The 144,179-nt window shown below is 41.8% G+C and overlaps 5 protein-coding genes across 5 annotated transcripts; 3 read left to right on the top strand and 2 right to left on the bottom strand.

Annotated features, from left to right (window-relative positions):
- Positions 1-67,905: 67,905 nt before the first annotated feature.
- On the top strand, positions 67,906-73,134 carry PROKR1 (prokineticin receptor 1; the record flags this gene model as incomplete). Its single annotated transcript, XM_084261490.1, has 2 exons — positions 67,906-68,402; positions 72,438-73,134. 2 exons carry the CDS (start codon positions 67,906-67,908, stop codon positions 73,132-73,134), a joined length of 1,194 nt encoding a protein of 397 aa, XP_084117616.1.
- A 7,123-nt stretch (positions 73,135-80,257) lies between these two features.
- APLF (aprataxin and PNKP like factor) lies at positions 80,258-103,789 on the bottom strand. The gene is made up of 9 exons (XM_084262588.1): positions 103,767-103,789; positions 102,638-102,783; positions 100,848-100,978; positions 98,101-98,275; positions 96,024-96,412; positions 90,081-90,206; positions 87,320-87,366; positions 85,877-85,915; positions 80,258-81,221 (listed from the first exon to the last, which is right to left on the bottom strand). Exons 2-9 carry the CDS (start codon positions 102,668-102,670, stop codon positions 81,079-81,081), a joined length of 1,083 nt encoding a protein of 360 aa, XP_084118714.1. The 5' UTR covers positions 102,671-102,783; positions 103,767-103,789; the 3' UTR covers positions 80,258-81,078.
- Positions 103,790-103,871: 82 nt separating this feature from the next.
- Positions 103,872-106,223, top strand: FBXO48 (F-box protein 48). The gene is made up of 2 exons (XM_084262464.1): positions 103,872-104,370; positions 105,768-106,223. Exons 1-2 carry the CDS (start codon positions 104,056-104,058, stop codon positions 105,927-105,929), a joined length of 477 nt encoding a protein of 158 aa, XP_084118590.1. The 5' UTR covers positions 103,872-104,055; the 3' UTR covers positions 105,930-106,223.
- Positions 106,224-116,607: 10,384 nt separating this feature from the next.
- On the bottom strand, positions 116,608-131,917 carry PLEK (pleckstrin; the record flags this gene model as incomplete). The annotated part of the gene is made up of 9 exons (XM_084261271.1): positions 116,608-117,752; positions 118,928-118,997; positions 120,142-120,225; positions 121,682-121,786; positions 123,476-123,660; positions 124,388-124,479; positions 125,717-125,898; positions 128,143-128,298; positions 131,870-131,917. The coding sequence occupies 9 exons, from the start codon at positions 131,915-131,917 to the stop codon at positions 117,613-117,615; spliced, it is 1,062 nt and encodes a 353-aa protein (XP_084117397.1). The 3' UTR covers positions 116,608-117,612.
- A 4,851-nt stretch (positions 131,918-136,768) lies between these two features.
- CNRIP1 (cannabinoid receptor interacting protein 1) lies at positions 136,769-142,533 on the top strand (the record flags this gene model as incomplete). The annotated part of the gene is given in 6 exon segments (XM_084262225.1): positions 136,769-136,813; positions 136,815-136,856; positions 136,859-137,015; positions 137,018-137,213; positions 137,918-138,062; positions 142,369-142,533. Coding segments are annotated over 6 exon segments (750 nt in total).
- Positions 142,534-144,179: the final 1,646 nt, after the last annotated feature.

Below are 144,179 nucleotides of genomic sequence, written 5' to 3'. Positions count from 1 at the left end.
GGATACCCATTCCATGAGGGAAAGTGAGAGCACCCTTAAGTTCACTGCTCTCTGCATGAAAGAATCTAGGATCCATTGCTCAAAAAAGTTCCATGCTGTCCACTTTCCTGTAAAAATACCCAAAAGACAACTATTCCTTGGAGAAAATGAGATTTTATTGCCTATTGCTGAAAAGCGATACTATTACCTTGCAGGCACATTGCTGCTTGCAAAGCTGGGGGAAAAGAAATAGAGCTGACTCCTTCTCATTTGCTTTCACAGCAGTTTGGGATCATTTACAGGTAATTTCCTGCCTCCTGGAGGAGGAACTTCAACTTCCAAATTTTAACAGGGCTGCCCTAAGTTGTGCTTCACAAGTGAAGTCCTTCTACTTGAGGTGTAAAATCTCTCTTTGGAGAGTAAACTGAGGCACAGTCATAAGAGCCTGGAGTAAGTTTTTTTGCTGTTTCAGTATAGATGTAGGTTCATGATCACATCAAGTTCAGACTGTAACAGAATTAGGGATTTGGCATATTGAGGCTCCCAGCACTCAGTCACAGTTGAAAACAAACTCTTTTCTACCAGGCCAGCATGGGAACAGTGACCAGCTCCAGCCCTCTCCTGTAATGTTTCTGATCATTCTGATTAGCAAAGTATCTTGTGCCTAACATGTGTCTGGTGTCTTTACACAGTAGACGTGAGTTTTGGCAAGATGCAACACGGCTGTTCATGCTTGAAAAGAGCAAGACCTTGGATTTAGACTGTTTCTTCCAAAGCTGCACCTGAGCCAGACCCCAAGGGATGTCAAACACCTGCAGCTCTTATGACCTTCCCTTTACTAACGTGACTGTGGTGCTGACACTGCAGTGGTTCGGTGTTACTCATGGATTTGTTCAAAGCCTGTATGATACCCGTTCAGTTGCAGCCTAACTGACATCTAATCATGGTGCAGACCAGCGCAAGAGTGTTCACTCGGCATTGCTGTGTCTGCCTCCTTCTGTCATTAGACTCCCAGGTGTCATTTTTTCCAAAAGGAATAGGAATGTCTTTGAGTTACCTGTGTGAGCCACTTTAGTGCACTCACAAGCTCAGTGTTCCAGTGCATCATCAAGTACAAGTGCCACATTTCTTTCATCTAATTCATACCCTAACTCTAAATTTAATCTAATGAGTACAGATAATTATACAGATCAAGAATGTGCAGGGCCTTCGGGTGGTATAGCACACCTGCAAAGGACTGAAGGGATTTTATAGTCACCAACCCATGAACTGCTCTTGTTTGGAACAGATATCCTGGCTCCAGTACGACTGCTTTGACAACACTCTCTTAATAAGGTGTAACTCACACCAGCATCTGCTATTACGATGTGCAGCAAGATTTGAATGCTCCACAGATCTTGTAGCTGGTTCCTCAGGCAGTCTGCAAAGGAGCATACGAACCATGACAAGCAATTAGGCACCAGGATGACTCTGTTAATGATCAGCAGAGACATGTCTGTCTTGCTGTGTCACAGATTGCTATGGTTTCAGGGTATTTGCTCTGCAGGTAGGGGAAGAGAAGCTCTATGTGTGCTAATAGAAGTCAAGAGATTGTAAGAAACAAGAAAATGAAAGATTATATTCTCCTGCCTCACAAATAATTAATCCCATTCTGGAAAATTTACCAGCTTCAATGGAAGGGAATGTGAGGGCCAACCCTCTGGAGCAGCCTGTGGCCCATGTGTGTTGTGGCAGTTTCCTGAATTTGCCTGTCCTCCCCTATCAGGGCAGCTGGCACTCACCAGAAGGTGAATTTGCCTTACATTTCCTCCAAAAGGAGGAGACTTTACAATACTTTCTCCATGCTTCCCTCCTTATTTTCTTATTTTGTATGGTTTTACCTGTCATCTAATCAAAGGACTGAAATCCTTGCCTTAAAGGTACCTGCTGTCTATGTAAGAGTTCTGTAAGAGTACAGCACTCATTCTTCTCTCATAAGCTTAAAACTTTTCACCTTTTCTTTTGTTATTTGTTTTCCTTCATCCTCTATTTCACTACTTAAACTTCCCTGCCTTTTCCAAATGTCACTCGGTCTCTTCCATTACCTATCTGCCTCTCAAATAACCGACCTAGCAAAGGCAGAACATATTTTTAACGTTCTTGATTTTGATCTAGTGAATTTCACACTTCTAACCAGGTTTTGGAAACCTCTATTTGGTTTGGTCCTAGAAACAGTTATCAATGTGGTTTGTAAGCTTAAAGCACCAGGTGAAAGACTTATGAAACCTTTAATTCTTCAAATGAAAAATTAAAGCTTAAGAAGATGCAGCAATACCTCCTAGAACCTGACTCCTGACCCTATGACTTGCAAACATCAGACCATACTTTTGTGCTCCTAAACTGTTCGTGCTTTGCCTGTGTGTGTGGCATCCCTCATAGATGTGGCTGGAGCCAACAAACAATGAATGCTTAATAAATTAATCACTTAACAATCAAGGGACACTTAACCACCAACAAAGGTCCTTTAAAGCATGGAAGTTATTTTTCATCTCATGAAGACAACCAACACTGTGGACCCCCAAAGTCACATAGTACAGAGACATAAGAAAGAATAGAAACATTACACCCAGAATAGCCTAGATCAAATCTGCCATGAATGAAAATAACTACTACTTACAATTAAAACTATCCATAGTATGCAGTTTTGAGGCATATATTTTAATTGTTGCTTTGCTTCATGTCATAATCTTTTGATAAACACTCTGTGCAGTTTTTAAAAAGGCAAAGGGATTCTCTGAAAGGTGTCAGGACGCAATAGCTAATACTGAAATCATTTTGGCTCTGCTACTTGCTCTGTAGAAATCCTGCTGAAGCCAATCCTGCTGATGCAAAGCAAGCAGCTCACGTAAATCTGTCAGGGGCCTCTGCCATTGAGCGGCAGAGTTTGTGCACATGAGCAAAAAATCACTCTGCTAAGTAATGGGGTCTGAGCCATCACAAACAAAAAATTATACGCTGGCTTATTGCATTTCTCTTCTCAGCACATACTGCCAATTGGTTGTTCTGTGGGGAAGGATTTAGGATGTGTTCTGTAATGACACTGAAAGTGAACATTAACAATTAATGCAATTCATTATGACACTATTTTAAAATGAGTGCAAGTTGTTTTTTGAAGGCTATCCAAGCCGATCTGATTCAGAGTAACTGCTAACAGCAACTTACCCTTTCTGTGGTGCTTAGCATTTATTGAAACAAAAATTAACTACTCTAAAATTTATGAGAACTGATTTCAATGTTTTAATGAACTTTTCAGAAAGCGCAAATGTCTTGGGTAAACTGCTTAGCCTGGGATTCTGAATCTCTAACGGGCATTCAGGAGATGTATTTTATTCCAATATAGTTATTAAGGTCCATCAAGGCCATTTGAAGTAACTAAAGAGAAGTGTGTCATTCAGTATGACATAAACATTAAAAAATCTGGTAATATGTGGTGCTTCTCGGTTATCAGAAGCCCTGCTGTTCCTCTATTGAATCACAAGCAGTCACCATTTCTGACTACCTATTTACAACTTCACAATCAATTAGTTCATCATTACTGGTTAATGTAAGAGTTACAGGAAAGCAATGATAGGGAAAAATTAACGCAAGCAGGAAATACACAATTATTGAAAGTCCCAAACTTGCTAATGGCTATTTCTAATTAAATATAAATGGATGAGAAATGTCTGGCTCTAATCCTCCTGTCAGACCACCACAGGGTAACAAAATGATAGATCATTTCACAGAGGCAAGCAGTTTTTTGTGTAAGGAACAAGCCAGGTCATCAATTAACTTACTTGGATTCAGCGGAAGGGATCAAAATGAGTTTGGGACACAAACTCAAATATCTGAGCCTAAACCCTGATGACAACTAATACCCTTGCAGTCACAAACTGGGCTTCCTGGATCTACATGAAGACCCAGATCAGAAAATCATCACGCTATCATACTAAGAAGGGGAATGTTTTCTCTCCATCAAGTAGAGTCATTAATATAAAGGAATATAATGTTGGCACCTAGATATTCTTGTAGATATAGATTTGAACAGACACAAATGAACTTTTTGAACTTGCTAGTTAAGGAGTAACCTGCACAGTTCAGAAGTTTGCCATTCATAGCCAGACCCTTTTTAAGACAGGTTCCTCATTAGGAACTGAGCTTTAACCAGAAAAGTGTGTAGCAAAACATAGTTTGGTAGCACAGATCAACTAAATCTCAAGAAGTGAGCACAAGTATTTTTCCATGCTATATCACATTTGAAACTAAACAAGTAAACTTATCTCATGGGAAAAGACTTCAGCTAAACGTCTTGTAGTTCACTGTTTTTGCTAACAAAAGGCAAAACAATAACGAGAAGAAATAAAAATTTGAAGCGCTTATAAAATCTAGTAAAAGTCATTTCAAGTTTGGTCAGTGGTTTCCATTAATTCTTAATATGAAAGCTTTGGCATTTCTATGTTTTCTTCTCAATTTCCCCCATTTTTCTTTTAAGGAAAAAAATATCTTCCTATGCATTTCAGAGTTATGTCTTTCATTCCAGCTTTACTTTTCTCTAGTCCCAGCTGCATTATTAGTTCTTCATGTTGATTTTGCCATCCAGCAGTAGGTAAACAGAGAAGTTTACATTGGCGATTACCATTTGAAAAGTAATGTTCACACTAGAAGAGAAAAACATATGCTTCAGCTTTTGCTAAAATCCAAAATACTGCCTTAAAGAAACTGCCAACACCAAGACCAGTACAGATAGAAATTTCACAGCAAAGTCATATAAGCACATACACCTTTTCAAGGCCTTCAACTTCCAGGAAGATGTCTTTGACCATGGAGTTGCAATGGTTTCAAACCATCAGCTTGTGTAATGCCTCTCCTACCTGGCAACCCACCATGGGATCACAAGCCAAGCTTGGAAGCCAGGACTGGAAAGAAGATGCAGAACATAAGATGCTCACCTGAATTTGGTGAAGCCTTTCCCAAACGCTTTTTTTTGAGATCATCTTGAAAATCACATCCATGATGATACAGGCACATCTGGACAGGTTAGCATGGGATTTACAGGCAGGATAAGCCTTTCTATGTCATCAGATCTTTGTGCAGTTAAGAAGCTACTGAGCTACAGTAGTGACAACATGAGGATTTATAAACCACTCTGAGGCTAAGAAGTGATAAATGATGCTATTCTGTTTGGACTGCATTGAAATGGGCTATGAAAGGTTATTTACGTTGTGCCAGCTGCAGAATGGTGACAGATGAGGTACATGTGGCAACTGCACAGTTTTTAGAACAGTCCCTACAGCTAAAAGCAGCTCTCACCTCTGAGCTTATCACAGCACAGGTTCTTTCAAGATACATCTACAACCACAACAGGAGACTCACAGTATCAGAAATTCTGTTGAAAACATTCTCATATCATTGAATTGCACCCTTTGAGAAGTAAGTCACCTTTTACTCAAAGATGTTTCTTCACACACACTCTAAACCCATCTCCTTGCTCACAGCTTTCTCCTTGTGTTGGGAACACACTACAGAATCTATATTTTTTTCTTGCTTGAGCTATAACCTTTTGCAGGTATGAAGTGGCTTAACAAGCATGGAGTAAAAGCAAACGAGCACTTATAGTCTATGCATAGGATTCAAATGCTGGACCCTTCTCAGCCACTCTTACTCACCAGCACTTCTCTCACTCACTCCCAATTAACTAAATCTCAGATTGTTCTAGTATGATAAAAATCAAAATTAGTATCTCCTGCTCCTAAATTGCAACATGTTCCCAGCAGCTGTGTGAGAAAGAACCCAAATGATATCCCATGTGAATCTGAAAAACACTGCAGTCATCTTTCAAGCGCTAGCACTCAAAAGCTAATTAGAGTCCCCAAGCAGAAAAGCACTTTATATAGGTTTTAAATCAGTGGGACAAGAAGTGGAAAAAAATAGCAGAGTGATAGAAGGAAGCTGTAGGTTTTTTTCTTCTAGAAGAGGACGGTACTTGTAGAGTCAAAACTCAAAGTCCTGTTTTCTGCAGAATACTATCAATGCCACGTAACTGCTAAGCAGCACCATGACAGATGATGGTTGTTCTTGACTCTTGCTGGAAACCAAAGCTCTTCCCAAAGAGCACTCAGCTCCAGAGGGTCACATTTCTAGAGGGGAAATATTCCCGTGTTCCCCACAGGCTCCTTGCACATTTGCTGTGTTATTTACCCATCTCTGTTTAAGCAATAAATCTCTTGGGGCAGCAGCTGCCTCTCATGGCATGTTGGCCCAGAAATTTGCTTTTAATCTCAGTTGAGGCTTTTAGCTGCTACTGTAAGACAAATGATAACAGATAACTACAATACAGATGCTCTGTGGGCTCAGGAATGATCACTCTACAAGATCAGTGATTCAAATGTCTCAGCTGAAGTTGATATGTTTCTTGTTTATTTATGAGTTGAAAATATCCGTGTCCAAAGAGAAGCAATCGAGAATGATTGCTTTTCCTCTGGAGGAATAGATGTCTAAAATCCATTTTAACCCAACCTTTTGTTGTTGGCTACAGTTTACAGATCCTTAGAGAGACACAGGTTTTTTTTGTTTGTTCAACAGATAATTAAACATAGTACCAGGCAGACATGGGGAATTAGGAAAATTTAGAAAGAATTCCTCCAAAATACTTCTGTTGAAAGCCATGCAGATAATGCCTCTCATTTTTTCTTTCTACCCACTGACTCGATCAATACACTGAGCAATTTAAAAGGTACCTGATGCCAGCATTTGTGGGTACAGACAGGCAGCACAGGAGATGCTAGAAAGAGCAAAGGTGATCAATTTGGTGTAGGATCAGAATAAGCACCTTCATTTCTCTTTAATGATTTCTACCCAATAAGTCTCTTGCAAAATGCACTTTTTAAAGTCTTTCTGTGAAAACAGGGCTCACAAAAAGGATTATCAGCCCTGAGGCATGAGATGCACAAAAGCCATACTGACAAAGAAGAAACTTGAGAAAACCTCATGTTACCTATTTCCTAGCAGCTCCTCCTCTTCCCATCACCTTCAGAAAACATTAACCTCAAAGATTACTCAGCCTTTCATTTCTCAAACTGCAAGCGAAGGAGAAGTTCCAAAGTTCGGGTAACCAACAAGCAGTGCTGGGACCAGATGAAAGGTCCGTTAGCATCGTTCCAAAACAGGTAGCCTCAGGATATCTTTGTCTGGGACCAACGACCCGTGGTCCATAAAGCATTCCCTGGGGAGACAGTCCTCAGTCTAATTCAGCCATAGGGCAACATCTACCCAGCTGCCTTGGCAGTAGTCCCCTGATGACTTATTTGAGGCAGTGCCCACTGCACATTTACTGGAATGTTCTTAGCCATTTCAAGCAAAAGAAAGCATTTAGTCTATTCTAGTGTTTTGATAAAATTCGAGATCTGCTGCTACATGGAGACAGGAGTCGTGAATGATTCTGAAATACTACCCTTTGGTTTTAGCTTAAATCAGAACAAACTATTATGAGAAAAAATAACTTTGCCACTGGACAGTGGATACAACCAATGCATTATGGGCTCAAGTTTGTTTCTGCAGGCTGTTTTCCTTCTCTATCAAGCTTGTGAGCACATACACAGTACACACAAAGCACATTGTAATAACCTTGAGAACAGAGGGATTCTGGCTTTGGAGGAGTTGAATAGGACAATAACTGTAGAGGAGAAAAAGTTACATATGAAGAGGGCTGTGTTTGGGTGATGCATCTTGATTTAAAGCAAGATAAGCTGGTGAGAAGCTGCTGAATTCATATGGGGCCACCAATGCAGGTAGACATCTGGTACTACTGCTCTACTGCATCACACACAGCTCTCAAAACAGGAATCTCAACAGACTTGGCATGCCTTTGCACTACATCCCTCTGCAGACTGACAGCCAGGAGTGAATTTTGGCAATAAGAATCAATCATAGAACAAGCTCCTGCCCCCACACATGATAAACCCATTTGAAAGTGCAATTGAAACCGATTGATGTCAAATTTCATGAGAGGTGGCCTAAGGCAGAGCGCTACACATGAATAACAATTGCTCTGCAGAACACAACATTGGCTTTGATATTTTTTCATTATATAAAAAAAAGTTCTGGGATGGGTTAAGTAAATGACACTGCAGAAAGGAGAAGCAGCAATGGTTATCTGCAGTAAAATTTGGCTGTACTCCCTTCTCCTGCCCAGTTCTTCCATGGTGGAAAATACAGGGGCGCCTCTCATTTATGTCCTGTGCTGTTTATCCCATCTACTCTTCACAGAGTCACAGAACGACTAGGTTGGAAAAGACCTTTAAAATCGAGTCCAACCATACCGTGTCCTCTACTAAACCATATCTCAAAGTATCTCATCTATCTATTACAATATACATTCTTTTAAAAAAAATTAATGACTTCGTAAGAGGAAGTCATCAGTGAAATCATGCATTTTGACTATGAAGAAGTCTAACGTCACTCACTTTAAGGCATAACCAAACTCTTGTTTCCAGGAATTCTAACAAGACTTTCCTTAGAGGGTGTTTTTACATGAGTGAATTTTCGTTCTGCCCGCCTCCAGACCCAGGGATAGTAACTTGAAAGCAGGTAAAAAGTGTAAAACCTCAAGTTCACACAGGTCAATATTGTCTCCCTAATTGTGAATACAGAGGTAGGCTGTTCTGTATCCTCTTCACTATTATTTGTTATGCCCTGATATCAGTTGATTTTTTCCTCTTTTTTTTTTTTCCACTTCTCCATTTTTAAGCTTTCCTCCCACAGAAGACTTGTTTCCCTCCAGCAGGGACTGGAGAGAAGAGCACAGGAACAGAGCAAAGAGCCAGACTTTTCCACAAGGGATGGAGTCTCAGCCTCACCTTCCCCCTGTGCTTGCAGCATCTGGGTTTACTCTCTGCAAAGCAGATGTTTTCCTGCTGTGCATCAAGCCAAGTGTGAATACAGACTGCAAACCACGACCCGAATCTATAATAGATGACTGCTGAAACTGTTCAGAGGCACCCCATGAATATTTTAGTTAGAAATAGGTAATAATTCAGACTACGAATGCAATATATATAAGAGTTGCCTGTTACACGAGCAATGAACAGGTGTGGTATGGTAAATCAACAGAGCATTTAGCATTTTATCTCTCTTTTTTCCAAAGAATGCCTAAGCTTTCTTTATAACTTTTCATTACAAAGGAAAACATAGTGTCTTTACTCTGGTAAAGCAGTTTGGACTCTGCTCCCACTCATTTCACAGTGGGGTTGGGGAACATTCAGGTCTTGCATAGACTCCTACGTTTTAATTTTTTCTCTGTGTCCATCAACAGAAAAGCTTTATGTTAATCAAAACAAGCTACATTGATTCGTTTTGTTTGCATCTCATCAAATGAAAATTTGATTGATAAATAAAAAGCAAAACCAGACAAGAATTTGCAAACAATGTCCATCGTTTCTAAAACTTAAAGTGGGTACAACATTTCTTTTCTACGTAGTGTCACTCATAGAGGTTTTTTTGCTTCTGAGATTTCAGTTATTGAAAACTACAGGTAGAACTTCTCTGAGCTTTCAGTACTTCACTATAAAGCAGTGTCCAAGAAAAAAGCAGAATGGGCAGCCAATATTTGCATTCAAGAAATACTGTAAATGCTACTTTGGGCATGCCAGGAAAATACCAAAACTCCTAAGCTAGGAAAATAAGAAAAAAGCCATGTCCCTAATACAGAAGAATCTTTAAAATATTTGGGATGAAGCTCTCACTTTTATACATTGCCTGGCTCCATAGACTTGGGTTGACCTCTTTATCTTGTCCATGTCTTACAGAAAATATTTTTAAATGGCACTTTAGCTTTAGGAATGATCTTCCAGTCTATACAATCCACATGCAATTTCAATTGGTTTTCATCTGTCTTGTCAAAACTTGCATGGTCTCCTTCACTCAGTTACACAAACGCACACCTTGAGTAACTTCACTGAAGATAACAGGATGATCGCAGTTCGGATCTAGGCTGTGGCAGTGTATTCCTGTCACTTGACCCGGAACAGTCAAGAAAGATCCTGCTCAGAGATTCCTGCTAGGAAGCAATTTCCCATTTCTCCTATTTGACTTGTCATTGATTTCCTAATTTTAAAAAAGCCAAGAATAACAAGTGAGGTGGTGATTACATGGATGACTTTTGTCTATTTTAAAAATCATGGCCAAAGACTGCTACTGGTTCTATGTCAGCTTTATACACATTAACAGAGGTAAATAGATAAGGATTTTTTTCTTTATGGAAAACCCAACTGGAGGGAAGAGCAGTACCATGACAAGATCAGGCATTTACTTAGACAAGATAAATCAAAAATCTGCATCTTGAAGTCTGTATTTGAGCACTACCTCTGCTTTTATATTCCAGAAAGCTGTAAGGGTACTAAGGATACAGGCAACCAAATGCTCCAGCACAGATCTCACTATTAAAAAGAATCAAAGTAATGCTTAGCAAGTACTAAAGTTCAGCAAAAAAAATCAGGACATGCTAGTGTAATTTGTATTCCTGTGCATTAAGACAGAGTCTTCTAAAACATGGTCTTACACTATTTTATTGAACATTCCTCATCCCACTGTTACGGATCCTTTACTCTTCTCACTAAACACCTACAGACTCCAGAGCCTACTAAGATTACTTTTCATCACTGCAAATCCTAAATTGAATACAACACAAGATTTCCATTTGGGCACTTCACGCATTACTACAGCATTGCTCTGCATCAGATAAGGCAAGGTCTGATATGTCAAATTAGGTGGTACTTTTACGGTATTCTATACACCCAGTGAAGTCACCCCAACCATAAATACACACAAACACAAGTGTGGATACAGGTCAATCAGCTGGAGGACAAAGCTGCAGGTATGGATAGGTAACATGAAACCCTTAGGTTGGTCTGTGAGAACACAGTTTGAGTGACTATCCACAGGGATAACTGGCATCTCCAGCATTACACTAGGCAGCTTTGAACAAAGAAGACAGCAGCCCCAGGAAAACCTCCCTTCCCGCAACACTAATGGCCTGCACAGATGTGCAAACAGACATGAATCTGCCAAGAGACAAGCTATTGGTATCCTTCAGCAAGAATACAGCAGAAGTTCAAGCTGCAGTTATGACTTAGTCCCCATTTTGCTCCAGAGTACATGAAAGACCATGCAACAATGGTGGTCCATAGTAAAAAGCAGCAATCCAGCAATAACAGGGCATCAGGTATGCTTAGGCCCAAATATTATCCATTTGTCATCTGACTTCCAGGAGCCAGACACCCGCATCCCTAATGGCATCTTCAGAAGTCTCCCCAAAGTAATTTCTCAGAAGTCTGCAGTTACTCAAGCGTCAGTGCCTCCCTTCACGATGTTAAGATGGTGAAGTGCATTATTTATGGATTCAAATGGCACATTCTTCTTCCAAAATAATAATTTTATAATTGGGATAATGCCCTTGATTGTGCGCTATGGCATAGAGTAACACTCGGGTAGTAAATAACTCTTGGCTTTCAGCCATGTGATCAATAGTCAGAGCTGACTGAAGATTTACCATCAAGGTATTCAAGAATAATTAAACTTTTAAAATAAATGAAAATTTTTGCAGTAATACTATTCTCCCTTAAAATATAGCAATTTCAATCTTTTAGGTCAAAAGAATTAAAAATCAGTCTTTTTCCTTTTTTTAAACCTCTGCAACAATGTATAAAGCAGTTATGAAAAGCATTTTCACCTTTTCTCCACATTAACGTCTTCCCATTATTAATCCCTTTGTGTAAATAGGCGACTGTTAAATTGCATAGACAATAGCAATAGCACTAGTGTTCAACCTGCTGCAACTTTGGGAAGGTTTCAGAAATAAGTTAAGAAAAGGTCTCCAGATTCCTGAGAATACACTTAATAAAGTGAAACAGGGAAAACAGAATCAGTTTGGTGTCTAAGAGAGAAATTTATGACTGTGATAAATTTATTGGATGAGTCCACAGTGGCATAATGGAATTAAATATACCCAAGTTATCATAGCACCTCAGTGGCCACATAGCCATAGTAAAACGTTGCTTGGCATGTTAATTAATTCAGAGTTAATTACTTTTGAGGTAACACAGCTCTTAGAGAAAATTTTGCAGTGCTGAGCCCTGGTTTTGTTAAATTGAAAGGGCAGAGTACCCTTTCTTCTTATGAACTTTGAAGACATTTGCTATGCAGTAAAGCGTTTTTTCCCCTCTCTTGATTTTCAAGTCTAATTTGGAGAGATGCTCCTTTTGATAAATGTTTGAAAAGTGTCATACCATCCTGCACTGAGAAATAAAAATTCAAATCCAGTCCTAAAAAAAGCCTTGCAAAAGCAGACCCAAGGGCAGGAACTGTGCCACTGACTGAAATACCACATTTGTGAAACAACAGATCAACAGTTACAAATGCCTAACACTCAGTACCAATGACCTCTGCCAGGGGGAAGAGAACGGCTCAGGCACCTGTGGCTACATACAGATAGGACTCTTCAGGCTAGCCAGCCCTAGCACCATTTGAATGTAATATATCACTGCCTCTCAGTACATTTTGTTACTGCTTAATAGCAAACTCTTACCTCTTGGTAAACCCCACACAGTTTCCCATTAGTGGAATTGTAGAGTTCTTTTCCTTAAGTATCCAACATTTGTACTGGCAGGGCTGAGAATCCAAACAAAAGCAGATGCATCTCCTATGAAGTTTTCAATACCTCAAGGCATTTAACAGCTTCTGTTTTAGTGTTACTGAGCAGAGCCTGGTTTGCATCTGCTGCCATTTGCCTGTGTGGGCAGGTGCTTTATTTACCCAATTGTAAAACGTGATTATATTTACACATTATTTACATCACAACACAACTTGGTTAGATGGTTTCAGCAGAGTGAGGAGTCTACAATTCAACACCACCATAGAAGAAATCCCCTACATAAAACTGATTTGAGCATAGAAAGATTCAACAACCAAAAGAATCCCCAAAACGTTGTTCCATGTGTGACATGCTGGCAGGGTCAGATGCTCCCTTTCTCCTCTCTAACATCTAAAGATGTTAAATAATAAAGACAGAAGGAAGCAACTTTCGAAAGAGAGCATTATGAAACAAAGGCTCAAAATACGTGGATTGATCATTTCCTGACATTAGAAATCTACACGTAAAAAAGGGAATACATCTTTGTAAATTAAAGCAGAGTCAGAGATAAAATAATTCAGTGAAGTAACAGTAGTAGCAGACATCTGTCTGAGTTAGCAGTCCGGCTGTAGTATTGCCTATCAAGTGACTGCTATTTTTCAGCTTGGTTTTCTGATCAAATTAGGAAGCTAAAGAAAACACAGTAAATGCAATAATTTAAAGCAAAGGGTTTCTGCAGGTTCCTGATCTAGCAAGGAAGCAGAGAAGGAGAAAAACTATTAATCAATGGAAGCATTGCCTTTTGCCTTATTGATCTGCCAAGAAAAAAAAATCTTTTTAAAATATCAAAAATAATTATTTGGACATTTTAATAGTAATGATGCTGAAAAACATCATAAACATTCCTGTCTGATTAATGTGATCTTTTAAAAGACCATGAGAAATGTCAATTACGTGCAAATAACTGTAAAGTTGTGGTAGCAGGACTGGGAGCACTGTTACTTGGTGATTAACACTGTTAATGTTTACTAGAGTAGTAAACCTGAAAACACTATGAAGCGTTTGAGCTGGATAAAGAAGGTGAAACAGTGCACATCCTGGCATTGCATGAGATTGAGTAAAGACAGTAGAAACCCAGTCCAGCAAACAGAGGGCTGTTCTGCAAGACTTTACAAGGAAAATAGACAGCAGCTTGTTTTCTTACTTTTCCTTTGCACAGTTTGTCTTATCCTGCAAGCTTCCTCAGCAGCAATATGAGGTCACCTCCTCCCTAAAGTTTCAGCTTAAATACCCCTGCCTTTTAAAAAGAAAAAAAATCAAATTGAAATATATGTTTGTATCTTCTGGACTGTGCCATTGAGATTTAGTATTACTGCAAAGTTTCAGCTAAACACAACCACAACACTCCTTGAACATGAGACGTTTGCCCTTTCCTTCCCTCCTGAATGTAAATACAGAGTGAGCAAGAACCTGGCATTCAAACCTTTCCAAACTGCATTTGTTTAGTATTTCATTGTGTGAGAGGTGAGGCATCCTATTGGTATTCCTTTGCAGGAATTTTGTAGTGGTTCTGGCTTCCAGAAGGTCAGAATGCATCAAGCAAACCTCTTTCAAAAGACTGCAGAAAAATATATAAATAGACTGTTTCTGAAAAGATAAATCTAATCCTATCTCACCAGTTTGTATGGTTTTAGGATGTTAAATAAATTTTTAGAGTGCTTAATAAAGGCTTAACTTCTTAAATGAGTTGCAACGCTTTCCCAGCTGCTTTTTTAGATTCTGGAGTCTGGTGGTGGTTTGGTTTTTATCAATGAAATCTTCCCTTAGCTGAGCCAGTTTGGGCCAGCTGCTGTTCCACATTTAGTGAAGAGGTAAACGACCAGTGCAGAGTACCAAGAGAGTGCATATGCAGCTGAGGCCAACTGCAATGAAAGCCACACGTATGACAAAGCATCATCTGACTTCAGTCGAGAACCCCTGCCAAACTAAGTACTGGGCCAGAATTCCACACACCACCTGGCTGCCTCCTGCTGTCCCAGATACAGTGGACAGCCCAAGTCAAACATATCACCAACAAGCAGTGGTACAAACACACAGGAGCTGATGTAAGACACTGGAGGCTTTTTCCATAGGGAGGCATGTCCTCCCTATGGAAAAAGCTTTGTATAAGAGTGCATAGCTGTAAATGATACCAGCAGCTCTGTGTGGATTTACTTGGATCGGGATCTCACTGCCAGGCACATCTGTCGATCTACTTACATGGGATTAAACCAGCTAAGATATAACCCTGGCTGCTCAGAGCTGTGCAGACTAAGATCATTTTGAAAATCCAAGCTTTGTGGCCAATACCTCCAAGGGCTGACACAGAATTGAGTTACACATTCTCACACTTCCCCTGAGCTGTGCAGTCTATCCTTGGTGTTCTCTTCAGCCTCAGCAAACCCCATCTGAGTCATGCCATCTAAGGACAAAAAGCTGAGCATTACTTGCAACAACTCTATCTGCTGCCTCAGGAACCAAAGGATGGCATTTGGCTCACTTCCCTGCTTCTGACTGCAGCCAAAATCAGATACCTTGTGAGGAAGAAGTGATCAGGGAAGCAAATATGAATTTCCACCTTCCAAGCGCTCTCTCCCAGCCTCCACCAGTGTGACTGCCGCTTGAGGGAACACATATTGTTGGCTCCTACAGGTTTATGTGAGAGTGTGTAAGCCCTGGAATTGAAAACAATGGTTTATAGAGTAATCATCCTGTGGGCTGCATTATGCATTAAAGCTAGAGCAAGCAAAAGTGAACATCCTAACATAGGCACACAACAAGGAGAAGATGGCCAGACTCTACAAGACATGGATCAGTGGGTCACAGGAGTGGGCTTGGGACCCTGAAAAGTTGAGGCAATGACTTTCTTTGATGAAGGTATCAAATTTTCAGGTGTTTCCTTAAATCGTATTGCCTCCACTCAGGTATGGGAACATTTCCTGCTAAAAGCCACAGATAACTTGCACAGGCCCTGGGCTCAGTTAACTGCAGCTCCTGCATCCCATGCTGTTACTGCACTGTGCTGCCGTGGCTCTGCCGGCCCTCTCACTGAACAAACTCAAAAAACTACTAACTGCCTCCCGCTTTCTGACTTGACAAGCTGAAGCACCAGCAGCCCCGGCTCTTACATGATGCCTGGACAACTTAGGCACAGAGCAGGACATGTTCTTTGACTTCAGCCATTCTTGCTACAGCGAACTTGCCAGCGCTTTAGGTTTGCATGGCTGATTGTTTCCCAGCAAAGAGAAGATGCAGAGGGTTCCAGTCATGGCCGTGGTTTGCTTATACCTGAGGCACATATGTGGTATTTTGTATGACTTTTAGCCTCCCTAAGCCCCTGGGCAATACGGAAATGTCATTCTCCTGATTTTCCTATAATAGAAATAAAAACCCAAACACTGTAAGGGCTAAAGTTTAGGGTCAGGAATTTCTGTTGCTTATAGTCATACAAAGTTGCTATAAAGTTATTTCTGATCGGTTTATAGCTGCTTTTCTGGAAAAACACAAAAAGAGTTAGAGCATTAGTGACTCTGACCCAAAGGATCTTCACACGGGCCTCCAGACAAAGGTTTCATAGACCTTTCATTTCCCCTAAGTGCTGTTCCTAGCCTTCCCTGTCTCTGCCTCTTGCAACTCACACTTTATGGCAGCAACGGTGCTAACAGAATCTGTCAGCTGGTACCTGGATAACATACATGCAAAAGGAAGTCAAACACAGCTTAAATGTTGTTATAATCCAAGCTTGATAGATATGTCTGCTTTGGAAACAGTGGCAAAACTTTAATTGATACAAATGAAATCAACATTTCCCATTCACACTTTCAAAAAACAAAACAAAACAAAACAAAAAAACCAACAAACAAACCAAACCAAACCCCAAACAACTTCAATTCATTGGGTTTCGTGGATCTGCTCTGTCTGCCGATAGTGACCACAAATTATACAAGTACTCTGGAGGGAAAAAATAACCAAAACCTGGTGTGTTTTCTATGCTTTTTTTCCCATGTCTGCTTTCCAAGGAGAGACAGGTACACGGCCTTCTGTGACTGAGATTTGCTCTCAGCTACAACAGTGTGTAGTCTAAGTGCCAACTTCAATTGTGTTTTCAGGGCAATTGGACTTCTTCAGTTCCCCATGCTGCTGCTATCTAGAAATCCGAACGCTTCTGAAGATATTCCAACTGACTTACACAGATCCAGCATACCACCTTGGACTTCATGATTACACAGATAAATGGGACCTACTGTAGCAAAGACAGTAAATATATAGTTTGTAAATGGACCTTTGCTTTGTTTGCAGCAGAATTTGGATGGCCTCTCTGATTTGCCTCAAAGTGGACGAAGTGCTCTGTTGGACACATCTCATGGTAAAAAAGCAGCGTAAGAAAAGGGTATGCACAATGCAGACATGTGGAATCAGACTGCTTACCATTTAGAGGGTCTTGTGATATTTAAACTGATGCAAGCCTGTTGTTTACTCTTTGCCTGTTGCTCTGTATAAGCCTCCAGTGTTTTTTAGAACAACTTATTGCTAATGATGAGAATCCGAACAGGAAATCAATAGACTCTTTTATGAAAGAAAAAGAAAAAGAAAACAAAATGTTTACTTACACTTCTGATAAATGGCCAGGCAGGCAAAGCTGAAGGATCTTCATGTCAAATGAATATCTGAGGCACTGAAAAATAAATTTCAGTGAATTACAGCAGGTTCACCTAAGAGGATGATAAGTGTAGCTTCATTTTTCATTCCTACCTGGCATGAAAGAAGATTATACACAGTGAAATCACCAGATGAAACTACAACACGTATGTGACAAGCTTATTAACTTGCATTTCTGTCAGCTTGCCTAATTTAGATAAAAAAAAGATTAATCATTGTACAGTTTCCCCTTATTTGGAATAAAAAAAGCTCTAATTCCAGCTATTTTAGTACCTTTATTTCTCATAATTGCCTTCTTAAAAAGAGTTTAATTGCTCGTAACCTCACCCCACTGATATCATGGCAAATATCTATCATGCAATCATTTTTCCACAGCCCAGGTCACAAGACTAATAAAAGGCAAACCACATGGAAGTCCTCCACACATTTCATGACACTTTAAAAAAGCTCCTATCACAAGGCACCCTCAAATAATTTCCTTTTTTTGTTCTTTTTCCTCCTCTCTGCTGTTACTTGTTCTTCATTTCTGAACATCTTCCATCATCATCTTCATGTAACACTCAGCTCACATATGTTGGACGTTTTCCTACGACTTTGAAGATATACGGTGGGGTCATTCTCTCCATTTATAGGTGGGGACACTGTAGCAGGTACTCATTGTGACAACAAGAAAAGGCTTAGGCAGCATCAGACCCCTTCCACAGGATAGGAGGAAGAGGATGACTAAATTGGGTGGAACATTTGAGGAAACCAATGCGTTGGGTCCCTTCAATACATAAAAAGCATAAACTCTGTAATTGCTCTTAACACTTTTTGTGACATCAGCATATGTTATTCATGTCCCCACCATGGTGTTCTCCACTAAACGGCAACCACAGAAACCAGAAATCAAACAGAAAATGAGCTCTCAGCAATAGAAGCATGGTGATATGGCTCAGAACGATACTCAATGCATTTGTTATCTGAGACTGCCAGAAAGAGAGAAACAGAGAGAGAAACAGGGCTGCTTTAAGCTGCAAAATATCAAAGCCCAAAACCAAAAACAGCATCTGCAACCAAATTCTGAAGGGAGAAAAGCAAAGAATTACCCAATAAAATAGCTTCAGAAGACAAGGCTGAGGTTTTTTTCTATGTAAACACAGCTCCATTATTTAATCTCTCTTAAATGTTGAGTATAAATTGTCAGCAGAGAGATGGTTCTAGAGAATATTTAGCTCTGTGTGGTTAGTGGTCTGTAAGCTGCCCACACAGGTCAGCAGTTACTGCTTGTGGCAGAGTGCTTAGCATTTACACTCAAATGCGAATGAGATTCATCTCCTTGTTACACAACCAAAACCAGCCCTCCTGGTCCCACAGACAGCTAGAGTTTATGGAAGAACCTACATATATATAGAATATTCTTAAAATATTTTATATTTATTTTAATATGTTAATATTTAGGATAAATAAAAACTATATTAAAATACAATTCTTGAACAAACTTCCACATGAACAAATACAAACTTTCACACCTACCCATACACAGAACCTTTAGAGGTAAAACCACACAGATGTTCACTACTGTCTGGAAACAAGAAATGCAACGTTTGTAACCTGATTTAGTTTCCACACAGTTAGATTCTCTTATCTTATATAAAAGTGACTTTTAATTAAATAGACAGATAACAGAGAAGCACTTCCAGCTTGTGGTTTCATAGCTCTTGCACTCTCCCTTATTCAGCAAAGCCTGAATTTCCTTTTATGTGTAGTAGGGGATGAAATTTCTGTTTGCCTTTGTTTGAAATCAAAAAAAGAAAGTTTTTAAGAGTTACCTTACCATAGAAAAGCCAGCATGGGTCATGAACCATCACGCAGTTGGTACATTTACTGCATGCTGGGTTTGGTGGTTGGTTGTTGGTTTGGCTTTCGGTTTTTTTAAATATTGGTAAATTTTCAGCCTGCAAGTGTCTCCACTTCACTAAACTGAGTCCATTTGCAGATTTCTTAATTTTGCATTGCAGTTCTCACCCCGCAGCTCTCCACCTCATTTCAGGGATGAGCTTACCTGTCTTCATCCCCTCTCTCCAGACACAGTAATTACCAGCTGTGAGAAGTCAAGAGGGCAACTCCTTGCAGAAGCCCTAAGAATGACCAATTTACAAAATTGAGTAACAAACAATAATTACATTTTCCCCAGAGCCATCAAATTTAGGAGCTTAAAGTTTCTTCTGTCCTGTTTAAATAAAAAATGAGTCTGTCACAGGTTTCTAAGAGCCAGCGCTCTGACAAACACACTAGAGATTTCTGCTGAAGTCATTTGGGTTGGCAGCTCATTGCTTTTTGTTTTCTTTTCTCATTTCATACCCAGCCAAGATGCCCAAAGTATAAAACACTCAAGTTAATTTTCTGATGCACATGGCACTGGCAGAACTTCAACAGAAGCCGTTTAGACAGACACTGAATGTTTTTGAAAAAATCCCATTTTTCAAATGCAGGATGAAGTTTCACATTAATGGGGATCGCTGCAGCTTAATAGGAACAAGTCCTGCATCTGGAAGGGAGATAGCAGAAGTAATAATTGTATCACAGCTCTTAGCCCACGTCAGCTTTGCAATTGCAATAGTTTTTTATCTTTTCAGTAAATGCAGAGAGTAATTTGTGTTTGTGTAACACATTAGAAATTTCAAATGACATCTAGGTAAAGATAAGCAGTTTTCTCCCTTCAGTTAATTAATGCTGCTACGTGCCTCCTCACACGCACCAAGGGCTACACTGTCTCTTCCAGCATAGGGCACATGCTGCTACGTGCGTAGACACCACAGCCCATGAAAAATCCCACCAGCACATCGGGGCTGAATAGCCTGTTAAATCGGAGGACAAGGAACAGTTCCCATTCTTCACCATTTAGGTGTGCCCCAGCTTTTCCTATGCATAGAAACTGCTTCTGAAACATGTATGGTGAAGAACCATGCACAGGCACAAGTTGTGCTACTTTTCCTGGACAGTGTCTTTTTAATAGATAGTTTTTATTGGAAGGTATTGGTTTCTCTTTAGCAAAATTAATCACAAAATTCAGTTTTGAGGAATTTCTTGTGTGAGTTTCAAACTATGAAGTTACAGAAACAGGTTTTCTTCATATTTTTTTAAACACCCTGCTTCCTTTCCTCTTTGAAATAACTTTTTGTTTAAAAAGGAAGTGTTAGAAATGAGAGACCAGAATTGAAGCAAAATGTTTCAAACCTAGTCAGATTATTTTTTTATTCTTTTCATATTGTGAAAAAGTCTGGCACTGATTTTTCACCTCAAATCATCATAAAAACAAGAAAAACGTTTCTGGCTACTGCATTAAAAATGTGTGAAAGTACTCTATTGAATATGAATCAAAGAATATGTGGTCTCCAAAGAAACAGATATCTGTCTTTTGATCTGTGTTAAAAGAAGTGATGAAAGCATTTAATGAAAAACATCCATTTGAAATGGAAGAGAAAGAACTTCTTTAAAACACTGGCTAAAAACCCCAGATATCAGCTACAAAGTGACAGTTTTGAAACCAAGTATTATGTTAGCTAGGAATAATTCCCACTTTTCAAAACCTGATTTTATAAAGATTAGCTCAGCTACACCCACAGAGATGGGGTGCTGCAGGCAGCTTGCTCTAATAAGTCTGTGAATGATTTATTACCTTTCAGCTATCCTCAGAGAAACATGATTTGCAAGCGTAACAGAGACTTTTTCCACTATTCTGGCTGCAAACACTACTTATATTGCCCTCTTCTCAGCCCAGGATGGAATCAGAAGTCATTGCCTCCCTCACACAAGCACTTCCTATACGTAGCAGCTGAATTACAGAGAAATTCCCCTCTGCAAAGGGATGCCCAGGCTCAAGCCTTGGATTTATCCCAGTGTTATGTGGTATAAGATTTGTCTAAGATGCCCTTGATCCTGGACAGCTTCCTGACACCAGCCTGTTTGATTTCCTGGGGCCACAAGTCATGAGTTAATACCGTGCACACGGCAGAAGAGATCGCACTCTTTGTGCACTCTATTCAGTGACTCTACCCTGACTCAAGCCTTGCCCCTGCAAGATCCCCCATCACATACACACTTGTTTAGCAGAGCTGTATGAACTGAAATAGTTCAGCTGAAAGAAAACACAGAATACTCAAAAAAAAAAAAAATGTTGTGGGGGGAAAGTAAAATTCTGAAATAACCTGATTCTGGTTATTGTGCTCTGTGCAGCATTGTACCATCACAGACCTGAGGATACTCCCCTGTTGGTGTATCCATGCAGCCTGTCACTCTACCCATGTATCACATGGATGTGCATCAATAACCCCATTACAAACACTAGCATCCCTTCTAGCCTGAAAACACTGGTGTGTCTGCTCCAGTCCAGTGCTAGCGATAAAGGCAGGAGGGAGGGGTCAGGGCACAGAAAGTCTTCAACCAGTCCCAATAGAGACTGTTCAGAGATAACTGACTTCCTTAGAGCCTAATAATCTTAGTGGTTATTTTAACACTGTGCTTATTCACGTTCTTGACTTTTCATAAGAAACCCAGACATGTTTCGTATTAGGCAGAGTCCACTATTCAGGGTGTCTCAATGCAGCTCTGCCTGGACATTCAGGGCACTCTTCAGTGGGAACCTGTTTGGACATACCCTTGATGATTAAGAAGCTCAGGTCAATAACAACTGCACATCCTGAATCCCAGTGCTTGTTGGTGTGTTCTGGGACTTTTAAATGGCTTTCAAAAAAAAAAAAAAAGTAGTAAATCAATGGCATTAAGTGCCCAAAGAACCTATGTGCTTAGGAAAATAAAAAGGAGCATAAAAGAAAAAAAGAAGAATTTAGACTACAGCTACACACAGGCATTGGCAAAGGCATTTCAAACATGACTGGAAGTGAAGCCAAACAATTCCGAAGGACTGTCTTGTTGTCCATGTGGTTTTAACATCCTTGGGGATGAACAGGTAAGTGCACTTTTGTACTTTTCGTTAATAAACCTGCCTGTGACCATGTCCCCCTATTAGCAGAAAGGATACATGCACTCTGAGGTGGACATCTGCTCTGCTGACACTTCTAGGGCAGGCAGGCAGGAACAGTCCTGGCTGGCAAGCTGTGCAACTGCAGTTATCACAGGGCTGCTGGGAGGTAAAACACATTTGCTTGGGCACAGCACCACATCAACCCAATTGTTTAGCTTCTGGACCAAACTGGTTCACATTAATGCAAGATCAGAGCAAATGTCTGACTGCTCACATGTTCCTGCTGAGGCACAGCCTGCTCATTACCAGCTCCACACCAGGCATGATCTGGAAAGAAAGAATTGCTTAGTGCAGTGGATACATTAGTTTTGCAAACCCATGTTTTTTGCCAGCATTCAGCCCTTTAAAACACTGTCTGAACCCACACACCACAAACCAGGGCAGAGAGAGAAGCATTCCTGGGCCATATAACTCCGATGTAACTTCAGGAATTGAGAGTTTCTACCTGCAGCTCGTGGAAAGTGTGAAGAGCGATAGGGCTCCCTATAGCATAGAGAACCCCCAAACCCTGCACTGAGGGAGACACAGCACTAGGGTTATGAATTCTTGTACGGTCCTGGTACTTTCTATTCTGGCAAGGGGCCTTCAGTCCTATTGGTAGAAAAAGATGTTTCACCTAGGCAGAGGTAAAAATTTAAGAGGTATTTTAGCAGCCAGCAGTCACAAGTACAAGGTATTTTCCAATCCTTTTATTTCTGAGTACCCATTTAGTATAGTTCCACACAGTCAGTTCTGTCTGACTAGTATCATGGTGCTCCTGCTTTCTGGGACATTAGGGCCTGCTCCAGCCAAACAGAGTTTTAACACATAATCAGAGAATTAGAGGACGCAAGTGCCTTCTTTAGAGTCCACTTACCATTTCATGTAGACACTAAGAGTTGTGAACGGTTCATTGATGGAAACCAAGAGTACCATCTCACCATACTCAACACAACAATACCAACAACAGATGAGTATGCCTCTTTAAAACAGTTTTAGAAATCAAGGTCAGCTTGTGCTGAGCAGAGGACGTTACATCCATTTAGTAGATAAATACTTATGCTACTCTTTCCATCATCCTCTATAGCTAGATACCAGCAAGACTGATGTCTCTTCAGCTGGGGTAAGTGAAAAATATCAACTCTGAGTATTTGCAATATTTTTGAAGATATCACAAAGGAAAGCCACAAAAGGGCTTTACACATCTAGTAAGTAAATACTTTGCATGTACTTATAAGTCAGGAAAATATCTTTGAAGTGGAAATATTTTATTTTTAAAAATCAAAGTTAATGATTTTCTGAATGGGGATGAAATGCAAGACTCCAGAATGCACTGTATTATTTCCACACTGTCAGACAGACTGCTCTCCTGGCAGTGCTCAAGGCTCTTTGCACCCAAGGCTTTTTTTTGCACAGGAAGATTGGAGGAAGGAGTATGGCAAGAGCATTTCTTTGGTAAAGAGAGACTGAGGACACCATGCAGGAGACTGACACATAGGTGCCAACATGCCCTCAGGCCTATGTGATCTGCCAGACTGTACTGAAGTTAAATCTGACCAAATTAACACTTGCCAGCCCTGCCAGATATCTTTCACAGAACTAAAAGATGTTCATCAGTCTTTGCTGTTACAGCATTTGCTGTTACATTTTGTTTGTTGTAGGGCATCTTAACAGGGTTGACTGGAGAACGACTGCAGAGCCCAGGGACACCAGCCTGAGGAACCAAGGAAGACAATGGAGAGCCCTTAAGCCTATTGAGGATAATGAATGCTGAAGACATTTTAGCAATACTATAATTTCATATTATTTTCAAATGTTATCATTAGTCATCATATTGTAGTCATAGTACTGTTACCATTAATCTTTCTTTTTGCTATTCAGCCTAGGAAATTCCAAGAAATTTACCTCGTGCTTGATAAACACTGAACACAGCATTGAAGTCTTCAGCAGACCCATTTCATACAGACTTTACTATCTGTTCACAACCACTTAAAACAATACAGAGAAAAGAGTTGGAAGGATCTGCCAAGGAGGCATCTTGACATTTGCTGCTCAGCAGCATAAGGACAGCAGCTGAAAATGGACCTTTCCACAAAGCAAGCAGCCTGCCTTCTTTAGGGTCAGTCAACTCAAAGGGTACCTGCAAAGGGTGCTTCATCTTTACTGTCTCCAATGGGCTGACATGAAGTTTTGGCTGAAATGTCCAGTCTAGGGAAGCCTGCTTAAGTTTGAGCACCTAATTGACATGCAGAAAGTTAGGGGAGAGGACTGTCACCCATGACACAAGAGGTACAGCCAAGGAAAGGAGAACAGACCAGGCCTGACCAGCAGCACCCCAGGGACCAGCAGGATGGGTGTCCTGCTGGCAGGGCCTCCAGGACATAGCTAGGATATAAGCAGTACACCCAAAGGCACCTCATATGTGGGATGCCAGAGGATGCTCGGCATGCCTCAGTCCCAGCAAACCAACGTTTGGGGGAGAACTATCAGAATGAAGGAAACTCAGTCTTTCTGGCTACATCATAAAACTCTTCCCAGAAGTACTAAAGCTTTAATTGAATTGCTGTTTTCAGTCATTCGATTTTAAAGACCAACCTCTTTTCTGGGAATATTGGGGGTTTTTAACAACCCTTGTATATCAGGGCAGAATACTTTATATAATTAAACCAATCTCACAGCAATTTCCAGACCGGCTGCACGGTACTGCAGTCCCTAGGCAGTCCACGCCTTACTCGATCTGCTCTTCAGTTAGGCTGCACTTGATGAAGATAGGAGAAACATTTTAACACAGAGAAGAGACAAAAGGGTAAAATGTACCCTTTCCTGACTGCCTGGCCCCTCTCCCCTCCCTGCTACAGATCCTCATGTCCAAAGGCTATATGACAAATCTCATTCCCTCATTTGAGATGCACTACCGTGGTTTACTAAAACCAGGCACAAAGGGCAATTACATGCAAGCAATGTAGCCCAGTGCTTCTGTGACTGCTGTACAGCACAGTTGGAATAAATCAAAACAACTGCCTTGAAATTAATTGGAAGTATTTCTGCGTACACACAGCAAGGGATCTGGTCCCATCTGACTGAAACTGATTTAATTATATTTCCCTTACTTCTCAAATTAGGAGAGATATCATTTAAATCAAATACTACACCTTAAATCATGTCCCTTAAGAAACAAAAGAAAACAAATCCCTAGCTGTTATTTACTTCCCAATTTCTTTGGAAACACTGCAGTCTTCAGTGTTCAAGTATAATCTCAAGAGGAGAAACAAATGCGTTTCATGTAATTATATTTCAAATGCTTTGCTTTCAGTTCATTAAATCTCTGGTATCTTCCTTCCACTCTTCACACACCCTCTTATTTTATTACTCTTCAAAGGCTGCTGCCTACGTGGCAAGCCTTTCCAGACAGGGAGCGATACTGCAAATATCGTTACACTGCCATTAATGTAATACCCAGTAAGGTGCCCAAGTAGTTGAATTTATTTCTTCCAGCTATAATCTCTTTAATTCATTGACCATGAACTTGAAATTACCCTTGCTATTGTGCTGTTCCCATTTCTCCCAAGAAAGGCCATCGCAGTTTCGTTTTGGTTTTTATTTTTTTAACTTTTTTCCCTATAAAATGTTGCCAGAGGCTTTTTTTATTTATTTTCTTTTCTTTCACCATTCTGCTGTTCCTTTTTTTTCTTTTCTTCCCTTAGTCATTCATTAGTACATTTAATATCAAGGTTATTACATGAAAGGGAGGTCATACCAGTGGTGAATGGACAGTGAGAGTACGGCAATCTGGTGTCAGTCATTGCCCTATCACAAGGTACCACAAAGTCAGCACAAGTCACCTGCATTCTCAATAAAATGAAGGCAGAGTGTTCTACCCTCCAACCTAGAGGTATTTTGAGACTCCCCCATAACACATTAAAGCAATACCTAAAAACCTTCCAATTCCAGATTATGAACTTTTACAAAAACATTTTTAGATTATCATGAATAGAAATCAGGATCCTAACAATTAGGATCAAAATATCTATTCTTTTGCTTTGCTTTTGTTTTGGGTTTTTTTAGAAAGTACATTCTTGTCCTGAGCTTTTGTGGGTATCTTCCAACATGGTACTGCTGTTATAAATTTGAGACATACTCCAGTTGATAAAGCCAAACAACAATTTATTAATTAAGCAAGCCCGCAAGATATAGGCAAATATCAGTGCTGGGCGTCCGGAGGAGACCCTTGCTCCTGCAAACGGCACGCACCTCACCCTTCTGGAGTCCCCTTTTTATAGTCCTGTAGTTCCGGGTACACGTGGCATATTCCGGTGTTTTTCTGTAGCTGTGTAAGCTGGTAGTGGGGGTCGTCCTGGTCCCCCGTAGTCCTCCTCTACGTTGTGTTCAGTATCTTATTTGGTTAACTCATTTAATCCTATCAGGATGTTGCTAGTGATAAAACAATGGTTCCCCTTTTGACCTGGTTACCTATTCACAGCCATAGTCTACCACAGGCACCAACTCAGCAAGATCTGAAGTTCTTTCAGGGTGTTACTAGTGATGGAACAATGGTTCCCCTTTGCCCTAGTTGCTTATTTACAGTCATAGAAGGTTTGAGAACAATTACTTATTACAATCCCCCCTTTCAATTTTGACCAATTTGTTTCTCAAACCGACTAACAGCTTTTTGAGATAATAGCATCGATGCCTCTTCTTTTTCTAAATCGGTTTTAGGTCATCATTCAAGAAACATTAACGTGATCACCTGCGTTACATGGGTACTTGGCAGCATCTATGTATATACAATAGCTGGTATTCAAAGAATCCATTAATTCCAGTTCCTGTGGTTCTGGACCAATGGGGACTCTATCATCCCAAGAATCATACCTTGTCATGCCCTCACTGGCATTATAAATATAAGGACATCTTGCTATTTTACTCATTGCAACCTCAAAAACTTTCCAGGTGGAACTATTCAGTGGCACTCCTACCAAGCACGTGATAAATGGAGTACTTGGTGTGGCAAGACTAGCACAAAAAGTAGTAGCATTCAAAGCTTGAGATAATGTAACCCAATACATTTTGCCTTGGATCTAATGCGGTCCCAGTCCCCAAATAACAAAATACAAAATTTAAATAAATCTATAAAAATACAATTATTAGCCCCCCTTTATTTAAGGCAATTGGTGGGTTCATAATAACTATTCTAGAGTGGTGACGCTTGGACTCAATCGTTTTTGTTTGGTATTTTCTGGTTCTTGGGTATCTGGTGCCTTTTTCAGCCTTGGTGTATGGAGCCACCTCGTGATAGGACTGGAGGGCTTAATACCCCACGATTTCCTTATGCCTCTGCCTCCTTTGCCTACTCCGTTGCTTGGAGCAGCAAGGTGTTCCATCTTCTCGGCAGCAGTCATAGTCTTCAGGGGTTCTTCCTGTCCTCAGCTTACAAGTGTTATAGGCTTCCCAATTTTTATGTTTCACTTCCAGGGCTGAACAATCCAAATGTTTCACCTGGGACCGGCACACTACCCGAATTATTTTTGGGCTACCTTGTTTATATTCATTAGGATATGTACAACCTAATTTGGGATTTATCTCTTTTGTATATATCCTCCACCACTCTTCAGACCCTTGGATAATCTCTCCGATTTTTACTGCTAATTTAAGGGTTAATTCGGTTAGTTTTCTTTCTGCCCAATAACATTTTTCACAAATGTCTGGGGTATATTCTCTTTCTCTATAATGTACCCACCAATTGTCTTTACACACTCGACACTCAAAACAAAAGAAAGTATAACATATACATCCAACATTTGAACAAAATAAATTGTCATTCATAGACAGTTTTACTCGCTGGTTCTTCGAAAGGTGGCGTTTAAGTTGTCAGGATTGTTTGTAGTTTCCCACGGAGATTCTGGAACCGGTCTTCATTCTGCTCGTGTGTGTCCAACCTCTTTCGGCCGTTCAAACCGCAGTATCTGTGGTAAGCAACGCAAGAAAGGGTCCCTCCCCCCCCGGTATCTTTTTTTTTTCTGAGTTGTTGTTTATTGACCTTCTGGCATGTCAGGCACTTTCCCACCATCCTTTTGGCGATTTTATAAATTCCAATACACATATACTTGGTTCCAAAGTGGTCCACTAGTGCCTGTACTACCCAGTGGGTAAATAAACAGCGACCTGTTGGCAAGGGTATGTCCCTCAAGTCAGGTCACACTTTAATATGATATTCTATTATGTCTAAGCAGTTATGCTCAAGTTTTTGGTTATTAGTCTCCCCTTTTGATAAAAAGGTGGCAGGATTGAGGCATGATTCAGCAGTTATAACTAAATAATCTTTTTCCATTAAAATTGCTTCATACTTCAAAATCCTAGAATCAGTGAGACCTCTTCCTGCCTTCTGAGTCAGAATTGTCCTTACTTGATGTGGAGTGCTTACTATAAGTGCTCTTCCAAAAGTTAGCCTTCTGCTTTCTACCACCAAGAGGGCTGTGGCTGCTACTGCCTGTACACATTCAGGCCACCCTCGGGATATTGGGTCCAGCAGTTTAGATAAATAGGCAATTAGCTGTCGTTTGCCTCCCCACTTTTGAGTAACTCCCCCCCCCCCAGGGCTGTTTCCTTATCTATGGTAGCAAACAAGTGGAATGGTTTGTTAAGGGAGGGCAGTGCCAACACAGGAGTACTGATCAAGTTTTGTTTTAATCCTTGTATTAATTCTTTTTCTTCATTACTCCATACCAAGTCATTAGGCTCTTCTAACAATTTAAAATATAATCCCTTTGTTTTTAGTACAAATGATTCAATCCATAGGCGACAATAGTCTGTCAATCCCAAAAATTTTCACAGCTCTTTCTTAGTTTTCGGGAGAAGTAACTCAACTACTCATCTTCTCAGGGTTTATTTTCTGTCTCCCTTCACTGATTAGATGTCCTAAATATTTAACTTTCTTTTCCATGTACTGCAGTTTGGTTTTTTTGATACTTTTAGTCCCTGTTTCCCTAGGAAATTTAGCAAAGCATTTGTTGTTTCCTTTACGATTCTCTTATTTTTCCCTGAGATTAAAAGATCATCTACGTATTGTAGAAGGGTGACTTCAGTTGGGACTTTAAACTTTTCTAATACTTGTTTCAATGCTTGTCCAAATAAATTTGGTGATTCAGTGAATCCCTGAGGTAAAACTGTCCATCTAAATAAATTGTTGCTTTTGTCCTGTGAAAGGATCTTCCCATTCAAAAGCAAACATGTCTCTACTATCAGGGTCCAGTGGACAGGTCCAGAAAGCATCCTTTAAATCAATCACACTAAACCATCTGTGGTCATCTGGTATTTTAATCCTGTACCAAAGGATATGACCCATCGGGGGTTTTGTTTGTTTGTTTGTTTGTTTGTTTGTTTTTTACTGATAAGATTGGGGTATTAAAAGGAGACATACATGGTTTCCAAAGCTTATCTTTAATTAAACTCTCTATAAATGGTTGGAGACTTTTACAGCCTTCCAATGAAATAGCATACTGTTTTTGGCAAATAATTTCATTGTCCCTTTTAAGTTTAATCTTTAAAGTGGTAATGTTTAATCCACCTCGATTACCCTCTCGCACCCACGCTATTGGATCAATTTGGTTTTCATCTTCCTCTGTTAGTAAAGCCATGGATACCACAATTTGGTCATCCTGGGTTTTCAATTCCAATCCTAATTGTATTATCGAATCTCTTCCCAATAAATTAGTTCCGGAATCAGGGATATATAAATTGCCCACAAATTTTCTCATCACCTAATCTTAAAGTGGTATTTTCAAACATGGGGACTGGGAATCCTTTCCCTTTTACCCCGATGCAGTTATACTTTGGTCTGTATAAAATTTAAGGAAGTCCTAGAAGCTCAACCAGGGAGACAACGTCCTCCTCCTGGGGTCCCACCTTCAATTTTATCAAGGATTCTTGGTAGGACCTTAAATTAATAAACTCCTGACTTCCCTATTCATGTTCAAAGGACATGAATCCGAGTCACGGCACCAAATTGTTATAAATTTGAGACATACTCCAGTTGATAAAGCCAAACAACAATTTATTAATTAAGCAAGCCCGCAAGATATAGGCAAATATCAGCGCTGGGCGTCCGGAGGAGACCCTTGCTCCTGCAAACGGCACGCACCTCACCCTTCTGGAGTCCCCTTTTTATAGTCCTGTAGTTCCGGGTACACGTGGCATATTCCGGTGTTTTTCTGTAGCTGTGTAAGCTGGTAGTGGGGGTCGTCCTGGTCCCCCGTAGTCCTCCTCTACGTTGTGTTCAGTATCTTATTTGGTTAACTCATTTAATCCTATCAGGATGTTGCTAGTGATAAAACAATGGTTCCCCTTTTGACCTGGTTACCTATTCACAGCCATAGTCTACCACAGGCACCAACTCAGCAAGATCTGAAGTTCTTTCAGGGTGTTACTAGTGATGGAACAATGGTTCCCCTTTGCCCTAGTTGCTTATTTACAGTCATAGAAGGTTTGAGAACAATTACTTATTACACTGCCACAGGACAACACAACATTCATCACAAGTATGATGTGACTAGGGCAGCTTCCCAGAACTGAGTGACATTTGGTGCAGGCAGAGACTTGTAAAAGGGAATAGTTCATACAGAACAAACAGTATCAGTAAAGGCATCTGATAAGATTTTAAGGTGCTAATACTGCAATACTAATGTAGTATGTAAAACAAAGTGATTTCAAAGCACTTAAAGCGAGAGTAAGGTATCAAACTCGGCACTGGTTTGAAGATGATTGCAGCAGCCTTCACACAGGAGCAAGTCTCATGCCTGCTTTTGTGCACTATGGACTCTGAAGGAATTGCACTGGCTTCACACAGAAAATCTAGTTGTCTGTTTAAGTAAGGATGCATTCAGTCCAAACAATAATGTTTTTCTTCCCAAAGTAGCCAAGCATCACCACAAAGTGGATTAATTAGGGAGTCAGCGGTTTTCCCTGATTGTTGATAAAACTCCAAAGTTGAGAGGACAGTCAGCAGCTAAAGCACTGTGGCATATTTGTGTGTGTGAAATCAGGGAGTATAGAATCTAGGTCTCCAAAAATCAGGAGGATTGTTTTGATTTTTTGTTGAAGAATGATGATGCTGAGAAGGATTTGCATAGCTCCTCAGGAGCAGCTCTCATGTGCTGTTTTTCTGGCTGGACTTCGCTCATTACATCCGTAACTGCGAGAATGTCACTGATTTCCTTTCTTCGAATTAAAGGATTGACAGATGTGAAAGAAGCAAGTTGAAATATCTCCCCCTCCCCCCCAAAAAAGATGACAAAAAGCAAGGCAAAGTCTATAGAACAATTAGTTCTGTACTTATCTTTCTTTTTTAGCTGTGCATACTCATAAAACATTGTGGCCAGCTGTTGTTCTTACACATAAAGTCGTTATCACTCTACAATCAAAAAGACAATGAGTTCCCTAACGTCACCACAAAGCTCAAAACACTGTTTTCAAAAGCATACAAAAGAACCAAACAAATATTTCTCTATTGCTTTAAAAACATTTTATATTAATAGATTTCTTAAAAAATATAAACTAGTCTGTATCATATCCACGCAAAATGCTGGATCAATTTTGCAAATGTAGAGATTTAGATGTTTTAATACATAGAAAATATTAATGGAGGTATTTTGATGCAACTATCAGAAGTGGAAGTAGGCTTAATAACAGCATGAAAGAATGCTCAGAAAATAAAGACATTAAATGCATAAAATTACTGGGAAAATGAAGAGCAGTGATTGCCTGAACTTGGTAGCCTGCTGTAACTTCACTCTCTGTATCTGTAGTATTGAGTGTTGAATGTTTGTGTCATGAAGTTCAAGACAAAAAGATGAATTCAAGTCCTTTACAAGCATATCAGTCAAATGTGCTTGACAAACAACGTTGCTGGTGCTTGGGTTTCCAAGGTTCTTTTTGTCCAGGAATGTGATCAGTGGCTAACATACTGCATTCTTTTGCAATTCAATTTATCTCTGTATACGTGGAAAAAAAACTTTGCAGTTTTTGAGTGTGGAAACTCAGGTTTGATCTGTCAAGCTGCCACAGCAGAACAGGAAAGTGACATCTAGGGAAAAGCATTGATCAGAATAAGAAAATAACTCACTACTTGCAAGTTATTTTCACTGAAAATAAAGGCAGATTCTGACCATGTACAGAACTTTGCAGACACTGAGAGCTTCATCTAAGTACTGATAGCCATCTGTTACCAGCCTTTCTTTGCCTTGCTTTAATCCATTTTTTAATCCTTAGTCTACCTGTGGGGGTGACACTTTTTACCTAAAACGAAATAAGCCTCAGCTGATTTCTTTCTCTTCTTATATTTTGTAAGACAGTCTGAGGGATTCTTTTGCTTATGCTGATTAAATCTTTCAACTTCACTGACCACTCTTAATCTCAATAGCATCCCGAGTGCCAAACACTGGTCCTGACTTCAATGGAGCATCAGATAGGGAAGAAATTCTACAACGCGAGACAACTCAAACCCATTCAAGTGGTAATTCATAACAGCATTGCATACCCTTTCCTGTCTTCTCTTCTGCAAGGCAAGGCATATTGAGTTCTTTACACAAACTCTTGATGCCTAGAGAGCCAGCAGACAGAACATAATCACCACAAGCAGCTTCCATATTTGGATCCCACTATTTTCCATCACTTTCCACTAGAAGATTAATCTCTGCCAAGAACTGCACATGCCCAGCAAATGTTACAGAGCTCTGGAGTCTGGGCTGCTATGGTAGAGGCCATGAGACTCCATTCTAGGAAATAAAACAAATCAAAAACAAAACCCAAAGAAATCCCAACCACCTTCTTAATAGCTACACAAATTTGAAGAGAACAAGATTATCATGAATTTAAATTGACTTAGTTCCTGCTAAAAATCACAACAAAATTGATTCTACTTTACACTCAAGTCTTTTTATGGTAACACATCAAAATGAAGTAGTAACGACTAAAGGCCCCTAATACTACTGTAGTAGCAGAAATTCCCTAGAGCATGAGAATCAGATGTCATATGCACATAAGCAAGTAAAAGCAAAATCCCCTCAAGTGCCTACATCTATTTTTATCGTGCATGTATACAAGGAGATAACAGCCACAGGGATGAATAAAAATAAAACTGTGGTCAGCCTATAGCTGTCTATCCTGCTTGGTTTGTTGGGTTTGTTTGTTTTTTTAAATCAGGAAGGCAGCTGAGGTGCCTGAATGTTTTAGGAACTGTAGTATAGTCTCAATCTATGAGAGAGAATTGGGAGCAGAATTGGAGAAAACTTGAATTTTGGCTAAACTGTTTGAGAAGGTAGATATTCTGAAAAAAGCAATATTTATAGACTTAAGGGTCATGGGCCTATCTTTAGACTAAAGCATGCTATGGCCCTACAAACTGTCCTTTTTCAGAACCAAATGCCATAACTGAAGTAGGGTTTCTATGGAATCTCTTTGACAGAGGATAATGAGTATATTTTCTTAAAGAAACCTGTTTTCTCACTTGAGTAAAGGATTAAACGTAAAAGTTCCATCCTGAGCTGTAGCTTTCAGAAGTTTCCCCACATCTGGCAAGTGTTTTAGCAAGGCCATACTTCTGAAGAGACCAAGTGTACCATCAAAACCTGGCAAGAGACTGTTGGTAGATTTAGAAAGGAACATCTAGTGGCCATACAATTTTTCCAAAGGGAAAATGCTGGGGCAGAAAACCCAGCTGTTACACCACTAAGAAGACATTAAGCCTGCAGAGACCAGAGCTGCTCCTCTGGCAGAAAGAGTAATTGTGAAATACCGCTTATTTTATAACTGAGTTTTCTCCCAAGTGGTGCAAGCAGAGCAGCACACACAATTAGAATCAAAAGCTCTTCAAACCAGCGACACCTTCTCTCTCACAGTAATTTATGCCAGTTCAGTTCTGTTCCTTTGAGTACAAAGCTTAATGGAGAGGGACTTTCTTTTCTCTGGTACCTGTTTTGTAATTATTTTTCCCCCTTTCCTCTTACATAAATCAGTACTATACCCTCCTCTGATTTATATTGTAGGTGCTGTTTTTTTGGGTTTCTTTGGATTTTAGTTGGGTTAGGGGTTTTTTTTGTTGGTTTGGGTTTTGTGATTGTCGTTTAGTTTTGGTTTTTAAACAGGAATGCATATGGTCAAAAAGAAACATAAAGAACGTGCTTCAATAAAACCTTACATTCTCATCAGAGTAATGAAAGGAAAGCCATAGCAAATAAATGACTTGGAGATTTCTTATGAAAGACACAGGAAGTTCCTTAATATTGCCTGCCAGGAGAGCCCACAGACAAATAATAGATTCAGTCCCATTACAGAGCTGTCATCCAAATATCCGAATCCCAAACCTAGCTGATATTAAGAAGGGTGACTAAAACAGGGGGACGAAGCAAGCTTTCCTTTCTGAGACACAAGAGGAGAAGCACTGGTAATTTGACCATTTTGTTGGTATTTTTTTTTCTTTATTATTCCTGTTAGAGTAAAGCCACAGCTCTTCTGTTCAGCAACTCTAATTTGTCTTACAGGGTCATGTAAAAGCTCCACCTGAAGCCAGGTCCCTCTCCAGTATGTCATCAAAAGCAAGAGCAATGAAGATTTGTTTGTACTGTAGACATCAATATAATGTTGAGGTATGCAAGCTGATGCAGATGTCAGAAATAAACTAATCACTGTAATGTGCAGCTTGTGAGGGTCCATGTGAGCTCATCCTGATAGCAATTTATCCTACAGCATCCTATGCTGATAGACTTAAGGATATTTGAGCATAAGCCCCACATGCATCTCAACCACAACAGAAAGGGATGAGAGCAGAAACATGAGCAAGATGAGCTGCTTGTTTCCCCAAAGGACATACATGGATCCAGAAACTTAGATGACAGAATGCTCTGTCACCCCATGTGGTACCTCACGGCTGCAGTCAAAGCAGAATTAGCACTTACTCCAGAAGTAAGGATGTCTCACCCAGGTTTGAAGGCTATCATCATCAGCATACTTTTGTACCTCAGAAAATGTTGTTTGGCTGGGTTACAAGATGTCTTTGAAAGAGACGAATCCTAAACTTGAATAATTTTGTTACTGCACTTCAGCACAGTTCTTATATTAACACATAGTAAAGTCTGCCTCCAGGTTCTCCATTTTCTGTTCACAAAATGAGAAGCTAATCTGCAGGGACACAACCAAGGCCCACAAGTGTACATTTGCAGCAAGCAGGGGGCTATGGCTCAATCTGACAAGAGCAAACATGCAATCTGAAGAAGCATCGCTACATTACACAAGCACCATTCCTTTGTAGAACATCTGGCACAAAGACAACATGGGCACATACCAAGTTACAACACCTGCACACTCTCTTATAGTTATTGCTCCCCTTGTAACCTATCCAAGTAATTAAGAAATTATGTTATGGTAGGATTGCAGGATTGAGTAAAGCAGCAGCTAGAAAGGCTGCTTTAGGTATAATGGGATTTCACTAAATGTAAGAATCATAGGAAAACTTAGGTTGGAAGAGACAACAGACCAGCCTCCTATTGAAAGCATGCTGCTTTAGATCTAATTTGTGAGAGTTATCTTAGATCCCATGGCCCTTCAACAAGGTAAAACCAACAGAAGCTGTTCTGTACCTTTTGCCACCTCAGAGAAACACTCAAAATAATGAACAAAATCCATAACCATCCACTTGGACAGAATCTGCGTGCTACTACTGTTACTCTAAACACTTAGAAAAGGAATGTTGTTCACACAGATGTCCAATAAAAAGTGTAATTAGTGCGTGTATATATGTAAATACTATCCTCTCAATTACATCCTCAAACCTTTTATAAAACTATTATTCTTTCACTGAAAAGCAGAACTTCAATCAAGCTGATAGTTCACAATATAAAATATCAAGTCCTAGATAGAATAAAGGTACAGCCCATGTCAGAAGCACAGATTTAGAAGCCCATGCATAAAATCTATTCCCCCTTCAGCCAGCACACAGAAGAGGCATTTATTTACCCTTTTGATGTACAAATAAATCCTGAGAACATGTAGTCTCTCATACCCTCTTTTACTATACATATTACTTGCTGGCTGGAATGAGGCTGGATCAAAAGTTTGGATGCTGCATCTTTGATAGACATCTTACAGACTTCTTCCTTTCAATATTCTCAGCCTTAAAAAGGCGTGACTGATGTTATCAAACAGATCGAGGTCTACTACTACACTTTAGCAATCATAATTACAAAGTAACTGGGGAAAAATCCATCTGTTTCAGCACATTTCTGTATCATGTACAAAGAACATCCACACTTTTAGAAGGCTCCAGTAAATGGGAAGTGGCATGTGTTTTAGACTAAAGGATTGGAATTTATTTTTTTGGTTGAGATTTGAGCAATTTTTTTTTTGTAGAGAAGTGTGAACACATCATTGAACCCCATCATTACTTGTTAGACAGCATAGTCACAGAATCTTAGAATATTAGGTGTTGGAAGAGAACTCTAAAGGCCATCTAGTCCAACTCCCTCCTTGCATTCTTCACTAGAAATAAAGACACTTAAAGATAAAACGAGTTATTAGCTTCTAACTAATGGGAACCCCCACACACCAGTCAGTCTGTCCTTTCAAAGAATGCACCAATAGGTATTTCTACCTGAAAAGTAGGTTGTTTCTGTGCTCCCCACAACTGTTTCTGGAGTGACTAATTGGCATTTGATGTTTGCTATGGACCTGCCTCCAGCTGCGTTGCTCTTTCCAGTGTTTCAGCACGCACACAGTAGGAAGTCTCCAGTGCTGATTTTAAAATAACAGGTTGTCTTTTCCAGCAGTTTTTCTGTATAGACACAGCAGAAATATCGAACCGGTGAGTTGTACTGCTGTCACATAGACAGTGAAGGTGCTATGAGAAATACTATGCCAATAATTAATGTGCACTGTGGAAAAATGCATGTCAAATTGATTTGTAAAGGTCTGCTGTAACAGTACTACTAATTGGCATCTCACTGTATGTAATTATATGATCATGCAGCATACTTGAGTGATAACGCAAAAATAGATAGTTTATGGGGAAAAAACTAGACTGGTTAATTGGGACTGTGCAATACACATAGCCTGCATTGAAGTTTGTCATGTCTCATTTATAAGTAGCCTATCATCTTTTTAAAAGTTTCTGAAATGTGTAATGTTTATTTAAAATTGGCTCCTGCATTTTACAAGCAGGATTGTAAAAGTAGCAATATTCTTTTACTGAATCAACCGGCACATCCAGAAAAGACAAAGCTTGTCTCTTCACACCTCCACCACCTGGTGGAATAAAAGGTTTTGCCTTATTCCCTACAATATTTATCTCACCTTCATCTTTGTCACTGCTGATGCCAAGCCTGCGGAAGTAGGTTTGCACTGATCTCAGAGTACAGCAAACCTGACTCCAGGAACAACGTGCATGTTACAGCTGTACTCTCCATGTGCTCAAAGCTATGAGAAAGCCTATGGCCAGTATCATGTGGGCCCATAACAGCAGTCCATCACACATGGGCACACAGTGAGGCTGGATAGCTCTCCAAAAAACAACAAACCCCCCAAACAAACCAACCAACCAACTACCCATCCACCATAAAAAAGCCCCACCACCACAATACCTAAGCTGCTACTGCAGACTCTGCCAAGACAGGGCATCCAACCTTCTATTGCACCCCATTACTGCCCCATCCCAAGGCTGCACCCCAGAAACCATCAGCCCTCCTGCCTCTGCAGTTGAAAAGCTCCTGCTCCAAGGGGCTGTTTCATACTGTAGCAGCTATTTAATGAAGAAAAACAACCTGCAAACACAAGCTCACATAGCTTGCCTCTGCCAGAAAAACAACGTTTTCCTTTCTTCAGCACAACCTTCTAAACAATCAAGACTGATATCTCACAATTTAGCTGTAATTGCAGCTGAAGAGGTCAAGAGCAGGTCTTATCCATGTCTTCTCAGGCCAAAATTTATCCAGTTTGCTTCTTCATACATGAGGCAACACTGAAAGACTTTACCAGAAGAGTAGGACTCCCTGGTCCCACTTTACAGTAACAGGTTTGTCAAGTCATAACTCAGACTTCGCCTGTGCAAAGAACTCCAAGCTGTCAAAACCCCTGCTACACTGTTAATAAAAATGCCTCCTGAGAAATTAAACTACTTTTAACCTGCATTTCATTTCCTGGGTTCCTACCCTCTCTCTACCTTCCCCTGCATCTATCACCCAGCTCGTGTCTAAAACGGTAATGGCTGAGCAGAGGACATAAGCTGTCTCCAGCTAAATGCTGGAGGCAGTTCATGTGTGTTTCACAGTCATGAATTGCAGAGAAGACAAAAACTTCAATAAAATAAGCTTAAATCTTCTCAGAATCATTCTGTGGTAGCTCTTTATCATGATGATAAAAAGGCATTAATTACACAGTCAAAGAAACCACATTATATCATTCATAATAAAAAGACACCAAGATTGAAAGTCTTGGAAACAGCATGACAGCCACAATGAAGCTCATGCATCATTCTAGCCATAATCATTCCAAATTGTACGAGTTTTGAGATAAGGATATTTCAGTGCCATGCATACAAGCAACCTCTAAATCCAGATGAAAGCTTAGGATACACTCCTTTCAATCTATCCTCATTAGTGACAACACAAGGCAGTGACTGAAGAGAAAAAGAACCATAAGAATAATTAAAAAATAACTATTTCCTGTAGCAATATTTGGTGCCCATAGTACCAAAAATATTCCTTTCTAAAATCAAAATTCTGTGAATAATTAGAAAGCCACCAACAGTTATAATGGGACACTAAATTTTGCCAGCATAGGAAAGGCACCCCCAGGAAGAACAGTCTCCTCAGGGCTGAGAATTCTTTCTTTAACTACTCATCCTGCCAAATGGAAAAAAAAAAAAAATTTTAAGAGCAAATATGCACCATGGAAGGCAGCCTGTGCTGTCTGGAAAATCCTTGTGTCTGAACTTCTGATGGGCCAGAGCTGAAACGTCTTTCAAAGTCAAGGTACAGGAGCTCACCAGAGTACAGATTTGACTGGCAACAGTCTTTGGGAACAGTACCAGCCCAGTAACACGGAGCATTTCAGCAGGTGTATTTCTGGAATTCATTCAAGGAAAGCTACTCAACTGCTCCCTACAATGCCCATGGAAGAATCCTAAATACAAGTATGAAAGCTCAAGAGTTTGCTTAATTAAAATGGGTGAGCGAGAAGAATAAAAGTTAGATCTGAAAGGTTAATTCTGCACCCCCACTCCCCCAAAAATAATAATCACACCCACCCACCCCCCCCACCCCCCCAAAAAAAAACACACCAGCAAAAAGAAAACAACCCCACAAAACCCAAACCCACAACCCAAAAGAAGACCCACAGGAAAGTCAGTAATTCCCTCATTAAATGATTACTTCTTCCTCCAAATGTTTGCATGCAAAATATATACAAATTTCAAAACATGAATTACAATTATTCTGGCACAAGCATAACTTCAAGGCTCTCTGCTTCTCAATATCTGATTATGCGAAGATTTAAGCTGCTCCTCTGCCCTCAGAGATAAACAGATTATCTTTCCCAAATGACAAAATGCACAGGTTATAGTTATTCATATCTGTGCCCTTCGTGACAATCACAAGTAATCAACTGCAATTGGATCACTACAAAAGAGCAGACTGGACAGATATGAAGTATGAAATTCAGCCTCCCTGGGAAAACAGTCATAATACCATAAGTATAAGAAATGTTGGGGTTTTTCTATTGTCTGACAGTTGGGATATTTCTAATGACTGTTTTCACAGTTTTATATCCTCTACACTCTTAGCCCCTTCTCCTGAGACCCAGTCAAGTTGTACACATGTGGAGGGCGTATCACTATTGAGGATCAATCTGGGCTACTTTCTCTAAGCATGTTTGGAGGGGGCTTGTCAACCCCAATGAAACACGTGCAAAAATGTGAACTGTTCAGGTCTGGCAGGCAGTAAAAGCACTTCACATCATCGCTTGGTCTATGTACACTCTAGATTAGCTCAAGTACAGCACTTGGAAAGTCCTCCCATAGCTGTGGGAGTAGATAAGTGAAAGCGGAGGAGCGGTTAGGTGATGACAAAGAAACGTGTCTCAGTCATTGCTTTATTATAAACGTAAATTAGTGAGATGATCCACTCCTCTTGGATGTTCTCTGTGAGAAAACGAGTTATCCAACACCAATATATAACATCTATTTGGATTAAAGAGGAGAAAACATTGGATACCAGCTTGTCTCTTCCGCACAATTCTTCAGAGACACAAGGAGGAGCAAATAAACTCTCAGAGTAGCTACTGAGTGCTGCAGCTAGCATAGGTTTTATTTGGGGTTGGTTTTAGGGTTTTTTTAATTTATGACTAAATAGATGAAATTTTATTATCTGGCCAGAGCAAAATGACGTCTGAAAGTTACAAGTACTAAACTGTCACAGTTCTCACTGCTAAACATATTGTCCTCACGGATTAAAACCTCACAGTTCTACAGCCAGACAGTCATTCATTTTTGGAAGAAACTAGTGCAGGCAATTTTCACAAGCTTTGCTAAGCACACCCTTGGCATCAGTTGTAAATCCCATCAGGTTAAAAATGCCAAAACAGGGGCCAGCACCTAGGAGCTTTGACAGGAAGGGAAAGAGGAGAGAAACCGTCTATGTGATGCTTCCAAGGCAGGCAGTCTGCTGCTCCAAGGGCACAGACAAATCCCATATGACAATGCTGATATGCCTGACACCTCCTCCTAACAGCCCTCTCAAATAGCAGGTTTTCTCCTAGCAACATCTCATGACCAGTAACAGAATCAGTGAGTATTCAGTCACAGAAGTCAAGCATGGAAAAGGTAATATTAAGGAAGTTATTTACAGATTGGATTGCCATCTCTCACAGCCACTCTTCTCTCTGCACAGCCACATCCCATAAACCTAGTTAAATTCACAGACCTCAGCAGGGATATTGGTGAATGATGTGATTATTACCTGGCTTTGAAATTGAAAGGGTAATAAATTTATGGAAAATAGTGATTAACTATCTTAAGCCATAAGAACTATTTTCCATAAATTTATTACCCTTTTAATTTCAAAGTCAGGTAATAATTTGTAGGGCTTCCCATGCATAATGCACAAGCAATCCAGGCCAGGAAGCTTCAAAGATCATCATGATTATAAAGCAGAACAAGTGAATGGCAAAAAATTTTACTTGCAACCACAAAAATGCATAGCAGGTAAGAGAACAAAGTAAGTTCCTACTTTCATTAATTTTGTCACAAAACTAGTGCTATAGAATATGATATGTTTAGGTGCTCTGCTTAGCCCAGAGGAAAAGGCTTAGGAGAGGCTCGCAGACCCCTGTATAGGAAGCTGTGCAGATGCCTCACCTCACAAGTGCTTGTATCCTTCCTCAGGCAGGCCACTGGACTCCTTGGGTTCCTACTGCTGGGCATGTCAGCCAGGCACAGTCACAGCCTGTGGGAGACACCAGGACTGCAGCTGCGCCCTGCCCTAGGGCGTAGGAACTGCTCTGCAGACTACATGGGGCCAGAAATGCTAACAGTCTTCCATGCCTACATCCAGCCCTGAAAAGGTCCCATCTGCACATCCTTTACAATTTTCCACATGAGAAAAAATGCAGATTTTAGAAGTACTACCAAAGATATTCACATAAATAATCCTTCCAGAGACAGACTGCCTGCAGTGTCATTTCACCTGTAGCCGGAGCATTACCACAGTCACAGAACTGCTCTTCTGCAGTTCTGGTGTATGATGGAGATCCTGGCAACACAAGTGCTACTGGAAAGTGATGTTCTGTAACTCACCTGCATTACCCATTGTTTTGGGTTTGCTTGGAAAGGTTTTGGTAGCAAAGGGGGCTATGGGGTAGCTTCTGCAAGAAGCTGTTAGAAGCTTCCCCCATGTCCGGCAGAGCCAATGCCAGCCAGCTCCAAGATGGACCTGCTGCTGGCCAAGGCCAAGCCAATTAGCAACAGTGGTAATGCCTCTGGGATAACTTCCTTAAGAAGGGGAAAAAAAAACCCCTAGCAGCAGCTTTCACATCAAGAGGAGTAAGATGTAAGAAACTTTGCAGACACCAAGGTCAGTGAATAAGGAGATGGAGATGTTCCAGGCACCAAAGCACCCCTGCAGCCTGTGAAGACCACCATGGTGAGGCAGGCTGTCCCCCTTCAGCTCATGGAAGATTATGGGGAGCAGAGATTCCACCTGCAGCTCATGGAGGACCCCATGCTGGAGCAGCTGGAGGAACCTGAAAGAGGCTGTGAGCCATTGGGAATCCCACACTGGAGCGGGCTCCTGACAGGATCTGCAGCCTGTGAGGAGAGGAGCCCATGTCAGAGCAGGTTTGCTGGCAGGACTTGTGACCCTGTGGGGGATGCACACTGGAGCAGTCTGGTCCTGAAGGTCTGCATGCTGCAGAAGGAGCCCATGCTGGGACAGTTCATGAAGAACCACAGCCCATGATGGAGGGTCTCAAGCCAGAGAAATTCATGGTGGACTGTCTCTTGTCAGAGGGATCCCACACTGGAGCAGGGGAAGAGTGTGAGGAATACTGACACTGAGGAGAAAGGAGCAGCAAAGACAATGTCTGATGAACTGATCCCAACCCCCATTCTCCATCCCCCTATTCAGTGACGAGGATGAGGTGGAAAATTTGGGAGTGAAGCCCGGGAAGAAGGGAAGGGTGAGAGGAGGTATTTTAAGATTTGGTTTTATTCCTCATTGCTATACTCTGTTTTGCTGGGGTAAGAAAAAATTAACCTAATTTGTAAATTGAGTCTGTTTTGCCAGTGGCAGTAATTGGCAAGTGATCTCTCTCTGTCCTTATCTTGACCCATGAGGCTTTCATTATACCTTCTTTCCTCAGTCTAGTTGAGGAAAGGCTTTGGTAGGTACCTGGCCTCCAGCCAGGGTCAGACTACGACACCAATACATCCCAAACCTTCTTAAGTGACTGCAGAATAAGGAAGCCTTCTGCCCCTTGTCTCTAAAGATCTAGCTAAGTTCTAGCATTCTCTTTTATGTTGCAGATAAATCTGTTTTCCAAAGAAACCAAGGTGGCTCAGAAAACTCAGAACTGCCTTCTTGCTGATGTGCAACAACTGCAATACCCAATGCTGTCACTTGATGTCTCTGTGCTGAATAAAATCCCCCTCAGGCACGGTCCCCTGCCATCAGGCTGCAAAGCGAGCAGTGCAGAGCTAATTTGGCTTTCTGTACTGCATCTCTTCAGCACCCACCCCGAGACAGACATCTGTGCAGTGTGATACAGATGGCGCCAACTGCGAGACAGAGAAGAGCAAAAAAAGTTGAAGATACATAAAAATATGCAATAGCACCTTACCACTAATAACCAGTAAGATCAGGAAGAAATAGTAATAGAAATAACCAATATGTAAGTAGTAACGGGAAAGTGTATGTCAGATACCTAACAGGAAAAGCAAGCAAACCTGCAACAGAAAGTTGAAATGGTAAACATTAACCTATTCAAATACTAATACTGGCCAGTCATCCTTAGGAAGCTGCACTGGAGAATGGATATCAGTTTTCCTTATCCAAATATGCCTCTTTATTTCAGTGTTAGCTGATTAAAAAGAAGGTCAGATATGTTTTCAGTACACTTCTACAGTGAATTCGAGGGATGCACTTGTCCTTAATGATTTTCCATCAAAAGAATCAGAAATACAAGCTGATCCTTAGAAGCATTTAGGAGATTTGGGGGAATCTTAGGCCTCCCCACTAAACCATAGTCCTCCAGGAACTTCCCAACCAGTCCTTCCCTGCTCCTTCCTACAACTCGCAGAAGACAGGAGGCATAGATTTTCAATACTACTATATCTGTCTGGCAGTGGAAAGTCAAGTTAAAAACCTAATGATCAACTTCAAATTCCTCTTGACAAGCAAGCTGCTGTACAAAAGGGATAGAAATTGCAATGTGAGCTTGTCTGAAGTGCAGCCAGTAACTCAAAATGAAATATATTTATTATGGGCTTGATCTTTGATTTTCTTCTCAGGTAACATGGAACAGTACTCAAATCTAAACATTCTACTTTGTCCTTTCAATTTTAATAAGGCTGTAAAATCTACATCACAACTTCAGAGTGTAAGAAGAGAGCAATAAAATCCTCTATCACTGGTTATTTATTTTAATATGCACTGCATTCTTAATTGTTTTCTACCATTTTAAAGCAATTTGCCATTCACTGAACTTCAACAAATGAGATCTCTGAATATACAGCTATTAAGAAAGATTAATAGCAGCTTCTCACCTCTTATCCCAGGAGCCCACAATATTCTCCAGTTATTGCTATTCCTTTCAACATACTCTTCAAGCAGAATTAAAGAAAAGGGCATGAGAACATGGAAGCCATAAGCAGTTTTCAGTTGTAAAGATATGTCAAGATGTGCAATAACACTTCGCTTCAAAGCATAGCCCATTTATTGCAGTGAAATTATTTTGGCTTTTTAAATGTTAAATCCATTTAAAACTAGACATCACTGAGCATTCAAGCTGCCATGCAACAGTAGTACAGACAGGTGCCTTCCAATGTTTGCAAAACTCAATGTTAACAGATAGCACTGTCTCTTGTTTCAATGTTCTTTCATTAAGATTTGTTTGTTACCAAGGAATTTAATCCCTTGAAACTTTACAGTGTATTTTGGGTAATCAGGATGCTAGAATTTCTGAAAAGTGAGATTTCTTCAGAGAAACATTAGAACAGTGCTTATAAAACTTAATTGTTTTGAAAAATGTGATTGCCTTCAATAACTGTATTTAAGGAAATAAACAGTAAGTAGTTATCAAATATCTGTATCAGATGTTTGAATGCAAGGTAAATGCTGAGACTTTTAACTGCCTGTTTTGGAGGTCACTTAATGTTTACTTTGAAAACCCCTGACAATGTTTCTATGAGAAGTACTGCAGCTAATGCAATATCACACATACATACACCTCAAAGAATGTTCAAAGCCATCTTAATCTCCTTAGTAATGTAACAACTTGTTATAAATCAAGACAAGGTTGTCAGTCTTCTTGGATCAAGGTTAATTTACTCATAACCATTAAATTCACACACATGCATTATCGAGGATCTATTTTACAGCTTCTCACTCTAATAATCTGCAGCATTACCAGTTGAACAGGCTTCTCATCATAGACGTGGAAAAGCAAGAAAGGATTTGTACTGTTATCCCTGGCTTTCATGCTATGTTTTTAGCTGTTCAAGAATAAGATCAATAGAATCAGTCAGCAATACATAGCAAGGCAAAGCTATAAACACATGAAAAAACACAGAAAAACTGGCACGCTTTTCAGCTTTTTTCCCCCAGAAAACGATGGGGAATATTTCTGCACAACAACAGAAGTGTTATCTCATCAAAAAGCATAGGTAAATGTGACCAAGCTAAGCCTCAGCAATCCCAAACAGTGGAAACTACTGAGTGCTAAAGCCCAGTCTGCAGCGCCTTGCTAACAAGCTGAAATTTTGTTTTATTTGGTATACACTTTGCTGTATCAAGTGACAGATACCTAAACAAAGACAACAAGTTTTCCTGTGAAAAATGCTGAACCACAGAGTGAAAAACCCCCCCAAACAAACCCAGAACCCTATTATATTGTTCATTTCTCCAGGAATCACATACAAAAAGATCTAGCAGAAATAAAAACAATGTTTCAATAAGAGCAGAGAGACTACTGTGTAGTTTTACAGACAGAAAATTAATAGTGTTTTTACACCACACGAAGATTCATCCCTCTTCCTCTACAATTACCTATTTGAAAATACCCAACTTGCTGCAAACCTGCCAGGGAGTTTACAAGAGCTCAAAAGTTTCAGGAAAGGCAATGAGAAACAGAAGAAAAATGCTAACTGGAAAATTGTTTCCTCCACAGTCGAAGATAATTGCTTTAAGGCATATTAAATCTAAGCTAAGCGCATTTAGTGACCCGCTAGCATTTGCTGCTGAAAACAGCTGGATCTGAAAATGTTAAGCCTCAGCTTTCATTAACTATCCAGTAACCTATGAGGGCAGCTCTAAGGCACAGAACAGATTTATCTTTAAAAGGAAAAAGAAAGCAAAATGTTTCCTCTCATTAACTTTTTCAAAAGTTAATTGGTGAGGCAGCAAATAGATCAGACTAACCGAGATGAACCCCTGATATTATTTTTGTAGCACGAGTAAACAATGTATATTTTAGACTAATTACCCTACTTTAATGTTGCCATAGGTATTTTTGGTGCCCAAGATCAAACTCACAGCAGTGGTACATTTAGCATATACAGTAAATTACTGAGTGGAAAGCCAAAGCTGGAGATTGAGTAGTTCACAAGATCCTTCAAGATCCATCCTACACGAAATGGCTGTACTGATTATGTGCAGCACTCACACAGATGCAGAACACAGACAAGGAACGGATTCACAGCACCAAGCACTCAGAAATTAAAGTGTGCCATTCACAAACAAGCCAGGAAATCAGTGAATTAGAAGTTCAATGAGTTCATCCATTGACAGAAGCTTTCCAAAGCAGCATTTTCACAGATTAAAGAAATAACACCTTTTGTGATATACTGAGGTTGTAATTACCTGGCATTAAGTCACACACTTTTGCTGAAGAAGGTGACTGAGGTTTCTATGAAGACCTGTGTAGGCACCATGCACTTTTTAATGGGATGAAGGTTAAGCTTCTTAAACTCACATTAAAAAACAACAGCACATTTAAAACTTCCCTCACAGTGCTTCATCTTACACAGCTGAAGGATTGGGATTTTCCTCACGGCCATCAGGTGAACATGGGGACTCCCAGGAGCACTGAGGGATGAAGAGTGTTGCACCAGGGACAGAGCACACATGGCCTCAGCACAGGAGGGAGCCTCTGGAAGGCTTCTGCTCCTGAGAAGTCCCTGCCTCTACTTCTGTGCCTTCATGCAGTTGACACTAAATGGATGTGATTTGGAACTGCAGTTTTAACCAGATTCAAAAGTGTTTCAGCCCATCTGAAAGAACCAAAAATATACAAAAAACACGTAACCCACATACCTGGTTTCCTTTTTGTGGTAGTTTTTCTGAACCCCATAAAGAACATGTCTATGCTAAAAAGTCCTACTGTTTTCAACAAGGGAAAATTGACATTGGTTTCAAGACTCCTTCAGGCACTTCTTCCACATGCAGAGTTTCACAGTGCAAAGATTCCCTGGCATGCCTTCACCATTCTTCCAGTTGTGCAGTCATGGCATGGTCTTAACCTCTCACACTTCTCTTAAAGGACAAATGCAACATACCCAATCCACCATTTAATGTAAAAATGCATCTGTACAGGTAATGCAGTAACATCTGCTCTGCCCTTGTACAGACTCAGTCTCAAACGTTTTGTGGTCCTTCCACCCATGACCTGAGTGACTAATTAGGCTAAGTAAACTGCCAGGCCATAGAATGAAATGCCAAACTGAGAACAGGTTCATGGACCTTCCCTTCCAATGGCATTTCTCTTCTAAATGAAGGGAGCATCTACTCACACTGGGTTCCCAGGCCAGGAAGTGAGTAGTGTCTCAATAGAAATACAGGTAAAGACAAATACTCATCTTGCCACCTGGAATAAGAAGCAGCTTGCTATAGCTATTCAGCCTCAAGTAATTCAACACAAAGAGAAGCCTTTTTGACAAAGCATTTAAGAATGGCCATGTTCTCTGCCAAGATGTAACTTTAAATAGATCCAAGCATAGCCTGAAGTAAACTGTAGCATAACTGTACAACACTAGTAAAGCTGAGGCAGTGATGATAGCAGGCTTTTCACCCAGGAGGAAAGGACACAGCTTTATAGTCAGATGCTGAGATGAATAACAGTCCTTACTGTGACATGGTCATCACAGACCAACTAGTTGTCTGCACAGCATGGAAAACACATGAGAAAAAGAAACATGCTATGAAAAGATCCCAAATCATTCTTGCTGTTTATCTCCATTTTTTTAACTTGCCTGAAGCAATTATGCACACCTTAGCCTCTTTTAGGATCAAAGAGAATTTTAACCTTCCTTTCTGAAACAGGCAAAGTGGAGATAAGGTCTCCAGCATACTGAACACTCACCTGATTCCCATGGCTCTACACGAACTCTTTCAGTCAACAAAGCGTACCTACAACATTCCTAATCATTACTGCATGTTCAGGATCACAATGTGTTAATCCCAGCATTTGTAGTACCGAAGGCAATACAGGTTGAAGATAAGTAAAGCAATTCAAAAGACTAAATTATTGGTGAGGTTTTAAGATAACATTGATAATGTTATTTAATTTTATAGGGTGCACACATATGCATTGTAAAAATCCCTTTGCCCTTGGGAAGGACTACAACTTGCTTTAACATTTTGGCATCATGGATTTTCTTAATCTTTCCTCAGAGCATTGGAATGATTCTATATATTTCTTGACTTATCTTACAAATTCATTCGGAACTGCAAACATGGCTCTAGAGGCTGATTCTCCCTATTTCTGCACTCCATTTAATTATGCTCAAGGAAAAGCAGCAGCAGCTGAGGACAGAATGCTGCTCCTCTGCCAGGGCAGTGTTCACCATAATTGGGAAAAGAATTAAATGCAGTGCAGATGCCAGACCGCTGGGGATCTGACTGTTTTAACACACCCCTACAAACTCACTAGGGAGGGCACTGCAAGTGGAATGGTAGGTGAATATACCCTAATGCTGTTGATCTCTACATATTTGTAAGTCTTGGAATAATTCACAGAGATGAGGCAAATGCTGGTTTGTACCTCAAATGGTTCATCTGACATTTTGGAGTTTAGGAAATAAAGCACACGACTAAAAGCTACAGTCAGCAGCTTGGCATTGGGCCATCCAGCAATAACCATGATTGATACTGCATTTAGTTCCATCAGATACTACCCCTATTATAGGACTATTGGCACCTTAGGAGCAAAATGTCGTTTCCGATGCAATTTTCAAGATCACCTTTGTAGCACACCGGAAGTTTTAATTGAAGAAAAGTTCTGTTGTTAGTTATCTGCCTCAGCAGGGTTCCAAACCTTCAGTCTGACCTGTAGCCTGTTCCCATTTCCATGCTACACATTAAGTTTCAATTGTCCACATTTATCTCCTATGCAGGTCACCGGCTGACAAGTCCCCCTTTGATATTCGTGACGTTTAAACAATTTTCTCTACCCACTCACAACAAAAGCAGATGACTGATTTTCTTCCATGTGTTCATTTTTTCTGGTTGCTTGGCTCTAATGAATCTTGCCTTTTACAATCACCTATAATTTTGCTTGTTTTGCAGTCCTGAAGGTACAGACGGACACATTCTGCCTTTTTTTTTTTTTTTTGCCTGTCTGAAAATGTTTTTAGCTTAAGTTCTTCTCAAGGTAAAAATGGTTTTCTGTGAGCACATGATGTAACATTAAGATACACAACTCTCTCTCTCCCCACCAAATGTAAACGATTCCCAGTAAATACTCTTTTCCCAATGGAAAAGGCAGCCCAACAGTGAATTAAGGTTTGAAATGTGAACGCACAGTGAGGCATTTAGGAAAAGCCTTTTCTGATGGCAAGCAATATATAAGGTGTAAAATTCAGAACAGAATCTGTGCTCGGTCACTAGCTCCTATTTGCTCAGTTTCCTCCTGAGACTGATTTTAGCTTGCCTGACAGCCGCACTCCTACAGCTTTTTGCAGACAAGTAATTTCATTCCTATAATATTTTAAATATATATAGATATCAACCATACCCTCGGTGAATACTATTTTCCCTGAAAAATGATTGGGGTCAGAGGGGGAAGGCGGGGGGAGACCGTCTTCTGTTATGTATGGATGACACAATTGAACAATATTCTACTAGATCAGTACATTCTTCTGCTCCATCTTCACCCTGCCTTTTAATGCACCTATTTGTTGTCTTCAATAGCTTTGTTCAAGAAATATGTTGTCAAATCCTTGGCATTAACATCAGAGCATTTCAGCAACTCACCGTACAACCAGAGGTTGAACAATGTCACATCTCCAAATATCTTGTCATTGCTTCATAATGGATTTATACTGACTCCAGCAGCCAGTAATCACATCCATAAAGAAATCTCTTTAGAGCGTTGTTTCGATAGAAAAACATCACTTGAAGCTTTGAATGACCATGAAAAAAACTTAAAGAAAACAGTTTCTGCAAATTTCCTTCCACAGTCTTTCAAAAGAAAAAGCCGTTACTTCTGCCTACTGCGGGAACTGAATTCAAGCTCAAGGACAGAATAATGTGTGTTATTATCCCAGGCAAAATAATTTTAGAAGAACAAGTGCCGAGACATTTCTGGCTGCTGTGGTGCCAAACTATTAGAAAATAAATGTTAAATCAATTTAAATGCTAGCTCCTAGTGTAATCCAGCATTGGCTGAGCTAACAGTTTACAGACAGATTCACATGTCGGTCAACATTGGTCTGACTCAGTATACCATCCAACAGTCATACCTCCCTTCATGGTATTCCAGCAATCCAAAAACTGCATTTCAATGCTATCTGCTTCTACACGTTGCCAGACCTAACTCCATTTCACATAGTTTGTCACTTTTTAGGTCAACTGTTATTTCCTATGGATGACATAAATCAGTTGCTTATCAGTTGTGCCCACACTAGAGCAGGAGTTGGTAAGATGTTCTTATTTTCCTCCACCTGTCACAGAGAAAGCCCTCACTAAAATACAATTAGGTAAGGATGCACATTGCTGTTGCTACTACTACTTTCCAAATGTAAACTGGTCAGACTTGGTTACACACTAAGCCCTGAACTTGCAAACAATGAAGAAACAGTTGCTTCTTCAAAGAGAAGCGTAAATGTATTACACTCAGACTTAATAGGGGTAAAGCAGTACTGTACCAGAAATATAACTCAACCATGCTGAACTTCATCTCCTCTTATTCACAGGCATTATATATGCACACACACACACAAAGGATATATGAGTATGTTCTGTCAGAGAATCTGAGGACTCCAACTGCATAGTAACACAGGTCAGACAGAAGCTTTATTAACAATGATCATAGTGAGAGAACATTCAGATAGCGTGTTGCCTTCTGCTCCCCTGGTCTTTGCCAAGTGATTGCAGAGACTGAACCTATACATTGTTTCAGAGACAGAGAAAGGAAAAAGAAAACAAACAAACAAACCCCAATTACTTCAGTGTCAAAGCCAGATATTGTTCCCTGGGAGAGATGGACTCCTTAAGTAGCTTGCTAACCACTACAGTTCTAAGGAATCAAACAGTAAATAACATGAAAACATGGGGAGATGGTTCTCGGTGGAGACCACAGGAGCAACACACCCCATATTATCTTAACTCAGGAGTGGAGATTTGGAAACAATCCCTGACTATTAGCTTCTCATCAAAAAGAAAGTTCTTTTAGTAAGGATAACTTCTTTGACAACCTCTCAGTCTTAAATATTAATAACTTTACCTCCACAGTCAGGATATAAGAGTATACGTACACGCCTGTAAAGATATATCCCTGTATCAGGAAATACCTAAACAGGTATAAAGCATGCATGGCTTAAGAGATTCAACACCTTTATTGTATAGGTTGCACAGTAATATAAATAGTGTTTGTTTTTTTTTAATTACACAGCAAAAATTCCACCAAGCGACAAAAGAACAACAGCTCCATGTGTCACACTGGTCACCTAAGAAATGTTTGTTCTATGCTCCAATTATAAATTTCCCATAAAGAAATTTTCACTCCATAAATCTCTAGCGAGAGGCTACTCCTGCCTATTTCTGAAAAATCACAAAGGGATGCTTGTATGGCAGGGGATAGTATTGGGGTTCGTTCCTTTAACTACAGATTCCACAGTTGCAAACAGCTGTGTATCCCTGGACACCTGGAAAACTGCTTTCAACAGACCTGTGAAACAAGTGAGCACAAACCAATTGACTCCTGCAACATCAGTAGGAGGGAAATACACAGTTAGATTAATGCTAGTGATTTTTCAGGTGTTTGAACTTGTTTACCATGAAGCTACCATCAGTAGTTCCTCATGATATAAGTTATAATGTGCCTGCCTTGTATGATGCTTGTCATCTTCAGGTATCAAAACATTTTTCAGACAACACTGGTATTATCCTTTCATTTCACAATGTGAGAAAGCAAGGAAGTGTGCAGCTGGCCACAGCTACCCACTATGTCAATTAAAAAAAAAAACAAAACAACCAAAACTTGTTCCTTTAATTCCAGGGCCAAACTTTACATATGAAAACCCAGAGTTATTTGAAATAGAATTTTGATGGAGCCTACATCAATTTCTGTGACCTTTAAATTCTAATACTAACAGCAGAACTAACAGCATGACATCTGAGTCTCTGTTCCCTGCCCTTGGCCAGCTATTTGATTCACCCATCGAGACATACATTGGCAGATTTTTATAAACCTTCACTCTTCGGTGTGCAGACTTTGGAATTGATTTGGGAGGAACTTTTGCCTCACAGCAAAATTACATGCCAGAACACAATAACATCAAGTAAGCGTGCTTTACTGAGCTTTCTTTAAGATTTAATAATGAGGTTTCTTTCCTATCTCAAAAATTATTATTATTTTCCAGGCATCATGATTCTTTCATAAGAGTGATGCTACATGCCTATTCTAATACCATTCCTAAACCCAGCACATACATGCAACTTCATACTTGCTTACACATTGTATACAACAGACCACAGAAGATAAAAAATGGCTCTGAAATTAAGAAGTACCTGAATCTTCCTTGAGCTTGCAGATCACAGGATCAAAATAAAGTGCACGTTTCCAAACCACACTCCTCAGAGCAAATATTTCAGCAAGAGTGATTTTCCAGACAAAAACCTCAAAGTCCATCCAGAGCATGAAGAGGTAGATCCTGAAACAGCATTGCAATAAACGTCTAAGATCCACCCAGAAGACAAAGTCAAAGTAGCAGACAAGCATAGCTACAGTATGCCTAGGACAGGAACATGCTCAGGGCTGCCATCAAATTGGGCTTGTGGGTCTAGTCAGGGGTGTGGGTGGAGGCTCCAGCTGAGGTTAATCAGGGTCATTAAGAGTTCCTAGTGCCTACAGAGCCCTGACTCTGAGTTTATAGAAACATTTGCAACAAGTGGAATTTTTCTGTCTCTTTTTCAGAAGCTCAATTTAAAGATGTGATTTTTTTTTTTCCCAGAGACAGAGCAGATTTATACCTTAGAAAGAGTTTCTCTTTCCCTGCCTTGAAGCTCAAGGTGATCAAGGTCACTGTCTGCTCTGAGAAATCTTAGCCAGTGTCATGGTTTAACCTCAGCTGGTAACTAAGCACCACACAGCTGCTCACTTACCCTTTCCCCTCCTTTCCCACTCCCACCACTTGCACCTCCACCCCCCCCCGCCCCAATCCCACAAGGGGTGGGGAGGAGAATGAAAAAACCTTGTGAGTTGAAACAATAACAGTTTAATAGGATAACAAAGCAAGATAATAATAATAGTAATAATAATACTAATGATAGTAAAACGAGTGATTACAGAATCGTAGGGGTTAGAAGGGACCTCCAGAGATCATCGGGTCCAAGCCCCTGCCAAAGCAGCATCCCTAGGACAGGTCACACAGGGAGGTGTCCAGATGAGTCTTGAATAACTCCAGAGAAGGATGCACAATTGCTCACCACATCTGGAAAGGGAATAAAAGCTACCTAATGTCCAGCCTGCTCCAAGCAGCCATTCCACCTCCTGGCTGAGTTCCCCATTTCTGTCTTGAGCATGACACCAAATCTTTCTTTGGCCAGTCTGGCTCAGCTGTGCTCTCCCAGCTTCTTCTGCACCTGACAGGGCATGAGAAATTGAAAAGTCCTTGACTTAGTGTAGACACTACAACTATATAGCAACAACTGAAAATGTCATTGTGTTATCAACATAATTCTCATACTAAATCCAAAACACAGCATCTTAAGAGCTATTAGAAAGAAAATTAACTCTTTCATCTGAAACCAAGACAGTCTAGTAGCTTAGCCTAACAAAGAAAAATACACGGTTCATTCAATCTGTCATCATTTCAAAATACAAAGTTCATTCAATAATTCATCATCTCTACCCACCACATTAATGAGTAAAAAATATAACCTTTAGAAGTTATGCAAACTTGAATACTGAATTCAGTCCTGTGGGAAATTCTTACTTGATGTATGCTAGAGGGTAGAAAGGTGGAATTTTTCAGGCATTTGTATACAGTCCCATAGGCTTTACCAACCCTGATACTATCCCATTCATGGAAATCATGTCAGAAACTAAGAGTTCACATTAAAAGTAAAATTTGACCTTTTAGGAGATGAATAGGCATGCTCGATCCAATATTGGCAACTTACAGAAACTTAAAGGACATTCAAGGGTTTGGAGGTTTTTTCCCCCTTTATGCATTAAGTCACATAGTCTCATGAAGAGCATCTGACTCATTCTTGAAATACATTGTGTGATATTTGCTGAACAAGAGTTCAACCAATTTTTCTTTAAATTTTAAATCACATTGATTTTTTTAAGACAGATCTTGTCACTTCCTTTGGCAGAAGAGTGAAACAGACTTTGACAGACAGTGAGAACTTCAATGCAGTTTCAAATATATTGTTTTATAATGTAAGTTAACCTCAGCAAATTTTTCATGGTACCAGAGTATTCTTAGGGCACTTAGTTTCACTTTCCTTTATGCCCCCCTGGACAGCTCAGCAGCAGTCTGATACTTCAGCAGTCTGAGGAAACAAACATTGTTGGAGCAATGCAGAGCAATGCAAGCAGCAGAAGGAACTCTACCACTGCTGCAACAATGCTTAAAATGATCAAAATGATCTTAGAATGGTTTTGTTCTGAATAGCCTCTATGTATAAGAAGTGGCACTGGCTTTAGGACTTGTTATTGGTACAGCTGAGGGATTCTCAGTACTTTCTTGTATATCTCCTGCTGACTTGTCAGCCATATCTAGCCTTCCCTATGGCTGGTACAAACACAGCTGAGGAGGAGCTTCCATTCATAGGAGCAGACTGGCACACCTTTGTCTGACTGATGTAAGACTTCTGACTTCATCTCTTTAGTCAGATCTACAACAGAAGGGCTGGAGGATGCCAAGCCTCACTGTAAAAAAGAAAAATCCATACTTCAACAGGCAGTCGAAGTATTCTGGGGAGTGCTGGTCCTTTGACTTTCAAAGAGTACTTTGAAATTGCTCTTCCTTATCAGGGGACAGAAGTAGGCTCTCTGCCTCCCAAAGGTCTCCTTCACGCAATGTTTCACACTGTCATGTCTGTGGCTTTCTCACTAACTGTGCTGAAATAAATTTATACACAGTCTAGTTTTCCATGGGCTTTAGCAGGTGACCTCTTAACTCAATCGGCCAAACAAAAACACAAGCAAAAAGTGTTCCTCTACCCAGGAAACCAATGCCAAAAGCTCAGGAAAATCCATTTGCCCTGGCAGAAGGAACATTGCTTAATGTCCCTGTGTAGTAGGGAGGGGGAAAAATTTTGCCATCTTTCTTTCATTGTATTTATCTTTGTTTAATGGCAGCATCAGATCCAATGGAGAGCTACACACCTGGCATATGCAGCTAGCTCTACAAGCAACGAAAGGTAGAGAACAGTAAGGTAGAAACCTCCAGAGGTGAGGTATTGTTTCAGGTACTACATAGAAAAGAATCTGACAATAACTTGAGAGAGGGTTTGTAAGTCTGAAATGGAAATGAGCCTTAAAAATCCTTCTGAATGGTACTCAAATATCCAATCTGTCATCTCTTTCAAAATGAACTCCCTGTAGTAAAATTACATAAATTAGGGTACTGGGAAACTGTGAATTTTTTATATAGTTAAATGTGTCTTTACAGGTGTGCTTCCTGGTGGCTAATGACAACAAATTGGTTAATAAACAATTTCACTTGAAAAGGCCAGCTGGGCTTATATTAAATATTTCTTCTGGGAAAATTTTGGGCTTAAAATTTCAAGCTCATTTAAATAAAAGTTTAATCAGAAGAATACTGTGAGGGAGAGCAGGCTGTCCATTGACAAGCCATCCTGCTACAGCCCCCAGCCCAAGAGCCAATGTACCAGTCTGGAATGTCTTCTCTCCCCTGCCTCCCTCTGCAGTCACATGGACAAAAACTCCTCCGAAGGGTATCTCACAGCCGCTAAATTGTGCTCTGATTCACAAACTGCATTAGAACCAATATGCTGGCCTTTGTTCATATATACCACAGGATGGTATTTTTCACATGGAGTGCCTACCAATTTACTTCGACATCAGTACTCAACAGGCTCAAATGACCTCTCAACACCTACATTTCTTCCTAAAAAACTTCTAGAGATTGCATTCTAGTTGATTAATCCAGGAAGCTGAGAGATGCCATTTGTGGCTGAATAGCCTGAGTTAGTTCTGTGGCAGTGTGACTGTGTCACAGCCCTCATACAGTTGAGTCTTAACAGACGCTTATAATTCATGGGGTTTGATTTCAAAAGGTTGAGGCCATTCCCTGCAACTTTTGCTCTCTACCAAATAGAAGTAAAAGCAGCCTCAGAAGAAGTTAGGACTTTGTTTACATTTTATTCTTCAAGGACCTGTAAGTCTGGAACTGAGGGCTGCCCCTTCCCTCTGAGCTGTAGCCATGCCACATTCTCCTCTTGCCTCTAATTTATCCACATTATTTCTAAATATTCTGTGAAAAGTAGACCACCACTGTTTTGAACCTGGAGGTGCTAATTTGTTGTGATCCCAGTAAGCAAGACACTCAAACTCATTTGACCTAACACTACTAAGGGGACAGTGTAGATAATCTTACCTCCTGTCAGATGGTGGAACCTGAGCTCTGTGTGCAGTACTGAATGATGGCCAGCACACCATGCTGATGCTGCTCAAAGAAAGGTTACCCCACTTCAGTCTTTTGAGCTTGAACAGGATTTTCTGAAAAGAAAATAATTCTATTCATCGTTCCTACTATCAAAGAAAAAAGATCTTTACATGACGGTTTGTCACTGCACTTCTAGTTAAAGACAAGGACACACAGGTGGTGTAATTGCCAGTACTGAGGGGAAGCTGCTCACAGGCTCCTTCATTACAATCAGTTAGCTAAGATTACCTTGCAGCAGGGGATATGCACAGCACAAGTCAGTCATGAAATCCAAGCTACAGAGAGGGTACAGGGCAGCGCAGCACAATCTGTGCTTACACAAGTTAACTGGTTTGTTTATTGCTAACTGCTCCATGGGCAGTTAGCAATAAGCTGTATTGCTAACTGCTTCCTGTCAGGATCGCTGCAGCCACCAGCAGAGAGAAGGGCAGGTTTGCCTCCCTGCCAGCACCAAATAGCAGAGGTCCCTTTCTCAGTGTGGTGGTTTTCTTGCTCCTGCCCTGCAGTATTTAACTCCATCTATACATAGCACTGGGAAGGCAGATGCTGAGTCCTCGGCTCTGACATCCATGCCGCTAAGATGTCCCTCTCTGTCCCTCTCTTTGCCTCCCTGCCAGCACCTGTCTCACTTTGACCCTAACTCAATTTTCCTACAGAGCCACGGATGGGCAGCAAAACGCATGATCCACCACCCTTGGGGGCACAGCCATCATCCCAAAATATGGATGTGCACCTTCTGGGATGGATTTGCTTCATCTCCACCTAGTTTGGGGAGCATGGACATACCTTTCATCTCCTGTCAGAGCATTCACTTCTACAGTGCTACTCTCAGACTTCAAACATATGATGAGAAGGCGGCTGATCAGGCCCTGTAATTTTGACCCCTACATGGGAAGAACCACAAAACCTTTTTTAATGTCAGAAATAGGTGTGATAGCAGCTTTTCATGACTCATTCTGACACCAAGACTGTGGTTTCATGCTCTGAGTAACTTCAAATAAAACTACCATTAGGCATTATTCTTTTGGGTTAGAATTCATTTCAAGTGTGTGCAGAAATAACCAGCAATATATATAATTTCTGCAATAAAGCTTTCACAGTGTATTAATCCCTTTCTCAGATTGATATTGAACTCCGACAGCCCTTTAAATCTCAAATAACTTGTGAGGAAAAAAGAACTATTAATGTTTAATGAAGTACCAAAAATGTCTCAGGCAGTACAGTGGGGCATGAGCTTTAATATTTCATGTCTTGCTATGGGGAGAAGCTGGGGAACTGGGGTAGAGAGGACCCTTCTCTGCATGTGCCTAAGACCTCCACGATTCACACTACTGATTCAATGAAATGTAATAATGCTGAGCAGATTGATGTAGATGTAGCTTGAGAGACAATGTAACTTTAATATGATAATTTGCATGTTTTAAGAATAGATTTGTTTTGGATTTTAGTAGAATATGGCTGCACCCATGTAAGCTGTTTCATGAGAGCAGCTATAAAATTTAGCCATAAGAGTGGTACAGCCTTGAAGATAAAGAAAGTGAAGATAGGGGAGTCATAAATAATGAGACCAATTAAGAGACAGAGTATATCTTGTTTTCAGCTAAAAGGGGTTCCTAACTAGTTTGTGCAGGAATGTGGTTTTGAGCTCAGGAATGTATTTTGGGAACTATGGAGAAAACCGTGAAGAGCATGCACTAGGAGAGGAAGACATCCAGCTTTCATCCCTGAAGACCACCAGAAGACCCCCTGAGTGTCACCGAGCATGCTCTATCTGGGAGGGGTTAATGTAAATGACTTCCTGGAAATAATTTACATAACCTTGCCTTTTCTTAGAAATGACAATGAATATGTATAGTTAATCTGCATGAATATGAGAAATGTGGCTTTAACTGACACACACATTCAGAGGAGCGATCCCCTGTGTGCCCAGCGCTGCAGTAAAGAACAGGTACCTGCTGAATAGTCACGGAGGTTACTGAGTTTGGATTCCAGCTTTTTGAGGCATCGCTACTTGCTGTAAAAGTGCTTTGTAGTGACATGCTCTGGCCTGCATGTTTATGCAGAGATGGTAGAAATAAGGAACAGGAGGGTGTCTGTAAGGTAGAAGTGGTATTATGGGAACTGCTGAGCTAAATTCTTGGAACCGTTCTGCTTGCCATGGAAATACAGGGCGAAATGCCAAATTGCCAATGACAAATGGCAATGCCAAAACCACCAAGATCTTTGAAGGGGAGTGTCATGGCTTAACCCAGCCATCAGCTAGAAAAAACACACAGCTGTTTGCTCACTCCCTGCCTCTCCCAGTGGGATGGGGGAGAGAATCAGGGAATATAAAGGTAAAACTCATGGGTTGAGATAAAGACAGGCTTGAGATGGGATAGGAAAGGAAGATAGCACTAATAATATTGATGATAATAACACCACCACCACCGATAGTAACAACAAGGAGGAAGAAAAAAGAACAAAGAAGAAAAAAAGAATATACGAAACAAATGAAGTGCAGCACAATTGCTCAGTACCTGAACCCAATGCTCAATTATTTCCTGAGCCACACTGCCTCCTGGCCAGACTCCAGTTATATATTGAGCATGACTTCACATGGTATGGAGTATCCCTTTGGCCAATTTGGGTCAGCTGTCCTGGCTGTGTCTCCTCACAGCTTTTTGGATGCCCCTCACCTTCTCTCTGTCAGGCCAGAAGCTGAGAAACTGAGAAGCTGAAAACTCCTTGACTGTCTGGCAATAACTAAAATATCATTGTGTTATTGACATTCTCCTCATCCTAAATCCCAAACACAGCACTACACCAGCTGCTAGGAAGAAAATTAACTCTATCCCTGCTGAAACCAGGACCCAGAGACATGAAGGAAAAAGATTCTGTCTGTGGCAAGCAAACAAAAATTAATGTTCATTGAATAAAAAGATCAGAAGAAAGAAGATGCTGAAGTGATGACAATAGAAGTCAAAGGGCTTTGTCAACTGAGAATAGTAATGGCAAAATGCTGACAATTTAGCTCAAATTTGAGACTGTAAATGGATGATGGTTACATTTTTTAAGAAATACAGCATCCAACTTCTACTTAGACCCTTAAAGAAGTCAGAAGGTTTTTACCTTTATATCTCCTGCTGAGACACTTCAATTAAAAAGCTCCCTGATTTCCAAAAGCATTCTGCAGCCCATAGCACCCACTGAAAGCTAAGATGCATTAAGTGTATCTTTGAGCAAGATCCAAAATAAACAAGACTCTCTCTGAAAATCCAAAGTAGCAACAAGCCTGACAGAGTCACAGGACATATTTTTATGTTACTTTTAGATGTTTCTAAATTCAAAGACTTTTGAATATGGGGTGTGAGTAAAACAGTTCTTGAGAAGAGGCCAAAGTTAGATTTTAGAAATGTATCAGAGATATTAAAACGAGGAAGTGATACAAGCAGCAGGCTAAGGAGTATCAAGAAGGATTACAGAGCCCTGGGAGGGGCAGCAAGTGACTCGAGTGCAGGTAGTTTTTTCATCAGTCTTCCTGGTCAAAGGGAAGGGGCACAAAAGGCCCAGTTGAATCTGGAGAATCAACAAATGGTTACAGGACTGGGTTCAGCTACTTAGACTTTGGCATTTGACAGTCTTCCACACAACATCCCTGTCTCTAAGTTTGAGAGACATGGATTTGATGGATGGACCACTCAGCGGATAAGGAATTGGCTGGATAGTTGCACTCAAAGAGTTGCGGTCGCAGCTTGATGTCCAAGTGGAGACCAGTGGTGAGTGGATTCCTCAAGCGTCGGTATCTAGACTGGTGCAGTTTGACAACTTCATCAGTGACATGGACCATGGGGTTGAGTAAACCCTCAGCACTCATTAGCCAATGACACCAAGCTGTGTGGTGCAGTTGACAGGGTGCAGGAAAGCGATGCGATCCAGAGGGACCTTGACAGGTTCAAGGGATGGGCTCATGTGAATCTCATGAAGAGAAGGCTCCAGGGAGACCTGATAGCAGCCTTCCAGTACCTGAACCAGACCTACAGAAAAGCTGGAGACTAACTGTTTACAAGGTCATGGAGTGACAGGACAAGGAGTAATGTCTCTAAGTTGAAGAACAGTACATTTAGATTAGCTTCTAGGAAGCGATTCTTCACTATGAAGGTGTTGAGACACTGGCGCAGATTGCCCAGAGAAGTAGTAGATGTCCCCTCCCTGGAAGCGTTTAGGGCCAGATTGGATGGGGCTTTGGGCAACCTGGTCCAGTAGAGAGTGTCCCTGATCTTTAAGGCCCCTTCCAACCCAAACAATTCTCTATGAATTTAAAGCAGGACCACTGAAGTTCTATCTGGTGCAGCTAAGAAACATTTAATAGTCTTATACAGAAGACCATTAGCTTCACGTTGCAAAACTTCTTCACCAACAGGCCAGGAAAGCATTTGTCATAAATGATTTGGTTACATAACAGAGAAACAGCAGTACAGGTTAGATGATAATCCTGAGATCTCCTTCCAAAGTGTTATTATATACAAACTATATATTATTTCACCTTAATTCTCTTAGAACAACATTCAGAAATAAAGAAAACCTGTTCATCTTCTGCAATTGTAAACTTTGCTTAACAAATATTCTTTCTTAGAATGGGCACACAGGCAGAAGCAGAGGATGGTTTCCAATTTTGAGGTAAAATCTCCAGGTTACGAGTTTAAAAAGGCATTTCTAGAAATTCGAAGTAATTCAGCATTAGAGACTAATATCAAAACAGAACATATCAACTAGCTAAAATGATCTTTATCTCAGTTGGCAAAATGTTTCCAAGCACTGATCTTTGTTGTTCCATGTATCTGGCATAGAACAGACAGAACTACAGTGACGTGACTTTTCAGGAATCTCTGGAAATGGGTTTGACATTCTTAGTCTGAAATTAAGGAGTACCTAAGAGCTGCCTGAGATTATTGTAACAGGGAAGAGTCTTAGCAGAGAATGAAGCTGGTGAGCTGGGCAAAGAAGCCTGTGTCAGGTATCTACTTCCTTGCTGCCACAGTGAGGAGATACATTGCTGTGTGCTGCCACTGCCCACAGCTGGCACATTAGTATCCACCAAGCTAAGACTGTGCCCAGGCAGGATCTGGGGAGAAAAGCACTTAATGTTTGACTTTCAGAGACCTTTGCTCAAGAGAAGGGTTTGTGGTGACAGGCACTTGCTCTAAAGAAGCCTAAGCTAAAAAAAGAACCCCACAAAGCTTAACGGCACATCCAGAAGGGAGAAAAAAAAAGTAACATTCAATAATTAAACAAAACATTGAAGGTTTAAAGACTGATTTTTTTTTCCTGTGGTCATTCATGTCATACTACTGGGACATCAAAACTGATGCACAGTCCCTGGCCTGGTCACTTTCTGCACTCTCCTCAATACTGTCACTTTTGCGTTAGGTAAGTAAGGAGTGGTAAGTGCCAGCTAGGAATATAAACTTCTTATAGGCATTTCTACATATTTCACAACTATTGTTGAGTGTGAGGGTATGCCTCTCACAGGAGATTGCCATGCTAAACTGAGCTGAGCAAAACAAACCCCATCTTCTTACACGATCACGAAATGATGAACAGAGATGAAGAAAACAGGAAACGGACAGTGGAAGAGAATTTGAAAGTTTCTTTTTTAAAAAAGAAACAAGTAAAAAGAAAAGAGCTTCTACTTGGAAGAAAGTTGCTGATTGTCCCTGAGTCACCCTGCACATTAAGCAAGCTCTGTGCAGTTCTGCTTAACTATGTGTCATTTGGCTCTGAGATCTGCCTGAATGCCACTGTCCACAGAAACCTGTGCAGCTCTGAAAGAAAAAGGCCTTTCAGATCAAAGTGCCATGTCTACTATTTCAACAGCTCTGGCAGATGTCTTTGTGCTGTGTCACTACTGTTGTTGACAGCCCGCTCTGCTACTCCTTCAGATGCTTTGCCCCTACTCCCAAGCTGAGAAGTCACACACTTAGTAGGGAAGTGGAAAGAGGTGGTAAAAGGAAAGGAACACAATAACTTAATCCATTAATAAAGTCGAACAACTCACTGCTTTCTCCTTCCCGGGACTTTTCCACAGCCCAAGCCACTGCTGGAACAGCTGAGTGTTGTGGGATTACTCCTGTGTGCACATTTTTGCAAAACTGCAAACTTTCCTTTAGAACCAGCAGGCATGTTTTCATCTGTTAGAAAAATATACCTAACTCTATGTAAGCAAGTCTAGCGTCCTCATGAACATAAATGTTAGTTACACAGTCTTAGATTTAATCAGGACCCTGAGCCAAATGTGTGGTTGGAATACTGAGGTGAAATACACATGGGTGTAACCCATGTGTGCTGCTACCTTTGGTTTGTTTTTCCAGAAAAATCACAGGATATCTGATGCTTCTGTCACATTTTACCAACTGATTTGTATTAGCAGCCCTTATAAATCTCTAGCTATACTTTATGCAAAGCTTATGTAAATCCCCCAGGATTAATTACCTCACTCAGAGTCCAATTTATTTAGCAATTAAGAAAAATTAGACAGTAGCTGGTGAGTTTGCTGTTTTGAAATCAAAGGCCAGAGTCCTTAAGGTCTGGTCCCAGGCTAAATGCTAGTTTTAGAAATTCATTATTTGAAAATCTCTAAACAATTACTTTACATTGTGATTTTTTTTACATCATTTAGCCTCCAACTAACTTGGAGTGTACTGACAAAAAACCCCAAACCAACAGGAATGCAAATTGTTTACATGATAGTTTTCAGAAACAACTTTTCTTTCTCATCCTGAATTCATCAAATTGGTGACATCTAATTAGTCTCACAAAATGCGCTCTGGCACTGCGTAAAATGTTGTGACACCACTGGGGAAGTCACTGGAATCAGCAGTAAAAGCTATCAGGGAGAAGCCTTATCTTAAGAATTATGTGTTCTCTAAAAAATAATGGGCACTTTGGCTCTGGAGGCCTCCTAGAGCTCTGGTCCCAGGAAAAGGAGACCTGTAGGCTGCAAAACCCCTAGGCTGGGCGGTGCTGGGACAACAGAAGTCCCCAGGGAGCGGCTTTTTTGGCACATTTACACCAGAAGGCACAAGAAACTGGTTTTGAAGGTAACCTTGGAGATTCCTTTCACAGCATCTGCAGTGGGGAAATCTTCCTGCATATACCCCATGGCTTTAGAGTCCTTTCACTGTCACTGTAGCCCATTAGGCTCTAGACCATCTTTTAACTTTCATGCTGCCCATCTGGCCATAAGGGCATCTCACAGGACCAGTGTTTTCACTGTCTACTCAACAAGTACAAAGCCCTGCCTTGCACCATCACAGCCTTTCCCAGTATTACTAGTATTTTCTGAGGAACAGCTTGACACATACAGCACGATTACGTGGAGCATGTGGATGAACAACTGCTGTATGGAAGCTACATCCCAAGCATGAAGTGCAGATCTTGAGGGGATGTAGTTATCAGGGCTCCAATGCCAACTTGCCGTGAGTCAGTGGGGACAGACTGTTTTGCAGCAGCTGAGGTTTTGGCCTAAAGGAATGTAAATATTTGGATATCACATTACTTGATTAACTCACTAGATAACGTGAGACGGCTGAACAAAGTCTCATAGAGATCATGCATGTTCCTAATATAAAGCTTGCAAGAGCTCCTTTGGAAAGTGTACTAGCTTTTCTTAGGGAGATTTAAGGTTTATGTGGCCCATTTTAGGGATCTTACAGATGTGGTTCTGATGCACACCAAGCTCACTTTACCTCTCCCTGTCCTTACTATACTTACATTTTTTCTGAATTCAACCAGCAGATTGTACCTGATTTTCTCTTAGTGGCTTTTCACATATTACATTGACTGTTAAAAATACAGTGAAGAATTTGCCGTGAAAATCTTAATGCTGTCTGCTGGCTCCAGATAGTGGGGACTCTCTGGCCTTCCACAGGTTTTCGGAAGAAATGGCACATTAGTGGCTCTTTTACCCCAGACACTTTTCACATTTACACAGTTCTTTCCTTATTTTCTTCCAGGGCTAAGTGCCCACTAGCTCATGAAAGCTGAGTCTTGTGAGTCCTGCATTGTAGGCCACATACTTTAGGTTTTCTGAAAGTCTGCTATGATCTTCATGACCTTCTACAGCCTCCTATGGTCTCATGGGCTGAAGACCAAGTAATGTGTCCCAACTACACACCTTGGAAAATGTCAGATAAAGTGAATAAGACTGGAGCTGCAAAAGAGGACAGGGTCTCGGCTGGTTTTCCTTCTGGAGAACTGGGAAGCAAGAGAACAGCTCCCTGGGGTGTGAATGCTTCAGAGCAAAGAGGAGGCAGCATTATAGCAAAGGACACCAAGTCCTTGAGGATTCACTGCCACTTTTCCACTCTGAGTAATTCCCTGAGAGAACAAGGAAAGCTCTCAAGGGTCCTCTGATTTATGGCTATTCATCATTTTACCCTCCTTCTGCAGAAGCTGCCACAGCTGCAGTCCTAAAGACAATAGCCAGGGAAGAGATCAATGGAGAAAGGTCCCTGGGAAACTAGTTCACCCTCCTTCCTCCCCCTCCTCTCTACTGGGAGGTTTGTATTTTGCTTCTGTGTCACGTTAGGTGTAGGTAGCTGCTGCCCAGCACAGAGAAAACTCAAACAGCAAGTGCAGACTGGGGTTTTACACCTTCCATCCTCAGACTTGGTAACAAAGCTGCTCTGCCAGTTCAGTGCATTCAGGGGGTTTAAAGCAGGGAAAAAAAAAACCCAAACAAAAAAAAGGGCTGTGCTCTATTGTCTCCGTCTCGCACTGCCTCTTTAAGATCAGAAATGCATGGACAGCTTCAAGGTGCCTCCCACTGAGAAAAGGCTTTAGATGCATGCACAGAGACAGCGGAGCCATCCTCCCCTGAGCAGCAGGGCAAACCTGCTTGAGAGAATAATCATTCAGTGAAGTCCTCTGCCTGCTTTCAGTGATTCTTTCTCTGCTCCAGTGACAGCAGCACATTTGCAGGGGAGAAATCTGGAGGCTATCCCCAGGGTGCCAAGACCTCCAAGAAGATAAGAGCAACTGCAGGTACAGTTAGCTGATGGTGTTGTGTCAGTTTGTGCATGGCTGGGTTGTCTTTTATTTATTTTAAAGCTCTGTCTCAGTATTTTGCAGGGAAACCTGTCTGAAACAGATACTGCTCCTTACTTGACCAACATACAGATTTTGCATCCAAGTATTTATTTAGTTCTTCTCTTAAATAAATATTCACATTTACAGGCAGCTGTGGTGATGCATTGTACAGCAGTCAATTGTTTGAATTTTTATTTAGTCAGCTTTGGCTCTCTGTTATCCTGTTGTTCTGCAACTCTGTTTAAAAAGCTATGTGGAGACAGAAGTTGTACAAGAAAGTTTCTCTCAGAAATGTATTAAGTGTTGGTACATCAAGGGCTGAGGGTGGTTCCGGGAAAAGAAGGGGCAAACAGCTCCAGTGTGGAGATTGTCCTTTGTAGCCATGCCGGACATTGTTCAATAGCACTTGACATCCCAAAGACATACTGTCTCAAAGCAGAAAAAGCAGTAATGCTCTCAGATTCTCTTCTGGGATGGGGTGGGACTGTCCTCACAGCTGGGAGTCTGGTGTGAGGATTCCCAGATGTGGCATGGGAAGAGCCCTCTCATCATTTGATACAGAGTAGAGGCAAAATTAGGGCGTAGATTATATCTTTTTTCCTCGGTGTGAAAAATTTTTAAGATTTGGTACAACCAGCCACACAAAGAGAGGAGCCTGCCCCTCCCCATCTTTAAAAATTTAAGGCATTTTGTCTTGCTTATGGGAGATTTTCCCTTTCACCTCAAGAGCCTGTTTGTGGAAGCGCTCTCCCTGTGAACAGCAGTTCTGCCTCCACAGCAAAGCTCTACAAGCTGGTTCATGGGACAAAATCTTGTCTGTGCAAATTGGCAGAGTTCCACTGGTTTGAGAGAAGTAGTAATGGATTATGCTGGCTGAAAATTCGGTCCCCCTACTCAATTTACAGCTGCCAAAAAGAAAAGTGCTGGCTCTGCTATTTTCTTGGGGTTTGGCAACTCTTACTTAATTAAGAAATGTATTTAGAAGCCAGGACGTCAGTTCTCTACGTTCTTACCTCCCGCATCACTCGGAGGCATCTAGCACAAAGCAAAAACTTTGTCCAACAGGCACATCAGATTCCTTTCATCAAATTGAGGTGTCATCTCATTTTAGTTTTTTTTATTTTGCACAGGGATGACAGCCCTGTGGGCTTGAAGGCTGGCAGGGGTTTAAACTGGATTTTACACTCCTATATTGTCATTATCCATGTGGTGATAAGAAAATTTTATCATTGGTAAATAAAACTTCTGGGTGTAACAACCAGTGTATTATGTAACAGCGGATTTTATGACAACAGAAGCAACCTTTCACAGGGCATTTCTTCCCACTGTGCACAGCCAGCAATTTTGCTGTGGGGCAATAAGGTGACTATTGCCTTCCCTCAAGCACAGTATTTCTGCTGTAATTTCCTCTCAGGAAATGTTTTCCTCTTTTTGTTCCCACAGAAGGAGATAAATGAGGCTGTTGCTCTATAATCTCATGGGGACAAAGACAAGGTGACTCACTGCTCACAAAGAAACTTTGGATGAGGTTTCTCACCTGCCACTGTCGTGCCCTCCCACCTTGGGTAAATCTAACACGAAACCAAGAGCCAGCAAAGCCACATGTGACAAAAGAAGACAGGCATGGCCATGGAGCAAGCTGAACACAACACAAATGCTACCATCAGCCTCAACTTTGCTGCAATCTACAATCTCCATGATGGTGATTTAACCTCCTTGAGAAACTTCTCCTTCCCCTTCAATTTCAGTTACAGTGATTACGACCTGCCACTGGACAGTGAAGAAGACATGACCAAAACCCGCACCTTCTTTGCAGCCAAGATTGTGATTGGGGTGGCCCTGGTTGGCATCATGCTGGTCTGTGGCATCGGCAACTTCATCTTCATTGCTGCTCTCGCCCGCTACAAGAAGCTGCGAAACCTCACCAACCTGCTGATTGCCAACCTGGCCATCTCAGACTTCATTGTTGCCATCGTGTGCTGCCCCTTCGAGATGGACTACTACGTGGTGCGGCAGCTGTCCTGGGAGCATGGCCATGTCCTCTGCGCCTCAGTCAACTACCTACGGACTGTTTCCCTCTATGTTTCTACCAATGCTCTCCTGGCTATAGCTGTTGATAGGTAAGTGGGGTGCTATCTCTGCACACGGAGATGGCCAGAGCACCTGGGGTTCGCTGTCCAGATTTCTAGCTATATAACATGCTCAGCTGTTCTGTAGGATCTGATGTCAAGGTAGGTACTACACAGATCTGGGTATCTTGTTTCATAAATTCTGATCACATGAGATCATGACATTACCCTGGAGAAAAACTCAGTGGAAATTTCTTGATTGTACTTTTTAGGTGAAAAGAATGTTAATATATTAAAATTATTTATTTTTTCATAAAAATATGCTGGATTCAAGTGTAGAAGAGGATTTATGGAATAAAGGAAAGAGGGGAGAGACAAGTCAGAAACATCCACCTGAGATGAGGGTGCTCATCAGCACCATATAATTCTGATCCAAACCATACATTTCTAAGGAAACTTCACTACTGGTCTACATGGCTTTTCTGAGTCTAATGTTTTTTATAAACAGTGAAATAAATACACTGTAGTGAGAGAAACGGTGGACTGGTGATACAGAATTTGACAGGTGGGTTTCCAACAGGGCTATTGCCTTACAGGATATTTCTTTCTTCCTTTAAGGTATTTTTTCCAGATTTTATTTTGGTGTGAAAGAGAGGAAAAGATAAGACTTCTATCTAGCTTACAAAATAGTTTTCTTATTATCTGTCACACCCTACTGAGAAAACCCAACAAGCATTAAATTAACTATTAGATAGTAGTGAGGTCTTGGCTGGATGCTCCAACCCAGAAGGGGATGCTTGGTGAGTGTGTCCAGCACTCACCTCTCCATTAAAATACTCTCCTCTCATACTCTCCCCTCTGTTTACAAGCCTCTCTGAGGATGGAACAGTGGCAAGTCAGGAAAGAGCCAGAGGTCATTTATGGCACCCATACTTACAGCAAATTATAAAATTGCAGTTTAGCAAAGATTCTCCTAACAGCTTTCATAACAGGGTAAGCAGAACAGAGCGATACCCACCTGCTACACTACCTGCTTTATGCTGCAGTCCTGAGATATTTCTATGCCTGCCTCTCACTCCAGGAATTTTAACAATGTAATTTAATTGTATTCTTTCTTATGACTCCTGTTCTCTTAGCCTAGTGCACCACAGACTTTGACAGACCCAGGCACTGACAGTCAGCTTCATGGTGACATAAGTCTGACGCTGCTGACTCACAGAAATCCAGAGACCCGCAGAGTAAACTCTTTACAGAAAGGCCATCACAGGAAGACATCATTCGCGTACAAACAGAATATACATCTCTGCATACCCTCTGCATACACACACTGTACTATTCCCACCCCGCCCTGACCTTTTTTTTCCCCCAATTTCTCTCAAGTGCCATTTTAGTCTTTAGTACCTGATCCAAAAGACAGCTCAGGAGCAGTTAACCCTGTTGATGGTTGTTTAGATGCAGCTTGTGGGTGGCTGATTCAGCTGTTATTGACGTCAACAGAAGTCTGTCGAAAGACTGGGGAAGTTCAGAGATGTTTTGCCTGGTGTGGGGAGGAAGCACAATCAGCTCCTATGAAACAAACCCTTAATAAGTGTCTAACAAAGCTTTGAACAGCAGCTGAGGACTCAGGGTTAATCTTCTAAACATTATCAGACACGTATTACCATTTTCTATTATTTATCATTTTTAACTTCTAAAAATTTTCTTGGAAGGTTCTGTTAGTGCATCCCAGGTTGATGAAGTAATACGGGTCATTGAGTCCTTACGCCTGCTAAGAAATCAGATTTCTAGCATATCTCCCAAGTCATCTTTAAAAACAGCCCTGGAAATGATTAAGCACCTAAGTTTGTTGTAAGAACACACTGTTTTGTTTTCACTGCCTTCTTTTTTTTATGAGGTTTTGATTTGCTAAACAGAAAGAAACCTCATTCATTCAGCAAACAACCATTCCACGTTGGTTATGTCATATGAGATGTTGACTTCAGTCTCTCAAAAAACAATGGGCTTCTAACATCTCCTAACATTTAAACCATTTCTATGAGCTTACCTGTGTGGAGAGGGTAAGACTGACCCACAGGATTTCCCTCAGGTCTGGCTCTCTTTCAGCATCCATGATGATCATGCTCATGAAACACAGGAATTTCATACATTTAAGTCCACATCTGCACTAGAAAATAATGCTACATGTAAGGAAAGGATTTGAAGAACAAGGGTTCATGCTAAGGGTCCAATGACCATACTGTAAATATTCTGGAGGGTTTGGCTTTAGCTTGGTCCCCTGGACTGATCACCCATGTGCAGCTGGTTGTGGTTTATGTACACTTTCGGAGCACATCTTCCAGAGCAGTTTCATCTGAACACAGTTGATGTGCTTCAGGACCACACTGCAATAACAGCCTGAGTGTGGTAAGCAACGACAAACAGGAACACACTTCCCCACCCTGGGGCCCCTAAAAGCTCCGCCCCGACTCTCTTGTAGAGATTTACCTCATCCAGCCAAAGGTTCTGAGCGGATATGCACACTTATGAATGCACACACATACATTATCTCACAATCTTGTTTCCACAGGACCTGATCTAAAAATACCCATTTATCAGCTCCACAATGAGGCTGAGTAATTCTGCTGTCCCTTGACATCTACCCTGCACTAAGCAGCGCAATGAACAATTCATCTGCTTCCAAGATCTGGCTGCTGAAAAGCACCACTGACTTTCCATTTTATTTTAGAATTAATATATCCTGTGGACACTATCTATGTATAGAATACATACAGACAGAAAAGCCACTGAATGAATGAGAAATTCCAGTGTCTGAAAAAATCCTTTGTGTTACATACAATTGTGCTGGAGTTCTGGAGTGCCTCTGATAAAAATCTCCTTTTAGCAGAAATTTTCTAATCTTTCTGCTGTGTATACTCTAATATAAGCCCTTCTTACAACTATACCTTCTTAAAAAATCAACACTCTCCCCCCCAAAAAAACTTCATCCAAACAAAAAACCCCAGAGTGAATGCTATTAGGGCCTAGCTCCCTTTTTAACTGAATCAAGGGCAACTGATGGATCTCGCAAACATACTACTATTTCTCCATTCTTTGTGAAATACTGCAGTGCACCTTGTAGCTTTACAGTCATAATGACAGCAAATACCTAACTCAAGTTTTATGGTTTGGAGTATTAAGACAGCATACTTAAGATTAATTAGCAATAGTCTTCTCCATCAGACAAAACAAAAAATTTGCATGGGCAGAAAATGGATACACAGTCCTTTGCTGGTGGCTTGAAAACCTGCTCACCTGTAACCATTCACTATCATCAGCTTTAGCTCTTTGCATCCCATGGAATAACCAAGAAAACAATAAAAATCTGTCAGATATGTTTGGTCTCCTGGTTAAAAAAGGAAAAAAACCCAGAAAAACGAAAAGCATATTTAAACAGTTCTCTGCCTAGGGAAAACATTTTCCTGCTTCTACATGTTTGCCTTTCGACATGCACCTGGCTAGGTGCATGCTACTGCATGTGTTAAACTCTCACTTGAACACATGCTGTCCAGCAAATAATTTCCAGATGCTGTATCATGGCAGATTCTGGCTACAACATCACCTGCATATTGCACTAGGAGCTGCAAACATATGTCAGTAATAGGAATACTCCCTCTCTTTCCCCTCTCCCCATCTTTCCGTAACTCCCAGGCTTGTGTTCTGTGCTGAGAAGGAAAATTCTGTGACAAAAAAAAATGCCACTTTTTCAGTTTTATCTTGTTAACAGGTGGGAGTGTAAGACTGGGTGAGGTCTTAAAACCATCCTCAGACACCCAGGAGTACACTCAGATTTTCAGATTATCACATACCATCTGTCCCAACAAACCCTCCAGCCACTCGCTCTGGAGTTTCTGCCCAGATTTAGGAACTCAGCTCTAGGCTGCTACTTTGGAAAACTTTTTAAATTCTTCTCAAGGAAGAATTTGTCCAGCTCTCTCCTTAAGAATGACAGCAATATCCTTCCACCTAATTCTGTCCACTTGTGTTTTGCCGTGTCTTCTGGAGAAATAATGTTTTCAGCCTTGATTTGAACATATCTGTGTGTTCTAGGTATCTGGCCATTGTTCACCCACTGAAACCACGCATGAATTATCAAACAGCCACCTTCCTAATCGCCTTGGTCTGGATCGTCTCCATCCTTGTAGCCATCCCATCTGCATACTTTGCTACTGAAACGGTGTTATTCATAGTGAAAAACCAGGAGAAGATTTTCTGTGGTCAAATTTGGCCAGTTGACCAGCAGATGTACTACAAATCATACTTCCTCTTCATCTTTGGCATTGAATTTGTGGCACCTGTGGTTACGATGACCTTGTGTTATGCCAGAATCTCTCGGGAGCTTTGGTTTAAGACTGTACCAGGATTTCAGACGGAACAGATCAGGAAGAGGCTTCGATGCAGAAGAAAAACTGTTATGGTACTGATGTGCATCCTGACTGCCTATGTTCTCTGCTGGGCACCTTTCTATGGCTTCACAATCGTCCGTGACTTTTTCCCCACAATCTTTGTGAAAGAGAAGCATTATCTTACTGCCTTTTACATAGTTGAATGCATTGCTATGAGTAACAGCATGATAAACACCATGTGTTTTGTAACTGTCAAAAATAACACCATGAAGTATTTCAAGAAGATCATGTTGCTTAGATGGAGATCAACATATAACGGAAGCAAATCCAGCACAGATATAGACCTGAGAACAAGTGCAATGCCAGTCACAGAGGAGGTAGACTGCATAAAGCTGAAATAAATGTTCTCACTTCTAATCTCCCATATTTTGGAGAGGGGGTCCAGAGGAAATAATGCCGCCTCCGAAGCTTCTCCCTTGCCTGTGGGAATGCCCACCATTGGTGAGAGCCCTCAAAAAGCAGCCTACTTCCACCAGAAGTCCTTTCCACTGGACTACTGCATAATCCTGTAACTCAGACTGATGCTGTGTTTCAGTTTACTGATCCGTAGATTTGGGATGTAGACACTCATTTTAGAGTTGTTTAAAATTTAAAATGAACCAAAACACATTACAGCATATTACAATGATGGAAGAGTTGATTGTTGATCCTAGCCTCTTTGTCTCTCTTAAGAGAAAAGTCTTAACCCCTTTGAGCTTATCATTCATAACTTTAAGCTATTTGCTGTCCTTCTCCTTCAGCTTGGAAGTGGAAGGATAGCAAGAAAGTCAATTTTCTTCATGTCACTCTATACTCTGTTCACCCCTCACGATGAAGCTCCCTTAAGTCTACAGACCACCAGCTTTCTACTGTCCAATGTGCAGCATGCTCTTATGAACGGCACATCCTCTACACAGCTAAATACTGCTTCACAGTCTAGTGAAAGCCTCAAGTCTCTTCCTGTGCCACCTTGTTTAAGAACATTATATTTACATTCCACTTGGTGGTTTTACATACAGTGTGACTCTGTTTATTATGTATTTGGAAATGGCACAGTCAAATATTGAAGGGACCTGTTTCCTTCTCTCACCTCTAGGCGCCCTATAGCGAGCTGCTTCTGCCTTGAGCTGCTGAGCTCTTCACTCAATCAATCACAGATTCATAGAGGTGGGGAACAACATCTCCGGATTGTCTAGTCTACCCCTCTGATCGTGCAGGGTCAGCTACAACAGGTGTCCCAGGATTGTGTCCTGCTGGGCTTTGACTGACTCCAAGGACGGCGACTCCCCAGCACTTCAGACTATCTGTGCCAGTGTGCAACAGCCCACACAGTAAAAAAGTGTTTTCTTATGTTCAGATGGAATTTCATGTGTTTCAAGTAGCTTTCCAGTGAGAACCATATAAAAGTATAACACATTAGTGGGAAAAAAAATCCACCCTGCTGAACCAGGCCTAGATATCTTGTAGAGTCTGTGTACACCTTTAAAATAAAGTACAAGTAGGACTAAAATAGCATAGAGATCTTGAGATGATCTGTCCTGCTGCAAGCCATGGAGACAGGCTCTAGGCTTCAGCAAGCCAGTCACTGGTTGAGTAGCTCACTATCTGATCGAGCGTGCGGTAACGACACAAGACAAATTCTGCATTGCCTCTCCCAGTGCTGTCTTTACTGTTCTGATTTGTGCAGCTCCAGGATGGGTGTTTCTTAACTGATAACCCTGATAAAGGAGGCAACAGTAATACCTGCTCATTTAAACCACACATAAGTTATCATGGACTTTGTGAATTGAACTCGAGTCTTTTCTATCGTGATGACAAATGCTTCCTGTTTTTAAGTATGTGGTACTGCCTACTTTTGGAGTAAATGGCTTTTGTAAATAATTTGTCTACTTGTGAATTTGAAGTGAGCAGCAAATCCTGCCTAATAAAAGAGCAAACATTGAGCCAATATCAGCATTGTGAATGATTTTTTAGACTTTTCCCTTCGCCATAATTTTCCAACCCAAGTGACTGATGTGAATTATCCCATTTCTGCTAGAGAAAAACTACCAGGCTGACCAATTAAATTTAATGGCAAAAGGATATTCAAATCCATTAAAGTGCTCAAATCCTCTCCTCATTAGCTGCTCTTAAAAATACATGTTGAAGAGGATGTCATAATTTGCTCTGTTAGGAGAAACAATTACTGAAATCATTCTTCAAAATGACATTTTTGAAAATGGATAAGTACTAAGTCCCTTTGTTTCCCAACATGTCAAAGAAATTTAAAGGACCAGAGTTGCAGTATTGCATCATCAGAAGGCTTAATCTTGTCATTTATCCTGAAATCTCACAGTTTCCTCTGAAACTATGCACCCATGTTTATCTCCTGAAACCTGTACTAGTTATTGGCAATACTACCTGTTATTAGAGTGTCCTCATACTCCTTCCACCTATTTTTCCTAAGCTTTTCTAGGTGCAACAATGCCAAATAAGTGAGAATTTTCCACACCTGAAAATCCAACTCAGACAGATTTTAGTTAAAAAAAGAAAAGCTTTTTCGTTAAAAAAAGACAGTGCCAAGCAAAAATTGGGGGGAAAATTGCTTTAAAATTCTGGAAAACACTTTGAGATCTGCAAGACAGCTCTTCCAGTCTGGCCTGCCCAGGGTTCTCAGCCATCACCACATCCCTGTCCCTGCAAAGCAGAGCAAAGCTGCAGCTGCCACAGCCTTTTCTGTGCATTATGGTTTTGGGGTGTGTAACATTGCTGTATTTTGACATTTTGAGGTCTATCCAGCAGCAAAGCAGTGTTTCAGCCTGAACCAATGGATAGGGTGGGAAAAAAAGCTGCGCTTTGCCCTCAGCTGCATTCACTGTGATCAGCATCCCCAGAAAGCAGGGGATTGGTGGTCCCCTGCTCCCTGATCAGAGTGGCCAATCAGTCACATTGCCCTTAGCCTATGTCTGCACCAACTCCAGACACAACAAAACTGGTCACAGGCTTTACTTTTAAGGACCAATATATGCTCCTAAACTGAGTTCTAGTAAGCAGGGGCCCAGGGCAGGGAGCTCAAAGGCTCCCTGGGGACAGAGACAGAAACCTCATGGAGTTTTGTCCCCACAGAACTCTATTTTTGTATGGCCCCCTCCACTGGCCAGGGCCTGCTTGCCACACAGGACTGCACTTAAATCTTGAACTTAAAAGACTCTGGAAGTCACTTACAAACCCCCTTTAAGTGCAGAAATGTGCAATGGGGACAGACCCTGACCTGAGTGGCTCCCTCTGGCAGTAGGGAGCAGGCAGGCCACGGTCCAACCACATCAGCAGAGGGCAAGGGCCAGACCCCACAGTCACTATGGTTTAAGTGAACGGTTCAGGGAAGAAAGAATTGAGAGGCTTTTTTGTACCCACACAACTCAGGCTAGGGACCGTGGGTGCCAGTGGGTGCTCCAGAAATGGGTGCTCCCTCAGCTCCCTGCCAGGTGGAGGTTACCCTGCTGTCTCCTGCCCTGCCCCATCCTGCAGAAACACTTTCTCACCTATGTTGAATGGCAACACTGAGTGAGGGAAGTGAATGTGGAGCTCTGCTTGCAAGATCCATGCTTAAACAGAGCAAGAAAGCTGGAAGGAAGGCAGCATTTGTCATTGTGGAGAAGCAGCCCTTTCCAGCACAAGCTTTTACCCACTGGAAGGCAGTAGCAGCTGCAGCAAGACCTCCACGGCCACCAGATGCCCACTGTTAGCTCCAGTGGCACAGCAGCAATAAGGACTTCACCATGCATGAACTGTGGGATGTGTCAAGGATGAGGAGCAGGTGGGAGTGAGGCATCCTGAGAGCTGTTAGCAGGGTTTAGATAACCATGCAGTGAATGCAGATGCCACCATATCTCACTTGTGTCTTGCTCCAACTTTTATTACCAAAAGCAAAAATGTGGTGCTAACACACCAGATTCCTGCCTTCTGCAGCAGCATCTCCTGAGATAAGTGAAGGTAAAATCCTGCCTCTTCACACTGGTTCTCTGAAAAACAAAAACCAGATGTAACTGGAAACTAATGTGGTGACCCTGCATGGCTAAGAAAGGATTAAGAGAAGAAAGACTAGTTATTCTCAGCAATGGGCACTGAGAAAATAACGTATTCTATTAAAGCAACTGTAGGAAAAGAAATTCCAACCATTGTCCCTCTACCAAAGGCAGATGACCTGAAAGGCTCCAGGCCAGTGGGTCACAACAGCCAGGCCATGACTGACACTCGGGAGCTCAGACAGCAGCGCTTATTCTTCCAGCCTGGCAGCCTTTCCTGTGGCAAGAGCACCCTCCAGCTGCTGCCTCTGCAGCGCAGCATCACACGCCTGCTGCACAGCCCTGAAAACTGCCAGCTCAGACGCCTTGTTGGAGGATTCCTATGCTTCCAACAAGGAGCCACAGATGCTTCAGCTTTCATTGCTCGGGTAGCCAGGCACTTGCCCAACACTCTTGTTTGCATTCTCCCTTGCTCCCTGTGCTGGCAGGGATGTGATTCTGGCAGGATGCTTGGTCTACCACCTTCCAAACACTCAATATCATCTGTGCTGAAAAACCCCACACAACTGAGCAGAAGAAAGCAGAACTGAGACAAGACAGACACTTCTCCCTTGGACACACCAGAGATTTTCTTCTCTCTTAGAGTCTGTTAGGATCCTGTTCTACAGACTCCTCTCTAACACGTTGTCAGGAAAAGCCCCAAAACCACACCATGAGACAGGGATCACTGCAGCTTGCTAAGTGACCTTCCTAATACAGTCCAGAACAAGAGAACGAGGGACAAAATACAATATAAAACCCCCAAAAGAAGAACCAACATGCAGCACAAAGTTGTCTCCCTCAAAATCAGAACTGGGTAAAGCTGGCAGGAGACAAGACACAAAGATGGTAACCTTCCCCAGAAATAAGACATCTCTGAGCTCAAAAGACTACTGAGGAACATAAAAAACCCCACTGTAAACTCAATCACCAGCTCATCTGCTGGGTCTGGAAAACAAACGTGGAAGGTAATACAGGGAAAGCATGCATCACTGGAAGTGTGTTGAGGTACAGCGATAAAATCTGGGTGCGTAGCACTCCGAAAAAGCTAAAGTGCTCCAAAAAAAACAGGAGGTGGAGAGCTCCAAAAAAGACATGCATTGAAGTGCTCCAGACAGCAGGGTGCTGAAGGGCTACTACAGGGCCACACATTGAAGCACTCCTGCCTCCAGCCACACGCTGAAGCACTACAAAACAGCCAGGCATCTAAGTTCTGCTCCAGGACAACACTGTTAAGTACTTCAGTATACAGAAAGCATTATAGAAATCAAGAAAAAAGCCACAGGGTGAAACGTCCCAAAAAGAATTGTGTGGTGGAGCCTCAAAAGCCAAATGGGGAAGCGCCCCGCCCCCCCCCTCCCCCCCCCAAAAAAAAAAAAGGAACAACAGGCATCTACATCACAAACACCACTGCTCTGAAAAAATGACACCATGTTACCTTTTCATTCAAGCATCATAAATCATAAATTGAGCCTGCTGTTTTGGGGTGATGTACATCTCCTTCACCCCATGCCCTGCACAAGAAGACTGGAGCTCCCTAGCACAAAGCCCTTGTCTGGTTTCTGCCCCCCACTTCCTCCAGGTGTAGCTCAGTGCCTGGGCCTGGCTTCATCTACTCCACATGAATAATTCTGTCTGAAGAACAGCTTTTTAATGAACCTTCTTACAAGCCCCTTGTTCCAATACTGAAACAACTCAATTTCCAAGTGCATTACTACAACGCAGCGGGTGTGTAATGACCTCTTTAGAACTTATGATCGTTTTGGTTGGGAAAGTTCTTTAAGACCACTGAGTCCAACCACTAACAGCACTGCCAAGTCCAATGGCTAAACCGTGTCCCTGAGCACCACATCTTTTAAATACTTGCAGGGATGGTGACTCAACCCCTTCCCTTGGCAGCCTGCTCCAGTGACCAACAACCCCTCTGGTGAAAAAATTTTCCTAATGTCCAACCTAAACTCCCCTGGTGCAACTTGAGACCATTTCCTCTTGTCCTATCACTTGGGAGACAAGACCAACCCCCACCTGGCTACAAGCTCCTTCCAGGTAGCTGTAGGGAGGGGTAAGGTCTCCCCTCAGCCTCTCCTCCAGGCTGAACAACCTGAGTTCCCTCAGACTGCACTTCTAAGATGAAAACAGGCAGCCTCAAACTCCAGAGTTCAGCCTCTGAACCGCCGGCACCTCAGCCTGCAACCCCCCCACTGTGTGACACCCACGTTGCACCACCTGGTGCACGCTCGGTGCCGGCTGCAGGGCCGGTTCCTCACCCCAGGGCCAGACACAGGATCCGGACCTCTGGGTGAGCTGTCCCTCGCCCGATCCCACAGAATCACAGACTCGTAGGAGTTGGAAGGGGCCTCCAGAGATCATCGTGTCCAAACCCCCTGCCAAAGCAGGTCGGTGTCCAGACAGGTCTTGAGTATCTTCGGAGGAGACTCCACACCCCCTTGGGCATCCCTGGCCGAAAGCCGGGAAGGGAGTTCGGGGGGCAGGAGGGTGCCGACAGACCCGGCCAGAGGCAAGCACGGCACGGCCGAGCCTCGCAGGCGCCGAGTGGGAAAGACATCGTCATTGAGCTCTCTGCGAGCAACCGATGACAAGCATAACACAGGGATTTTACCTTCTGCACAGCAAGCCTGAGATAGCCAAGCACTGGCACAGGGGAAATGCCACACAAAAGTCTCACCGGGGCACAGGTTTCCTTTCAGCTGCTTGGGTCTTCAGGGTTTTGGGAGCTCTGGGAAGTCCCTACGCTCAGGTATTTCCCCCATGTTTATTTTCACACCACAGACACAGCCTTTGGCAGGCCTGAGCGTACAACAGCTCCAAGGAAAAACCTGGAGCAAACTGGCCGCCCAAGGAGTTGCTGCAACGAGAGAGAAACAGCCTGGCTCCGTGGAGAGAGAAACAGCCTGGCTCCGTGGAGGAGGGGTTCAGGGCATCAGCATCCCCAGAGGAACATGACAACAAGAAAAGAGACAACAAAAGCTGCAGAAAACATTAAAACAAGCACTCATGTGTAAAGCAATCACGCTGGTTTCTGAAAAGGAAAGTGTGTCTGTGGTCAAAGCACATGCAGCCCTACATGGTCCTACCATGTCCCCAGAACACCATGGCTTGTCACAGCAGGATAGTGAGGACAGCCGAGCACATTCCGCCACCCAACTGAAATGCTTGAGTGTATTTGGATGTCTCTTTTCAAACTCAGTTGGGCAGACATTCCCAGAGGAGACAGAGCCACACGTGCTTGCCTTGCTGAACTTCAGGATGTGTTCAGAAAAGTGTCCATTTCACATGGCTCCTGTCATCTGCCCTGAAACACACTGAGCCTTCCTAAACTTTCTTTTTTGAAAGCCCTGGAAGGTTGTGAGTCTCTGAAGGCAAGATCTTCTAACAAAGTCTTTAGAAATCACAGGCATACAGTTACAAGTTTTTCCCACAGTATGTTATGAGTTTAATTGTGCAAAAACAGAGTCATCAAGACTGAAGCTTTGTTATGAACACAATTCCAGTGATGTACAGGCATGGGAAGAGGCACTACTGTAATTACAGCAAATACACCATAATTGTTATTGGAGACAAACAAGTGGTTTGATGCATAGAGGTACTGTTCTCAAGCAACTTGGACAACCTGTATTTACTGTACACCAAGAGAATCCAAGAAATAACAAAAGGAAACAAAAGGAAAGCTAGTAGCAGATTATTAAAGTTTAAGACTGCATTAACTTAAAAGAATATAAAAAAAATGGCTTAGATTCCTCAGTGATGGCCAATTAGTCAGCGATACTGCAGGTATGAAGTGTAACTCCTCTTCATCCAACACAGTATATATTGCATTTCACCAAACAAAACTTTCCTAACACAAATATTTCTTTTCCAAGCACAGGAAAATGAAGCATTAACAACCTTTAAAACTGTATTTCAAACTATGAGACACCAACGGTGTTGCAAAAGAAGTAGATGAGAAAATAAAACCAAAAAAACCCCAACTTTCAGAGCTCAGCCCTCTGGCTCCACCATTTACTAAAACAAAAAGCCTCCACCAAAATAACACACATGGAAAAGAAAGGCATTGCTGGCTCCCCTCACCCCCATTAAACTCTTATTGCCGTGCCTATATCACTGAAGAAAAAAGTTTTCAAAGGAATTCCTCTTCTTGCGCACAAGCAGATCTCACATTTATCATGTTGCTCCATGCAGCTACTTTTTGGTCTTAATAAATCTATGTGCTTTTTGCAAAACTGTTTCATCATTTTCATTATCCTAGTCTTCTGAACTCGGTTCCCAGTCAGAGTCTTCATCAGTAAGTTCGCACTCCTCTTCCTCATCATCTATAAAGCTGTCATTAAGGTCATATTCATTTGGTTCATCGTCATTGGCACCATCTTTCTTCACAGCCCTTTTTGCTGTAAGGACAAAAATGTCATAGACTCATGAATCAGAAATACAGAGACCTTCCAGAGACCACCCAGGACCCAAAAGAAAGAGGAGAAAGCATCAGCTAAAACATTCTACCCAAAGTTGACAATTTGGGGTTTGATTTTCAAGACTCTCATGACAAGCAGCTGTACCATCTACTGCCGCGTGCACCAGTCTGATCTCTTAGAAAGCTTTCTTTACTGGCATTTCTTACAGCACTTGGAAAACAGTATCAGGCCTATCCTGAAACATCTCCTGGTATCAGAACAGAACAGGATCAGATAATGTTTTCTGACAACTCTCCTTTACTTATGAGTGGCACACCATTTTCCTAGTTGTTGTCCTGCTACTTTTGTACCTAAACAAAACATGTTGCCACTCAGCCTCTAGCTGTTGCTAGGCAGCTATTCTGACCCAGGATTTTCTGGCTTCTTAGGGCTATTTTACACTCTCATGCCTTTTAGTTCCCATTCACTTCTTTCCTGAGCTTCCAGTGAGAGAAGGGAATCCGCTAGATCACTGGCCTCCGATGTTCTCAACTTGGATCCATGCTGGACAGTCTGTGCTTCCTTTCTGAACACAGGTTAAGGAAACAACAAACGCTGAACACTTCTCTCCCGAGCTGGGTGCAGCCCACCTGTTTCCCAGCTCTCTCTGTTCTACTGTGCTGCCTTCTAATATCTGCCGTCCATCCAGCTTCTTCACAACTTACATGTTGTGATCAAATTGCCTCTTGCCTTCACAGAATTTCAAAAGCTCTGCTCTGGCAGGAATCAAAGACTCAGGAACTTCGACTTGCAACAAACGGACGCCGTTCACAGCATGTTCCCAAACTTTTTTAGACAGCTTGTCTTGCAGTATTCTTTTAATTATGCGAATATGTTGGCACATTTAAACCACAATTCCCAGAGGCAAGATAATTCTTCTATCTGACTTGATAGCATCTGTACAAAGCTGCTGCCATGGCAGCATTGCCTTTTTTATTTATCAGTAGCTGTGAAACTTTAACAACTTTCTTTTCATTGCTTCCTGATTTTGGCAGATGTGCACAACCCTTGCTCCACAAGCCTATTCTATCTCCCTCTTTCTTTTTATGTCCACAATTCCTAACTAGGCACCGCGTTTTAGTATTCCAATCACATGCTATTCTGCCCATAAGTCATAGCTCAATAAAACCATGTTCCATCCTCTTCTTTCCAGCCTCCAAGTTTTGCATTCTTATCTCATCTAGAAATAACCTGTCAATGACCTCATACAATTTATCTGTTGAGCAGTTCTTCTCATTTTTCATATGAAACTATAAACACTCAGCTACAGACCCCAGTCCAAATCATCAACATGTATATTAGCAACAAGGATTTCTCAACAGCCTCTTGAAACCTCAGGTCAGAACTCCAGGCACTCAAGCTAGGCGTGTGGTGAAGAAACGATAACAACTAGTACCTTACGTAGCCAGATCACATCTTCCACCAATGACATTTTCCTACCAGTGGGGATGTTACTATTCCAGCATCATCTTAGGTCTGATTAACATTTTATACGTCCACCAAAGGTTTTCAAAAGCATTTATAACTTAGCCAGGTTTCTCAGAGATACACAATTTTATGGGTGAACTGTGCTGGATGCACTGACTGACCTCTTAGAATAACATCAGCCATGTGTGACACAGCCAATAATGCAACACTGAGACATATCCTACCGTTGGCAATCAGTATTCTTTGAAGGACTGACTGTGCACCACCTAGCAGATAGTCCTGGAAATAACAACTGTCCACCCGAGCTGTAATCCACTATTTTGCTTAATAGTTTATTACTAACCAGATTTCAAAGGAAATTAACCATGCTCAGATTTACCTACACCAGTAGAATTTCTTAGAAGAATCACAGACTATCGTCCTGCAGAATGAATCGTGTCTTAGAAGGGGAAGGTCAAAAACAAGATGCTAAATACAGTAAGAACAAAGTCCTTCTTTCTCAGACTTAAGTTTATGCAAATAATAAACTCAAGATCTGCTTTAGAAAGAAAAGCTCCTCTTCCCTTTCATAGCACTGTGGGTGGTATTTTACAACAGAAGTAGGAAATCTGGCAAAATACTGATTACTTCAACATTTTTCCTACAAATGTACAAGGAGCATACTAGTTTTTTCCTCCTCCTACATCAATGCTTTTAGATTTCAGCAGTCAGTAAAGCATTTCCTTCTGTGTCATCTCACTCCTCTCCTCCCACCATGGTTTAATTCAGCCCTGCAGCCCCACAGCCCCTAATGCTGCTCGTTAAGGACAACTCTGCCTTTTCCCTAGTACCATACTTACACAGATGACCTTGAACTTGCTCTGAAAGCATCTTCTTCATGTGGAGAAACAGAGGTTGCTGACCACCCTCCTTTCAAAGAGTTCTAATGTGGAAATGAGATGATCAGCTTGCTAGAAAACCTACAACATGCGTAAGAGAAACCTGCAGAGTACATAGCTGCAGCAGGTCATTCATCTAAGCAAAACTGTAGCGAGGTCATTCAGTAGTAATAATTTAATGACAGCATACCTCTGACTTTTTTTTTTTTTCTTCTTCCCTCCCTTACAACTATTCCCCTTGTAATTAGCCTTAGATTGTTTCTCAGAACATAGTCCGTATTCTCTACAGGCAATCTACAATCCCTCTGGCAGCAATTAAGACTAAAAAGGTTAAAAACTAAACATGTCAAATGTCATGTAGACAGTACCCTTCTTTTCTTGGCTGGTGGAATTAAACACACTTTCACAGAAATTAATCCTGCTGTGCTTAACAGGGCAGTTGTGCCAAACGGCACAAAGTAAAGGTTAATGGAGCCGTCTGGCTGCACAACCTTGCACAGCTCGGTACAACTGCCTTGCTGAGCCCAACCTTTCATCAGCTTTGCCTTCAAGAGAACCAAGAGAGCTGGTCAACAAGATACTGGTGGGGGTTGGGTAACCACTCAGCAAATATGAACAGCACTTTAATTAATGAATTCCATTCTGTCCTTTGTGCGAGGAATATCAATTCTTCCTTGGCCTGTCCTTAGAAAGAAAAGTTGCATTTGATACACTGAGTTTCACTCCTGTGTTAGAAGTTTTACAGGCTTAGAAGAGAAGGGCTTTTCCATCCCTAGTCACACTTGGCTGACCACCTGTCATGAGCTGTACACACAGACCTACCATTCGGGTGAGGGAGGAGTTTTTGTGAAAGGCACACCTACAATTTAAAACCTTCAAGATTTAGACTGCGACTAAGGAGTACTTTCTATACACACACAGCCCAGCTTGCTTCACTACCACATCTTAACCCCTGCTGCTAACAGTTCTCAGCACACCAACAAGGGAGCAAGAAGACCCTTGAGGGGACCAAGACGGGGCTGCAGCCAAACAGGCAGGTAACAAATATGCCTCAGAATATGATAGTGCACAGATACAGCAATGGCCAGCACTCAGTGACAGCAAAAGCTCACGCATACACGATAAGGAAACAGGATGGGAAAGCCACTTCTCTGTGGAAAGTGTAAAAGCAACCTCTTGCATCAACCCACAACAGAAATGGAGGCCAAAACAGTTTGCCTAGGCAACTAACTACTCCTATTTGCACTTTCATTTATTTTCTCTAGAAGGCAGATCTCCCTGTTTTGGGGATTTCTTTAGAAAATGCCCAGCCAGCCCTTGATGATCTCAAGGAAGACAAAACCAGTTCCCACCTCTGCTTGAGCCATGGTTCTGCATCCTGGTGCCTTGTTCATGCCAGTGAAAGTGCATACAAAGTATCATCAGACTTCCATACTGCTCTTTAAAGCTTACTTTTAAATTATTTTAGAAAGAACAGGAAGCTTCATATTTACAAGCTGTGTCATAGAAGAACTCTGGAAACAGGCTTAAAAGCTACTTAAAACTGGGGTGTATGTGATGCAGCATATAAATTAACATTGTTGGCAACCGCAAAGCAAGCTAGGTGAACTGCTGGTAAATGGAGGAGATACTCATAAACAGTATCACAAGTTACATTATCAAGAAAGAATGCAGCTTGCCTGTGCTACTATATAATCCTCCCTAGCAACTAGAAACTAAAGGATACATATGTAGCTTACAGTGAAAGTCACCCCCAACTCAAAGGCATTAACCTTCTTCTACACTTCTGTCCTAACAAGCCAGTATCTTACCTGAAACACTGATACCTCATAGCGTAAGAAAAGCTCATCAGCACATTGATAGATATAAGTTTAAGTTATTTCAAGGTCAATGCAACGCAGAAGGAACATATCAATGTTCCAAGGGCAATCAATCTTTACAGAGCAAATTTAATTAGTTGTTGATGCAATACTGGATTCCCTTCATCCTATTATAACCCCTGTATAAGGAAGGAAGAGTCAATTTAGACACGTTTCTCCTTAAAATGTTTGTTTTCTTGTCTGATTCCAGGAAAGTACGGGTATGCTGTCCCAGGAAACCTGGCACAAGTTCAATTTCAGCACTATTACTTTTAATAAACCCCTGCTTGCTTTTTTACAATGATGAGTACTTTATCCTCAGGTTAAGTATTATCAAGCATCTCCAGCACCATCAAGGGCCCAAAAAACCAAAGCAGATCAGTTGTGCCCCATACTGATGTGCCTATTCATAACTTAAGAACATACTCACCATTCTTCGAAGTTCGTTGTCGGGTTCGTCTTTCAGTTACTAAAGAAAGGAAAAGTTCTTGGTCAGGATAGAGTATAACCGAGCATAAGGGTTATTCATAGATGTTCCTACAATAAATGCCTGACCTTGTAAAATAAATGCTGTAAGGACTGTTTTGTATTTGCAAGCACAATAACTAGTCTCCTACCTCCCCCAAAAAACCTTTTTTAACGCTGAATAATTCCTGAGAGCTTACCCGGATGGACTGTTCTTAGACTTATGGACCATTCCATCTTTAGACAAATGTTATCAATACTGTCTGGTTTTGTTGGGGTTTATTTAAGCAGAAAATTGAAGTATTTCAAAGCATTTAAATACTTTACATTATTGTTTACATAAATGTATTTTTTCTGTAGTAATGTCATAATCTTGATCCTTTAAAGCAAAAATACTAGCATTAGACTTCTATAACTTCTAAAGTATTATTTATTGCTTTGTGACTTCAAGTGGAAAAAAATTTCCAAGTCCAATCATCAAGATAAAAACAAAAAAAACCCCAAACAAATGCAAAGTATCTCTTTGAATCCTTTAAAAACAGGTAAAATGTAAACAGTATATTCCCCTGTGCTTTTAAACAAGTCTAGTTACTAGAATATAAAAGACTGTAACACTTTAGCATAGAAACTCAGGTTCAGTTGTAATTATATTCCCTCCAAGCCTCAAGAGAATACGCGTGCAAAAAGGTTGATCTCTCAGTCAGAGTATCACTGGTCAAATATTTTTTTAAACTAAAAAGGATGACAGCCATGCTTGCAGTGTTTGAGAGCATCACAAGACTGTAAAATTGTATGTTAGCTGAGGATTTCCTATCAAAAGAATAAACCGTAAGTGTGAAATCTTGAGATATAAACCCATACAGTTAAAACATAAAATATTTCTGTGTAGACAGTTTTGCTACAGGGACAGGAGAAAAGTGATAGGAATAATTTACTGCAGCGTCCATTTGAAATGTTGAGAAATACTTGAGCAAGACCTAAATATATTCTGTTTTCACTATAACACTCTGGCTCTGAATGGGAGACACAGAATACAGAGGTCCAGTAATACTACGCTGTATCATGTCTAATTTTCAATCAACCCTATCAAACTCATGAAAACAGGCACTTGCCATGCAGCATTCTTGTCAACAGGCAAGACACGCAGCACACAAGCTGTGTCAGCTGTGTCTGACCCAGCACATCTCACCACAGCTGAAAAACATCTGAAAAAGTGAGCACAAGTTTGCTTACGTATCACACAGACAGGGGCAAGACCTCATATTTGAGAGGAGCAAGGATGCAGGACAATACTGAGAACTGTGTTTCTCTTACAGTAGCTGTAAACATTTTAGCCCAAAATTTTGTATCCATAACTAGGTTTTGGGGCTCCCTCCCACCTTGAGCTATACTGAGCAACTTGGCTTACCTGGAGGTGCACTGTGCTTGTATTCTAGCTTGTGCTGTGGATTCTTTCTGCAAAGAAGTAAACAGTAGAAGGTTGATTTGCCGCCTTTTTCCACACTTAACAAGCCCAGAACTCCTTGGTATTTTATGGATAATTTTATTTTTAAAGTAAATTCTGTGACCAGTGCCTTACTGCAGTGTCTGAGTTTATGGAACGTAGGGTGAAAAAAAAAAAATGTATATAGCAAATGAGCTCCTCTTGTTTCAGTATCATAAAATCACAGACCCGTTTGGGTTGCAAAGGACATTAAAGCTCACCTAGTTCCGACCCCCTGCCATGGGCAGCGACACCCTCCACTAGCCCAGGTTGCCCAAGGCCCCATCCAACCCAGCCTTGAACCCTGCCAGGGAGGGGGCAGCCACAGCTTCTCTGGGCAGCCTGTGCCAGGGCCTCACCGCCCTGACAGGGAAGAATTTCTTCCTTATATGTAACGTAAGTCTCCCCGCTTTTTAATGGCCAATAAAACTAAGAGATGAGATAGTTTGCAAAGCTGTGTGAGAGGATGCAATTAGCATAATAAGAACTGATCCAACTATTTACTTTTACTAAAAATGAAACCAGAATATAACTTAAGTACAATGCATGCACAGTGCATGACAGCTCTGAGACATCCAGGCATTGCTTCCACATTCTGCAACCTAAGACTACAAATTAACTAGTTTGGGAAAATTGAAGAATTTGGAAAGAAGTGTCTGTCTTGAAGGATCACAGGAAGAGGCTACAGGATTCTTCAGAGAGAGGACTCATTTCTGCAGCATGTCGCTGCAATCCAGCCAGTTGAAGTTACAGGTGTGTATCTCTTCTATTAAAAGATAGCATCAAAGTAATGAAAGAAATATTTCAAAGTCAACTTCCTCTAGGATCTGCAATACATGGTCCCCTCATTAATGACCTGGCTGTGATCCAGGTCATTAACAGCCTGCTTTATCCCACTCCCATTTATCCAATGCTGCTCTCATGTTTGAACTTGGTCCAGCTTACACTGTGCTATCTGCTGTGTTAGTTTATCAGCTGCTTTTCTTAGGGCTGCATGGTAAGAGATTAAACATGATTTATTGCTGTGCAGAAAATTTTTTAAATGTCTAACTCAGGAAGAAGACCAGTTCCGTTGTCTTAATTTTTGCTTTTGAAAATAAGCAACAATTGAAGCCCTCTATTTAACAATGACATGCAGTGTGACATTGCTTGAAACTTGAGATGAGTTTTTACAGCTGTAGAAGGTTTTGTATGTTTTACAAAATACCCTTACTGTGAAGGCTGCCTTGTAAAACCCGTTGCTTACTTATGTTTTCTTATACTTCAAAAACTGTATATAGTTACTCTTCAGTAGAAAAATCTTGTATTGATATCAAATAACACGTGATAAATATACACACTTCAAGCTGATGTACAGTTGTTCAGCTACCACTGTATTATGTGTGCATTAGAAGTGATAGTTATCTGAATTAAAGAATGGAAGTACAGCTTTCTATTAAAGACAGTGTGCTGAAACAAAAAGAATTGCCTATTCTTGTGTTTTGCTGCTATGGCCGACATCACACCATTTGGTCCCAACTCAAGGCACAGCATTTAGATTATTCAGTTATGCTCCATTCAACTGGTAGCTAACAGATAAAGACAACAAAAGTAACACAAAGCCCTGTCAAATTACATCTGCTGTTTTGATGAAAGCATTATCTTCGGTACCTTCCTCTACCCACAAAGAATAAAACACAGAATAAGAAATGTTCAACTCATACAGCATGGTTTCTGGAAGGAGAAGCAGTTTGGGGATAAATCCTCCGTTGTACTCCTGAAAAGTATGTTGGCATTTTCATTACCGGTACAAAACCCAGTTTTCTCATCCTGAGATGAGAGTTCATCTCACAGGTGTATTTCAGTAAGAAACACTTTTTCTGCATTAGCTGAATATAACATGGTTTTTCCTTAAAAGCCAGCCTCCTTTTGTTACATTTCATAGAGGACTGCTCTGTAGGATCACCACTCTTTCTGGGACAGAGAGAGAGGAGAAAAGGCTTCTGCTCAGGCACAATCTTTGTTAATAGCAGCTGTTAGTTTCAGTGTGCCTCCCCACAAGTGCTAGTGCCTCAAAATGTATCCTTTTGTCCATGGTGTCAATTATCAGCAGCCATTAAACTCTGCTAAACACAAATATAAAACCTAGACATGGAGAAAGACAATGGAATAAAACAGTCTTTTGAAGAAAATCAACAGTGCTTAGAAGAAACTGTACCAGTCAGCCATAAACTGGATTTTATTGCTTTTACTTAAATTATGCTTTCTAACAAATCAGAAACTGATTAAAATAGAGGGTTTGGATAAATTCTCAACAAATACTCTATCAAAATTTAAACAAAGTTTAATGACAAACAACATGTAACAAGAAGTCATTGTTTATATAGATAAAGAACAGTTTTCTACACAGTGACAAGTGAAAAAACATTGACCTCTAGGACACTGAATAGGTTCCAAAGTTACATTTTCATGTTTGTCAGATGAAATCACTAACAAACATTTTGCAGACTTTGGTGCTTTAAAGGTAGCACTCTGTCCACAGTCAATTTCAGAAGGCAGTGAGCCCTTACAAAGAGACACAATGATACCTGCCATTCAAGATTTAACATCAAAAATTGTTCAGGATTCTCCTGTCATTTTGTAACTCCAGGGGAAGGCAGCCCTAACCCATGAAACCAGGGAGGCCGCTTCGCACAGCGCTCCTTACCTGTAGCAAGCCGTTCCGTAGGGACATTCAGGCCGGTTATCGTTTCCACCCTGAGTTACCATCTCTGTCTCATGATAGTCTTCATCATTAGGGTGACTGAACTGCTGAAAGTGAACGGGGTTCTTCCTGCAAGACAAATACATACCAAGAACTGACTGTTCCATTTAAGCAGGAGAAGTGGAACTAAGAAAGGCCTTAATGAATTGCTGGCAACTCACTTCTCTGTGATTACATAAGAGGAGCTTTGAACACGTAATTTCATGCAGAATGTAAAACTTTCTTTTAGCTTAACACAAGAAAAGCTTTGTCTCTGCATGTGCTGCAGAAGAGGTCACAACAGGAATTTTCCTATTTGCCATCACATTTACATTTTGCACCTCCAATGCACACACAATCCACTGATAGAGAGCATGAATCTTACTCAGTGGACAACCTGCTCCATTATTACTCCCTCTGGTGCTATCAAAGTGCTATAGAAACTACTACTCAAAGCCTTAGCTCAATTTGGAAGGTCCAACACAAGGCAGCTGATCAAATGCAGTTCTGAAGACTCCCCATGCCCTTGGGTTATCCCATGTTGCTTCAGGCCATCTCTCTCAACTATTATTTCCATTCTGTATGCAATTTACTACTCACTTGAATACTTCAAATGCCAGAATGTTACTTCAGAAGGAGCAGTCTACTGGTCCCAACACTGATGATGATTATGCTGTCAAGTTTGGTTGGCTACCATCAAGTTTTATTTGAAATACCAAATTGCAGTGATGATACGAAGCTGTACCATACGACATAAAAGCTCTGTACGTAGAGTCACACCAACGTTAGCAAGGAGAGCACATTACTACCATCCATGACTTTTTGCTCTACTACACTTAACACAGTTGAGTCCAAGGTGCACAAGTGGTGAATACAAATATATGTATCACTGGAAAAACACTGCTCCTGATTTGAAGCAACAGATTTTACTTACACACCATACAAGCCAAGGCAGCTATAAACACTACCACTTAGAGAAGAGTTTGCTTTATAAAACTTCTGTGAGCAATGTTAAAGAGAACACAGAAAACCAGGTTATGGTATCAGAAGAAATTAGTTTGACAGATCAAATCTTACTACAAAAATTATGTCAAAGAAAAATGTACAGGTACCAAAAACAAATCTACTTTTTCCCTATAATTACTTTTAGAGGCACTGTTTTTTCAAAGCACAATATTTAAAAGGAAGAAATGTGAGATATTTTAATAAATGATATTCCAAAAGACATTCACAAAAGACTTGAGTGATTTAACACAGTAATTCCCACAGTACATAATTTTCAATGTGTCTGTGCAAATTATAAGAGTGAACTAATTTTCTCAAGCCAGAGGAATGACAACTGTAAAGTGCAGAGTAATTACTGCTTTAATTTGCACTTTGAACAGCTGCACCTAAAACACAAAGCCAGAAATACATATGGGGGTAGCTATGCACACAACAGCTTCCTCACTGATCACAGGCATTCCTTCCTTTAAATCCTTGTAAATCTCACAAACTTTATAGGGAACAGCCAAGGATAATTCCAGCGCTCCAACTGCCAGCATAAGAAAAAAGGCTTTTGCTACAGCTTTCACAAAATGATTATTTAAGCCCTGTGAGCTCTACTAGCCGTTCAGCCCTCCTTTTAAGCATCTGAAAAAGATTATTTAGCATTAATACATTAAGCCTCCATTTGCCTGGTATCTTTCCTTCAGGAATCCCAACAAGCAAGCTACAGATAAACCCTTCAACATGCTACTTATCAATGAGTATGTACGCCTTGGATCTATTCACATAGGTGAAAGACTTCTTGTTAATTTCTACAAACTGTAGGGTAAATAAATCCTGTTTCTCTAGAAATAATTAGGAGATTGCATTTACTAGTCATTTACCACAAGTTCTCAAGAAGCATCACTTAGTCCAAATTCAAGCTGTCTGCCTACTTATTTTCCCATTTAAAAATAAATGGGATGAAACCATGTTATTTTAGAGGCTACTTGCTTTGTTTTCTAAATGCATACAGCTAGCTTATTAGCAGTATCAGCAAGAATTTCGAGTCATTTGAGACACAATTCATCTTCTCAAAGGGATACAGAAGCAACTAATGTTCTGTGAAAACCTTTTTGTATTTATTCCTACAATAAGATACACACAGCATCCTAGTCACCAAGGAAAAAAACGTCTAATGGCTGTCATCAAGCCAACCTTTTGTACTTTAGGAGATACTCCTTTCCTTGCAAAGATTTACTTTCAATCCTCCTTGAACACCACCAAATAGCCCTTATTGGAGGAGAAACTATGAAAGAATAAGTAGTATGGAAGGAAGAAAAACAAAAGGGTCTTGATGCACACTCCCATCACAAGGCTTCAGAATTCTTTGGGCCAGTGGGCAATGCTCCTCAAATTATACATCAGCAGTGAAGCATCTTAAACACGTGCTACTCTCTGATGCTCAAGACTAGCAGAAACACCACATTTATCTTACATTTACCTGGCTAATTTGTACTTATTCCACTTCTATGTGTTGTGCAACAATACCCATCAAAATAAAAGGAAGCAGAGAAGTGGACAGCTTATATTAAGCAAATATTTTCCCTTCTTGCAAAAATCTAAAGCTTCTTCCTTTTATTAAGTTTGGTTTGTTTTAGGGGGTTTTTATGTATGTTTTTTTAGAGACAAAAGATACGAGCTATAAGAGCACAACACCTGTCATGGTGTAAGCTGCACTTCAGATTCAAGTCGGTCATCTCAAGCAGAAAGTTGAGTATTGCTCAGTGAAATATTTAAGACAGTTTTTCATCCATGCAGCTACCAAAAGCAGCCTAAAAGCTTTTTCTGAAGCAGGTTTAATTATTAGGTCAGAATCTCTGGCTATTCATAACCACATGCAGAAGACCCCTGCCATCACAAGGGCTTATTTTGTCAGCTACTAAAGAAGCTGGTAGTGAAAGTGTGATGAATTTCCAGCACTAACTATAAAGCCACAGAATTCAAGCCTGAAATTACACCAGAACTGCACTTAAGTCTCATTAGAAGACAGGACACAAAAACACCAAAAAAACAGATGCAGGTCTTCAGCTGACAGATTTGCAAGCTTAAGGTGAAAGGAAAAATACTTATTTTCATAAGAACAAAGTACTTAGAGGAACACACATACAAATTCCAAGGTTGGTTGAGCGTGCCCTGCTTTGACACCTATGGGAAAGATTTACACACCCCAGTCAGCAAGACCACCGAATCACAAGCTACCAAGAGCACAAAATTGTGGCCAAAAAATTGTGGGTTACAGTTTTGGAGATGAGAGTTCAGATCTACCCCACCCCTTCTTTGCAGCCCTTGAAAGGAGGTGAGTGTATTAGATTTATTAGTAGTTCCCCATTCTTCCAAGTTTGGAAAAAACAAGCAGCAGACAAGAAAACAAACACAAGACAGTATTCAAAGAATGAGCTCCTTGACAATAAATACAGGCAGATGTAACATACACAGAACACTTTGTGCCTGATGGTAACAGCAGCTTCTTTCAATTTGGTAAAGCTGTCTCAGAAAGGGAATCTGACATGGAAGCATAATAAAAAGAATCCCTGGAGCAAGAGGTGTGAATCCTGTTTGATTCTTCCAAAAGCAGTGTTTCCAAATTCATAAATGAAGAAACTGAACTATGGATTACAAAGTTATTTCCTGAATGTTTACAACAGATGTTGCAGAAATGTAATATAATTAAATAGAACTAATATTTAATCTTCTCAATTCTTGCCTTACTAGGCACCTACCAAAGGTTGCAAAAGCCAAATGCAGAAGACAAGTCATATCTTAATATGATATTACAAAATAAAGACTACCATTCTGAAAAGCATTAAATAATCTATGAGTAAGAAACATCACCTAGAAAAACAACTTTAAAGAAACGTTATGGTTACCAAAGCAGTACTTGTTTAAGAAGCTGATTCCTACAGCACATCTTGTTAGGAGACACCTTTCATGTGATAAAGAAGAGTGAAACTAACTACCCATTATCCTCAAAACAGCACTCAAAGCAGCCCCTCTTCCATAGCAACTCTAAATCTAGGTTCTGCTCAAGGAACACACACTACACAATATAAACCCAGATATGCTACCAATGTGTTCCTTCACAGCCCATGTTTAGTCACTAACACACGTGCTCTGTTAAAAACACGGGTAACTGCAATGACTGACTTCAACACCCCTACTCCACTGATGCAGAAAGACTACGTGGTGATCTTGTGTTGAAAGCAAACATTAAGGCAGACTACAAGGCATATTTCTTTTGCTGCAAACAAGCAGGTTTAGTCTCATGCCATGTCCTGAAGATCAAAGCTGAGGTTTTTGATACTCCATCTTTACAAATTCCTCCAACAAAGTAAGATTTCGTTGTGTGTTATTTTAGAGCATGCTTTTTTCCTTACAAAGCAATACTTTCCACCAGTATTGTTGCCAAGTGGTTTAGAATAAAGACCCAACAGGAAACATGGAATAGGAGTCTGCACATGCACATTATCTGTAATTAAAATTTGCTTTCCTAAACATTAGGAATCCTTCAGCATATCAGAGCATTAAATCAGCTTAACCCCTCCGTACAGGGGAAAACTTGTCTGAGCAAAATTAAAAGGAGCTGGAGCACACTAGAGGCTGCATTTGTATTACTGGATGAGCTTAACTACCTAATAAATATGTTTTCATCATATTCATTAAGGCCAAAATTGAGCTATGTGGAAGAAAGCTACAAAAGAACTGTAGATGTATTCATTTACAAATGTACAAAAGATGTATTCATTAACACAGCAGCTTTTTGCTTTTGATTTACAGTTATCTGCAGCATTAGGCACACTGAACAGATAGAAGAGCCCATTTACTTGTGCTTGCTTGTTTTCTAAACCACCTCACTGTCCTTATAGCTAAAGCCCCTTGAGGGAAAATAAACCAAACCAAACACAAAAATAAAAATTAAAAAAATGATCACAGGACCTGCTGTTTCCTAGCTGAGCCTTACCTTTTGTGTATACAGTGTACGTGGATCTACCTAGAGCTCAAAGCCTTCTCCTAAATGTGGTCATTGGTCATTTGCTAGCCTCAAGACCATCTCTAGATTTGTTATCTTCCCTTTGATATATCAACACATGGCATTCCAGATCTTTTCTGGGCAGAAAGAACTAACAGGAGACCAGACACTGGTGTTCTGCAACATTTGTATCCCACAGAACATTTGTATGACAGATCTTTTGCTGTGAATTGAGACAAGTGTGGGAGAAAAAAAAAAAAAAAAAACCACAAGAAAAAAAGTGTTCTTGAGTCAAAGTATTACCAAAGATGCTGACCAGGTAAGTGTTAACAAGGAGTTCGGAAGCATGTCTTGTCCAAATTTTAGTAAAAGCTAAAGGCAAAAAAGCAGATTGGCCCAGTATTTTTTTATTATTTAGGGATGACAGGTAATAAGTGTTTTGAATATTCGGATTGCAAAGCATGCAAATACTTCAATAAATACAATTCATCTTTCATAGAAGTTTCATCTGCTAATAAAACAAGCCAACAGGGTCTATGTTGGGAATTTCAACCATTTACCTCTCTTCCCCCTCCTGGCACCTGTACTTGTCTGTTACACGCAGGGGAAATTTTTTTTTGTTTTTCTTTTTAAAACAGACCTTTGGTTTTTCTTTCCTACAACATTTCATCCTTTGTTTATGTACTTCAAGCATTTTTTGGGTTACACTAGAAATCTGCAAGATATCCTGGCTCCTCTTTTCATACTTCATAAAAATCCTTGTTAAGCCATTTGTTTCTCCGCAGTCCCCTGCTTTCCCAAAGGCTTTTTACAAACCAAAGCTTCAAATGACATTACTGTTTTCTCTTCCACAGCTAATACATTACTTCTTAATCATAAGCTATCTTAAGCTAGTTTTAATTTTGCTTTACCTGTAGCAGCCTGCTCCATACATGCAAGGTGTCCTCTTACGCTTGATCTGTTTGGAGCTTTCTGAAGCATCCGCACTTCTGGTTGAATCAGAAATCTCAGTCTCGCAATCCAGATTTGCATCAGGCTCAAGAATCCCTTCCTGGGCACCAAAATTTTGGGAAGTCCTGCCCCAGTGAGCTTGTTGGCTTGTAGAACCAGTAATCTGCTCTTTGTTTTCTGTTTCCTCAATTCTATTTGTTTTACCGGAGGTCTGACCTACTCTTTTAGACAATTTACTATGCGGCTGCCTACCATTTTTTTCCAGAGAACTTCCAGGGGTTTTTGTTCCAGTCTTGCCATTTCCTTCCATGTCTCTCATGGTACTCTCAAGAGGAAATCCAGACGCATTCTGTGGAACAAGGTTACATTTTGAAGGACCTGAAAATTTACACTCTTCAGAATTAAACGTTTTAAGGTCAAACTCCGCCTCATCTCATCATTTCGGTTTTCAAAATCAGAGATTCATAGAAGAGCCCAAGTTGAAAGGGACCTGAAAAGGTCATCAGGTCCAGCCTTCAAAAAATCTTCTACTTCACCTTTCAAACTCAAGTTAGATGCTAAATAAAGCTGATGAATGAAAGGCTCACAGTAAGAACACAGGCACTGTTACATGTGAGCAGCAGTATGATGAAGAAAGGGCCCACATTTAACACATCATCTCGGAGGCAGAGACAACTCTTCTATCAAGACTCCCAAAATAACGCTCAGCAAACAACTGAAGAAAGTAAGCCTTCATTCCCAGAAAGAATTAATTACTTTTTCTAACTAATTTACCACTCCCAACTTCTCTCTATTACCTACTTCAATCCATTGCCTATATCGCATTTAATGAGTAAACACTTCAAAGTTTTCTTGTAGCAACTCATTAACATGAGCACTACTGGCGCTGGTTATGACACGTTTAAGATCTCACTGCCACCTGGCGGCTGCTGCCACTTCAAAAGATCAAGAATCTTTTTACATCCTACCCTGCAGCAGATTTTCTCAATCACCTCTAAATATGACAGCTGGAGAGTGAATTTGGTTTTGATATCGGGATTCCAATCTTTTAGATCTCTCTACAATTCTTACTGCTGCTTGCAGTAACCTGTTATTTCTTCTACAATGGTCTGAAGGCAATTTCTTACTCTGAGATTGAGATGAAAATGATTTAGGAAATTATTAGGAGAAAATAAGTAAAGCCTCAAACTTACAAGGTGCGAAATGAAACAACTCATTATGTAGTCACTCACCTTGTCATTCGAGAAAGAGAAAACAGCACTGCAGCTGGTATTAGTGTACCTGGCCAACAACAATGCTCACCACTCAGGCCCCTTTTTCAGATTAAAACATACCACTGTTTTCTATCAAAGCTACCCTAAAGGGTTATGCTCTCCCTGAGTAGAGCACTTCAATTGACCTTAAGATTTAGTTAGAAGCCAAAACCAACCCCCAGTTGTTTTCAGTATCAAAACCAATGAAGCATATTAATGAATTAGTATTTTAAGTATTATACCCAATCCTGTAACAGATCCAGGCAATACTAATGCTATTAGAAACACCTCCTGGGGCTGTTCACGTACAGGAAAAGTCAGTGAAAGCTTCAGCTTGCTCTCACCAGAACACGTTTTGTTTGACTTCGATAATGATCCTTCTCTTCTGAGCACTAGCAGGGTGCTATCACTAAGTATTTAATTACCTATAAATGCAGCTGTACCTTGAGGACACACAGACCCACTGGCTGAAAAGTCTGTTCACTCATTACAATGGATCATTTTGGATTGCAGGTTACTCTTTCCTCTCCTTTTCTTGAGCCAGATTTTGAGAGTGCTCTTTTTCTTCACAACACAGCAAGAGGGAAGTGCAGAAAACCAAGCCTCTGAAGGCTTCCAGGGTCCTTGCTATCAAGGTGCCCTATAGAATGGCATTTCAAATCCACCGTTGAACAAATCACAAGCAGAACACAGTTATGTGGTAGATGCAACCTTCAACACGACATTGCCAACTGCATTCTCATTTCCTGAAATACCATGGATCTGCCCTGAGCTAAAAGGTTACCTGAGATGAAGGGACAGGGACGGCAAGACAGCTCCTTTTCCCTTGATCTTGCTCTTCGCTTTCAAAATCCTCCATAGTTTCTTCAGAGGCTAATCTTTTTCTCTGATGCACATTTCCTTCTGATTTTAATGACTCCACATTACCTTCTCCCCTTCCTTGGTCTTTTTTCATTTTACTGCCTTAAAAGAAACAGAAAAGGGTACTTTTAGAATGCAGCTTTTTCACGGAAATCCCAAACACATTAGAAATCTAAAGCTAACTTGAAGCAGAACACCAGGCAAAGCACATGAGATACAGCTACAGTTGTGCGTGTGCTGTTTCAACACCTTTCTCATTTCCTATAGGAGTTAAACACGTTTTAGAATGAAACGGATTTATTGAGGGTAAATTTGGAGAAAAACAATAAATATGTTGCAAAGGATATTCCGAATTCACTGTATTGTATTTCTTTTATGAAATAGGAGCTGATCAAGTAAACCACATGTCCCAGGATGACCTTTCATGTAAGTATTGCTTCAGATTAGCAGTTTATACACACAAACATCAAGACATGGCAAAAAACAGGGGATGCCCTCTTGCCAAGCCAACCACATCAGCCAGTGACTGACAGAAAGACATCAGATGTTGCACCTCTCTTTGGAAAGCTTCATGTCCCAGGAAGCTCTAAGATCTCTGTACTAAAGTAGCAGTATCTGGATATACAGCTGGGAGACGGCTAGGGCCCTTGTCCTGGTTTTGTTATAGCTCCAACTGCTGCAAAACGCATTCAGAAGGAAGACACTCGATACCATTTTCCAAGACTTCAAAAACTTTCCCCTTTAAAAAAATACTGACATGTCAGAGTCACTTCTATAAAGCAAGGAATTTTTCCAAATCTTAACATCTGACTTCAAAACAACAAATCAGAGTTGCCCTTCCAGTAGGGTGATGAAGGGAAGAAAAACAAAAGGGCAGCCCTTTGGTATTACTCTCTACCTTTCTGCCTTCCCATCCAACGCCACCCTAAAAAGATGCAAACCATTTCACAGTTCCAAGGAAGTATTTTCAATTTGCAGAAGAGATTGGTTATTTTATTGAAGTGGCTCATTCTAAGCTGGAATCAATATCTCACACAATGACTTTTTAAACAGGTCCAATACTGTTTGCATGTATCCCTACCTCCTTCAAGGTCACACCAACAGCACACAGACACAGCTCCAAAACACACCATCTAAGTGATCAAAATGTTCTGTCTTTGAAACAAACGTTATATACACATATATAACAAACACTGTAGTACTAGTGGAGAAAAAACAACCAACCAACCCCAGCCCCCAAATAACCTGAAATGAAACTAAACATATGAAAATCACACTAATGCTGGACTCAACACAGACAGCAGAAGACCTCTGGTACATGTAATTTTTATATCCGACAGAATAAGCCAGCAGGGACCAGTCTGGATTTGGAAAAGGGAAGACATGAAGAAAGAGAGAAGAAGAATTACAAAAAAAGTAAAATTTCTTTTCCCCTTGTAATTTTCTTAATTTTAGCTTTTGAGGAAAGGAACAGGCAGGGCAGCCTATGGCATACAACAGAAGTTCTGAAGGCCAGACTTGTCTGTGCCAATCCATGCAGACACCTGTAATTACAAGAGGAGGTAAGAAGCAACTGGTCAGATGCTACGTGGAATACTTCTGCAGGCCTGCTTGGGTATCGAGCCGAACTCCCCCATTACACCACCTTGGCAGAAGCAGCAGGTGGACACAGAGGGATTAATAAACAGCTGCTGGACACAGAGGAGTGGACACACACCCACCAGCCACAGTTCCTGCATGGTGACTGACCAACAAGGGAAACTGAGCAGTCAGCACCTAAACCACCCTCAGGCCTCACCGCAGCACGGCAAGCAGGGTGTGTGGTCTTCAGCAGAGAAAGATGGAAATGCTGGGGGGTCGTTGTCAGTGTACATAAAAACTTCTCTCGTTCCTCCAGTCCTCCAGTTCCGTCGATAGGAGTCAGCAGAGCCACAGGTGCCCCGAGGTAAGTTTGTCACAGAACATCTTTTGGACTTGATCTTCAAGGTCTTTTCCAACCTTGTGATTCTGTGATCTAATGGCAGTTTCAGAACTCTTTATGAGCTCCCAGGACCAAAGCCACACGTGCTAGAAAACTTCCTTGGGACTGTGCCAGCGCAGCTCCCTTGTGTCTCCCACTGACAGAGACTAAACACCGTATTCTGCCGCTGCTACCGCTGATACACAGCAGACGTTTATCATGCGCTCAGCAATTTCCTTCTGCCTACAATACTATGATGAACTGCTCCTCCTAGGGAGAAACTTTGATCAAGCTTGATCCAGTCGCTTAACACATGCTGCCACCCAAAAACCCCACCTTTAAAACCCATGAAGAATCTGAACTTCAAAGGGCAATCTAACACTTAAATGTAGAGAAAGACTTGGAATTAGAGGCACAGAAAATACCTAAAATCTACATACTAAACAAAACAGGTGAGTCCATAAGAAACAGATGTTCAGCTGTCCAAAGAGGGTATATTACCTAGTATTTAAATAAAATAATAAATAAATAAATAATCCCAGAAAGAAAATTAACTGATCATTAAGAGCCAGTCTCTGTCAGCTGCCAGGCACAAACCATGGGAAGAGAAGTAATAAATTAATACTTTCTACTCCCATGATTATAATTTAAGAAAATGTGATTAAAGCACTTAAGTGTCTATCAGTATGCAAACATACTATGCTGTAAACATACCTCCCTTCACCACAGGGTCAGAAACCCTCTGAACCAGGACGTCTCCTTCCAGCATCCAAGACGGAAGCACTCTCTTTCTTTGGATAGACTTTGACACTTCACTTTCATTATCATCAGGAGGAGGAACCTGAAATGATATTTGCTGTATAGTACCTTTCCCCAATTCCAACAGGAGTGGGAAAACTCAAACACAGTTGGTACACAGTTATGTCCTTCAAACACAGCCTGGATAACACCCACATTGCCCATTGCCTAAACTTCTTTTGGTTTTGTTTTTACAGTTCTTACTCAGCAAAACAGTATCTATAGAAACCTTTAGGTAGTAATAAACTCTTCCTTAGCTTTGGAATAAATATCTAAAAGGCTACAGACTGAAAGTTTCATAGAAGAGCTGTATCACTATCTCTCTATAGAGTTTCAACACAGAAATAAGAGAAGGAAGAGGTTTAACAAGCAAACGCTTATTTGTCAAAAAAATCCCCAAACCAACAAGAAAATGCTACCAAGGCTTTTCTAATTCCTTTCCCCAGAAAGGAGCCACACACTAAACAAAAATACACTTCAAAAATAAACAATACTTCAGTAAGTTATGCTCAGTGCATACTTGTGCACATATGTCTTCCCTGTTATGGTGGTGAGGCGCTGGCACAGGCTGCTCAGAGAAGCTGTGGCTGCCCCCTCCCTGGCAGGGTTCAAGGCCAGGCTGGACGGGGCTTTGGGCACCCTGAGCTAGTAGAAACTGTCCCTGCCATGGCAAGGAATCAGAACTAGATGGGCTTTGGGATCCTTTCCAACCCAAACTGTTCTGTGAAACTGAAAGTAATACTATTGGTTTGAATCTCAGCTTACTAAAAAGTAAGGAATCATCCCAGGAATCTCAGCTACAGTAATGGATGACACTTCCTCTGCTGTACGTAGTTATCCACGTACAACAATGCTGACCAGTGTGTCCGTTTTAGCGCTGTATTGCTGGACACTCAACAGAAAACCTAAGAAAAATCTCACTGGCTCCACACACTATTTATCAGGCTGTCTGAAAGCTGTTTTTACTCAGCAACATTTTGAAAAAAAGCAAAAGACACTTGCTTTGAAAAGTTTTTTGCTGTTTTGCTGAACAAGACACCGGCTGCCAGGGAAAAACAGGAGTTATTCATCTATATGTTTTCATGGATATTGACAACACAACTCCATCACAGCTCTATGATTCAAGTGAAGCAGGCTGGTTGTAGGCTATAAACAGGTATTATAGCCAGCACAAGGTAATCACAGTACAACTGTACACTCTCCAGACATAAATCTGAGAGGCTTTTAGGCTGGTTTGGAGGACAGTCGTTCATCCCCTTTGGCCTCGCTGGTTCTTACAGCACAGTTACTGACACAGATCCCAGACCAGAACTGGACTTCGCTCTGTAGCGCCGAACTCAGCTACTATATCACTAGTTCAAAATATTCCTATGGCAATGGCAATTTCTGTATTTTCCAGGGAAACAATCGCTGCAGCCTAACTATCATAAGCATACAAGTACACAACAAAAATCACAGGATCACAGAACCGTAGGGGTTGGAAGGGACCTCAAGAGATCATCGGGTCCAACCCCCATATATACGTATACACTTGCACAGCACACCATCCCAACCAATAAAGCCACAGGTATTCTGAGCATACAACTTTGCCAGTGTTTAGCTCTTGGGGGAGTAAAAATAAGCTTAGAAAACACATCACCTTTACTTCATTATCAATACATGCTTATAAATACAAAATTTAATTTCAAAATTAAGCACTCACCACATGCCTGGAAGCAGCGTCGTTGTTTCTCATTTTTGCAGGGCCCTGTATCTCAGGGTTGGAACACGTTGATTCTATTCACGATGGACTACAAGACACCTCGGGATGAGCAGCTGGTACTTCTGCATCGGCCTCCTGATTCTTTCCTGCCAAAGCAAAGTAATTTTTAGCTGGTCAAACTCATCACAAACACGTGCTTTTTACTCAAACACAGAAGTTGGTCTGAACGCCCTGTCCCAGGGCTCTGTCACCCTCACTGTGAAAAACTTCTCCTGCGTATTGGAGCAGAACTTCCTGTGCTCCAACTTGAGGCCATTGCCCCTTGTCCTATCCCCACAGAGCACTGAAAAGGGGCTGGCCATTTCCCCCTGTCTCCCACACTTAATGAATATGCCTTCCTGTCTACCTTCCGCTAAGGTACTCTGAACCAAGGCTTTCTGGTCACTGCTGCCCACTCCGCAGAGGTTTGGGTTTTAAGGACGTGACCCATACTGGTCACTCTGAGAGACCTGAAATCAGACCTTAGCATTTGCTTCACCAAACGCCAGCGCCGCTTCCCCAAACCCGACTGTACACAGAGAGCTGGGTAACGACGTTAGGGTAAGAACTTTTGGGACCCGACGCTCCTTGATCTAGCACTTCTGGCAAGTGCTGGCCAGAGGCTACAGGGCTGCGGCTCTGAGGCGGCAGCACGTACTCAGGTGCTTGGAGATGGCTACATAAAAGCCTGGGCGCAGAGGCACCGCACCTGAGAAGCTTCCCAGCCGGGAAAGCCGGTGAGATCCCTGCTGGCTTTCCGTCAGCGCCTCGCCCGAGAGGCGGCAAATCCGACCGTTGCTGTACTTGCAGCGCAGCACCTCCCCATCTTCCCCGGGCCCCTCCGGGTGCTTCTCGGGGGGACTGGGTCTGCCCGGACCGGAGCGGCGGTTCGTGCCCCTCTAACCAGCGGATGGAGACACAGATCCCTGGCCCGGAGAGGCGGACGCGACACACCGCCGACGGGGAGCTGCCCCCTTCCCCTCACGGGAAGCCGGGCGACGGCCGGGCCTGGTGGAGCGGGATGCGAGGCGGGAGCTAGCGCTGGCCCGGCGCCCAAGGCTCTACTGCCTGGGGACGGGACCGGCCTTACCTCGGAGGTGCCGACACCGAGGCTCAGCCGACGCTGCGTGATGACGTAGAGGCGCTACGTCACTCGCCTCCCGAGTGGCAGGGCGGCAGCGCTTCCGCAGGGCCGAAAAAGCGAGAGATTCGCCTTAAAAACCGCGGGGGCCGCCGCGCCGTGGTGTGACCCGGCGGGCGGGGCGCAGGGACATGCCGGCGGGCGGAGAACCGGCCTCGGGCGCTGCTGGCCGCGGCCGCTCGGAGACGCAGCGGCCGCGGTGACGGGAGGGCGGCCGCCCCGCCCCGAGGCCGCGGGAATGGAGGGGAAGCGCTCCGCAGCCGGGAGACCCGCGCTCCTCCCCTCCGGCCGGGACGTGGGGGGACGAGGAGGGGGAGGAGGAGGAGGCGGCGGCGGCCCGGCTGATTTCGTGGCTCTCCTCCCGCCGGAGGTCAGCTCCCGGATTTTCAGCGGCCTGGACGTTGAGAGCTTGTGTCACGCTGCCGTGACGTGCAAGGGCTGGCACCGCGTCATCGAGAGCAACGACGGCCTGTGGAGACACCACTGCTTGAGCGTGAGGGCAGTCTGCCAGCGGGAGATCGACTGCGATCGAGGAAACGGGTATTCCTGGAAGGTAAACTCAACGTCAGCGGCGCCGAGGCTTCTGGGATCGGTGGTAGAAATACGTAAAACAATTGCGTCAGCACACCTCCAGCCCGGCTGATGGCAGAGCCGCTGTAGTCACAGCGCAGCGCAGTCGTGCACCCCAACAGCGGCGCGGACACAGAGCCAGGGAAGCAGGGCTGGCCTGCTTGCCACACCTCGCCTCGCCAGCCTGGCACTCCCCGCTTAGTCCTCACGCTGCCCTGCTGCAGCCTCAGCACTGACGTGCATCGCAGCAACGTCTGCACAACCCTAGCACAGCAGGAAGCCTACTACATCCCAGTAGACTGGTCTGGGGAGGGGGGGGGAGAGGCAGGAGGCAGTGCACCCCCTGCTAGGCAGCTTGTGTTCCCTAGTTGGATTTCATGGGAATAGTGCTGCTGGTGAGGAATGACTTTCCAGATGTTCATCCTGGGTGGCTCTGCCTCAGTAGGCCTTCAGCAACATATATCCAGGAGAAAAACATTGGGGTAGAGAAGAGGAGACAAGTGGGAGCTCTGAGAAACTGTTTTGAAACTGTCCCCACACACTCCCAGTCACAGCTGCTCTGAGGAGTTCAGAGATTAGTGTGCTGGAAGACCTATCACTGTCAAATCCAGCCTGCAAGCTGAGGTAGGTAAGGAGTGGTTTCAGTTACTACTGTGGACCAGCTAAAGGATGATCCCCACCTCTAGTTGGTGTGTTTGAGAGTGGGGGTTGCTGGAGAGATGAAAAGGGAAGTAGTAGCAACCTTACCCCTCCACCCCACCTGCCAAAAAAACTCCAAAAAAACAAACCCAAATAGTTCTGGACTCTCATATTTCAGTAGAGTTGCTTCAGTATGGGGCAAAGAAGCCTTGAGCACAGGTCATGGTTGCCCATCTTTGTACTCTTGTACTGAAATTTCTAGAGGTTCTTGCACTGATTATCTATTCAATCTGTATTTTGGAGAGAGAATCCAAAGTAGAATCCAACACACACCAAGTCAGTGTTTTCTGACACTAGATAGTTGGCTGAGCAGGACAATCCAGCCAGCCTGCATTAAGAGCCTAAACAAGAGTTAAAGGTTATAAATAACCTAAATAGGATAAGAGAGTGCTATGCCCTTCTTTTAAGAAGGAAGATGAATTCCATGTTTAGGGGTTTCATCTTGATCTTCAAAGAACTGAGGCAAGCAGTGATTCTCTACCAAATTGAGAACAGAGAAGATGGAAAGAGACCAAGGTCTGCTGCTTGGCAGCAGTACACCTTCCTGGGCTCAGCATCAAGAAACCCAAAGACATATTACCCAAATAAATTTTCTGGCATTACTCTTGCAAAATTTAATTGTACTGATTGCAACTTAAATCAGTTCACTTCCAACATCTGAGCTGTCTGTTTTTCCATCAGATCACATTACTGAGAAACTACTGGAAAAGCAAAGTGAAGCAAGAGTGGCTGAACGGGAAATACAGCAACATTCCTTCACAGAACAGCTTGCCAGAGAAAAGCATGTATCCAATGGATGTTGAGACCTGGGGAGAAATCCTGGAAGCAGAACTTGAGAGATGAGAAACCACTGCTGGTTCTTGCAACTCAAGAACCTTTTATCAACAACTCACAGACTGTCAAACTGTAAATGTTTTGCTGTTCAAAATCAGTTGTGTTTGCAAACATATCAAAGCTTCTCAAAAAAGTTATGTCTACCTTTTTATTTGCACTTTATCAGGTTAATTTTCTGTAAAATGCTAAGTAAGACTAAATATTAAGTTGTAATTTTATATTTGTAAATGTTCTGCTGTGTTGTCGGAAAGACGTTGATTGTACTTTAAATTTGCACTTTTTATTTTGGAAGAGATGACTTTACAAAAAAAAAAAAAGTGTTTAACTTGAAGTGTGTCTTACCAGCAGCACAACATGTGACCTCACACAGGCTGGAGAAGGGACAAATCCAGATGGTGGTAAGAAGAGGACAAGGGGATGAGGCAGCCACCTCGGGCTCAGCTGAACTTCCCCAGCGCCCATCTCAAGGACAGAGCCCTCAGAGGCATCCCTTCTGAACCTGCACCCACAGAGGTGGTAGTGCCTGGCAGTGCTGCATTCCCACTGCCCGGCTCCAGGGTTTCTAGATTAGGAAGGCACCAGGCAGGACTGAAGCAGCCCCATAACTAACAGCCTCTTGCCAGTGGCTGTGCATTTTAGTCATCTGATAACTTACTTCTTTAAACAAAATAACTTAACTGTACAAGATAACAAGATATATTTTGATAGTCATTTGAAAGCTTCGTATTCCCATACATTCTATCTCCCCTCACACAGACCCTACATTACCAGTGCTGACTTTAAAACCTGCTGCTAGTAAAAAAGAAGATGCCTGTCATGTTACTACATATAAAAGGGGCCACAAAGTCAGTTTACTACAGTCCCGTTGGATTATCACCTTTCCCCATCTACTCGGCTCTAAAGAGTAAAGCGAGTGGGAAAAGGCTGGGAAGGTCCCTATGGCTTGAGGTATTTCTATAAGACTCAGTCACCAACCTGGGATCAGTGTTCTGTAGGAAGACTTCTGACCATGTTTAGGGAACTCGGTTAATTTGGAATGATTTCAAAGTAAGCACTGCGGACTTTGGCAGAGGATCTTCTGGCAGCAAAAGGGTGGAAGTGTCCTGTCATGAACAAGAGGTTCAGTGGCTCTAGATCAGGCCCCCATTAGATGCAGTTTACTTAAACGAGGTCCATCCCTTACCTTTAATGGGGGTTCGATAACACTAGATGGAGCAGTGGAGCAATTTTGCTCTGAAAATACAGACCATAGTACTCTGGGTTAAGATGCAGTAGCATTTTTTGTTTGATGGTGCTGGTGGTTAAGTGAACCATTAGTTTACATTTGCTTCCAACTTAATGCATTTTCATTTTCTCACAATTATTTAACAGTTGCAGAGTATCTGGTGAAAACACCTCGTAGTTTTGACTCCCCTTTATTGCAAGTGCCTGGGCTCGCAGGCTAGTTGTTGTGGGTGCCCATATCTACAGGCCAAGGAAGAAACAGCCAGGTGAAACTCAGCAGATCCAAAATGCATCCAAGAGCAGCATGCCACCTGATCCCTTTTCTAGTTTCAACAGGTCTTAACAAAACTGATCCACTTCCCTCAGCCTCCTACATTTTCCCCATTAGATCAGGTTTTCATTTAATAACCACCAGTACCACCTACTAAATCAGGAATAACATACCTAATTGAGACAGCTTTCTCACCAACAGTGCTGCACTACATGATGTAATGACTGGATAATGTTTCCTACACATTGTTTGCAATTTGTTCCTTGAAGATAAGTATTGCTCCCAGGGCCAGGACCCCATTGCACCAGGTTTTATAAAGGTGCGTAACATCTCCTTTAGTGCCAAAAGAGATGAAGCTGTTCCTGTGGGACAACTACAAAACAGATGCAGGACCCAAAATTCAGTGAAGCTTCTGCTTTCCCCCCACTGCCATGCATGGCAAAGAGCTCTGCTAAGTACAGTGGGTGTAGCACGAAGCCCAATGAGTCGCAAAACCTGCTTGCTTTATTATTAGCTGCTCTGCTAGTACAGCTACTTAGCTCAAATAAAAAAACCAACCCAAACCCACACCCAAGCAGAACAGTTTTGCCACTGAAGATGCTGCCCCACTCTCTGCTGAGAAAAAAAAAACTATACAATAAATTAATACTGAAGAAAACACTATCAGTACATTCTCATCACCTCAGAAATGCACACTTTATTAATTGTAAGGCAGGAAAAGTGCACAGTGTATGTAGTCCCTCATCCTTCTCTCCCAGCCTCCTTCTGTACCTCCAGTCTTTGTAGATCCCAGACATTTATTGCCTCTTTCTGCCTCATTCCTGCCCCTCAGCTGTCAGTTCTCATAATTTTGTTTCTGGACACAACTTTTAAATAGAATAATTACTGTGGTATAAATCCTGACACAGAGCTGTTTCACTGTGAACTTAGCTGTAGCTTTTCCCCATTCTTGTAGGAATTGTCAGCATCTGTTATGCCTCTTCCTATGTCCAGATCAGGTGGATGTGCCTCTTTAAGCACACCATCCATACAACTAGCCACGGTCTGGATCTTTAAACCTGGACTAGTGCTGCTGTATGTTTCTCATTAAAATCTTTACTGAAAGAAAAAAGAAACAAAAGTATTTAAGTACTAGTTTTCATGAAAACAAAGCCTGCTTCCCCTCTGCGCTATGAGTCCCTCCTTTAAGGGTTTTAATTCCCTCTAGAGATTTCATTGCATCAATTCTGGTCATCTGTTCCACCCTCCTCTGCCCCTGCACCACCTACTCGCTCTCTCAGCTCTGCTGCAGGCTGGATGTGTGTTCCTTTCCCTTTAAATATACCCCAACAGTATTCATCACTCTAAGGAGTGGGGATTCCTACACCAGATGGTTTGGACTCATCTTTTTTCCCTCCTACCTGCAAGCAAGAACCACTGAAATGCCAGTGTTGGGAAGATTAGCACTAGCGTGTGGGTATCCTCCCCCAGAGCAGCCAAGGTCACACATGTAAAACCCATCTCAACCTCACACTTAGGTGGGGTGAAACCCTTTTTCCACCCTGGTGCCCAGCTCTCTTACCCATAGGTTGAGGAAGTGGAAAGTTCTACTTTAGCAAACATCACCAACCTTCCCACTGCATTCACACGCCACTTCTAGCCTCCTACTCAGAAGGTGCTGGCTGCAGAGAGGTGCCCAAGGCACCCATTGCCCAGGCAGCCCACGACCTCCCTGCTGTTTGTTTTCCTACCCCTCCAGCTTTCCTAAGACAGAGAAGCCTTTGTAAAGAGTGTGTGAGGCTTGCACAGTGTGCAGCAGATAGGATGTCCTCCATCCCCCACAACCCAGCTGTGAAACACGGGCTGAAAACAGCCAGGCTTCTGGCATTTAAAAAAAATGTTTCCCTGCTGCACAAAACACCCCAAAGCTGCTGCACACAGCTGGACATCAAAATGCCCGACACTGAACCTCAACCTGAGGTTCCCTGAAGTGCTTTATTTTTACATTTCCCCAACCTCCTGTGGTATCAGAGCCTTCTCCTTGTGAGTACGCAGTATTGCAGTGCTCCATTTTCAAAGGAAGGAGCTGACACTGTGGCTTCGATTTCATCACACTGCAGGATGTGGCTCCGGGCTGCTGTCATTAAGAGTCAGACAAAATGAAAAAGCAAGCACAAGATGTTTAATCACCACAGACTTTTCTCCAGCAGTTCACCTAAATTTCAAAGCTAATTAGACAGGCACTAACATTTCACATGTTCATCTTGAGCTTCCAGTTTATCTCTGGAAGATCCCAATCGATGGAGTTATCCCAACAGATAACTGATCCCTCAACAGTTGGGCTCAGGACTGGGATCAGCTGCTTTAGCCCCCCAGAGCTGACAGGTAATAAAGGCATACAGACAGGAGGTAGTGGGGTGCTGGTGGTGTTATTTTTTTAATTTCTTCTTCAAATGAACTTGGGTAGGGGCATCAGATTCCCAAGAGCACCCTGACATTTGTTGGTTGTTTCTCACCATATTGCTTGTTTAGAAATGTCCATCCCCAAAAACAGTGGGAAGAAATCTCCTGCTGCATTAACACTGCAAGTGAGTAGCAGCTTCTGGCCAGCATAATGCTAAGAATCGGTGGGGAGGGTTCAGGCCTCAGTGCTAAGGGCTTGGCCCACTGCTTCTATTCTGGTAAACCAAAAGAACCAAAGCCACAACTGTGGGTAGAAAGGGGGGGCACAGAGGTGATGGACAGCAGAGTCAGAGGTCCCAGGGGACCTAACACCATCAAACCCAAGAGGACAATTCTGTGTGCTGACACAGTTATGCACAGCCCCCACTAACTCCTCTGAATCATCCTGCCCAAAACCGCAACACGCATCCAGCAACGGTGGATGTAGAAAGCCAGGGGCAACACAGCCCAGCCTGCCAGAGCATGCACAGTAGGTACAACATTCACCTGGTGTGATCCCTAAGATAACATTTTGTGAAAACAGCATGTGCTGGTTTTAATGCACAGTCCTTAAGTGTCTTAGCACACAAGTATGGGAGCATCAGCTGCACAGGCTGCTTTGCTGCAGAGACGCCAGACACTTGAAGCTCTACACGATTTCTCCAGATGCCACAGGACACCACTGGCCATGAGATACTGTATTGGCCATAGCACTAAGTATCGCTTTTAAACATTTCAGTGCTCTCAGAACACCAGAGAAGACCACAGGATACTATCAGCTACCTGCTGGAAGATTCAATTTGAAGGCTGAATTGAAGGGATAGGTGGGGCATGTCTGGAACAGAGGGAAACACTCAAACAAACCAACCAGCCACCTTAAGCCTTTAATCCTAACAGGGGAGGAAAGAAACATTGGGAAAGGCAAAGTATTTTTTTGCACTAGCAGTTCTCTTACACCTAACAAATGAAATCTGACAATATCCCATTAGAACTTGACTCACTTGTTCAGCTGAGGGAGTATTTTCAAGAGCTTCTACTATTTTTCTGTCACAATACTAAAGAACAAGAGTGCTGTACAAATTTAGCTAGGAGATCCTAACACCTAGGTTTCAGAACATACACTATATAGCCATTTGACAGCACAGCAAATAACAGAAACATACTTTAAGTTTCATGTAGTTGGGCTGACAAACTGAATCAGCCTTTCTAACACACCTTTATTTTTTAATATCACCAGTCTCTGGACAATTTTATTAAATTATACTGCTCTTTAAAGTCATTCTAACTCTTATCAACACACCTACTTAGAGATAATAATGCTAAGGGGTTTTCAAATGCTTAAATAGGGAGACTGCAATGGTACTCAATAGCCATGAAGCAACCAAACATCTATACATGGCATGTAGGTATGAGGAGATGAGGAAGCTTTTTCTGTTCTAGAGGGATGCCTATAGACCACATGGTATGTTGTAGCACTTCTAAAATGCTACTAGGAATTTATGTTTACATATCCAAGTTTCACTCTGCCTAGAAAGCAGAGCCACAAGCTCTTTTTAGATTAGGAAGTTTTGGTCAAAATAGCTTTAAGAAGGGCGGGGTGGGGGGAAGAGGAGGAAAAAGGGGAAATTAAAGGAAGGTTTTATTCTCCAATTCAAGTAAAAATACAGTTTAAAAAACTAAAACCCAGCCTTATTTTACTATTTATACACTAGAATGGTGAATTATTTGATTTTATTAATCAGAAAACTGCATAGGAATATTAACAATCTGATATAAGTAACTCCTATTACTCAAAAATATCTGATTCATGCACATTGATTTTGCTATTGTGTTTTCACCATCACCTACTAGGGAGACATGCAGCAACTGAAGCCTTCTAGACAAGTATATTGCATACACACATAACAGGAGCAACGAAGGACAAGAGAGAGTTTCTTGGTTCTCTTTTGATATACTTCAGTGCTTAAGAAAGGATTTTCAGGCTTTTTTCTTATGATGTGGAAGCAAGTACATGAAAATGCTGATTATACGTTGAATTACATAATTGATACTCTATAAGTCTGCAATAGGTTGTTATAGTACACTTGATAAAGAGAATGGGGCTAATGGCAATACTAGAAAAAGAAGGTTCTCAATGTCCTTTCCATATCTGGGTTTCAGGGTGTGGGATGATAAGGGTGTCTAGTTTGGGATTTTTTGCATTTTTTTTACTTAGTCAATCCCTAGTTCTTCCTCCTCTCCCTTTATCACTCTGGTTTATTAATATTCAAGTATTAGGTGAAAAACATACTGAAGAAAAAAAAATTACTAATATAATTTGCTTCCCTTTCAACTTGCTGAAAGCAAAAAGCCATCAGTTTCATCAGCATTTACCTTGAATTCCTTTCCTCTCTCCTCAGTCATCTTTTAGTGGGATGGAGAAAGACAGGGCAATGTGTTGCCATTTAAAAAAAAAAAAAATGAAAAGACTATCCATGGAGGGTGAAGAGTTCTACCATACCCCATTACACTTACAAAAGATGTTCAATTAAATATGAAAACTGGCGTTTTCCTCAGCTTTCATACACAGTTTTACTCTCCCTCCAACCAAACTGAAAGGAAAAAAATATTAGCAATTATGAGAACCAGAAACAAAGTGCAGAAAGCCACAGTTTTGGTTCTAAAAATGCAAAGCAGGAAGTCCTATGTTCTAATCCAGAAAAACCCCCAACTTATTTTGAAGCCAAATAAGAAGTTCTATTTCAAGAAGTCACAAGAGTAGCAACAAAAGAGGAACACTGTTTTCAGTGGGAGATTTTTCAAGTGTTTCTCATTTGCTTGCCTTGCAGATCACTAACCCACCATCTTAAGTCATAAAGCAGTTCCCAAAATGCCTTCAAAAGGTGATGCAATAACCACATTCAGATTATTCTTCATGCATCAGATTCAGACTTCAATTATATCATCATCGCACCGAACAAAACCAACTCACAGATACAAATGGTGGCTCCTTTCACATGCATTTTGCAGCTTGGCCAGGACTACGTCTCATTCTCATACTGAAACTACTTCCACAGAGCTGGCAAAAGACACTCTCCTCTTTCAGGCACCAAACCAGCAAGTGCCGAAGCCAGATGAGAACACTGTTGAGGCTTCATACTGCATCAAGGCTCCTGTCAGAAGCTGAGCCGTGTGCGGTGGGCAGGCAAAATCATCCAGAAGGGCACCAGTACCTCACTGGTCAGGACACTGATCTTGCCTCAACCATTTGCTTTAAGTCGTCTTTGTGCTCCTTAGTGTCACACAAGTAACACAAAGACATGAGAGAGTTACTCGGAAATCCTGATCCTGGCAAGCAGGAGAAAGACTCCTTTACTGTCAACATAGGTCACAAGAAGCAGGACTGAGATTTCCATCCTGTATCCTGATGGAAGGGTAAACATCTGATGCTTTATACACTGAGAACTGCTCAGCTTGCGAGCTAAATAATATAACTATACAACTAATTGTATCATCTGGAAAGAATTCTTCAAACCAGAGGCTGTGTGAACAGCTTTATCCTAGCTTTTGTAAAGAAACTCTTGCATATTGTGGCATATTATTAACACATAAGAGCATTTATATTCCACTTTACTTTAGGACAAACTCAGCATAACATATTTTCTTCAAAATTATTCAAGTAGGCAGGCTACAGAACTTAACACTACTTATTGCATGGTACATGCAGCTTTCTCAGGCTGCCAAAGTTGTCAGCAAGAAAGGTTGCTAGTGAGAAGACAGGAGAACACATCCCCCTGTTAGCCATCAGGAAAACCCAATGGGAGAGAGAGCAAGCTTCAGGCCTTCTGTTGCACACAGTTCATGCACCTCTGTGTATCAATGAGAAGAATCACAGTTTGCAAACAAAAATACACATGTTTTTCAAAACACAAACTGAAGGCACTCACAGAAATATCAACTACTACTCACCAGCACAGGACTGTTATCTGCTCATTTTGCTTTTTAAAGTTCCTCCCACAGGCTCTTGCAGTATTAAAATGCATAAATGGGAGGAAAAACCCAATGAAAAAAAAACCCAACAAAACCTAAAAAAATAAACCCCCTCTGTACTAAAATGTTTCTGGTCCTCACCAAAATTATTATCTCTGAGAAGTTTTTGGGATTCTTAGTTTCAGTGCCACTCAAGTCTGACCTCAGAACAAATGGACACACATTACCAACAACAAGGAGAGCTTATTCAGAGCCCCCTGAAGCAAGTTATTAAAATAGTTTCTAAAGTATTTGACAACAAATTAGGAATAAAAAAAAGAAAAATATACTTAGTGTTTTACACGTGTACTAAAGTAAAACCTAAGACAAAGACAGAAGCAGTATTACTGCATTGAAGAATTACCTGCAATGTTGCAAGTGCAAATGCAAATTAAAACTTTGTCTAAGAGACTTGACAGTACATATTAGGTCATAGCTCACAGTCCTTAACTACTTTTTTCATCTTCACGAACATAACTTGATTAAAGATTCCTCAGTAAAACGCTCCATTACAGATTATCAGCAGATCTTTACTACCGTCTGTTATCTATTCTTTCACATATGAAACAAAGACAGCACACTACAAAGAACAGCACTAAAATAACCACATTCAGCAACAAAATAATGCTAAGCTTGCCCTTCAGAAGAAAACTGCAGCGTAGGGAAAGCAAACAGCTCTCAGAAACCACTGCTAGAAAAGCACGAAGGCAGAACTGCCTCCATACGCGCTGTTTATCAGATCGTAAGAAGTAACGCTGTGGATGCTATTTTTTCAGGGTGTGTGTGTGTGGCTTTGCTTTGTCCTGTTTTACTTTAAAACATGGAAGGAGCAGCTCCATATCTACATGGGTGTTTTTATGGGTGCCTGGTTAGCAAATGTTCCCGGAAAATCTGACTGCAGGAAGAGTGTAGCCAGTGTTCCAGGTGGAGAGAAGACTGCTCAGTGTAAGATGTAGCAAGTCAAACACGAACCTAAGAGGATCTTTATAGTAGATTCTATCATACAAGTCATATAGTAATTGAAAATTATAAATATAGTCCGTATCCACAAAGGTTCATTTTACTGTCCTTTAGTCTATTAATAAAAAAAAAAAAAACCAAACTAGTTAATAAGTAAAAAAAGGAACTGATGCTGATGTGGTAAAAGTACACTGAGTGCACAGAAGTGTGCTTTAAATAGTTAGAGGGTGAAAACAGATAGAGGAAGCACCACACATGAAGGTCTGCTCTTATATTTTTCCTCTTTCAATTAGTAGTTCCTTGTACTAGGCTTGTTCTCTCTTCTCTTGCACTAGTATTCAGGATGAATGCCTCTTCCCTTCCATGCCTTCTGGTCATAATCTATAATAGACTTGTAGTTGCTTTTTAATACTGAATCCCCTTGGACAAGATCTATTTGGCATCTCCAGAAACCATAGTGATGTAAAACTAACATTTTTTTTCTCAAATGCAGATATCTATCACAGTAGTCCTCATCACCTTGTTCCAACTCCAATAGCTCTCTCCTTAGTGACTTTCCTGACTCAGTTCAAGGGTTGTGACAATTGTCATAATCTCATACACAATTCCTAAGGTCAGACTGGTGGTGGCATTCAGGTACTTGCTTTGATTTTCCAAAGCACTGCCTTGAGTTAGGAAACCAAACATCTTTGAAAACTAGCCACATAACAAACCTGGTCCCCAATGCATCCCTTGAGAAGAGCTTATCAGAGAGAAAGGTCTGCAAAGTGTATTCTTTTTTGTCAGGCTTTGTCTGAAAAGGAACTAGAGCACATTCATCCTGGAATGTAGAGACAATCAATAACGTCAAGAGAAGCATGGGAACTTGACTAAAAGGAGGAATCACTTCCAGTTCCAGTATCAGGCAAATGAAAGTCTTCCCTTTTACATCAAGAAGCAGACACACCTACAAACCCTTGTGACCTACCTTCAAAAGAACTACCTATGAGGTTAGAGACAGTATTGATACAACCTGGTACAAACATCAGAGCTTTTCCACAAATACACTGACTAGAATAATCTATCAGAAAAAATACCATTCGCAGATGAGCAGCTGCACCCTTGACTGGATGCAGGGAAAAATGGCAAGGTCAAAGACTTTTGAGTTTTACTAAAAATTGGCAGTTGCTAAGCTGGGCAAGCTTCTGTTGTTCGGTTGCATGAGCTTGGTTTTTTCTATTTTCCTGTGCCATAGGATATTTTGGGTTAGTCATCTCTGAAAGCAAAAATAAGCAGCAACCACAAAGCAATTATCAAGAAAACCGTCTGAGCAAACACTGTATCTTCTGGCATGTGTCTTCCTTCCTCAGGATGATGGACCAGGCTTCAGCGATCCTGTCAGCTTGTGTGTGATGCAGGAAATGCCTGCCAGAAGCTGATTTTCGCTGGAGGTCTTAAATGCACATGACGAGGCAGTGCCTGCCAGCCCACTGCCCTGCAAGGCTGTGCCTGCTTGGTGATAAGCAATACTAAGTCAAAAGACCTTCACACTCATTAGCTCAGATACAGGTAAAATTAAGCACAATTGAAGTTTTTAGCTCCAGATTTGGTTTATAGACTGAAGAGATCTGAATAAGAAATCTTAAGGGTGAGGTACCTAATTAGATCTACGAACAGAGTTGTAGAAGATTTGAAGTTTACCTGCACTCAGAATCATCAGTGGATCAGGACCAGACAACACGCAGAATCTGACACTGACTTTCAACTCCTGCTTAAAGCTTAAGACTTTGAAAGGTGATACACACAGTGACAAAAACGCAAGGATTGATCAGGTGAACTGACCCTGTCCAGTAATAAGGTTTATTTCAGTTACAGCAAACGTAAGGCTTTTCTTGCAATATGAAGACACAGAACAGAGGGCTATGTTAGTTGGAGGTTAAAAAAAAAGAACAACCTAAACAAAACCATTTAAATCAGTAAAGTAACACGTGGATCCTTTCCCTTCTCCTGCAAGATTCTTAGTTCAAATACAGGTCGAATCAGCAGTACGTGACACCTTAGCAACTGCTCTGGAGACATAAACAAAGGGAAACAATAGTCCTAGAGCAGATTCTTATGGAGAAGTTTAGCAAAAGTCAAAATCAGGTGACAAAGTAGTTAAACTGAGATTGCTTTGTGTTTGAAATACTGTAGAAAGACTTTTCCTCATACTGCTGTCACTAAGTTGTACTTGTTTCAAACAAGGTGTTTCCATAGTTGTCTGCATTGTTCCGTAACACTGGAGGATCATAAAGGAGTGGATTGGGTTTCCAAGTGAGTTGATTTCTTTCCTTAAGTCTATGGCAGTACTCGCATAGGTGAACAAGCAGTAAAAATATCTGGTGAAGAAATTCCAATCTTCGCCTTGAGAAGACTTTGAAATACCTGAAGATCCTGAAGCACTGCGCAGGCTGAATGGTATGTAACCAATTGGAGCTCCTCACAGTCAGTGACATGACCGTGTCCCCTGTCAATGGTGACATTCTCCCCATCAGCTGTGGCTGCAGGGAAAGGCAGAAGGTACAACCTTCCCATGGCAGACTGATTAAGCAGCACACACTAACATGACATGTTCTATGCTATAAATTAGTGAACTATTAACATAACACAAGTGGAAAAATGCTAGTTTGTTAAGTGCCCACTACAGAACAGAAACTTACCACCTGCCCTCAACCCCAAACCACAAGCCTTAAGACACCTTTCTGGATGACACTGCTTCCTCTCACTGAAATGCTAAAATTCCTGGTTTGGCTTGAGTAACTTCTGGTGTTTTCTCACTGACAGATCATTTCATTTCCCAGTCCTAGAAACTGCCTGAATTGCTCTGATCCACTCTGTACGCTCTGTGGATGAGGCTGCTTGCAAGTAATAGTGGATTTCGTCTGCTGTGATGATTTCAAAGAGGATGTTGTCAACATCATACTTCTTGGCTAGAAAGAAGAAATAAGGAAGTTAGCTATAAGAGTATAAAGTCTTGCATTTACATTGTTTCTTTCTTTACTCACTGTTAGGGAGTTTCCTGCCTTTCTACAGCTGTGCCTGGTCAGGACTTCACTGATCACAGGATTGGGTCCATGAGATAGGTCTCTCTCAGAGAAACCACCCATGAATTCTGCACATTTCAATTTCAGGGGTCTCTGGTTCATGTATCTTTAATAGTGGAAGGACCTGCAATCCTGCAGACAGGTTACATTCCCCAAACCCTCCTGTGCCTTGCTCGCTATGAAAGTAAAGCATCGAAGTTCATGTCACACCCAGAACGTCTGGTTCTTTTCATATCTGCCAGCACAGAGTACACAGGTGTTGAGATGCCAACAGACTTTCTGGCTGGGTAAGACAGTCTAGGTCTCCCGTGGAGAGGATAATGCATGGAATGAGTCTACTACTATTCCCACAACTTCTGTTTTGGAAGGGAACAGAACATGAATGGTAATTTGCTGGCATAGCTACTTCTAACATAAAGCTTCCATCCCAAATTCATCAGCTAAAAAGAGCAAACTCAGCTTACTTTGTATAAGACCAGCTATCCTAATATAGCGATGGTGTTATCCTTTTGAAGTCTTCTCTAAACAACTGGAAAACCACTGAAGGATACAACAGTATCCTTCTCCAGTAAATACATCACCAGTGTGCCTAGTTACTTGAAGAGTTACTGAATCGTTGCACAGATTGCTTTGGATTTCAGACAGATCGAAAGTGTATCAAAAGCTTACTACATGAGGCTGAGGAGCTGGGCTTGTTCAGCCTGGAGAAGAGAAGGCTGCAGGGGGACCTCACTGCAGCCTTTCAGTTCCTGAAGGGGGCAGAGAAGCAGGAGGGGAATCAACTTTTTAAAAGGGCAGACAATGGCAGGAGAAGGGGGAATGGATTGAAGCTAAAGGAGGGAAGGTTTAGATTAGATACCAGGGGGAGGTTTTTTACAGAGTGGTGAGGTGCTGGAACAGGCTGCCCAGAGAGGTGGTGGATGCCCCGTCCCTGGGGGTGTTCAGGACCAGGTTGGATGGGGCCCAGGGCAACCTTGTGTAGGTCCAGACCTGGAGGTTGGTGGCCCTTGGGGTCCCTTCCAACCCAGACCATTCTATGATTCTATGATAGGGTTACTTACAGTCTGGCATGTCTTCCACAGCTGTCACCACAGAGCCTCTCAAGTGAATTGCTCCTAATGGCTCATCTCCCTGGTGAGATATGAAACCAAATATTAAATACAGCACTTCTGAAACTGTTCCCATGTTAATACTACAACTCCAGAATGAAACATGTGCTGACTTGGTATATCACCTGGAAAACCAGGAGATCTTCAGTCTGTGTGACATGGCGGGGGTGGTGGTGGGGGAAGGTGTAGAGGGAAGCCATGCAAACAAATAGGAAATCTCTTTTGGGATTTGGAATTCAGGATCTGCAGAGTATTCAGCATTTCCTGAACAAAAGTACAAGATGAAGAATATAAGCCTTGTGCCAACAATAATTTTTCTTTTGATGTCACAGGACAGTGAACAGGAAAAAAAAAGGATTAGTTAGAAAACGAGTAGATCTTACAAGTGTTCTTACCAAGCAGCAAGAGAAGCTATCCCTTTATTTACAATTCAGCCTCTTAAGCACTTCAAGACTGTTATAGTCAAAGAACAGGTGAAGATGCAATTTTGTTGGCACAAATTTCAAAGCAGCAGTCCCTATAAGCTGACACATCTCAGCCCTTTGGGAAGGGGTGCCAGGAGTGGGACCCTCAAGCTGGGAAAAGGGAGGTCAAACTCCTCCATGCAGATTCTCCAGTGTGTCTAGACTTCCACTGCCAAGGGGCACAGGTACAGTAGACAGTGCCTGTAACCCACAAGGGCTCTGCTCCTGCAGCAATGCAGGATGAAATAATATGTGTCAGCTGACTTTATCTGAACATCGGCTTTTGGAGGGCAGGTTTTTCCCATGGTGATGCTCCTTCCTTTCTCAGGGCAGGGTTTGGGCCTAGAATTACACCAGGAATGGAACACCATGTCTCAGCCTGCATCAGTTATAAACTGCAAAATACCGTGTTGTGTTCGTTTGCACTTATGACCCAGTTCATTTCCATCACAGATAAGAGGTGAGAGCACAGTTCAGTGTTACCTGTTCCCAGGTCTGGGCAGCACTTGCCACCCTGATTTGACAGCCCCAGAAACCATCCTTCCCTGCTTTTGCAGGAGATTTCCAGGCTGTGTGAGCACAAACAGCCCCACTGCCCTGCTTGGTCTTCCCTATCACACATTCCCCTGCAAATGCTCCGTTCAGATACTTCTACAAGTGGCTGGCTTTAAAACAGAAGGAGATAAACCAAATGTCTCTTACTCCAGCAGGATCATAGTAGTGAAGATATGCAGGGTCATCTCTTAAAACAAACTTTCTTACTTTCCAGTTCTTCCTCCGATGTCCCTAGGGAAATTCAAGACCAGGAATGTCATGAGCTGCTTTGCTGCAGGCACTAACAGTCAGCTTACCCACACACGAGAGAACAGACAAATACAAAAGGGGAAAAGCTGAATATTTTGCACAGGACTTGAATCTGGTCCTTCTGTATCAACTGTTTTACAGAGTAACTGGGATATCACACTGGTTTCTCTCTAATTTTTTTGGACAAAGCAGAACAGCTTCAACATGGGAGATTCCCTTAAACAGGTCTCAGTCTGGTAGTTATGACAATCACGAGGTCTCCAAGAACTGAGTTTATATGCTTGCCAGAAAACATGGCTTAAAAAATCTCTTCCAGGAAGGTACCTTGAACTATTGACAAGAATGAGCTGAAGGTCCTTCTCTCCCTGTAAATACAACTACCAACAACAGAAAAGCTTATTTGGTTTAAGCATCTTGGGAGAGAGTCCGTGGCTAAAAAGCTCATGCAGAAGTAACACCACTTTCCAATATGGACACAGATGCCTCCTTGCTTGTTTTCAAGACTGAAATGATGGGTGGGGAAAATCTAGATCTGCTGAAAGCATTCTTGGCAGAAGCAGTGACACTTCTGAGCAACAATCCACCCCCAGTGAGGGTGACTAAATCCAGGGGAAGACTGGAAGACCATCATGAATCATTTCCTCTCAGCATTTCAAAATATTAGTTTCTCAACGCTTGCTATGCTGCTTGCAAGGAGGCTCTAACCAGGTAGACATGAATGTAATAGGGTAAAATTTAGCAGAGAGGTGTGTATCTAATTTTTTCAATTCCCTTTGAGTAACCTGATTGGGGAAAAGGAGCACAAGTGAGAAACACCAACAGATTCTTAGGTTCTCAAGGAGTATTTTAACAGTGGAAGTTCACACTTGATTTAGGAAACATTTCTTTACAGAGAGGGTGGTCAAACATCACTAATGTCTGCTTGTCTCAAAGTAAGGATCTTGCCATGATGTTCACCATTCTGCTTAGTTTTGCTGGAAAGGAAGGTCTACAGTTATCTTTCCTCTTCCAGATGGGACAGGATCAAATGTTAATGACTGAAAAGACTCCTTTGCTCAGGTATGCTGAAAAAGCCCGTGAAAACTAGCAACTGGATTCAGTTGTGTGTCCAGGATGCTGGATTGGCAGCCTTTTTACCTGAGTTCAGTTCTCCATTGTACCAATGGACCTGTCAAATTTAGCTCTTTCCTAATTAAAACCATAAAATGTCTTATTTCACAGTAAGAGCCATAAACCTCACCACATAAGGAAAAAGCCCTGCTGCCATGCTACAGCAAGAATTCTTTGTGCAAGGGCAAGAGGGACAGAGATGAAACCTGCCACATGTGAAGATAGCAAAGGGTAGTTTCTCTTCTCTAAAGCTTTTACTTGTAAAAGTGTGGTCTCGTATCTATGCAACATCATCCCGGTGACAGGATGGAACATGTGCAATACCAACCTGTTTCAGCAAGCATCCTTGTTTGACTACTACACCTCTGAATTCTTCTTTGAGGACCACATCATCATCACTAGAATTTCCCTCGCAGAAAAACCCACTGTCTGGCTGCATGACCACAGGAGAAAAAAAATCAGAAGTTACACAGCTGCTGCATGTTTATGCATACATACTAACCTGGCTTCTCTTTGCCTTCCCACCACCCTGGCTTTTGCCACTCAAAAAAATCAATTGTTTTACTGGAAAATTTCTCAGTGAAGTTGAGGAGCTCTCCAGGTCACCATGCGAAGTGTTGCAGTGTGAGATAGGACTACAGCAATAGGTCTCAGGGCATCTTAAGAGAGCTGGAGGATCTATGTACATGTTAGTGCCTCCACTCTCTCTGTGATTCTTGGTGTCACATTTCCTCTGTGATGAACTGGCTGCCTCAATCCCATGATGTCACAGGTTTTTAAATGCACAGACAGCAGTTGATATGAAGCAATGCCAGCACAGCAAATACACTCCGGGCTGGTCATCCCTGCACCCAACACACCCTTCCTCTTCCTCCACCCATCATAACCTTCTACAATTTGGAATGAATAAATGCTTTATCTAGGATGCCTTCTCCAAGAACTGCCTCTAGTTTTTGAAGTCTGCAATTTTCCATAGTTGTGGTGTCATGACATGTGTACCAAGCATAGGCTGTCTCAAGATTCATGTAGCCCCTTTGTTCCACACCAGATAAATTCCCATGCTACTTACTGAAACCTTACACTGCTGAAATTATGTAAATGTAGGTAAACATTCATGTGGCTTCAAATAAATGTCTGTACTGCCTACTTGTGTGATTGCAAGTCAGACTTTGATCTGCTGTGGCATCCTCACGTCACATTGGGGTTGAATCAAACTACAAACAAGCTGAAAACAAGCAGAGCACCCATGGGCTGCTAGGAGAAGTGTCCCAGGTAGCCAGGAACAACAAGGTCCACAAGGCTGCCTTCACCGTCAGTCTCTCTGCTTCCACTGCTGCAAACCCTCCCTACCAGGGACACACTCTAGGAAAACAAATGAAGTAATGGGAGATTCATTTTGCTGGTTGAGTGATTCTATGCAGTAAATGTAAAGAGAATTGCAATATTTAAGAAGCAATTTACTTGGCAGAAGGCATACTTTTTTGTTAGCATAAGTTCTTAAGCCCAATGTCTTTGAAACAGTAATTGAGTGCGATATCAAAGTTCTTCAAATCGTTCCACACAATCTGAAGCAATACATTGAAAAGGTTGGGGAAGCTACCCAGGACACGTTACTCATGGATATTAGAAGCTTTAGTTTCTCTGCTCACAGGCAACCTGTGTGTGTGTGTGTGTGTGGGTGTGTGGGTGTGTGGGTGTGTGGGTGTGTCTCCGTGCACACACAGGCATGCTGACTCAGATTAGCTCTGCACAAAAATGGGTTTGCAGCTTGTGTTACTCTGAGAGGCCCCATGACAATGAATTATGATTCAGTGGAAGTGAAGAGCATTAGGGGAACTGATGGCTAAATTATGGTCACTGAGGAAATTACCAGGAGCAAAGTTTATGTTAAAAAGAGCCCAGCTTCATCTCAGCACTCAGTCCACACTTCAAGGGATGCCAGAACAAAAAAAAAAGTCCTACTTACAAATATTAAAGTGAGCCAGTACCATGTAGAGAAAGATAATTAACATGTATCTCAGTTTCTGTACACACTTTCCTCCAGGACTTAAGAAACCCAGGAGGAAGCTTAAGAATCAGCAAGTCTGGGACAATAAAAACCCCAACAGAATACAACACTCACAAAGTAATAGTAGGCATCACTGAGATCTAAGAAGGGGGTGTCTGACAGGCCCTCAGCAGCAGATTTGGACGTATCCCCTGCAGGCTGTAGATAGCCTTCACTCAAGAGGGAAGAGGCAAGCATGAGTCCTTCTTTGCGATTTCGGATTGAGTTGCTAGACACCAGCCAGTCAATCACACAGGTGCCTGGTTGCAAAAAACAAAAAGTATCAGCCACAAATCAAGACAGACATGAAGAACCCTAAAAATACACAGGCAACAATCCTACTCCATATAAGATGTTCTTACTGACAACACAGGGAGCTAATCTGGAATGGTCCCTGAGTCTTGTAGTGAGGTACAGCTGACCAGACTGATGGCAGGAGCCAGTTGACTCTTGAGTTAATGTACCTGAGGGAGAAGTTAGCTGGGAGGGGATGCAGAACTGAGTTGGAAAGCCTCAGGGACAGGGACTGGGGAAGTATGAAGGACAGCCAAGCCTGGAGAAGGGTTTTCAGGGCTGCTATGTTACTGATATTCTGCTGTCGAAATAAGATGATTTTCGACTCTAGCATCCCATAGATGTGACTTGGAGCAGGACAGGAATTAGTGTGACATGGTTTACTGATGAAAAATACAGAAAGGAATAATTCTGGAGTTAAGCATTTCATGCCACTTTCTAAAAAGATCTGCAGCGATCTTTGCAGAACAGGTTAAATTTCTTCCTTTTCCCTTGCTTACCATGGCCACAACTGAACATTTTTCAGGCTTCAACCTTTATGCACCTCCTGAGTTGATCAAGAAAACATCTGCCAGGTTCACTTCTCAAATTTCTCTGTGTGCTTTACAGAGCTCAGAGCTATTTTATCTATCTTTAGCCTCTCAGCCCTGTGCTCCCTTTATTGTACAGCAAAGAGGGACAAGAGCTCCTTACCTGTAAAGCAGTGATTGAACACTTTTTTATCTTTTTCCAGCTTCAGCTCCTTTATTCCCTTTTCAGGGTCTTTCATTGAAAGGTACAGAGCACTGTGTGTAAAAGACAACCATAGAAAATGTTAGCAAATGCAAAGCTTTAGCCAGTTTGTACAATAAGATCATTGTCATTCATGGGGTTTTCATGCTTTGCTGGTATATTCCTCTTTGCAGAGCTATAGTATTGCTTCATCTCATGAAAATTTACGTTGCAAGGCCTGGAAGCCTCACTACACTGTCACAGCTGCAAGAGCAGAGGGGGGAGTGCACAAGTGGCTTACCACACCCCCCCCGTATATTGAGAATGAAACAGCTCATGGTGACTGTGGTGTGAACAGAGGAACACTCAAGGCTGAGGCACCTTCACAGGGTCCCACGGCCTCAGTGCCAATCAGGGAGCTCAGTGCTTTGTGCTACGTTCTCCCCGAAGGTTTTCGGTTGAGCCGAAACCTTGCCGCTGTGACATCTCCAAAGCCCACGTGCTCTCAGAGGCCCTCAATAACCTCAGTGACGCCCAGTCTGACTTCCTTCCGCCAACCCACTTTTCATTTGCTTAGAACTCTAATTCCTCAGAGCTCTGAAACAATGAGAATGATGAATATTCTATATCACAGGCCTTTGGCCTGTTAGTCAGGGTGATCCTCTGCTGGAGCCTGTAGTTTAGCTGGGTCTTGGCCCTTTGCAGTTTTACTGTCCTGTAAGGAACACTGCAGGTTCATTTGTATCTTGGTATTTACTGCAGCTCAGAGGCAAAAAAACCCCAATTGTCCTTGATTTTTTAAAGTGCTGACAAACAGATTGCTTTCTGTGTGTGCCCTTTTATTTCTTCTCTCTTTGCCAGTTCCAAATTCTCTGGCAGGCACCACTCTTGAGCTCTCAACATCCAAAAACTAGACTAACATCAACATTCTCTGGAGAGCAAACAAAAGGTTTAAAATACTTTTGGAATAAATTATATATTTAAATAAAAACGCCTCTCCTGGAAGAATCACACTTTGGCTGGGGTCTCCCTTTTGTACTGCAGTGTGCTCAGAAATCTTAACAGCAAGATCCTCTGATAAAGAAGCATATTTTGGTAAAAGATAATGTATTAATCATCTTCCCAGTTCTAATCACTGGCTCATTTCTGCCACATCACACACTCTGAAACTGTTAGTCATGCAGAAGGGACTCTGAAACCAGAGAAGTAGCATGGAGAGACATGCTCATAGCTCTTCCAGACTGAGGTTACGTATCTGGCACACTGCCTGTGGATAGAAGTAAGTGGGGGAGCAGAGCTATGAGAACAAACCTCAGGTTGATTGTTTCGGGCAGTCTGATAGACTTTCTTGTGGATTTTCTGGCAAACCTTTGGCCTCCATCTAGGCAATGAATTGCTTTCTTGATATCCCGCACCCAAGCATCTCTCTCCTCCAGGTAGGCAGCTTGAAAGAAGTGTTCCTGCTGCTTGGCCGCAGTGAGCTTGAAGACAAACTGGAATGATAGACGATTATTAATTTAAGTTATTTTGGTGTAGCCAGTTGGGCACGATTAATTTAGTTCCAGCTGAAGGGATTATGGAAAATGCCTTAGAGCCACCATTAAATTAAAAAAAAAAAACAAAACAACCTCTGAATTAAAACATGAACAAGTAGTGCTGGTAACTGACTCCTTTTGTTATTCCCCTGTGCGTGACCCTGACATTGCCAGTACAGCCAAAGCGAGCAGCACTGATATAGCTGCTGATATTAACTTTGGCTGGCAAGTTTTACATAGCTGAAAGGGTGAAGTGCCAAGTCCCTGCAGGCTTACAGTGGGTTCAATGTGTCTCAGTGTTTCGAGATGTGGTCGGCCTCAAATGATAAAAAAAACCCAACATCATGTTGCTCAGCTAGTGACTCACCAGGGAAGAAAAAAGTCACAGTCACAATGGACAGTGGCTGAACACATTTGCAGCCCAGCAAACCTTTAAGGGCTTGGTAGGGAAATGATGCATCCAACCTCTGGCCACACTTAGGATTAATCCCTATCTAAATACAGTAGCAACACTGGAAAAAACTGTATTTCCCCAAAATAAGAAAAGATCTCTGAAAGGAAATTCTAGGGGCAAGGGGTGGGAGGAATAACACCAACCTGAAAAAAACCCCTACAGTGTTCACACTGTTTTATCTCGCAGCTTATCTGGTGATCTCTTGGATGGAAAATCTAGATCCAATTCCTCAAAAAGGTCTCCACTTCCTCTCCTCTAAAACACAGTTCCTCAAAAGTGGAACTATAATTTGTTCAATTAGAATAAATACAAGAGGTTCTGATTCAGTAGGCAACTACAAGTGACAAGCTAATCAGCAAGCAAACTGCATGGATCTGGATATCCCTCATATACATCTTCTGCAGTTAAAGGAATTATCCTCAAAGGCTTTGTCACCCTTCAATACAGATGCAATGTATGTTTTGTAAGCTGGTGCATCCTCAAGCAATCCTTCAGGCAGATAAGGATCTCTCTCACTCTGCCTTCATCAGACATCAAATACTTCAGACATCTCTGCCTATTCTGTAGAATGCACATATGCTAATGAATTATCTTTTCATTATTAAACATGTTACTTCTACTTACATTTAAATCAAAAACTACAGACCAATATTGATGACTCTGTGGGATTTAAAAAAAAAAAAAAAAACAATGCCACCTACCAACAAGACCACAAAACTGTTTGGAAAGAAATGCCTTGTAAGAAAAACTTAATTTCTATCTGGGATACTCTTGAACATCGCACCCTTCTCCCTATGCATTATACCTCATGTATAGAGTAAGGAGCACTGTGCTGACACTTGCTAATTAGACAGTGTAGGAACATGGTTTCAAATCAGCAGAATTAGAATAAAATGTGTGCAGATATACTTAATTAATGTTCCTTTATTTGGTTATATAATGTTCCTGTCCCATGCTCCAGCCCCTAACAGGGGATCCTTTTGTCAGAGGAGTTCCTGGGGGTACAGTGCCTATTTGATGAAATTGAGTTGATGAAATAACTGAGTGACTACAGATATTCTTTGCTTACACGAAGAATCTTGTTTTACCAGTAACTATTTTTCAGGAACCCTGTAACTAAACATGCATGCTTGTACATTCTTCTTTCTGTATCTTACTTTCTCTCAAATAAGGCTCTGAATTTGTGAATATAGTGATCTGAGTGGTTTGTTAGGAACTCAGTCTGTGCACTTGCTATCCTTGCCCCCAAAGCAAAGGCAACAGTTGAACTGTTTTGCTTAAATCAGTTTTGGGTTTTGCTCTCTGAGTGTAGATGTGACGTTTAGTCACCTGCAAAAGCTCTAAAAGTAACAATGCAATGTGTGATTAATACAGATGACATGAACGTGAGGTGTGTGGGTCAGGTAGTAACCAAATGGTACTAAAAATGCTCATATTTAATACAGGAATTGCTCCATTGATCTGCTAAGTGTCTTCACAACTCTACAATTTAGGTCTACTCTCAGACTCAGAGATTATTTTTGTTAGATGTCATTTTCTGAATTGCTGCTTGTGAAGGCATCCTGAATTTTTCCTGAGCAGTCACACCTTTCAAGCGCTGCACAAGCTCAAGCTTGCTTGTGACCTATGACAAGTGACAGCTGTCTCTCACTGAAGTGTAAGGAATTTGCAACCACCAGCCTGTGTGCCTTCAGTGCCTCCAGATGTATACATATACTGTCAATTATTGGTGTAAAAAAAGTACTTACCATTCTTTTGCCAAAATCTTGGCATGGGCTGTTAATAGAGCTTCCTTTTAGTGGGACCATCCCTTTGGGGCTGTTGTCAGCCTTCCGCTTGTAGAATTCAATTCCATCTTCCGAGAGCACAACCCACATCGGCTTCCAGGTATTAAACATGCTGCCCTGCATCAATAAATCACTGTGCATATTATGTTCAATAAATCACTCTTCACATGATGCCCACTGAAGATATGACCTTTCAGGGAGTGCCTGACTTACACTAAAATAACCACAGTTAGTGTCTCAAGAGGAACATACCACAAAACTGCACCCATCTCACTATGCAGTTAGAAAACGCTGTTGTTCTTCTGACCACTATTCATTTCCCCTTGCAGTCAACCCCACTGTGTGTTTCTCCAAAATCACATTGCCTGCCCCAGAAGGTGTTTCTTTTCAGTATCAGTTTGTCCCAACCACTGTCTTCAAGATGACAGCAGAAATATTATGAATAATCCTCAAAATTTCTGAACGTGAACCAGCACCTTAGGGCTGCCTCAGAAACTTGAGCATCCTGTGATGCATTTAGGACTTGCTACTGTACAGGCAGTTGGTGAGGCTTGGCTGTCTGATAAGAAAGCACACATCTCAGAGGATTTCTAGACATGTAAGAACAAACTGTAGGAGTGAGTAATAGGTTAAGGGCCTGAGGCTGCAGATCTCCAACAGCTGTGCTGAGGAAATGAGGTGCTTAATTTAATCTTTTAAAACTTTTACTTCCTATTCCTGGAACACAGCTGTTGGATGTAAGAAATACAAAGATAGACAAGGGTGGATCCTTCATACAGCAAAACACAGCAAAACTCAGAGAGGAACAACCTGTTTCCATGTTGAGCGCTACTAACTGCTAGAATTATTATGATCTGTACTCTAGCTGGATGACCTCTTTGATCCTGCCTACAAGCAGCTTCAAAAGTGGTCACAATCCCACACACCCAAGTGACTTACTGCTCAGCCAAAACACCATTTAGATATGCTGCAAACCAACAGTTCCTTTGAGGAGTTACTAAAGCATAACCAACTTTGGTGGACCCTAAATCAGAACCCATCCTTCAGAAAAAATAAGTTTTCCTTGTTTTCTTTGCTCTTTCTGTTACAAAGAGAGACCTAAATTTATCATCCACTCCTATAACTCCATCCACAGAGTTTTGCGTTTGCATTTTGTATTTCTGCAGAAGTGAACAGGACTGAAACATTTTTATATTATTCCCACAATGAACCCTCTGTCTGTCACATCCCGTTTCATTGCCCTACCTTCCAAGAAAAAGGCCTTTGACACTTTGAATCAGACCATTGGCTCAACTATGGGGTGGGGAGGAGAAGCTGTTGGGCCGGATGATACTACGAGCAGGACCTTCTACCTGACTGCAGTCCTCACTGGAAGCAGAAGGGGCCCAACAAATGAGTGCTGCTTTCCAAAAGAAAGTCACTGCCCTGGGGCTCTCTGGAAACCCAGTCAGACAGGGAACTACAGAAGAGAGTCTCATCTAGGTACCACGTATGGATCCTGTTTTTATAGAAACTCTTGAGTTGGAAGGGACACGTAAGGATCAAGTCCAACTCCTGGCTCCACACAGGGCCAGTCAGGTCATAGCATGTGACTGAGTGCATCATCCAGATGCTTCTTGAACTCAGACTCAGTGGTGTGACTACATCATTTATTTTGATTTTTATTTTTTTTAATAAGCCATATGAATTTACCATTTTTTGGGAGCCCAAACTGACTCACTTGTTGATTGTCTACTAATAAATCAATTAAGATGATGAGACAAGACAAGAACTGGTGCAAATTCCTTTTACCTGTGGATTTACCACGGGTTACAATACTTCTGCCTATAAACAGAGAAGTTCAGCACTTCCCGAGGACCAGACCGACACACGCTGCCAATGGAAACCACCGTGGAGCAGTGTTAGAACAGCAATCTCAGATCCACACCATCAGCAAACCCAAACATGGTCACATTGTTCTCATCTAAAACACCTCATAAAAAGACAAGCAGGATGCTGGATTTTATTTTCCTGGACTAAAAATCAAATTGTCCCACTCACTCCAAAGAGTGCAGATACAGACAGGCGTCCCTTGAATTGCTCTCTGAGATCATTAGCCACTTTAAAAACACACACAACTTCCCTTTGGTGGAACAGCTTATTTTTATAACATCTGCAGCACTACAAATTTAGGAAATTACGTGTTTCTAATGCTCAGATGATGACACAAAGTTCCCAAACTAAACAGACGTTTAAGTTGGCCTAAATCAACACTGAAGTCTGAGCCTGCGTTTACTGGCGATCCCACTGCCCCAGCTAAAGCACTGACCCCAAGCACAACACTGTTCTGCAGCCTAATGTAAATACCAAGAGGAGAAAATCTGAGACACAGGGCCTCTATTCTCTGCAAAGATGCATGGATGACTCCTGTGGGAAGTCATATTCTTGGTTTTATTTTACAGGCATAAAGGAGAGGAGGAGAGTACATAGTTAACAGGTAAGGTTCATCAGGAGCATGCAGTCCTTGCTGGAAGCTCCAGCTGTGGAATTCACAGCAGCCTCACTGATGAGGCTAGTACTGTCCCATCTGTTATCTGCCTTTCCTTCTGCCCTCCAGTCCTTCCTCTAGCACACCACTGCTCCTCACCAACAGCAGAAGATCACTTCTGTAAGAACAGAGCCCCTTGCAAGACTGTTCTAGGAAATGAACAGGCACAATTTCCACAACCACCCAGGAGCTACTCTTGTAGTACCTACAGAGAGATTTTCTTGGGACCCAGCACCCAAAAAAATGTGAGAGGCACATCTGCACACATCTTTTCCCTGACACACCCAGCCAGGCACACAGTTTGGGATTGTCCCAGTGTTTAAGTTTCCAGCCATTCTCCATAACATGGATTGTGAGCCACTTGTTTAGGTCATTGAAACTAGAGATCTGCCACCTACACAGCACAAATTTAGGGCTCTCCTTCCTCATGACTGCATCACTGCAGTTTTGCAATTGCTTTGTGAGTTTAACTTCCTTTCAGTGTCACTGGATATGACAGTCCCAGTTTAGCTGTCCCTCCGGCCACCTCTTTGAACGAGTGAAATTCTTGTTTTGACACACCAGAGGAAAGAGCTCCTCTCTTTCTCCAGGACTGTCACCGTTTAGTTAGGCTGCTTCAAGCCAGACTGATCTCACTACGGATTTAAATGAAGTCAAGGCCTTATCCTATGGGCTCTAACAGTAAAGACTCCAGAGCAGAGGCTGCCAGGGGGCAGCAACTCCTTCTCAAAGAAGGGAAGTGCCTGCAAGCCCCACACAGTCTAGGCAGAGGTGATCGGACCTCTTTCATGTCACTATGCTTCCTTGATGTTTAACTCCACAATTAGGTGAAATCAACTAGGCTGTGGCCATTTCAAGCTGTTACCTCTTTTGCCAAGCTGCCACTAAAGGCATTAGGTTACTTCATAAAAATACAAGTCCTGTGATCCACAGGTACATCTGAGATGTGCAAAATGCCATAGGTAGTATTCTGACAAGATGTAACTGCTAACAAGTACCTCTGTAGTCACTAACACCATATTGGTTTACTGCTTAAAGAATTCTGTTTGTTTGCTGTTTCTTTTTGCAAAAATACCCTTCTTTTAATAACTGAATTCAAAGCATGTTTCCCTACACTTCTCCAATTTTCCTCCTTCCCTCAGTCCAAAGCTGCTCACATACCTTCTTAACCAAGTAGCCCTCCCTTATGCGCATGGGTTCTCGCTCCATGTCTCAGGCGCTCCTGATCTCCGGTCTCAGCACTGGCAGGTCGATCTTCTGGCAAAAAAGTCTGCAGGAGGGGTTTTTACAGCAAGAGCTTTGTCACTTTCACAACTTCCTGTCTCCGTAATCATGTGAAAACAAGTATTTCCTCTTACACAGCAACCACATAGTGGAACACGCATTTACAGTTCACTTCTGACAGAACAGACAACTGTATCAGAGTTGACAAAGTCTTGGGAAATTCAATAAGCATTTTAGTGCCCAATCCCAAGAAATCAGGCCCACTCCACAAACACATGAACTCTATCAAAACAACAAACAGGGTAGTGTACTGTGCTGCTCGCAAAAGGGTCTCAGACAGATCCACTTCAATAGCACACCTCCATGACCTTATACTAAAAAGTAGTTTAATGGGGACAGAAAAGGATGGTGACTCTACAATTTTGTAAAAGCTCAGTTTCTCATTTACCTGCATGAAAAGCCCTTGGAGGTGTGAAATACAATCAAATGCTCCATGTTCAAAGCTATTGTCTGTGCAGGAAAAGTAATACACACAATTGGTTTGAAAAGGTTATAAAGGCTCAGTCCAGTTGTAGTTGAGGAAAACCCTTTCTCACTTCTGAAGAGGCCTCAAGAGAAATACAGTATTAAATTGAGAGCTGGCAGGTACAAGTCTCAGCACAAGTTACTCCATATGGAATCACACATACAGCTATGTTTAGCGAATGTAAGACCGTGGTTTTTCACCCACATCTCAGAAATCAAAAAATGGAACATTTCCAAATTTAGCAGTATTTAGAATGTAATCAAAGAGGGGCAAACGTGAAAAGATTATTGTAGGTATTGTCCATATCACCTTGGAATCTGCAGGTTGGCCATGATAGATGAACCATCTCGTTCTGACCACAAAGCACATTTTATATATTTAGTTATTGTGGAGCTACACAGACAGATCAGTGCACTAACTCTAAGCAGGAAGGCCTACAAAAGCTTATACAGCTGACATATTATCATGCATAGAGTGATCATTGAATGGACACAGTCAAAAGATCAAATGGATTTCTCCAGAATGTTTTCTAGACAAATTGGACCAGCACAAAGCGTAGGCCATGGCTTATCTGCACAGTAGCTCTGACTTTTCATTGGCTGATCTAACCTTACCTGTAACATACCTCTCCTTTACAGTAGCACACCATCTGTGATACATGCGGGCAATGTAGCTGCAGCAGGGAAGGCCTAAGCACGAGAGAGGTCTTGGCAGATGAAGCTATAGAGCAAAAAGGCTTTCCTAGTTCTGGGAATTAAAAAAAAAAAAAAAGAGAGATGAAAATAGCTGAGCATGGTTGCAGAAGCTCACCACTCCCTTGAAAAAAAGCATTAAGGGGTTTGCCAGGGCACCAAAAAGTGCTACAATGTTCCTGCCCCAAGGGAAGTGAATTAGTTTAATGCACCTTGCTGAATCAAGACCACGGGCTGGGAGGCCTCAGATGCCAGGAAAACAAAAGGTAGATTTCAAGGACTGGAAGAGGGAAAGGAGGGAAAAAAAATTAAAAAAAGAAAAGAGGCAAGCAGGTTTGCATTTTACAAGGGCATTAAAGAGTCCATCCCTTACCCCTCAAATATAAGTGAGAAAACGGAGGAATAGACAGAAATTTATCTCTTTGTTCCTGGAAGTAAATTATTGCTGTGGGTTAGGAGAAAAGGAACATTGTCTTAAGTTTGCAATGATCTATTTAGCTTTCAATCTTATAAACATCAGCACACTTGCCCCATGCACTTCACTAAACCACACTGCCTCTTTCTTCCTGCAGGTATTTTGATCCCCACACAGTATCAAGCAACTAGTATCAGGTAACCATGTAGCAGTCTGGGAGCTGGGACCCACAGAAAATCCCTTTGGAGACCAGAAGGGTGTGGGTTTCTCTAACCAGGGCCTATCCCTCCACCCTCAGTGAGGAGGCAGCCCACAGCATCAGGTACCTCCATGGTGATGGGTTGAAGTTAAATCAGGCAGTCAAGCCTGCAAGTCAAGATCAACAGCATCAGTGCTTGGATATATCTGTAGCAAAGCTGGAGAGCAGCACTCAGGAAGGACCTAAAGGCTCAAGGCTGAGCCTTAATGGGTCCCATGGACAGAGGTGTGGGTGGAGGCCCCAGGTGAAGTTGGTCAGGACCATTAAGGTGGGCAGCAACAAAGTTCACCTCCCAGGAGTAACAAAGGTAATTCCTCCCCTTATCTATACTGATAAAGAGCATCAGGCTCTTTAGCCTGTTAGGCTTAGGTAAGTAAATATACTATCCCAGGCAAACTTAAGAAGACAGGCAATGCCTACAATTAAAATGCTCTCTTTGTAAATGTTCTACTCTCACCAGGTTTCACTTCCACACAACAGTTACTCAGCCTATGCATACATAATCCACAATATGATGCTTTTTTATTTCCCCTTCATATTTTCCCCTTTCTGTCACAGTTCTCTGGAATAAAGTCACAGCCTGAGTCGTGTCCAGAGAAAAGATGATCATTCAGGCAGAAGTAATAAGGGAAAAAATGCTCATTATAGATGGTGTATTTAAAGTCACAGACTCCAATTGTGGTGGATCAAAGACAACTTTAATAACAACTGAGCAAACTTTTATACCCTCTGGATGGCTGATGCAGCAGCCTCCAGTCAGGTTTCAGGACTTTTCATTAATACAAGAACCACAATGTTCCTATACAAAAGGCTGTCCCACCCTAGGGGACTCCTGCTGTGCAGGAGTCTTTCCGTCTGCACCTTCCTTACCATGACAAAGCACACCATGCCACCGCCCTGCTCAACACCACACAAATTCACATCTCTGAACCACCCTCTTTTCTGCATTTTCTCTTGCTTTTGCACCTTGCCTCCAACAGGCATAACTGTCTCTTTTCCAGGGCCACTCTCCATTTCCCACAGTTATAGATCTGACCTCTCGTGTACTTGGGAAACTAATTGCAATCAATATCTTTAGCTACACACAATTTACTACAACATGATATGTCTGGCCCATGAGGTGAGTAAAACTGATCCCTGGCACTGGCCATTATTCTTCACACACCACTTTAAGTGATGCTATCAGATTCCCCATGTGTAAGGCCTCTGTGATTTCATACTGAATTACATTTACACTTACAGAAGTGGGAACTGCTGCAAGCAAAACTTCCAACAAGCTACAAAGTGGAGCATTTTCAGCAGAATACAGTGAAAAATTAGCATTGTATTGCAATAAGCAAAAAAAGAGAGGAAGAAACGCACGCAGTCATCTTATTTGGAGCCCTGCTGTTATGGGAGAGGTATCTATAAATTGTCATCTAAAAACCTGGACATACCACTTGATTGATTGGCAACTTCCATTATATTTTCAAGACCATTCATTGCTGAGCCAGATGAGGGTCATAGGGATTCATTTTACCTACTTCAGTTAACTACATTTGAGGACATTTAAGTCAGTAAAGATCTTTACAGCTAATCAAGTTCAGGGTATGATTGATGATGAAAAGTTAGCCCCCTCTATAGGATGAGTAGCTCTTGCAACCTGATTAGGTGCCCTGTGGATATATGACAGCCTTGGGTGACTCAACAAGCCCAAAAGATTCTTCTCATACATTAATGTTTATAATGTCACTACCTCACTGTACATAGGGAACCGTTGTTTGGGTTTTTTAAATGGCATTTATTTCACACTTGACTGCTCAACAGGAGAAGCAATGACTGCACTATGCAACAACTTCTCTATTGGGAATGTTTAATGTTCACAATATAATTAGTTTGCTAATTACCATGCACACACAAAGAACTGCAGCAAGGTGATGCTATAGCTTCCATTTGATTTAGCAGTACCACATTTTACCAGCACATGCACACCCCCATCTTTGGAAAAACAAAGAAAAGGTCAGCTCCAGTGCAACTTGCAGGTTAAGTAGCTTTGAAATTCTCCTAATAATTCTCATTAACTCTGCCATAATGTCCAATCAAACTAAAAATATATTTGTGGCCCAAATTCTGTATCTGTCAGAAAGTATTGCAGTTTTAACCATAAACGAGAACGAACAAATGCAAGGTAACACAGAGTGTCTGCAAACCTTCTACTCCCCTAGCAACCTCTAACTGTTAGACAGGAACAAGTCCTGTGGAAAGCTGAATTATGGTACAACTTCTAGTTTCAAAGATCTTTCTCTTTGATGAAATGGTACTAATCATAGGTAAAGAGCAGCATCAGGCCAAAAGAAACAAGATTTTGATCCAATAGCACAATTACAGTAGCATGTTTGGGCTTGTTGGTTTGTTGTTTTATTTTTTTTCTATTAAAACCAGATAGTGATAAGGTCAAAAGGAAAAAAATCCCAGCAGAAAACCTGAACCAAATATTGACAGTCAACTTCAGCGTGCAAGAAACCAACCCTCAGACTAGGCATGGTAGCTCACAAAACCCTTCCACTGTACAGGGAGAAGAGACACGAAACTCTTTGCTCTCTGCCCTTCCCTCCCTCCCAGCCAGCTCTGCCTCCTGCGTGCCGTCACGCGGATGCTTCAGCCCACCCCAGAGGGCTCGATCAGCCCGCGGAAGACAGGTCCCCGCGGTGAGGGGATGAACGGGGCGGCTAGGAGGGGTGTCCCCTCTGACGAGGCCCGCCGGGGGACTAGCTCCGCGGGGCGCTCCCGGCCCCGCTGCTGTCCGCGCCTGTGGTGCTGAACGGCAGCGGCGGCGCCCGCCTGGCACGGCACGGCACGGCACGGCTCCCCCGCGCTCCCTCCGGGACGAACGGCGAGATTAAGGCTGCAGTAATCGGGGCCGGATTAACTCCCTGGAAACCGGCTGCAATCGGAGCAGCTGCAAATGTCCCCCAACCCGAGAGATGGAGGGGTCGTGGCGGGGGGGCATCCATCGCCCAGATGCTGCGCCGCGATTAGGGGGAGGGAAAAATAAATATATCATCCGCTGCTTTTAGGAAGGGCTGGGTTGTCTGGGATCCGGCAGCCCCTCCTCTTCCTCCTCCCTCCTCCTCTTCCTCTCCCTCGCAGGCTCGCTCTCTTTTCCCGGCCAGCCGCTTTCCGCGGAGGGGGCAAGACGAGCGCAGAGCCCGCAGCCCCCGGCGACAAGCGATGGGCGACATCCCCGGCCTCGTGAAAATCAGCGTTTCCCTCAAAATCCAGCCCAACGACGGGGCGGTGTATTTCAAGGTGGACGGGCAGCGCTTCGGCCAGAACCGCACCATCAAGCTGCTGACCGGGGCCAAGTACAAGATCGAGGTGGCTCTCCGGCCCGGCACCGTCCATGCCACGTAAGTGCGGCCCCCCTGCTCGGGGCGGCTCCCCCGGCCCTCCCTTCCCCGCTGCTTTATTTTTAGAGGGTTAATATTTTTTCCTGGCAGGCTGACAGCATGAGGTTTCCGTGATTTCTCTCTCTCCCCGCCCTTTTGATGGGTGGCCCTGTTTCTAGGTCCCTGGCCAGCTGTTCCCAGCGCTTTGCTCGGCTGGCTCAGGGGGAGAGGCTGCGTTTTGGAGTTGCTTCCCTTCCTTGCCCTTCCCACCTTTTCCCGGAGCTCTTTCAAGCCCAGCTCCTTTTCTCCCTCCTTCCCTGCGGTTCAGCCTAGAGACAGAGGGAAGAGGCCCCTCCATCCCTGCATGTCAGGGGTATACCATGCCCAAGCCTCCCTGCAGCCTGGCAAGGCAGAAACAGGGACCAAGGAGGATGCAGACAGATAACTGGCTCTGGGTGGAGGGGCTGCCCTGTAGAAAATATTCAGCTAACCTCTCACCAGCTACCTGAGGTCAGATTACCTTTGCCTTTCTATACCTTTCCTGGGTGACTGCAGAGCCCTGATATTTTTCAGGAGCCCCAGTGAATCAGCAGCACCTGCGGGTCCTGCTGAGATCCCTGAAGCATCCCCCAAGCACAGACTCTGCCAGCCCATATGCTGGCTCCGAGCTGCTTGGGAAAGGGACCTGCAGGGCTGCTGAAAGGCTGGATCCTGTCTCTTTGCAGGACAATGGGCATCGGGGGTGTCAATGTCCCACTGGAAGAGAAATCAAGGGATGCACAAGTGGCCTCTTACACAGGGATCTATGACACGGAAGGGGTGCCCCATACCAAGAGCGGGGAGAGACAGCCCATTCAGGTCAACATGCAGGTATGTGATCTCCGAACTGGCACGGGAAGACAAGGGAGGGCAGGAGAGGGTTGACTCCTAGGGAGGGAGTTGTGGAGGTGAAGTATTCCAGGGCAAAATCTGACTGCAGCTGCTGTCCTCCTCTGCTTTGCATAAGACCACTGGTTGGAGCATAGCAAGGAAACACAAGCCCTGCTTCCTAAATCCTCTCCCCTTTCACCTGCCATTCACAGGATGCTTGAGGGCCTGCCAGAGAGTGAAAGCATGTGCGAGAGCATACACACAACTCAAGGACTGTCTTCTCCCTTTCTTTCCCCCATATGCTTCCATAATCAGATTATCTCTACACCCACAAACCTAAGATTCTACTCATGCGGCTGCTCACCTCACCCTTAAAAAGAAGCTCCAGGAGCCAGAATCAGTATATGCCATGACCCCAAAGTGGGATGACGGGCTCAAGCTGACAGAAAACAGAAGCGTAGCAGGTAGATTTCCACAGCACTCTTTGGGTAACACACTCAGGGTGCAGAGGGAGATATGTTATGTTCTGACTTTGGTTGTTCAGGGTTTTCCTCCCCCCTGGCCCCCAATCCTGCTTACATTTGTGAGGGATACGTGCTATTTTTTCAATGCTTTCTCTGCCAAAAAGGAGAAATGGGGCAGTAAACCACCTTCATCTGAAACTCTCAATGGTCTGTTCCAATTTATACAACTTTAGGACCTTGTCAAGCCCAACAGATTCCAGCTTTTTTCACATTTGCTCACTGCACTCAAGATTTCATCTTTATTTTTATCCCAATTTTATTTTCACTGTATTTTCTTCTGGAATCACCATTTAGCATGGCAATCCCCTTCTCAATAAGAACTGTAACAGCTCCAGTTTCTAATATTTACAGCATGCATAACTTAATTTTGGAAAGCCCTATCACATTAACAATTACTACTTCATAATCTTAGGTTAGTAAGACTACCCTTAAGTATTTATCCACATTAATGATTTCCTGTATGGTTGCCTCCTTTTAACACCCAGGAAAACCAAACACCCAGTCTGACTTCTCAACCAGCAGAACAGGGCCACTGAATACCCCCACTGAGTAGTGCATTGTATTTCACCAGGAGGTGAAAGGACAGTGCTCCTCAAAAAAACAGCTGCTCTAGGGCATCCCTATTTTGATAGCCATGTGAATTGTACCCTCAAGCATAGCACTGAAGTGAACTCTGTACATCTGGAAGTTTAACTTTTCCTATGGAGAAAAAGTAAAATTACAATTTAAGTAATTCCAAGAAATGCAAAGAGGGACTGATTTTTTGGATACAAGCTCCAAGTGGGTTTGCTGCAGCATTAGAATGAGTAAATGCAGTATCTGTCCTAACAGTGCCTTTTAAAAATCAAATCCTGAGTTACCGTGAAACTAATAGGATTTGTGAGTGTTAAGCAGGTCCTCAAACCCTTTTAGGATTTGATCTTGATAGATACATTCTTCAGTACAGATTTAGATGTCCACAAGTGAGACTTTTAGGTATCACATACAGGGAACTCAGCAGGCATTTACCTGTTTAACTCATCACTTAGCTGCTTAGCTAGACAGCCATAACATATTTAGAGAACCAGCCACAGACATGAGCCTGAAAACTGCTTCTAATACCTACTTCCTGAATCTCCAAACCTTGGCTTACTGCATGCAGCTTTAAATTTTCCTATTGCCTTCAACTATGAGGAACTTCTGCCTCTACTTCCTTTACCAGAACAGGCCAGATTCTGATACATCCTAGGGAGAGATAAGGACACTATTTAAGGTATAAAATCTGAATTTACATTAGAAATAGACCAATAAGTCAGTCCTGCAATTAAAAACTAGTCTGATACTGCAAACTTAATGCCTAAAACCCAAGAAGTCCATTAGAATATTTCCCATCTGCTTTAAAACTTTAAACAAATAATTCTTTTTGTTCCTGCTTTTAACTGGCTAGTAGACACCTTAACTCTTACAGCCATGGTTTATACATGTAAAACAACAATCCTGGTGTTGAATCCCAGAGTTTGAGGATGCATCTGTTACGTTCAAGTATGCACACTGCCCAGAAACTGCTGACCTGACAAGCAAATAGTGTAAATGAAATTAGAAATCTTTCTTTGGATCTAATTTTATCCTTGGTCAGACTAGATTAAGTTTGAATAAAGAAGCTAGACCTCCATTCCCCTAATAAATAGCCATCAAATCATCCTAGCGTGCAAATTCAGAGGGAGTGATTTATGCCTCTACCAGTGGGTGACAGAATAGGCTTCTAAGCCTGACCTACAAAGAGTAGGGCCATCCCTCCTCCCTGTGGAGGAGGCCCAGTGCAGGAGCCAAGATTCAGGTGCAAGAGCCACAGGAATTCATGGGAGCTCTGAGGATGCAGTATGCTTATTACAGCACAGAGATGCTGCATCTGCTAAGTACTGGGCAGGGGGGAGGCACATGGTAGTAGAAAAGCTCTGCAATTAATTCTTTCCTTCTCCTGGAAATCTACAGCAGTCAAACTAGTCAGGGCAGCTCAGCAAACTGGGTCATCTGAGGAAGACAGAATTTGGTTTCTTCCTTTATCTTGTTGAAATTCAGATCCTCCATATATTAATGAAATTAAATGTGACTCGTATCGTATCACCCTCTACAAATGCTATTAGAAATGCCTTTTCTTCCTCAGTTCCTAAACTGAAGGTGGTTGATGCTCCTTTCTGACAATTTCTCTGTGTGGACTGAGCATCCAATGTGCTCAACCTTTACTATCCCACATTATGAGTGCATCAGGATTATTATCAGAGAAGATTAACAAAAAAATCCTTAATTAAGGTTTTAGTTGCTGGGAGAGACAGCATAGACTGTACATTTGATTCTCTTTGTCAAAGAAGTGACAGAAATATTTAAATTGCTCCTTCAAGGAGTAAACCTACAGCTGGAGCCAAAAAAAGCCCTTCCCTAAAAGCACACAGCAACTCCTGCTGTTGTCAGAGCTAAATTTAAGTTACCACAGTGGGATGGTGGGAGGTTTAAAGCAATGTCCGTTATACAGCAGCAGCTTACAAACCACATCTTCAATTAAAAAATAAATGCATGACCTTCTGAGAAAACCAGATACAGAAGGCTCTGCCTGCAACTCCAGAAGAGTCACTCTGTAAAAGGGCTTTCATACTGACTTTGCAAGTGTGATTCTAATAGGCAGATGATCAAAGGTCAGCTCCCAGGCACGTGAAGGGAATGGAAAACAGTCAAGTGAAGAAGCTGTCATTAAAGTGAGTGATGGAAATATTTGAAAGGAAAAAATGTTGAAGAACATTGTTGTTCAGTAATGCCAAATCCTTTACCTAGTATATTCTAGTAACACAATCAACAAACCACACTACTGGCACCAAAAACAATACATACAGTGTGCACACCCACACTCTGGGTTCTCTGCAAAGTCTCAAGGCACAGGAACTCCAATTTTATATCACCATCATAACTGAACCCATGCTCTATCCTTGTAAGCCTTTTTCATATGGTTTCAACAAAGTGAGAGATTCTATATACAGAACTTAGTATGGCCATAGTGTCATTCACTTAAAAGCTGCAAGCAGAGACAGCTTGCATTTACCTGATAACATGCACTGTATCACCTTCCTAGCCTCTATTACTCATATCCAACTTTGAAAAACTGCACTATCATAGTACAACTAGCAATTACTGAAACACAAAGGAGTCCTTCTTACACTTAAGTTTCATTTAAACTACAGAACAGAATCCCAGGGAAGGAGGAAGTGGTCCAATAGCAGCAAATCTCAATCAAGACACTGCAAACTTAGGGCTACAAAATACCGGGATGTTAAAGATTTCAGGTTGAGCAAAAGAAGGAATCTTCTGGGTTGTAACTGCATCCTCTAGGCATGGTACAGAGGGGAAATGATTGCCTACCACTACTGATCATTGCTGTATGATGTGTATATACAAGCCACCTTGAGACCAACAAGGCAACTACTGCTGAGTCATCTTAAGAAGGATCATAGCTTTGATTCTTGTTGTCAGTAACATTTATCCATACGGGAACTTGAACGGTTTTATTCCCTTGCCTTTCCCAGGGATAAATGCAAGAGGACAGTACATGGAGAACCTGATCCTTCATGGTTTATGAATGTCTAAGTATAAAAGACTTTGACTGCTAGGGCAGGCTTTAAAAGATCTTTGATTTATTGACTCAAGGAACAATAACCCTTAATATCAGCTAGCTTATGTTCCACAGTTTCATAAGCGTTAAGAGAGAAACCAAAAAATAACCAGCTAATAACACTGATATTCCCTCTTCCTCGCAGTTTACCGACATTGGTGTTTTTGAAACAGTCTGGCAAGTCAAATTCTACAACTATCACAAACGGGATCATTGCCAGTGGGGAAACAGTTTTGGCAGTATTGAGTACGAGTGCAAACCAAACGAAACGCGCAGTCTCATGTGGATCAATAAAGAGACCTTCCACTGAAGAGATGTGAAACCAATACTGCTGGACAATCTCCCTAAAGAAAAATCTACCTTTTTAAACCAGCAAGAAGCCTTAACAAAGGCATACTGTAACATTGCTTTGTTCTATAAAGGTTCCAACAACTATGTTGTATATACAGGTGGTGCCACTAAAATCTCTGCCTATTACCGTATTTTACGTTTACCATGGCATCTACACCATTCTTTATCTGTGACCCTGAGAATACTGTAAAGCTCGTGGTAAAGAATATTTGATAGCTGGGTAGAAAGTCATATCATTATAATCATAAGTATTTGGATTACATCCACTAAACAGTTACACTAGACGTAACAACTTTTGTGAAGTGTTTTGCTTTATTGCTTAGAGTTTGGATGCAACATCAGTGATTTCTGTGTTTATATTTGTGTTTGCTCCTAGATGGGTGTGCTCCTTCAAGCATTTTGTTGTACATGTCATCCCAGTGGACAGCAAAAAGTGCAAATTATGGATGTTTGTAGGTTTAGCTAAATGGCAGCTACTGCACTGTTGACATTGTGCTTTCATACCGGGGCATTTGGAAACCCATTCTCCCTTTTGTTAAGTTCTGTAAGATATTCTGTGAAAAGTCTGCTAAATTACCAAATCTCTCAAAATAGGATTCTTTGCTGTTAAGTTTCCCAGTCTCTGAAACAGTAGGAAACTGTATAAAACATGCTAACCTGGATGAAGGAAAAGCAATAAACCAGTTGTGGTATCAAAGACATCTAATAACATAGCTAATATCTATCTTAAAATTATATCATATTCTTGAAAGATATAGCAGCCATATGTAATTTAGTTCCTACAAGTTCTGATAGTAATCTCAATTTTTGTTTTACTGACATCCTGCTCAAATCACTAAAATCCTACAAATCAACTTTTTCAAGCTGGATCACTACATTGTACCAAAATCAACTGGATTAATGACCATCAAACAGCCCTGTGAAGAGAGTACTGATCCCAGTGCATGTTTATACATGCATTGTGCTCCTTCAAATAAAGATAAGCATGTAAGCATTTGCATGGTTATAACTAAAGGTGCTACATAAACACTGATCAGTGTTTAACACATACAGACAACAAAAAACCAAGCATATCTTTAGGTTCATTAAATAAAGCAGGAAAACAAATACACTGTCCCATCCCCAACCTGGGCTGAAGGAAGCTGTCAGTTCTTGCATATCTGTTATTCCTTTTGTGAATAATTTGTAAATTGTGTATGTAAATGGTAACCATGACTTTTGATCTTTGTAATAAAGGACTTAAACAATTTCTTTTCTAGTATGACAATCTAAATGAGTTGAAAATACTGTCTCAAAGGCAGGAGCTGTTTTAGAAAGTCGGACAGCAGAGGGTACATAGTCAGTGCTCAGCACTTTCTGAGAATCCAGTCCAAAGCACCTCATGGTCTTTACCCAAAGCCACTGCTCTAGGAAATACAGACCCAATGTGGTAGAACGTATACAGTTAATGTCACATCACTCACTCAATAGAGCTTATTGACAAAATTCAACTGCATTTGGTTGCTCTAGCATAGCGTGGAAAATAGATATTTAGGACAGAAGTGAAATATCAAAGAAATATTTTATTCTACTGAATTATTAATGAGCAGACAAGAGAGCCTGACA

Source organism: Gallinula chloropus (genome assembly GCF_964237585.1).
Source record: "Gallinula chloropus genome assembly, chromosome: 3".
Lineage (NCBI taxonomy): Eukaryota > Metazoa > Chordata > Aves > Gruiformes > Rallidae > Gallinula > Gallinula chloropus.
The sequence above is the reverse complement of the archived record's forward strand: the minus strand, read 5'-3'. Positions and strand labels throughout refer to the sequence as shown.

Excerpts from the sequence above, each read along its gene's own strand:
- APLF (XM_084262588.1), bottom strand. The coding sequence starts at position 102,670 with ATGAGAAACAACGACGCTGCTTCCAGGCATGTG. Across the intron at positions 98,276-100,847 it reads CCTGTGGTGAAGGGAGGTAT|TAAAATGAAAAAAGACCAAG; the intron begins GTTTACAGCATA and ends CTTTTAAGGCAG. Across the intron at positions 90,207-96,023 it reads TATGGAGCAGGCTGCTACAG|GAAGAACCCCGTTCACTTTC; the intron begins GTAAAGCAAAAT and ends TTTGTCTTGCAG.
- FBXO48 (XM_084262464.1), top strand. The coding sequence starts at position 104,056 with ATGGAGGGGAAGCGCTCCGCAGCCGGGAGACCCGCGCTCCTCCCCTCC. Across the intron at positions 104,371-105,767 it reads GAAACGGGTATTCCTGGAAG|ATCACATTACTGAGAAACTA; the intron begins GTAAACTCAACG and ends TTTTTCCATCAG.